The following is a 144,179-nucleotide window of genomic DNA, read 5'->3' as shown; positions in this document are numbered from 1 at the left end:
CCTTGACTCATCAGGAGAATTCCCAGCCAAGAGAGAAATGAAATTCTGAGGTTGGCCAGAGGGAAAAAGCAAAGAAGTTGATAGAGCCATCAGAACTCCAGACAGCACCCCTGCCGCTCCAAAGAGCTGGCTGGTGGTGAAAACCCTCAAACTAGTTATTTGGACCTGGACGCTAAGTTTTTAAACCGATTTTTTCATGCACTGTGTAGACCTGGGCTTAGACCTGTGCACCAGCTCATGTGTCTGTTGCCGTTGTTTCTTTGTGAAAGGCATCGTTTCTACACTAAGAAGCATGAAGCACTAAACCCAGGGGTGCTGGCTGCGGCTTTGCTGTCTTCTAACTAAGATTTCATATTTCAGTGCTGATTCTCTTACCTAGATCCACAGGTCATAGCTGTTATAATCTTGCCTGAAGCTTTAAAGGCTAGATAACATTAGTGGTGGTGGTTTAGTTTCTAAGTCGTGTTCGACTCTTGCGACCCCATGGATTGTAGCCCGCCAGGGTCCTCTGTCCATGGGGATTCTCCAGGCGAGAATACTGGAGTGGGTTGCCAGTTCTTTCTCCAGGGGATCTTCCTGACCCAGGAATTGAACCCGGGTCTCCAGCATTGCAGGCAGATTCTTTACCAACTGATCTACGAGGGAAGCCCCAGAGAGCATTAAAATATGCTTAACTCTAACTGAATTTCCCCACTTTCTTTGGTGGTTTCATAGAGAATATACTTATAATATGACTATGTATATGCATAGCCTTCAATGCTTCAGAAGGAAGTACTTAAATGAATAAGCAGGACTTCTTAAAAAACAAAAAACCAATTCAGCTTAAGGAGAGCAAATTCCATCCACATAATAGATCCAGGGAGGAAGCAGCGTGTGTGTGCTCGGTGGCTCAGTGATGGTGGATTCTTGTCACCCCGTCGACTGTCGCCCGCCAGGCTCTCTGTCCATGGGATTGTCCAGGCGAGAATACTGGTGTGGTTGCCATTTCCTCCTCCAGGGGATCTTCCCAACTCAGGGACTGAACTTACTATTCAAAAATAATTAAGGCAGATCAGGAGAATTTGACATCTTTGCAGTGATGTAAAATTACCCATCGTAACTTGACTTTGAAGATCTGGGATGGATATAGTTATGCTTTTAAGCCTGAATTTAATTCAACAGATACCTCTGACAGAGTCAGGGTGACATGGATAGGTTTTAGGTCCCTTCTACTTATTCTCTCCACTAAACCTCAAACCTCAAACAACTGGAAAAACAGACAAAAGCAAAACAAAAAATAAAACACACAGAAAGAAGCCTATTAGACCTCATACTTATGGTTTATTTTGAAGTCTCAAAGAATTCCTAAAGTAGTTTATAACTTCTCTTACAGCTTTGTCACTTTCTATCATATAACAGAGCTATTTGTTTTTAAATACGCCTTACTGGGCTCAATCCCTGGGTCGAGAAGTTCCCCTGGAGAAGGCAATGGCACCCCGCTCCAGTACTCTTGTCTAGAAAATCCCATGGATGGAGGAGCCCGGTAGGCTATAGTCCATGGGGTCGCTAAGAGTCGGACACGACTCAGCGACTTCACTTCACTTCACTTATCTTCCCTATCATTCTGTAAATTCCTTGAAGTTACCACTCATATCTGATTAATGTCTGTGTCCCTTAGTACAACCAGTACGGTAGCTTGCTTTCAGCAATATTCAATATTGTGCATCTCCTGAAATATGTTAAAATGTCCTTATGGAGAGAAAGGATTTTTCTGCCTTTATGAAAAAGTAAACTTTTAGGAGACAGATAACTTCTTTTAAGTAATTAATTTAGTAACATATTTATAGCCTCATATTATATTAAATCAGATTAATTTACAAATAATTCATTTTCTACTCATATAAAACTATTTTTTTTCAAATCTTTCAACAGGTTTTTTTTAAGAAAAAAAAAATACTTTCTGAGCCAAATATTACATTTCTTCTCAAAGCATGTGATTTCTATCACTTTTTAAATATTTATGGCTCTGGCCTTTATGCATTCATGAATAATGCATATATATGAAAAGTCATAAATCCCCTTTTTGGATTATATAAAGATAATTGTTTTGTTTCTAGCTATAGGAATATATTTGTGATAATCATACCAAATATTTCTGTTAGGTTTTTTAAATTAATTTTTTATTGAAGTACAGTTGACAGATAAAGTTTCAGATGGACAACAAAGTGGCTCAGTTTTATATTTGAATCAATAACTTGTAATAAAGTATACTGGGGAAGGATGTTTAGATCTTTAGATTCTTTTCCACTGTAGTTTATTACAAGATACTGAATATAGTTCCCTGTGCTATACAGTAGGTCCTTGTTTTCCTATTTTATATTTAGCAGTGTGTATCTGTTAATCCCAAACTTGTAATTAATCCCTTCCTGCTTCTCCCCTTTGGAAACTATAAATTTGTTTTCTGTATCGGAGTCTATTTTTGTTTTGTAAATAAGTTCACTTGGATCATTCTTTTTTTAGATTCTACATATGAGTGATATCAATACAATATTTGTCTTTGTCTGACTTACTTCACTAAGTAAGACATCTCTATGTTTTTTAAAGTGGTCTATAAAGTCTTAATTTATGAAAATAAGGACATCATTTTTACTGTCTTAAGCAATCCTATATGCATCCAAAACTAACTGATCAATTTAATTACAAATTAATAGGTCTTTCCAAACTACAAATTGCACCTCAAAATAAATAACAGTGTTATCTTACAATAAGGCAGGCTTTGTAAAGACTGAAATTTAAGGTAAGGTTTTTTTTTTTTTTTTTTTTGGCTAATAGTTTTGTCAGTAAAATCATCCTACATTCAGGCATATTTACGTGATTTCCTCTGTCTTGGAAGAAAGACCCTAGATTCCCCTATCTCTCTATATATACAATACGTGCATGCTCAGTCACTTCAGTCAGGTCCAGCCCCATGGACTGTAACCCACCAGGCTTCTCTGTCCATGGGATTCTCTAGGCAAGAATACTGGAGCAGGTTGCCATTTCTTCTTCCAAGGGATCTTCCCAAGTCAGGGATAGAACCCACATTTCATACAGCTCCTGCACTGAAGGCAGATTCTTTAACACTGAGCCACCAGGGAAGCCCTGCTCTCTCTATATGGATATAAATATAGTGAATGTAATACGGATAACATACTATAAATGCAATATGTATATAATATACATGTACAAAAATACACACACACTATATATATGGACTCAGATTTGACCATCTCTTCCACCGTGGCGGCATACTTTACAGAACTGTAGTGAAAAATGAAAATAATGTGTAAAAAGTGTCTGATCCATGTGGAAAAACAACAGCTGCTGATTTTATAATGATCCGTTGCTCAGTGTTCATTTAATATGCGATGCTGGCAGCGGTCAGTGAGTGGGTACCGTGTGCCAAATGCTTGCTTCCAGAGAGCTGCTGAACAGTTAGCATCCTTTGATGAGGAAGATACTTTTCAATCCCACATTTTCAGGAGAGGAACCTGAGATTCACAGATGCTAAGTTGTTCATGTATCTTGAAGGTGGTGCAGCTGTTTCATCCCTAAGCTTACCTGGCCCCAAGCCTGCTCTGTTGTTCTAAACCAATGCATTTCAGAAGTATTGTATGTTGATGCCATATTGGAAACAGTCTCGGGATAACTGCTGAATGAATGAAAGTTACATGCTCAAAATAGCCTGGAGTGAAAACTTCCCTCGGGTCCTCCCCACCATTCTGTGCAAAACAAAGAACTCTCGCACCGGAAGGAAAAAAAAAAAAGGACATTAAGGTTGATCACACCCAGCTCCCAGCTGGTCCAGCCTCTGGCTGATCTTCAGAATTCTTTCCCCAGCCATTTAAGAGATAACTACTCCGAACAACCTTGGAGAAGAACAGGCCCCCTTAAGACAGTAGATTTCCACATACATGCCTATATATATATATATACTCACTCTTTTCTTGGGTTAGTGCAGCAGCTCACTAATCTGACTGCTGCCTCCTCGCCTCATTAAAGGGGATCTGTTCCTGTAAAGTGCTGGTCTTGTTCTTCTTCCGAACCTCACCTTCTCTAACTCCCTTACCCTACATGTGAAAAATTTGAATGTAAAAAATTTGAATCAACAGACATTATGGAAGGGAAATTCCCTACTTCTATCTCAGCCCCTCAAGATCTTTGCTAAAAATGACAAAGGGGCTCATTTATACCAGTTACATCCAGTGGTCACGTATGGATGTGAGAGTTGGACTATAAAGAAAGCTGAGGGCCAAAGAATTGATGCTTTTGAACTGTGGTGTTGGAGAAGACTCTTGAGAGTCCCTTGGACTGCAAGGAGATCCAACCAGTCCATCCTAAAGGAGATCAGTCCTGGGTGTTCACTGGAAAGACTGATGCTGAAGCTGAAACTCCAATACTCGGGTCATCTGATGTAAAGAACTGACTCATGTAAGACCCTGATGCTGGGAGGGATTGAAGGCAGGAGGAGAAGGGGATGACAGAGAATGAGATGGTTGGATGGCATCACTGACTCAATGGACGTGAGTTTGGGTAAACTCTGGGAGTTGGCAATGGACAGGGAGGCCCGGCATGCTACAGTCCATGGGGTCGCAAAGAGTCGGACATAACCGAGCGACTGAACTGAACTGATGTCTTCTGGAGGCCTACGGCTCAGTAGGCCTCCAGACTGGAGCAGAGGAGCACTCTGGCCTGTGCTTCCTCTCTCTGCACACCTGACTCACCTGGTTTGAGTCAGCATTCTCGCCCCAGGACTTGCCTGCACCCTCTCTTGGCTGCTCTGCTGCTGTCTTCTTGCTCCTGTTTACCGTATAAACAACTGCTATCTGGGAGGATCAGCAGACCAAGGAAACCCTGTGACTTACTAATTAGATTTCCCAAAGATAATGTCAAATTAAAACCTGGCCCTCTGAATTCATGTAAACATCAAGGCTCACAGCAGCCAAAGTCTAGGCTCAGCTTGAGAACTGGCGGCTAATTTTTTCCTCTCTTATCTGAGCTGAAGAGACCTGCCCCCAGCAAGCGACTGCCCTAAGCATTTAGACACTTGAGCAAACAGCAGAGGTGCTGAGCTTAGGGTGTTTTCTTGGCTGGGTGCTCTTTCTACGAGTTAAGTCCAGCGCTGGGCACATGGGAGGAAGCAACGTGTCTGCAGCCCAGCCCAGCCAGCACCTTTGGGTGCGGATGGGCTGCCAGGGATCAACTGGGATCTGACTCTGACTCCCATCTCTGTTCTGTGACCTCGGGCAAGTGACTAGAACCTTCTAGTCTGCAGTCTCGTCCTCGGCTTCCTCACTTACGTAACGAGGCCGCCTGCTCTCATAGGGCTCCTGTGAGTCTGGAAAATGCAAGCAAAGCACTCAACACAAGTCTGCTCTCCAGTAAGCTTGAACAACTTAAACTCTCATTTTCTGGTATAGACACTGCCCAGCTCACCGAGGGAATAAACCGAAGTGTCCTTGAAGCATGTCAAGAATGAGATATGATGTGCCATGCGCTCAGTTGTGTCTGACTCTTTGCAACTCCGTGGGCTGTAGAGGCTCTGCTGTCCATGAGATCCTCCAGGCAAGCATACTGGAGCGGGTTAGCAGTTCCTCCTCCAGGGGGTCTTCCCGACCCAGGGATCAAACCTGCATCTCCTTTGTCTCCTTCACTGCAGGTGGGTGGATCCTCTGACCTCCGGCTGAGTTAAAGTGAGCACGGAAATCAGCCCTGATCCTGAATGCCTTGTCTCAGAAATCCGGGAGTGTTCCCTGAGCCTGGGCCCAGGAGGTGAGCCAGGAATCCCACAGGGATCCCTCGGCCTCCAGTTTGATGAGGAGATGGGAAGAGCCGCGCTGCACAACACTAGGGCCTGAAGGGCAGAACGCAAAGCCTGTGGACTTGACCATCTGACCTTGAACGACTCTACCACTGTTTCTTCTGGAGAGTTCCTTGATTTCCTCAGACCTCATTTTATTCTTAAAAAAAAAAAAAAAAATAGGGCTAATAATACTCCCCTCCGTGTACATTTAAGCTCAACACAATAATCAGACATGTTACATTACTAACTCTCAAGTGCCTATCTGTGTTTTGAGAGATGAGGAAAATGGCCAGATTGCAATAAATGTTCTACAGTTTAAAAAAAAAATTTTACTACTTAAAAAAGTAGTAATTTTCCATTTAATTTTTTTTTTTACTATTGAAATTAAATGAGATAATGTCGGACAAGGAGGCCTGGCGTGCTGCAGTTCATGGGGTCGCAGAGTCGGACATGACTGAGCGACTGAACTGAACTGAACTGAATGTCTCTACAAGATGTAACCCTTTCTTCCCCAGGACCCAGGAAGCAATACTCCTAATTTTTCCACTCTTACACTTCCCACTTCCCTTGCTCATCTTCATGATACAGACAACAGTTAAAAGAAGAGACGAGACAAAGTCGCAGGGCTTCCCTGGTGGCTCAGTAGAAAAGAATCCACCTGCCAAGGCAGGGATCATGGGTTCTATCCCTGATCCAGGAAGATCCCACATGCCTTGGAGCAACTAAGCCCGTGTGCCACAACTACTGAGTCTGTGCTCTAGACCCCGGGAACCACAACTACTGAGGCCCGCACACCCAGAGCCTGGGCTCCGCAACAAGAGAAGCAGCGCAGCGGAAGAGCAGCCCCTGCTCCCCGCGCCGAGAGGAAAGCCCGCACAGTAAGGAAGGTCCAGCACAGCCACAAACAAAGAAATTAAAAATTATTATTTTTTTAAGTTGCAATGAAGCTAAGGAGAAAGGATAAAAGTTGTGAACAGACCAATGAGGGGGTGAAATAAATTCCAGTAGAAATTAAAAGCATGAAGTCAAATTGTTTCTAAGCCTAGAAACAGTACAACACAAAATGTTATACTCAGAGAGCATCTGTTAAATTTTGAGCTTCTTATCACAGAGGGCAAATACGGTATTTCCCAACAAAGACTTCCTTGTTGCTACTGCAAGGGGCAGGATGCTTTTCTGAGACCAGATGACAGCTTTTTTGTTCTTCATTATGAGCATCTTTTCAGGCTGTGAAGTTCCCAACTCTTCAGTCATTTGTTCAGATAATGTTGCACTTCCACAAAAATCATCTGTGATTTAAAAGAGACTGCATTTCAGAGACGCACTGAGGAAGTGTCTGGTTGACAGCCTCTCAACTCTGCTTTGGGGCATGTTGCATTTCTTAAGAGGACAAAAAGCATTACACAGGGAAAGACTTTGAGGCTGAAACTATTTTCCAAAATAGTAAAAGCACCAAGTGCTCAGACCTCGAGTCCCAACAGGGCTCCACTCTAGTTAAACAAGACAGCTTGGGAGACCCGGCCCCACAGACCAGGGCTGTCATTCACCTTCTCCAGGGACAGGACCTGAGTCTCCAGCCACAACCTACACAAGGACTTGAGTCCGACATTTTACAAATGGTAAAAATGGGTAAGAAAATGAAGAAAAGTCCGCATCATTTTCAAAAGCTAAAGTTTGGGACATTAGTGTGTCTCATGGAAATTGAGATCAAGGGGTTGGAGCTTTAGTCAAATGCTCATTTTCCCACGCATCATCCTATCATATCACCATCATAACCATCGTAGGCAACACACTCCTCACCTTGTACGACAGGAAACAAACTCACCTAACCCACCACTAGCTGAGTAAACAGGTTCCAATTTACACCTAAGTTTCAGCAGTCTTTCTGTTCTCGATCCTGCCTTTAAATGCCTTTCATCTTCTTTCTTCAAACAGTCTTCTTGACATGCGAGACTTCAGTTCAGTTCAGTTCAGTCGCGTCCGACTCTTTGTGACCCCATGAATCGCAGCACACCAGGCCTCCCTGTCCATCACCAACTCCCGGAGTTCACTCAGATTCTTGTCCATTGAGTCAGTGATGCCATCCAGCCATCTCATCCTCGGTCGTCCCCTTCTCCTGCCCCCAATCCCTCCCAGCATCAGAGTCTTTTCCAATGAGTCAACTCTTCGCATGAGGTGGCCAAGTACTGGAGTTTCAGCTTCAGGATCATTCCCTCCAAAGAAATCCCAGGGCTGATCTCCTTCGGAATGGACTGGTTGGATCTCCTTGCAGTCCAAGGGACTCTCAAGAGTCTTCTCCAACACCGCAGTTCAAAAGCATCAATCCTTCAGGGCTCAGCCTTCTTCACAGTCCAACTCTCACAACCATACATGACCACTGGAAAAACCATAGCCTTGACTAGACGGACCTTAATCGGCAAAGTAATGTCTCTGCTTTTGAATATGCTATCTAGGTTGGTCATAACTTTTCTTCCAAGGAGTAAGGGTCTCTTAATCTCATGGCTGCAGTCACCATCTGCAGTGATTTTGGAGCCCCCCAAAATAAAGTCTGACACTGTTTCCACTGTTTCCCCATCTATTTCCCATGAAGTGATGGGACCGGATGCCATGATCTTTGTTTTCTGAATGTTGAGCTTTAAGCCAACTTTTTCACTTTCCCCTTTCACTTTCATCAATGTCCTAAATCCACAGTCTGGTGGTGTGTATCGCGGGTCTGAAATGTGTGTCTCGGCCACTGCAGGCGTGATGGGGGCTCACCCTAGGGAGAGACTGACTAAGCCTGAGACGAGGGGACCACAGGGCGGGGGGCTCGGGTTCTGAGCTGTGGGGAGGCAGGGGTTTGTGTTCAGAGAAGTGAGGGAAGGAAAAGAGACCAAACCTTCAGGATCTGCAGAGGGACCGAGAACTGTGCGCAGCAGAGCTCGGCTGGCTGGATCCCCCTCAAGGAGACACTCAGCCTCCAGAGACATATTTTCAGATGCCATGTGGAGGGGGCTATGTTGCTGACATCTGCTGGGTAGTAGCCAGGAACACTGCTACATACTGTGCAGTGCACAGGATGGCGCTCCAGTGCCCCCCCGAAAAGAATACTAGGTCCAGCTGAAGACATCACTAAGTGTGCAGAAATCCGGCCTGAAAGTACAACTTTCAGAGAAATGGGCAAGTGAAAGGCACGTCTGTGAGCAAACGAATGAAACCGAGACGTGAACTAACAATCAGGTTATGAAACAGCAGACTGGTAACACGAAGGAGACACGGAAAGTGGTTTCAGGTTGGACTTTGGTAACTGTGTACCTCTTAATGGGCATGCACGATCATACGCATGTAATGACGTATCAATTAACCCAACGATGAAGAGCAATGTATACCGGCCCTCCACTCTGACCTCACGGCAGCCTGGGCAGACGACACAAAAAATACATAACCCTGTAGCAATGCATGCGTGCATGCTAAGTCACCTCAGTCATGTCTGGCTCTTTGTGACCCCAGAGACTGTAACAATACATTATTTAACGTTTCCAACACTTATTTTCTTCTTCCTCTCCTTTTTTTTTTAAAAAAAATTCCTTGAAACTAATGCCTTTTAGCATGCACTTTGGCTACAGCTTCGGTTCCAAGGGGAAAACAGCTATAATACAGGGTCTGTTGTAATTAATACAGCTTTTGCTACTGTACTCTCTCTTTCCCTTTCCTTTAATTAAGTTTAGGCCACATCCTCAGCAGACATTAGTCAACCAAAAAATGCAGAGAGGGAGGACAGAAACAGAGTAGTTAAACCTATCACTGCACGCTTCGTATGTAAAAAAGACCAACCTATAACATCACTTCCTGGTATGATCGGTATTATTATAGTAGAGCTCTTAATGTTGGGTTTCATTACAGTAAACCCATGGTTTCACCAAGACATTTTCCCATGAGAACATTTTAATTAATTTATTAATTGCAAATGAAGCTACAGGTGTCTGAGCAGGTTGGCGGCAGCAGGGTGTGTGTGTGTGCTTGTGTGTGTGTGTGCTGGTGTGTGTTTTAATTGCTTCTGTATCCACCTCCGTGGCTCAACCAGTCCAGGCTGGTTAGCAGGTCCAGCCACCGATCCCCAGACAAGCCTGCGCAGGTGACTCGTCACCTGACTGCATGATCCCGTCGGGCTTGTACAGCTCCGCAGGGAAATAACATTGTCATGATCAGGCATTGGCCTCCTGGCACCAGGAACCTGGTGCTGGGGAAGATTGGCCACAACCTCCTTAGAGACCCAGTGTTATTCCTAACTAGGATCAATTGTTTAGATCTTTTTTTTAAAGCTTCCTCTTCAAGCCAAAGAAGGCTTGGTCCCCCATGTGGGGATCTTCACATACAGTTCCTAACCTACTGATAGCACCTGATGGGTGGCCTTTGCCCTCTCAGCCCCAAACCCTTGCAGGGGAGTTCTAGGGTTTTAAAAAAGTGCCATTACGCTGGACAGGCAGAGATTTGAATGTGGCCATTTCATGCAAGGGAACCAGAAGAACAGGAAGAGTCAAGACTTCGAGGTTAGATGAAGCTGATCTTCAATCCACGTTCTGTACTCAACTAGGTATTGAGCAACTTCACCTAACTACCATGCGTTCAGCACAAAATAAAGAAATACCACGGACCCTCACTTTGCCCATTGATAAAACGGCCATAAACACAGCTACTTATCAGACCACGGTCAAGATTAGCAGAAGCTGGATACGAACTGTCTGACACGGAGCAGGCACATGGGAAATATCCATTATTTCCTTAGATCATCACTGTTATTAGCCTTACAGTTAACAGTTGGACTGTTTTCACTCTTAGCTCTTTAGTTCCATTGGAAAGAAAAAAAAAAAAAGACTTGATTTTAAATTGAAATACATATATAAATAATTAATGCAAGGCAACCTATATTTCCCTGACCCCTCCCTTGCTAATTTGGGAATATGACTTAACTGTGGTTAATTATCTGTTGGTTTGCTGTGTCTTATTTAAATTAAAACGTAGATCCCTCCAGGGCAAGAGCTAGGTATTTTCCATGTCTTGTACTTCCTCACTCCTTCACTACATTAGGAATTACTGAAGTCTTAGTAGAGCTCTCGGAAGGTTTGTTGGCAAATTTTGGAGTCAAAATCAAAGGCTTACAGAGTAACATCACTCCGTTTAACTAAGAATCTTTAAGTCACATTACCAATAGGGCTACAGCCTTTCAAGTGACCTGTATCTATAGTTCAAGCTCAAATTGCAACTGTTATTTGCAAGAAATAAAAATACAAATAAATCATAAACATAGTGAAAGCCATGGATGATGATGCTAGCGTGTATTTTGTATGAATGGAGTTCAGTATACAAGATAATATACCTCGGTATGTTTTTCTGTTCAAAAGCTCATTGCTAATTAAAATAAACATTAGATTCCTGAGGTTTACTGAAACTTTATTGCATTTAAAAAAAAAGGGGGGGGGCGGGCAAATGTGTGTGTGAGACAGAAAACGAGCAAGAGAGAGATAAAAGTTAATTAATAGAATTTGGCCTTCCTCCAAAATATACTGAGTTTGAGGTATTTGAGATTGGGTAACTCAGGTTGGCTGGTATGTGAAAAACCTTTGTGAGGACGGACTTGCTGTAAAATGCCACTTCGCTGGGAAGGTACGACATAGCCTTCAGCTGCACCGTTGTGACTCTCACCCCTCCCTGCCTGACACCACCAAGTGTCTGGGTCCTGACTGGCCAGCATTCTGTATTGATTACATGTCTTTCACCTCCTCAGACTCACTTGGAAAGTCGAATGGTGAGTGAAGTCACTGGTTCCCCTGGGAGTTTGTTTATATCTCCATTGGGAACTCATTTTTTCCATCACTTTTTATTAAATGGGGTTGGGAAAATTTGATTGGGTTTGGAGGGTCCTATCTGGTACTATTTATATAATCCATTAGTCCCTGTTTATTACAGGGTCTGGGACTAATTGCATGTAAAAATTCCCAACTAGTTTCTGAATTAAAAATAGTGATTTTTATGGCAAGAGCTGGGCTTCCCAAAGGGTGTTCCATGAAACACCCAAGTATTCCGAGGTGCTCCTCGGAAAGAGGTTTAGGGTTCAAATAAACGAGACAGGATACCATCCTGTGATCCTTCCTCTTGTTTACACACATTGCTTGATTTTCAGGGCCCCAGATAGCAAGATTAGTGTAGACATTGTTTATTGTTAAAGCACTTGGCATAGCAAGAGAAAATGGGAGACGTGAAAATATTGTTGATTAAATGAAGAAATTAATAAGGATTTGGAAGGTCTTGTAGTGAAGAAATCCATTTAGCTTTGTTAAAATAAATAATTTTCAAATTTGCAACAATCACATAGCCATTCTCTTTGTACAGAACTATCAACATACATAAAACTCATCTTCTGAAGAGCACACTTTAGGAAACTCCAGTTTACGGTATTAAACACATTCATAAAAGAATTAAATATCTAGGAAGAAACTTACATAAAGAGACAAAAGAACCGTACACATAGAATTATAAGACACTAATGGACGAAATCAAAGACAGCATCAACAGATGGAGAGATAGTCCATGTTCCTGGGTAGGAAGAATCAATAATGTGAAAATGACTCTACCACCAATCGCAATGTACAGATTCAAGGTGATCCCTATCAAACTACCAATGCCATTTTTCACAGAACTAGAACAAAAAAATCACAATTCATATGGAAACACAGTCATAAAAATAATAGGGCTTCCCTGGTGGCTCATCTGGTAAAGAATCTGCCTGCAACACAGAAGACCCCGGTTCAGTTCCTAGGTTGGGAAGATCCCCTGGAGAAGGGAATGGCAACCTACTCCAGTATTCTTCCTGGAGAATCCCCATAGACAGAGGAGCCTGGCAGGCTACAGTCCATGGACTCACAAAGAGTCAGACACAACTGAGTGACTAAGCACACACACATAAACAATTATATGTGCTATAATTAATTCAACAAACATTTTAGCCCACAACAACAACAACGCTCAAAACACAGAAGCCTGTCCACTGTTAAACTTATAACTTACTAGGGGAAATGTGATATATGCGTATTTTTAAATATAAGGCAGCATATGCTATATATGAAAGTACAAATTAGGGGACCATAAAGTGAGAAATGGGAAAAAATATTACAGCTGGATATTGCTTACTTGGAGGTGTGTGGCCTGGAGGCTCAGCTGGTAAAGAATCAGCCTGCAATGTGGCAGACCTGGGTTTCATTTCTGGGTTGGGAAGATAGTCAAAGCTATGGTTTTTCCAGGAGTCATGTATGGAGCTGAGAGTTGGATCATAAAGAAAGCTGAGTACCGAAAAATGGATGCTTTTGAACTGTGAGGCTGGAGAAGACTCTTGAGAGTCCCCTGGACTGCAAGGAGATCAAACCTATCAATCCTAAAGGAAATCAATCCTGAATAATCATTGGAAGGACTGATGCTGAAGCTGAAGTTCTAATACTCTGGCCATGTGATGTGAAGAACTGACTCATTAGAAAAGACCCTGATGCTGGGGAAGATTGAAGGCAGGAGGAGAAGGGGACAGCAGAGGATGAGATGGTTGGATGGCATCACTGACTTGATGAACCATGAGTTTGAGTAAGTTCAAGGAGTTGGTGATGGACAAGGAAGCCCGGCATGCTGCAGTCCATGGGGTCTCAGAGAGTTGGACATGACTAAGCAACTGAACTGAATTGATTGTTTATTTGTGTTGTTCATGTATGGTAATTGCTTACACTTAGATTTCAATCTATAGAATTTATGAAGAAGGCCTACTATTCCTGGAAGGAATAAGCAAGAAAGGAGGGAGGAGTAATGCTGTTTTGATTTCATGAGTTTTTAATGAGCCTTCTCCAATGACCCCCCCCCCCAAATATTTTCACCTAGTAATGTAACAATTAGCTTTATTCAGAGTTATCAACCTAGAGAAGTAAATGGTAACCTACTCCAGTATCCTTGTTGGAAAATCCCATGGACAGATGAGCCTGGAGGGCTACAGTCCACGGGGTTGGAAAGAGTCAGACACAACAGCTGACAATGCACACACAGCAGGAAAGAGAGGGTTTGTGGGCTGGGGAGGGCAGGCAAGCATGAGGATGCAGATGCCGTAAGAACGAAAGCATGGGAGTTACGCAACTTGCGTTGCTGAATTTCGAAAGGAGGCACCCTCCACTCCAGGGTTCTTTCCCAGGAGTCTCCAAACATGCTGCCAGCCTGACCTTTAACCCTCAGGCAGGAAATTGAGAGGATGTTCTCCAGGGCATCTGACCAGTACTCTCTCGGGGTCTGGACAACAAGCGATCCCAAACTGATGGCTCACCTGGCTCCTTCGATACTGACACCCACAGTGTCCCATCAGGGTTATTCTAATCAGCATTTTAGTTGCCACTATTTTTCATAGTGACAGGTTTTGTTTTCTTGGGCTCCAAAATCACTGCAGACGGTGACTACGGTCATGAAACTGAAAGACACTTGCTCCTCGGAAGAAAAGCTATGACCAACCTAGATGGTATATTAAAAAGCAGAAATATCACTTTGCTAACAAAGATCCGTATAGTCAAAGCGATGATTTTTCCAGTAGTCATGCATGGACCATAAGGCTGAAATTTTAGAACAAAGTGATGGTTAGGAAAGGGCAAGCCACGGCCAGTAGATTCAGAGGGAGCATGAATTTGTACTTTAACACGAACTCAACAAGACAACATGGCATTAAATTCCACACAGAAAATGAGAGCCCAGAGAATCCTACATCCAACCAAGATGTTTTCTGAAATGCAGTTTCCAAATGCTACTTGTCATTCATCTTTCCCCAAGAAGCTACAAAAGGATGTATTCCACCAAAATGAGAACATGAACAAACAAACAAAAAGAAACATGGGATGTGGGAAATAGCGCATCTACTATAAGAGAGAAGAAAAATGACCCACAGGATGAGTAAACGCTGGAGCTCTGTACATTTCAGAAGAAGCAGTGTGACCCAAGACCAATATGCCTGCTGCCTCCGAACCGTCCTTAAATCTGAGGACAGAATACTCAGAATGCCCGACACAGATTTGACTGGCTCATCGTCACCATGCCCTGATGTAATAATTCCCACTCTCCCCACGACTCACTGCTATCTGGTTCCATCATGATTATTCAGTGATCCCTATGTGTATATTCTGCTTTGCTTTAGGTTTGCAAGCTGGAGCTAAGCCTTCATGAATCTGGTCTCTGGAACGTGTTAGCCCAGTGAACGTATTTCTGCCAGACAGTGCCAGGCTCAGACTGCAGCCACACCAGGTGCGCCGGCTTGGCAAGTCTTGGGTTACTCAAGTCTTGCTCGTGAACTTGCCCATTGATTTGCCCAGAAAGAGATTCTGTAAACTCTCGGGGAATTGAAACCAGAGCTACTGTTCAGTTTATTTTCTCTGTGAATTTCTTAGTTAACGTATAATAATATCACCCTGTCCTTACACAGCTAGGACTGTGCTGCTTGGGCTTACAAACTTGATCATTTCAGTTTGGTTCAGGCGCTCAGTCATGTCTGACTCTTTGTGACCCCATGAACCACAGCATGCCAGGCCTCCCTGTCCACCAACAACTCCTGGAGTTTACCCAAACCCATGTCCATTGAGTCGGTGATGTCATCCAACCATCCCATCCTCTGTCATCCCCTTCTCCTCCTGCCCTCAATCTTTCCCAGCATCAGGGAACAAACTTGATAGCACATGCATTAAAGATAAATGCATGGATGGTACAACTTTAAAATCAAACAAATAAGTGAGTGAGGAAGTGATTATCACAAAACTCAGGACAGTGGTCACTCCCAGGGGAGGCAGGTGTATTAGCTTCCTACAGCGGCTGTAACAAATCACCACAAACCTAATGAATTGCTCCTTGGAAGGAAAGCTATGACTAACCTAGACAGTGTATTAAAAAGCAGGGATATCACTTTTCCAACAAAGGTATGTATAGTCAAAGCTGTTTTTTCCCAGTAGTTATGCATGGATATGAGACGATAAATAAGACTGGGCACCAAAGAACTGATGCTTTTGAACTGCAGTGTTGGAGAAGACTCTTGAGAGTCCCTAAGACTGTAAGGAGATTCAACCAGTCCATCCTAAAGGAAATCAACTCTGAATATCTGTTGGAAGGACTGATGCTAAAGCTGAAGCTCCAACACTTTGGCCACCTGATGCAAAAAAGTCTCTGATGCTGGGAAAGACTGAGGGCAGGAAGAGAAGGGAGCGGCAGAGGATGAGATGGTAAGATAGCCTCACCCACTCAATGAAGGTGAATTTTTCCAAACTCTGGGATATAGTGGCTGACAGAGGAGCCTGGCCTGCTGCAGTTCTTGGGGTCGCAAAGAGTCAAGCGCAACTTAGCGACTGAACAACAATGAGTGACTTAAAACAAGGCAGCTTTGTTCTCTTACAATTCCTGGAGTCAGAAGTATACAGCCAAGATGAGAACAGGGCTGCATCCCTCCTGGGGTACTTGGTGGTGGTGGGGGTCCACTTCCTCTCCTCCTTTAGCTTCTGGAGGCCGCCTGCATTCCTCAGCTCATGGAGCATCATTCTACTGTCCACCATCCCATCTTTTCTATGATCCCTCATCTCCCTGGACCCCTGGAAAGGACCCCAGTGATTACACTGAGCCCACCTGCATAATCCAGGATCATCTCCCCACATCATGGTCCTTAAGTCAATCACACAGGCTGAGTCCCTTCTGCCCTGTAAGGTAACATATTCCCAGGTTGCAGGGACTAGGACCACAGAAGGAAATACTACCTAGAAAGGTCATACAGGGGCTTTGGTTATGTTCTACTTATTAAGCTACATGATGGCTAGTGGGTGCTAATTTTGTTATCTTTCAACTGGACATATGCTTAATATACCTTTCTTTATGTGTTAGTATGCCATGTGCTTCATGAAAGTAGGCTGCTTGTGTCACGTATGTTCCGTTCAGTTCGGTTCAGTCACTCAGTTGTGTTCAACTCCTTACTACCCCATGAACTGCAGCACTCCAGGCCTCCCTGTCCATCACCAGCTCCCAGAGTTTACCCAAACTCATGACCATCGAGTTGGTGATGACATCCAACCATCTCATCCTCTGTTGTCTCTTTCTCTTGCTCTCAATCTTTCCCAGCATCAGGGTCTTTTCAAATGAGTTAGCTCTTTGCATCAGGTGGCTGAAGTATTAGAGTTTCAGCTTCAACATCAGTCCTTCCAATGAACACCCAGGACTTATCTTCTTTAGGATGGACTGGTTGGATCTCTTTGCAGTCCAAGGGACTCTCAAGAGTCTTCTCCAACACCACAATTCAAAAGCGTCAATTATTTGGTGCTCACACCAACTCTCACATCCATACATGACCACTGGAAAAACCACAGCCTTGACTAGATGGACCTTTGTTGGCAAAGTAATGTCTCTGCTTTTGAATATGCTGTTTAGGTTGGTCCTTCCGAGGAGTAAGCATCTTTTAATTTCATGGCCGCAATCACCATCTGCAGTGATTCTGGAGCCCCCCAAAACAAAGTCAGCCACTATTTCCACTGTTTCCCCATCTATTTCCCATGAAGTGATGGGACCAGATGCCATGATCTTCGTTTTCTGAATGCGGAGCTTTAAGCCAACTTTTTCACTATCCTCTTTCACTTTCATCAAGAGGCTTTTTAGCTCCTCTTCACTTTCTGCCATAAGGGTGGTGTCATCTGCATATCTGAGGTTATTGATATTTCTCCTGGCAATCTTGATTCAAGGTTGTGTTTCCTCCAGCCCAGCATTTCTCATGATGTATTCTGCATAGAAGTTAAATAAAGCAGGGTGACAATATACAGCCTTGACGTACTCCTTTTCCTATTTGGAATCAGTCTGTTGTTCCATGTCCAGTTCTAACTGTTGCTTCCTGACCTGAAGGTCAGATGGTCTGGTATTCCCATGTCTTTCAGAGTTTTCCACAGTTTATTGTGATCCACACAGTCAAAGGCTTTGGCATAGTCCATAAAGCAGAAACAGACGTTTTTATGGAACTCTTTTGCTTTTTTGATGATCCAACGGATATTGGCAATTTGATCTCTGGTTCCTCTGCCTTTTCTAAAAGCAGCTTGAAGTTCGTGGTTCACGTATTGCTGAAGCCTGGCTTGGAGAATTTTGAGCGTTACTTTACTAGCTTGTGAGATGAGTTAGTATGTAGATCAGGTCATCTTGTGGTATCCAGCTAGCACATTTACTCTAGAAGGATACTCACATCACACAATGGTGAGGAACATGAGGTTGAGTTTCTCTGGCACGTTCCCCCTTCCAGGCCCTGCGGTCTTGAAGCTGTAGGTAAGGGTAACTGTCTCGTCTGTCTTTCGCAGCTCACATTTAGCAGCACCAACAGCTCCTTCAGATGGTTATTGGGAAAATGGCAATTTGGGTTTGATTTTGTTTCGTCTTGAAGGAGATGTTCTAGGCATTCCTTTCAAGAAACCGACATTCCACATTGGTCTAGACTTTTCCTTTTCCCATATGTTTCCTGACTTTGACTGGCTTTTAAAAAGAACCAAGTGTGTGGGTAGAAGAAATATTTAGTTATAAGGTATGCACCTAATTTCTCATCCTGTGTGAGACAATAGCAACTTCTTGGTCACTCTCTCAAAATTTTCAGGTATCAATTTCTCTTTTCCTTCATCCAAGCCAATCAGTTCTCCAGGGATGTGGGAAATCTTCAGTGTTAAAGAATTTAGAGACAGTGGATGGATTTTTTTCTTAACAATCAGTTTTAAAAAATCTAACATCAGTCTACTTTGAAAAAGGGGGTAGGGGGTAACCTTGTCAGTGAGAATACAAGCATGTTATGTTTCTAGTCAAGTATAAATTGACAAGCCAGATACATAGTGCATTGTTTCTGGGAGATTTTTCTTCGTTTTGCACTTCCTCAAAGGACTGAACCCATCATTTCTCTGGAAATTTAGGTCAGAAGTTGGACGAATGCAAAATAAAATTTTCTCGCAGAAAGAATACAATGCTTTCAGTCCTTTCAAGAATTTAAAAAAAAAAAATATTAACAGCTTAAAATTCCAAAACAAGCTGAAAGATTATTGTTGTTAACAGTTACAAATTAGAAAAAAATAGCTGGGGAATACTGAACATCAGATTTTCAAGCCTGAAAGCTTTACTAACACATAAGAAGAACATGTTTCCTAGCTGGCAGCTTAGAGCATCCACATGCATGCTTCTTTACGGCAAGTTAAAAGCAGTTGTCTTGAACTTCCTTGGTGGCGCAGTGGATAGGAATCCACCTGCCATTGCAGGGAAACAGGTTCAACCCCTGGCCGGGGAAAATTCCACACACCTCGGACAACTAAGTCCGTGTGCCCCAGCTCCTGTTGGCCTATGCTCCACAACAGAGGCCACCCCACGGAGAAGCCCGCGCCCCGCACGGAGGCCACGCCACAGAAAAGCCCGCGCCCCGCACGGAGGCGACTCCACGGAAAAGCCCGAGCCCCGCACGGAGGCCACTCACGGAGAAGCCCTCGCTCCACAACCAGAGAGGAGCCCCCGCTTGCCGTGACTAGAGAAGAGCCTGCGCAGCAAGAAGACGCTGACGGCCATGAATAGTTTTCAAAATGCTTTTAAAAAGCAGTCGTCTTTATTTAAACTGAAAGAGAGCAAAAGCTAAGAGATGACATTAGTCCACCATCATAGGAGCAGACTGTGCAAAATTTATTCTAACTTGTAGAGGTATGACCAAGAATAGGCTACAGCTGAGTTGGAATTGACTTCATTTGGATATTAGCAAGAGATGTGTTCAGTTTGCCCTGAACATATACCTTAAATTCAGGCTGATTCACTCTGGTACCATGAATACAAGTCTCTAACATACAAGCCCTATTGGAAGATTTATGCTAGTTCTCATTACTGCAGCTTTTTGATACAGTTATTATGACCAGTGTTAATGAAAACAGAGAACAATTTCCTTATATGTATCCCATAAATGCTATACATATATATATGTATATCTATCAACTGATCTATAAAAATGTAATATTATATGGCATATGATACGTATAATACAGAGAGTGTATAATAGTGTAACATGACATAATAATATAGTATATATATTTATATACATGATCAAGGCAAATAACATGTCAAATCAAAATTTGGAAGAGCAACAGGGATAGAAGTTACTAGATACTATAATATACTGATCTTTTTTACTTGGAATTTTAAAGATACAATTCAAAGTATATAACAAATAATATTGTAAGTTTATATTTAGAAGTATACATGTAAGCACTAAAGAAACTTTAAAAATAACTTAATCAATCACATTCTGGTAATAAGGCAAAGGATGGGAAAGTAGATAAGGTGACAAAAGAGAAAACAACTGTTTTATCTGCTCAGTCAACATACTCTCTGGAAGACAGACTTGAAAGGAATATGCAAGTTTTGATTGCAAAGAAACTACAAGAATAAAAAACATCAAGTGAAACTTTCAAATCCGAGAAGGAGCACACACAACAGAGCTTGAAGACAACACAAGATGGTCAATGAAGGCAGAGTAATGAAACAGCAGCAGTAAATAGAGAAACTGTAACATGAGTTACGGCCTACGCTTAAACTATCAGGAAACATAGACTGCATAAAAATGTGAGGGCCAAAAAGAAGATAAAAGAGCACCTCCTCCCTGATTCGGCCATAGCTCTCTACTGCAGAGCTCTGTGCAGACTGCAGCTCCACGCCATGTACAAGCAGCACCAGAGCAAAGAGGGACAGAGGGGGATGGTAAAGGGCAGGCGGGTGGGGGTCGGAAATGCAAATGTGGAGCAAGGAGTAATAAGCAAACCAGTGATCACAAGATACAGAGGTTCTAACCTCCACATAAACAAGGCGGATTCAGAGGAAGAGAATTGCAGGACACAAAGGGAACATGAAAAGTTTCAATCCACAGCAAACATCCAGTAAGTATGAACAACCGCACCAAAAAACAGACTGACAAATTCCTTAGGAAAAACAATCAGAAATAAAGGACGGACACAAAAGCCCGAGAGCAGGAGATCTGACTGCGCCTCTCCTTCTCATGGCAGTTACTACAGATAAAACAATAAGTGCGAAACTGAGAAAGTCGAGAGAGAAATGAAAAAGAGAGATCTAAGAATGGGGTGTGTGTGTGTGTGTGTGTTTAACTCTAGATTCAGAAAGAAGAGAGCGTACTTACGAAGGTCCACATGATATTCGCAACTGACAGTCTATGGAGCCATAACAAAAAATAAGTTCCAATAAGGTAGAAATAGAAAATGTTTTTCATGAAAATAAAAGAATATCTGATAACAAAATAAAGAGGAAATAATGAAGAAATAGAAAAAATAATCTAGGTAAACTTGTTGACTAAAAACAAAAATAAAATCTAAGATTTCAGAAAATCTAAATAGCAATGAAATGAAATGCACAGTAATAATATGAAAACTATAGATATTAGACTTTGTAAGATTCAACTTAAGTATTTAAGAGAAAAATTCACATGCGTAACTAGTAAAACTAACAAAATAATGAAGACTAAAAACACCTCAGAAGAAATGGGTAACAAACTAAATACAAATAAAAAGGAGAAATTCCAAAAATAAAATCACTCCTCAGTGAATTTAGTAATATAAAACAGAAATTGTTACAAAAATAAAGGTAGCTTGCACTTGTATGCTTGTTGTATACAAGGCTTTTTTTTTTTTTAAGGGCTTGAATCTACAGTCTTATCTAATGATAAGAATCAAAAAAAGAAAAATTAAAACTAGTTTTGAATAGACAAAGCATTAGAAAACTTAGGAAAAATGGGAAAAAAGCAAAACTGTATAAACAGCTATAAAAGGAGCAAAACTACAAATAGAGAATTAGAAAGAAAAAACATTAGAAAGCATATCAATAGGATCTTTTGAAAATTTTCATATCTTGGATTAAATAGATATATGAAGTGAAGTGAAGTGAAGTCGCTCAGTCATGTCCGACTCTTTGCAACCCCATGGACTGTAGCCTACCAGGCTCCATCCGTGAGATTTTCCAGGCAAGAATACTGCAGTGGGTTGCCATTTCCTTCTCCAGAGGATCTTCCCGACCCAAGGATCAAACCCGGGTCTCCCGCATTGTAGGCAGATTCTTTACCGTTTGATCCACCAGGGAAGCAAACAGATATATTTGATATACTAAAGTTGACTCAAGAGGAAATGAAACACATCAAACTATTTAAAAAAAAGCATTAATAAAACAGAATCAATTATCAAAAATGCTCTCCCTTAAAATCTTAGGCATGTGATATTCAACTGCACCCTCCTTAATTATGTAGGAAGATCCCTCCATGAAATTAACAACCATAAACAAACAAGTAAACAAACAAAATCCAGAATTTGAGAAAGCCCAAGTGCTCCAGCAGAAAAAGGATGCAAATTCCTACTGGGGGACAGGCCCACATCAGGCAACCACAGACCCCCTGATACAACACTGTGCCAATCACCCAACAAAACCGCATACTAGATGCATGCTGAGTCACTTCAGTTGTGTCCCTTTGCAATCCTGTGGACGGTACCCTGTAGGGCCCATTGTCCAGGGGATTCTCCAGGCCAGAGTGGGTTGCCATGACCTCCTCCAGGGGATCTTCCCGATCCAGGGATCAAACCCAGGTCTCATATGTCTCCTTCTTTGGCAGGAAGAATCTTTACCACTAGCTCCACTTGGGAAGCAGCATGCTATGAGGAGTTTGCAAACAAAAAAATTTACAAAGAGATGAACAAACCTATGGCTGTCTGGGGAGGCCTTACAAAGAGCTGTGAAAAGAAGAGAGGCAAAAAGCAAAGGAGAAAAGGAAAGATATAAGCATCTGAATGCAGAGTTCCAAAGAATAGCCGGAAGAGATAAGAAAGCCTTCTTCAGCAATCAATGCAAAGACTTAGAGGAAAACAACAGAATGGGAAAGACTAGAGATCTCCTCAAGAAAATTAGAGATACCAAGGGAACATTTCATACAAAGATGTGCTCGATAAAGGACAGAAATGGTCTGGACCTAACAGAAGCAGAAGATATTAAGAAGAGGTAGCAAGAATACATGGAAGAACTGTACAAAAAAGATCTTCATGACCCAGATAATCACAATGGTGTGATCACTCACCTAGAGCCAGACATCCTGGAATGTGAAGTCAAGCGGGCCTTAGAAAGCATCACCACAAACAAAGCTAGTGGAGGTGATGGAATTCCAGTGGAGCTGTTTCAAATCCTGAAAGATGATGCTGTGAAAGTGCTGCACTCAGTATGCCAGCAAATTTGGAAAACTCAGCAGTGGCCACAGGACTGGAAAAGATCAGTTTTCATTCCAATTCCAAAGAAAGGCAATGCCAAAGAATGCTCAAACTACTGCACAATTGCACTCATCTCACATGCTAGTAAAGTAATGCTCAAAATTCTCCAAGCCAGGCTTCAGCAATATGTGAACTGTGAACTCCCTGATGTTCAAGCTGGTTTTAGAAAGGCAGAGGAACCAGAGATCAAATTGCCAACATCTGCTGGATCATGGAAAAAGCAAGAGAGTTCCAGAAAAACATCTATTTCTGCTTTATTGACTATGCCAAAGCCTTTGACTATGTGGATCACAATAAACTGTGGAAAATTCTGAAAGACATGGGAATACCAGAGCACCTAACCTGCCTCTTGAGAAATCTGTATGCAGGTCAGGAAGCAACAGTTAGAACTGGACATGGAACAACAGACTGGTTCCAAATAGGGAAAGGAGTATGTCAAGGCTGTATATTGTCACCCTGCTTTATTTAACTTCTATGCAGAGTACATCATGAGAAATGCTGGACTGGAAGAAACACAAGCTGGAATCAAGATTGCCGGGAGAAATATCAATAACCTCAGATATGCAGATGACACCACCCTTATGGCAGAAAGTGAAGCGGAGCTAAAAAGCCTCTTGATGAAAGTGAAAGAGGAGAGTGAAAATGTTGGCTTAAAGCTCAACATTCAGAAAACGAAGATCATGGCATCTGGTCCCATCACTTCATGGGAAATTGATGGGGAAACAGTAGAAACAGTGTCAGACTTTATTTTGGGGGGCTCCAAAATCACTGCAGATGGTGACTGCAGCCATGAAATGAAAAGACGCTTACTTCTTGGAAGAAAAGTTATGACCAACCTAGATAGTATATTCAAAAGCAGATACATTACTTTGCCAACAAAGATCTGCCTAGTCAAGGCTATGGTTTTTCCTGTGGTCATGTATGGATGTGAGAGTTGGACTGTGAAGAAGGCTAAGCACCAAAGAATTGATGCGTTTGAACTGTGGTGTTGGAGAAGACTCTTGAGGGTCCCTTGGACTGCAAGGAGATCCAACCAGTCCATTCTGAAGGAGATCAACCCTGGGATTTCTTTGGAAGGAATGATGCTAAAGCTGAAGCTCCAGTACTTTGGCCACCTCACGGGAAGAGGTGACTCATTGGAAAAGACTCTGATGCTGGGGAGAGATTGGGGGCAGGGGGAGAAGGGGACGACAGAGGATGAGATGGCTGGATGGCATTACCAACTCTATGGGCGTGAGTCTGAGTGAACTCTGGGAGATGGTGATGGACAGGGAGGCCTGGCATGCTGCAATTCATGGGGTCGCAAAGAGTCGGACATGACTGAGCGACTGAACTGAACTGAACTGAACTGAACAAACCTATTAAAGGAGCAGTTTTGGAAGCCTGGGATATTTCTATGTTTATAATGATGCTTATTAGCCTTACAAATTAGTGACTACAAATGAGTGAGGATGAGCCATTGAATGAAGCTTACTGCAACAATTTACATGTACATATTTTAAAAGTTGAGTCTAAAAACTCAATAGTAATGGTCAAAATATAACATTCACAAAATAGTGTAATACTGTAATATTCACAAACAAGGAAATCTGAATCACCAATTAGCATATGAGAAATGCTCATACACTCTAATACTTAGAAAAAATGCAAAATAGCAGGATACCATCTTACACTTATCAGATTGGCAAAAACACAAATAAAAGATCTGAAAATACCAATTCTTGGAGGTGACATGAGGAAATGGCATCACTCACACACTCGCCACTGAGCTGGAAAGATCACACTTTCACTAGAAGACCGATTTATATTTCTCCCACCCTGAAGGTTCTGTCCCCTCAACATTCCTTGGATTAGCATGTGTCCAGATACTTACTCAGAAATCATCTTGTAAGACCCTCCACTTCTCCCAGACAAAATAATTTCATTTTTAAAAGTCTACCTGGAACTTACTTGCATTTCAAACCTCCATCTCCAGCCAAACCAGGCATAAGAGGATTCAAAAATGATGGAACGCCGCACTTCATGAAAGGATACATGTTTCCCTGCTGTTGCTGCTGCTGCTAAGTCGCATCAGTCATGTCCGACTCTGTGCGACCCCATGGACTGCAGCCGACCAGGCTCCTCCGTCCATGGGATTTTCCAGGCAAGAGTGCTGGAGTGGGGTGCCATTGCCTTTGTTCTTCTATTGTGTGGCCGGTTTGTGATTTTGTGCAGGCCTATTTCAGATGTGAGCACACATCCATAGACGGCCACCATCTATGTGCATACAGACCACCTCTGGACAGAGTGTCGCCTTCTCTCTAGGAAGAGGGCAATGGGCGAGACTCCCCAAGCCCACAGTCCACAGCAGGTTCCTGGCGGGGCTCTGCACGTCTTTTTTTTTTTTTTAATAAATGACCCACGTGGAAAGAGTTTTTCCACACTGAAATCAAAATGGGTGGGATTGGTTTTGTTTTAACTAGTTTTCCTTCGTATGTGAGATTTCTGGCATGCAGCCTGAGAAGTCGGCTTGTAATGAAATGCGTTTAGTGTGGAGAGGGGAAATAAAACATTTCGTCTTCTTTTTACATTTTTTTTCCATGCCTGTAAACACCCCATTTCACCTGGCAGAAAAGCTGTTCGTGACCAAAGGCTCGTAGGCAAAACAGGTTTGGACCCAAAGGAAATAAAGACGCTCTTGTCTTTCCTGTTATGCGGTGATTTCACACGCACCCACCCAGCCACTGAGAGAGGGCCCAGTCCCCTCAGCGTTGCCCAGGGTGGCCTGACCAAGCGCGGTGGCTGTGCCTGCCGGGGTGAACCCCGAGCACCCAGACAGGGCCCTCATTCTTGGCCGAGGCTGCTCCTGCAATCAGCTGGTCTCCATGAACCCCTGCCAGGGAAGCAGAGTCCTAACAGCCTCTGGTTGCCTGTGCTCCGCGCCCCTTCCCCTTGCGGACCACGGCCAGGGTGCAGGGCACCCTTATCAGGACATGGATGTGGCAGGGAAAATGCGATAGGGGTGAAGGAAACAGCCTTCTTCTGCCTGAGTCACTCCCCGGGGGAGAAAACAGAATCACACAGGTGTGTCTCACCTCCTCAGGCTTTATCTCCCGATAACCACATCCTCTGTAATTCCCTGGCTGCTGCTTTTTTCCTTCCCCCCCAGGTTCAGATACAAAGAAGTGATTAAATGATTAGACTGACAAAAAACTGCCGGCCGGCCTGCACCGCGACTTTCAAAGCAGAGGATTCCCTTTGTGCGGGTTTGGCCGCCAGCAGGCCGGTGTGGAAGAATTCAGCGCTTCCTGCAGAGCTGGGCTGGTGCAGGAGCCAGTGGTATCACATTCCCAGCACCACTGTCACGAGAAATGCGGAACCTAAAGCCTAAAAACTCTCACTGCCCTGAGAAAGGGATAGGGCATCGAGTGGAGTGGGCATCACCGCAGCAGCGCTGTGTACAGGATGGCTGGCCAGCGCTGTGGGTGATTCGGGAAGTCAGCTGCGGTACCCAGACGGATGGAGTGAGTCAGATGCAGAGACAACACGTCTCACATTCGGGCTGAGAGGGGGAAAGCCCGCGGCCAGGGGGTTGGAGGCAACAGATGAGTTACCGTGGGACACTTCCCTGTCTGGCTCTCAGATAGAGTGATGGCTCACATTTCAATTTTTCATTCAGAGAAAGACTGTGACGAAGCTTCTATCCTATTTTTGGATTGAGTACTTTGAAGTCTAGTCATTGGTATAATGCCCAGTGGTTTTTTAGAGAATAAAATTAAATAGGAGATCACGAAGAAATGAAGACTTATTTAGCCAAAGGTTGTTTTGTATCTGAAATAAGAGGATATGCGTGAACTTCTAGTGAAAGTCATCCTTAAATCCAGATTCCGGCTCCTGTATTTTCTCAGGTGGCTCTGTATCACCTTACATTTTAAACAAGGTATTCTCTTTTAAGGGCGTCCCTGGTGGCTCAGACAGTAAAGTATCTGCCTGCAGTGTGAGAGAGCCGGGTTCAGTCCTTGAGTGAGGAAGATCCCTGGCGGAGGGCATGGCAACCCACTCCAGTATTCTTGCTTGGAGAATCCCATGGAGAGGAGCCTGGCGGGCTACAGTCCAAAGAGGTTGCAAAGAACTGGACACAACTGAGTGACTACCATTTTTACTTTCATTCTCTTTTAAATGAATGGCCAATTATTTTTCCTTCTGACTTATTAGTTCTTAATAATTAAGCTGTTTTTTTCCAGTGGTCATGTATGGATGTGAGAGTTGGACTGTGAAGAAAGCTGAGTGCCAAAGAATTGATGCTTTTGAACTGTGTTGTTGGAGAAGACTCTTGAGAGTCCCTTGGACTGCAAGGAAATCCAACCAGTCCATTCTAAAGGAGATCAGCCCTGGGTGTTCTTTGAAAGGACTGATGCTGAAGCTGAAACTCCAGTACTTTGGCCACCTCATGTGAAGAGTTGACTTATTGGAAAAGACTCTGATGCTGGGAGGGATTGAGGGTAGGAGGAGAAGGGGACGACCCAGGATGAGATGGCTGGATGGCATCACCGGCTGGATGGCATCACCAACTCGATGGACATGAATATGAGTGAATTCCGGGAGTTGGTGATGGACAGGGAGGCCTGGCGTGCTGTGATTCATGGGGTCGCAAACAGTTGGACACGACTGAGCGATTGAACTGAACTGAACTGAATAATTAAGCATCCTTTTTTCCATCTTTAAAAGAAATAAGGGAAAAAATTAAGAAAAAGACAAAGAAATAAGAGCCTGTGACTGTTTTAAAGACATCTTGCATGCTAAGCTCTATTCCAGGAGCTGGAGATGAGCAAGTGACATGAAATCCGTGCACACAGCTTTCATACCCTATGCTATTAACAGTCAGGGAAATAATATCATTTGGATTTGGATTCAACAGCTGCCTCCAGAGTAGGTGCCAGGACTCATGACAGCAGTTGTGTGCAAAATGTCCTGAGAGCACACATCTCCTGGACACCTTCAAAGACAAACGTGCAGTTACATCACACACCAACACTCTAAAGCAGCTCCGTGAAAACCTAGTCAAACACCAGTGAAATCAACAAGGCTGTTGGAATGATCTCTCAAGGCGTGATGGATGGCTCAGCCTACAGGCATGGGTATGGAGCCATTTTCCATGACGGTTATTCACATGTCATGTTTTATTTGTTTAAATTCAAGGTTTCCTGTCTCTAAGGGAATCCTTGCATTTCCTATTTTTCTTATGACCATGTAGACATCCTCTTTCAGTCCACACAATAAGGGCTCAATAAATATGTGTTAATGCTAATACTAATAAATAATACTTTTTAAAATAAAAATACTACTACTAATAATTACTACTATTAATTATAAATTCCCCCTTTGCTCAAATCTGAGAGTTTTGATTTTTCCCTGGTGTAAAAAATAACAATAGCAACAAATATCTAAACTTTCACTTTCTTGGGGACATGAATTCAGAGATGGATTATTATACAAGAGTGAAACCTCTCCCCTAATTGAAAGAAAGTTCAGCCAGAAAACATACATCACAAGAAGGTAATCTGGCTTGGAAATGATATGAAATACCACACGAGAAAACAGGTCATTGCAGGTGGCAATTAAAAGACCACAAGAAAAAATTTTCCTTACACTTACAGCTATAACTGTACTTATACTTAAAACTGAAATGTGCGTAATATTTAAGTTAAACTTCTATGTACCTAAAGGTGATGTGGAGGTTTCCAACTGTTTATGATTGATAGAAGAAGCAGAAAGGTATACATTCATCTTACTACATGATCAGGGCTGCTAAATATGGATAGCATATTTTTGTAAAGAACATAAGCAATTTTATAGTTTATCTTTCTAACTTTCCAGTAAATCCTGGTTATGGATGGTAAAATGAGTCGACACAAACACATATTCAGTTTTCATATATGTTTCCTGCACTATTCTTGAACACCTGAATGAAACATTTCATGAATGAAAATTAATCTGCCCAGATCTTGATGCCTAAAGCATTATGAGAAACCAGACACATTTTTTGGATTTGGCCGGCCACATAGAAGCATTATGGGAAAAGGTGAGGATATGGACTTGACCTCTAACCCTACAGCTCGATCCAGTTGAAATAATCAAGGTACTTTGCTTTTTTTTTTTTTCATTTGAATTGATTCAAATTATTAGCTTACTCAATTTTCACCCAGAGCTTATTTAATGCAGAGGAATCCTCCGGACACAAAACTTTAAATGTGAAACCATCATTTCTGATGACTAATGTTCTTAATGACATCTGAAACACAGCCTCTATGTAAGTTTGGTGTCTTTAGAATTGCATTTGGGTATAGCTGGATTTGAACACAGCATAGCTATCTACACAACTTCTCTATTAAGTTCCATTATATATATATATATATATATATATATATATATATATATATATATATATGTTTTCCAAACAGACAAACAAGAGGCTTAGCTTAAGACAGGGATTTAAAACAAAATCTTTTTGGTTTTTGTTAGCAGGTCCATACCAAAAAAAAATACAAAACTTTTTTTGGTAAGTTTTAACATATTATAGACAAATCTCTAGACATTCATCGGAGGTGAAATTAGCAGTAGAGTTAAGATAGAAAGCTATCATATTGGTCATATTCAAACAGGGGTCACACCAGGACATGAAACTCTAAAATGTTATCTGCACTGACAGCTTAATCCCTGCCTCTGGAAAAAAGAAGTCACATGGTATGAGCTAAGTGAAGAGCCGGATGAAAGAACAACACAAATTACAGTTAGAGAAACAGAGACAGCTTATAGGCATTGACATCATTATTCTGGTTTGTTTTATAATTGATTTTTTTTTAAACTTCATTTTGGATTGGAGTATAACTGATTAACAATGTTGTGATAGTTTAAGGTGGACAGCAAAGGGACTCAGCCATCCATCTACATGCATCCATTCTCCCCCAAACTGCCCTCCCATCCAGTCTGTCTCATAACAGTAAGCAGAGTTCCCTGTGCTATAGATTGACAGTAAATATTAGGCAGAGTAGACAGAATGGTACCTATAGAATATTTTCAGGGTATAAAGAGTCCATACAGCAATGACCCGTTCTCTCACTACACTGTTTAAGAAATAGTACATTATAATTGTTTATCAGTAGTTAATTTTATGTGTATGTGAAAAAGCTTCAAAGTGTTAAGTGTAGTTGCTCAGTCATGTTCAACTCTATGACCCCATGGACTGTAGCCTGCGAGGCTTTTTGGTCCATGGAATTCGCCAGGCAAGACTACTGGAGTGGGTAGCCATTCCATACTCCAGGGGATCTTCCCAATCCATCTCCTGCATTGGCAGGCAGATTCCTTACCACTGAACCACCAAGAAAGCCCCATATATGAGAAGCTTAATAACCAATAAAAAACATCACGTGGCTAAGGAAGTATATTGAGTTATACTTCTGTAGTTGCTCAGTCGCTAAGTCAGGTCCAACTCTTTGCAACCCCATGGTTCTTCTGTTACGTTTATTTGTTACACTTTCAAAAAAAGGACAATGATCATACATGTAACCTTAGCAAAGCACTAGTCTCTTATCCATGTGCATTTCCACAAGCATATAGTAACTGAGGATCAGTCATAATAAGATGTTTCTACGCTAATGTTCATAATCAAGTCAAAAGTCACTTAATTTCTGTAATAATTCACAGAAATCCACCTCATGACTGTGCTGTTTTTCTTTCTTGTGAACACTAACCACCAATGTTCAAGCGGCACTCAGCCTCATCTGGACTTTGGATATTTCACACTGAAACCTCTCTATAACCTATGCTTTCTGCTTAACCACTTTCCTGGAATCTGTTGTCACTGTTGGCTCTATAACATTTCACAAGTAAAGGGCCATAAAGCATGCTTCTTTAACTCTTTCTCTGTTTGGACTTTGTGCTAGACTCAAAATTCAGGGAGGAGAGGTGGTTTTTCCTTGGTATTACCACATGGCTGTGGCTCCATCTGAATTTGCCTTGGGCAATGAGGGAGGAGACAGTATGGCATGACTGTAAATGAAGAAAAATAGGGAAAATTAAGCAAAGCATCCTGTTTACTTTCAGCTGGAAAGTCAAGTAGAACAACCTGCTAAGCCACAGGCTTGTTTTTGGACAGATTGTGCATTTCGTTAGCAAAAAGGTGGTTTTCAAAAGCACCTTTTTGAAAAAATAATCGCTGGAGGTGAAGAAGAAAAAAAATCATCATTTTAGGTACCATTCCTGGAATAGGCAGACCTCTTAAATTTATTTTAACTACTTGGGCGGGGATATTTCAAAGACACAGTCTCTGGGTACGTTGGCACCAAGATGAAGCTGGGCAGGCGTTGTATCTCAAGTTCTTTCCTTGGGGAACCTCAGCCGTGAACGGCTTCTGCAGCCATTCTCACAGTAGCGCTGAATGCGAGGGACTCTGCAGGTTACCCTGCCTCTGTAAACAACATGGGCGTTATTACAGATGGGGACAGAATGCTTCATGGGGTTACGTGGAAATTTACAGTGGAAACCTTGTAAAACCATGGGCAGACTCTATATGCAGTGGGGAGCCTCAGCTTGTGAAGCAAGGGACAGTGGGACATTGTGCACTCCGGCCGCTTCCATAGGAAACAGAGTCGAGGTCCATTAAACTCGCGTTAAGTCAAGTTTAGGGTCAAATGTGTGTGCTCCGTTGTGTCCAGCTCTTTGTGACCCCGTGGACTGTAGTCCAGCAGGCTCCTCAGTCCAAGGAATTTTCCAGGCAAGACTACTGGAGTGGGTTGCCATTTCCTTCTCCAGGGGATGTTCCCGACCCAGGGATTGAACCTGTGTCTCTTTGTGTCTCCTGCATTGGCAGGCAGATTCTTTACCACTAGCAGCATCTGGGAAGCCCAGATGTCGAAGGGAAATGACAATTTCACAGTTGGTCTTGACTCCATGGATTCACAGCTGGTAAGAGTAGCCCTGAATAAAGTGGTAGTAAACATTAAAAATAATAGTTTTATAAAATCTCTGGAAGATACTGAGAGGCCAAAACATCACTGCATTGTAGCTGTAACACAGAACAGAGATTAAATGATGGTTAAATGGACATGCTCCATTTTAGACTGCAAAACATTTCGGGCAGCTAAAGCAGAAAACTTTGTCCACAAGATGAGAGCTAGACAAGCTCGAGAGGATACATTTTGGGTCAGACTGCGTGGCAACATTTACTAGATTCTAGGGCGTGAAGTAACAAGAGATGTCACTGAAGGGACTTTGCAGAGAGGGGAGCAAGCAGGACGGAAGACACACCATGGCAAGTAGTGGGGACAGTTTGCGGCCAGCACACCAGAGACTTCCCCCGGGGACGCGCTAACAGCACAAGAAGGGAGAGTCAGGGACAGAGCTCAGGAAGTGCTTCCTCTGCACTCTCCAACCCACTCCGACAGCGTGCCCCATTCCGCTGCTGTGATCTGTGGAAAGAGATCAAATATGACCCTGATGGGTCTAGGGAAGACATACGGAGATGCAAAGAGCTCAATCAATCAGCCAAGCTACTCGAGTCTCGAGTCCCTTCACTGCTAAATCCTTGAGAGGTTTGACAAAATGCAGCTGATATTTTGGTCCCATGTAGTCTGGGCTCGGAGAAGGCAATGGCACCCCACTCCAGTACTCTTGCCTGGAAAATCCCATGGATGGAGGAGCCTGGTGGGCTGCAGTCCATGGGGTCGCTAAGAGTCGGACACGACTGAGCGACTTCACTTTCACTTTTCACTTTTATGCATTGGAGAGGGAAATGGCAACCCACTCCAGTGTTCTTGCCTGGAGAATCCCAGGGACGGGGAAGCCTGGTGGGCTGCCATCTCTGGGGTCCCATAGAGTCGGACACGACTGAAGTGACTTAGCAGGCAGGCAGGTAGTCTGGGCTTCCCTTGTGGCCCAGTCGGTAAATAGTCCACCTGCCAATGCAGGAGATCCAGGTCCAGTGCCTGGGTCAGGAAGACCCCCTGGAGGAGGAAGTGGCGACCCACTCTAGTAGTCTTGCCTGGAAAATCTCATCTATAGAGGAGCCTGTTGGGCTGCATTTCATGGGGTCACAAGAGTCGGACATGACTTAGTGATTAAACCACCACCAGCCTGGTTTTATTCAATTTCCCTCTTTCTAAATCCAACATTTATAAACCAAGTCTTATTAGGATCACTTGGCTCTTATTATCAACACATCACTAAGCCTTTATGATGGGCTTTGGAGAGAAGGGACCTGTGTCGGGAGCCACTGCTTCGCTTTCTGTATGGATGGCAGAGGTGGCCTGAAAGACCTGCACAGCCTTTCCCATCCCAGAACTCTGCAAGTGTTAGCAAAATCCTTCCCAATGTAAGCAACAACAGATTGGACTCACTGGACCACAAACGAACATCCAGGTAAATTAGTGGAATCAAAACTCAGCCAGAAGTCAGAAAAGTTAGATGCCAATGCTGGCACTAATCGAACTCACCATGGGGTCCTGGGCAGTCACATTACATTTCCTCTGTTTTGTCAGCCCCGTCTATGAATTGCAGATGTAAAAGTTAAAAGGAGGGCTTCCCTGATGGTCCAGTGGTTAGAAATCTGCCTGCCAACACAGGGGACACAGGTTTCATCCCCGATCCAGGAAAGACTCCATGTGCCAAGGGGGAACTAAGCCTGCACCCTAGAATCTGTGCTCCACAACAAGAGAGGCCACCACAATGACATGCCCACGCTCTGCAAGTGGAGGGCAACCCTGCTCGCCAAAACTAGAGAAAAGCCCCACAGCAACAGAGACCCAGAACATCCAAAAATGAATAATTTTTTTTAAGTTAAAATGAGAAGATGCTACACCGGCAGACTTCATTTTTTGTGTGCGCTTCACTTTACTGCGCCTTGCCGAGTTTTTTGTTTGTTACAAACTGAAGGCTAGCGGCAAGCTTGCAGCAGGTGAATTTCTTCGTGCCATTTTCCCAACAGCATTTGCTCACTTTGCGTATCTGTGTCACGTTTCACAATTCTCCAAATATTTCAAACTTTTCCATTATTATTACATTTGTCACGGAGATCTGCAATCTTTGATGTTACTGCTACCACTTGCTGAAGGCTCTGATGATGACTAGTACTTTTTATCAACAAAATATTTTAAAATTAAGGTACAGTCTTTTTTTTTTTGAAGACATAATGCTTCAAACACCTAAGAGACTGTGGAATAGTGTAAACATCACTCTTATGTGCTCTGGGAAACCAAGATATTTGTGTGACTTGCTGTATTTTGACATTTACTTCATGGCAATAGTCTGCAAAAATGTAGTATCTACAAGTGGTACGTTGCTTCAGCCGTGTCCTACTCTTTGCAGCCCCATGGACTGTAGCCCACCAAGGCTCCTCTGTGCATGCAGTTCTCCAAGAATACTAGAGTGATTTGCCGTGCCCTCTTCCAGGGACTCTTCCCGGCCCTGGGATCGAACTGAGTCCTGAACCGGCCAGTGGGTTCTTTCCCACTTCTGCCACCTGGGAAGTCCAGTAACTACAGGTATGCCTTTAATTCATCTTTGAAGAAATTAAAAGTCATCACAATAGCCCATAAAATATATTTCAGATTATATATCTAAATAAAAACATTTATGTGTACAGCAAGCATTAAGATTAATTACCGTTGCAATAAATAGAACCAAAGAATCTCAGCGTTGAGAGAAATCTTAAAATTCAGAGTGTAGAGGTCTCCAAATTCTTTATCAGTCAAATCCTTGATTTTAGAAAGAGTCCAATTTTGAAGTCCAATATTAATACCCTGTTTGAGAATAGTGATCATGTATGGATGTGAGAGTTGGACTGTGAAGAAGGCTGAGCACCAAAGAATTGATGCTTTTGAACTGTGGTGTTGGAGAAGACTCTTGAGAGTCCCTTGGACTGCAAGGAGATCCAACCAGTCCATCCTAAAGGATATCAGCCCTGGGATTTCTTTGGAAGGAATGATGCTAAAGCTGAAACTCCAGTACTTTGGCCACCTCATGTGAAGAGTTGACCCATTGGAAAAGACTCTGATGCTGGGAGGGATTGGGGGCAGGAGGAGAAGGGGATGACAGAGGATGAGATGGCTGGATGGCATCACTGACTCAATGGACGTGAGTCTGAGTGAACTTCTGGAGTTGGTGATGGACAGGGAGGCCTGGTGTGCTGCGGTTCATGGGGTCACAAAGAGTCAGACACGACTGAGCGACTGAACTGAACTGAATGAGTATAGTTGGGGCTTCCCTTGTGGTTCAGTAGTAAAGAATCCACCTTCCAATGAAGGAGATATGGGTTCGATCCCAGGGTCTGGAAGATCCCCTGGAGGAGGGCATGGCAACCCACTCCAGTATTCTTGCCTGGAGAATCCCATGGATAATGGAGCCCAGTGGGCTACATCCAGGGGGTCAAAAAGAGTCAGACATGACTCAGCAACTGAGTGTGCACACACACACACACACACACACACACAGGCAGTAAGTATATGCTGAGAGTTATGCTGTCCAGAAAATATAATCCAACTAGCTAAGAACAGGATGGATCCTGGAGCCCGAGCATCCTGGCTCCCACAGAGCTCTGCAGCCCACCCTTTTCCTCACTGCGTCCCTTCACAGTCACACAGAGACACAGACCCAGGAGAGAAGTCAGCTCCTCAACAGTCTGGTGGCACGGGAAGGGGCTGAGCCTTTATCAAAGAAAGAAACTGTACTCTTTCATCTTTGCGTGAAAACCTATGTCTTTGATCGAAAGGGACAAAGCTATGGAGACTATTCTGACAAGGAACGCTGGGTTATCCATCTCAGTGGACTATGGGAAGATGCCCCTAAGCAGATACATTCTGATTCACCAGGTGAATCCATTTCCCCCTGCTCTGATATATTTGGGACTCAAATTAAAAAACAACAAAAAAAATTTTTTTAAGGTGACTTTTTTTTCAAGCTTATTTTTTAATTGGCGGAAAATTGCTTTATCGTCTTGTGTTGGTTTGTGTCATACAATGCAAACCAGCCACAGTTATTTGAAAATCGCTTTCCATTTTCAAAAATAAAAGCAGATCAACTTCCTACGTGTATCTTTTAATATCTCTAAAATAAACGTGGTAAAAATCATTGTCAGCTCCATCTTCCGTGTGTAATGCCATCTCAAGTGGACACATCTGAGGAGTCGCATGACGGGATCCGCTCTGATTTACAGCATGCTAGCAGAAGGGGTGCATGTCAGCACGCTCTTAATGCCTACCACATGCCCAGCGAAAACCCAAGCAGAGGACGACCTGGACTCAGCCAGCAATGGGGCAGATCTTTTCTCTAGCTTTTATTTCTTTCCAGGAACTTTACCCGGGGGGGTTATATGACTTGATTTTTAAAGTGCCAGAAGGCAGTAATTAGAAGGTACAGAATACAGCAGAAGAGACAGGGTAAAACAGAAGTAAAACAAAACGGGAGAGTCCTTAGCCCTCTTGGCCAAGGATTTCAGCACTAGCGTACATTTGCATCTTTTTCCTTGGTGTGTGTTTTCTGTTTGCGAAATATTTCTAAACACCCGCAGGGTGACGTAATACCAACATATGCTTAAATTCTGTCAGCAAGTGTTCATAAAAGAAAGATCGCTTATTACAATAAAACTAATAAAACATAAGATCTCGAAGGAAACGAGATTACTAAGAGATTGAACAGAAATTTTTTCTTCTTAAGTCTCTGGGCAGATACATAGACTTCTTTGAAAAGCCTGAAATCAGGGTGTTTCTCTGTGACAGAGGTAAGGTAACATGGCTCAAGGCACTCTGGACCAGGCACCAGAAGTCTGTGATGCAGACACCATCGCTTTGCCAATAAGTAGATGAGCGACCTGGGCAGGTTCCATTGTCTCTTTGGATGGCAGTTTCTTCTTCTGTGAAAAGATAAATTAGAACTAATCAATAAAGGTCCCCATCGTTTGAAAATTCTTCAGGGCTGATTCAGTTCAGTTCAGTTCAGTTCAGTGGCTCAGTCGTGTCCGACTCTTTGCGACCCCATGAATTGCAGCACGCCAGGCCTCCCTGTCCATCACCAACTCCCGGAGTTCACTCAGACTCACGTCCATCAAGTCCGTGATGCCATCCAGCCATCTCAGCCTCTGTCGTCCCCTTCTCCTCCTGCCCCCAATCCCTCCCAGCATCAGAGTCTTTTCCAATGAGTCAGCTCTTCACATGAGGTGGCCAAAGTACTGGCGTTTCAGCTTTAGCATCATTTCTTCCAAAGAAATCCCAGGGGTGCTCTCCTTCAGAATGGACTGGTTGGATCTCCTTGCAGTCCAAGGACTCTCAAGAGTCTTCTCCAACACCACAGTTCAAAAGCATCAATTCTTTGGTGCTCAACCTTCTTCACAGTTCAACTCTCACATCCATACATGACCACTGGAAAAACCATAGCCTTGACTAGACGGACCTTAGTCGGCAAAGTAATACTGTTATTATTATCTTTATTGAGTAATTATTTTATGGCATAATACATGCTTTACAAGAGTTAAATAATTAAGTATAAATTGTTTTCATGTGCAATGCCATTAAAGAACCATCTAAACCCCACAAACTTAGATAAGAAAAAACTTAAAGAAGAGCAAACAGGATCTCAGCGAGGGCATGGATGAGATTTTCAGAGGCCAGTAAGGTCACGTCACTGGTTTAGGTTTTCAACTGAGATGTGCTTGTGCTTAACATGCTAAGTCCTGTCCGACTCTTTGCGACCCTATGGACTTTAGCCTGCCAGGCTCCTTTGTCCATGGACTTTTTCAGGCAAGAATATTGGAGTGTGTTGCTATTTTCCTCCTCCAGGCGATCTTCCTGACCCAGGAATTGAACTCACGTCATCTGTGTCTCTTGCATTGTGGGCGGATTCTTTACCCGCTGAGCCATCAGCTGAGATGTCTGCTGAGCAGAATCATTTTCTTCTGCCCTGTGGATTGAAATCCAGCTCAGTGGTAAGAGGGGAAAGTCACCCACCCTCCAGAACCCTCTGTGCACAATCAAGATACTGCTCCAGAAACCCAGGATATAGATACTTTTGAAGCTAATGGCTGCTGCTGGTTCAACAGGGAGTGAGAAAAGAAGTGTAACAATTGCCATTCCAAAATGGTTCCAGTACCAGCTTATTGAAATGACACTATATTTGCAACAGGTTTTTGCCTCTGTGTTTACCTGATTCTATACTAATGAATCATCTACTTAGGAATGAGATGAGTAAAAATTCCACCATGAGTTGGGTGTCTTTATTTTGAGGAGAGAATCCAAAGCCTGCAGGCAGAAGGGCCGGCCCACTGGGCATGCAGGTGGTATTTTGGGAACAAGCGTGTGGGTGGGAGCCTCGGGACACTTGCCTTCTCCTCCTGCAAGCTTGGGCACGGTGCAGGGCAGGAAGGTCCAGTGGGTAGCTGGAAATCCCCCTGTGCTGAGCACTCAGAAGCTCTCTTTCTGGCGTGCTAGTTCAGAGTGAAGTCATATTTGAGAAGCAGCTCACTGTGAAAGTCTGCACTACGTCTCTCATGTCAAAACTCCTTCAAAGAGAAGGTCTCACTCCAGGTATTCTCCAGAGTCATCCAGCACTGTTACTTAAACACTCATACACTCACACACTCATACACTCACACAGGCAGGGATACACGCAGGTGCCAACAGACCTCAGACACAAGGGGACCCAGGAAAGATGGTTTGGGTGCGTCTCCCAGGTGTGCTGGCTCTGTGTCAAAGCTGGTTAACGATTATCCACCCACCTCCAAAATTTCCCAAGAATTTTGAATTTCCAGTGGACTTATCCTTTTCTCTGTGTGTATGTTAAAACCATACTGTAGTTGGTGAGAGGTCTCCATATTCTGCCTCAGGACTGCTGGATTTGGGGTGAGGGCCTCCTGGCAAGAAAGTATCAAAGAGTGACGAAAAGAAGGCATTTCTGGGAGTTTGGAAAGTGCTCAGTTTTCAGATCCAAGACTGATGCTAGACTGTTATATCGCCTGGCTTGACACTGTTCTCCTAAACTTCTGGGTTTACTCGGTATCTTTTTCATCTCTATATTTTTTAAATTTTTGGCTGTGGTGGGTCTTTGCTGCTGCACAGGGTTCTCACCGCGGTGACCTCTCTTGTTGAGGAGCACGGGCTTTGGGGCACGTGGGCTTCAGCAGCTGTGTCCTCCAGGCTTAGCTGCTCCTCGGCACGTGGGATCTTCCCGGATCAGGGATCAAACCCATGTCTCCTGCATTGGCAGGTGGATTATCTACCACTGAGCCACCAGGGAAGCCCTGTTTTATCTTTTTTGAAGAATCTCCTACAGCATGACTTCCTTTCGTTGAATGGATGTACAGTCTAGAGAAAAACTGGGCTATAGATGGTTATTATCCAGAAATGATGAAACAATTTCTATGAGTGAGATAAAACATGCCAATTATTTTGCATTTTTTGTTTATTTAAACACTATGTTATAGATACAGTTGATGTGGCTTGAAATTTTGTAAAAGTACATAAAATGTCGCAGTACAGCCCGACTCACACTCACTAGCTCTGTACTATTTAGCCTTTCTACCCTATGGGTAACCCATATTTATTATTTTCTTATGTATCTTTCTACTCCTTTTTGGACAAGTAGAAACAAACAAAATGATATTTTTAATTTGTATTTTATTATCATCAGAACATTTAAAATCTATCCTCTTAATAGATTTTAAATGTAGATCTCTAGAACTTACTCATCTTGCCTAATTAAAATTTTCTACCATTGATTAGCAACTCTTCATTTTCTCCTCTCCTGTCCCTGTCTCTTCACAGGTGTTAGGACAGTTCTCATCAAAAAATAAATAAATAAAAGACAAAACGTGCTGATGGTGATGTGAAGAAATTGGAATACTTCAATCCTGTTGGTGGGAATGCAAAATGGTGCAGGCACTATGGAAAACAGCATGGAGAAGTCCTCCAAAAATTACCAGTAGGACTATCATATGATTCATCAGTCCTGCTTCTGGATATTTTCCCAAATGAGCTGAAATCAGGACCTCAGGGAGATGCTAGTCACAAGGGCCAAGATGTGAAAAGAGCCTAACTGTCCCCTGATGGGTGAGCAGATAAAGAAAACGTGATCGGTATGCGCAATGGCATATTAATTGATTTTAAGAAAGAAGGAAATTCTGAAATATGCAACAGCATGATGAGCCTTGAGAACATTATGCGAAGTGAAATAAGCCAGTCACAAAAGGAAAAATGCTTCCTGGTTCCACTTATGTCTAAAATATTTAAATTGATAGAAATACAGAATAGAAAGACCTGAGTTTTTCTTTCTTCCCCTTCTTACACAAATGGCGGTGCACAATATATTCTATATAATGTATCCTTCTGTTCTTCATTTAATGATTTATCCTGGGTGCTTTTCCAAGCCTGGGAACTTAGGGTGTTTCTTTACCCCGTCCTACAGCTCTGGGGTATGTCAGATGCAATTGTTTATTCACCCAGCTCACAGAAGACATATCCTGGGATGGTTCCTGGGTTTTTGTAATGAAAATATGCAAAAAATCAGGTAAATATATAACAAATTTTCATAAGTTGTATTTCTGAGTTGGAGAAGCACACAAATTTGTAACTGAAATAAATATTATAGTTCAGCACCATTTTGGAGACAATGAGAAACTCTGGGCTGGACGAAGCACACGCTGGAATCAAGATTGCCGGGAGAAATATCAAAAACCTCAGATATGCAGATGACACCACCCTTATGGCAGAAAGTGAAGAGGAACTAAAAAGCCTCTTGATGAAAGGGAAAGAGGAGAGTGAAAAAGTTGGCTTAAAGCTCAACATTCAGAAAACCAAGACCATGGCATCTGGTCCCATTACTTCATGGCAAATGGGGAAACAGTGGAAACAGTGTCGGACTTTATTTTTGCGGGCTCCAAAATCACTGCAGATGGTGATTGCAGCCATGAAATTAAAAGATGCTTACTCCTTGGAAGGAAAGTTATGACTAACCTAGATAGCATGTTGAAAAGCAGAGACATTACTTTGCCAACAAAGTAGTCAAGGCTATGGCTTTTCCTGTGGTCATGTATGGATGTGAGAGTTGGACTGTGAAGAAGGCTGAGCGCCAAAGAATTGATGCTTTTGAACTGTGGTGTTGGAGAAGACTTCTGAGTCCCTTGGACTGCAAGGAGATCCAGCCAGTCCATTCTAAAGGAGATCAGCCCTGGGTGTTCTTTGGAGGGAATGATGCTGAAGCTGAAACTCCAGTACTTTGGCCACCTCATGCGAAGAGTTAACTCACTGGAAAAGACCCTGATGCTGGGAGGGATTGGGGGCAGGAGGAGAAGGGGACGACAGAGGATGAGATGGCTGGATGGCATCACTGACTTGATGGACGTGAGTTTGAGTAAACTCTGGAAACTGGTGATGGACAGGGAGGCCTGGTGTGCTGAGATTCATGGGGTCGCAAAGAGTTGGACATGACAGAGCGACTGAGCTGAACTGAACTGATACATATTTGGGATGCAAATATAAAGATTTTTTTTCCTAGCACAGAGCCAGGCCAAAAAAAAAAAAAAAAGAAGAACTTGGACCATATTATATCATTTACACATGGCTAGTGATCAGAATTATTGCAGGGAAATTTTAAGACACAGATCTCTGGTTGATGCTCTGGAAGGTCTGTATCTGTCGGCTTCGAGTGGGCCCCGGGTGTCTGTTTACAGCTCCTCCAGGTGCTTTTGATCAGGGTCATTTGAGGGTCTTCTTCCATCTCAGGCACTTAGACTTTTGAGATTATTACCCACATCTTAATAGTGTAAAACAAGACGAAATGACCCAACATTCCACTATGCTCTTGTAACTAAAAGATTTATGTTATATAATTTTTGACATTATCAGTAATTTTGACTTTATAATTTTAATAGTTTAGAACTCACAAGTATTCCCCCACTCTCAGATGATTTAACAAGGTCTTTGAAAGTCAGGCTTCCCTGATGGCTCAGCTGGTAAAGAATCTGCCTGCAATGTGTGAGACCTGGGTTCAGTCCCTGGGTCGGGAAGATCCCCTGGAGAAGGGAAAGGCTACCCACTCCAGTATTCTGGCCTGGAGAATTCCATGAACCGTATAGTCCATGGGGTTACAAAGAGTCAGACACGTCTGAGCAACTTTCCCTTTCACTTTGAAGGTCTCTGGTGGTTCGGACAGTAAAGAATCTGACTGCACTGCAGGAGACTGGATTTGATCCCTGGGTTGAGAAGGTCCCCTGGTGAAGGGAATGGCAACCCACTTCAGTATTCTTGCATGCAGAATTCCACAGACAGAATAGCCTGGCGGGCTATAGTCCTTAGGGTCACAAAGAGTCAGACAGGACTTCGAATTCATGCATATGTAATATCTAACAACTGAAATATCAACACACAAAAATCAGTCAATTGTATATTTAGTTTGATTCTTTTCCATTTTATTCTTTCCACTTTCTAACTTAAACTTAATGTACACAACTATTATTATTTTGGTCTCACATATATGCTAATATGAATTATTTAGGAAGGTAGAAATCCAACAATCATATACGAGAAGGTCTTCATAATCACAGGTTATGGGTTTCTTGCTAAAGGAAAACCCCACAGACCATGAGATAAGAATGACCTGAAGTTACTGTGACAACGGATGTTTTAGCCTTTGGATTATTTGCATTTTAACCAAGAAAGAAAGTGCTTTTCTTTCTCTCCTCCCCTCTTCCCCAGGGGGATTTTCTAAGGATTGGTGCATTTATTTTCATAAAATGAAAAACTGGCTCTAAGCTTACAGTAAAGACACCTAAACAAATGGTTAGCTCACCATACTCTCTTTTACGAAGTGTTTTTGAACATAAGCAGCAATTGTCTATCAGGAACTCTCCTTTCTAGGAAGTTTCGAAACACCACAGAATTCATGAAAATCCTGTTGGTTTTCCTTGAGAGTCACTCAGACTTCAAATATTAACTTACGGCATATATTGTTGGAGAGCCTACGATGTGCCTGGCACCTGGACATGGAGCTACAGCTTTCAGACAAGACTGGGGATGTTCAGGATGGTGTGGCCGTAGACGAGCTGCCACTTTCAGAAAGAATCAAATTGCTCCACTTCCTTCATCATATTTTTCTCAAGTGTAGCACTGCATATGGGGAAGGCTGGGCAGAATGCAGAAAGCCAGGTAAGCTTTCCAAGGCAGCATGTGGGGACACACTGGATGGAAACTTTCAAAATTCCATCCCATTTGTTCAGGCAGAACCAACGATTTTAAAAGGAACGGTGACAGATCAATTTTTAATGGTAACTCTATTATTTTTTTCTATTATGAATACTACTTTTTAGCAGACCATGAAAATTATGTTGACAGTTGGAAAGCATGTGATTAATTGCACCAGAACAAACATCATGAGCGCAGCCTCCATTTAGGAAGGTGATACCAAGTGCAGGCCTCAGTTATAACACTGTTGGCACATGAGACCACTGGCCTCCTTTTTTTAACCCACTAAATGTTAAAGACCCTAGGTGTGCCAGTGATGAATTGAAATACATCGGAGGCACAATGAATTGTGTAGATGATGTTCTGAAAACACTGCGACTCGTTCAACTAAAATCAAAGTACGTTTCAGAAAGGAAACCAAACAGCCTTGCAACTCTGAGCTGTAACACAGGCCAAAATGTCCAAATAATGTTTGCATCTTGTAATTGCCAATATTCTCCCAATGTTGCCAGAAGATTTAAGCTTAGGCACTACAGAGCAGTCACTGTGTATCAAAACACAGATGTGAAACATCTTAGTTTTCATACACCAGGACAACCTCATCTAAACTTTCTGTTGCTGTTGTTTTGGAATTTAAAAATCTCATAAAATAATGAGATGGGCTTTTGTAATACTCAGCTGCTCAGATTAGAGAGCTGGAGCATGTCAGATATGTGAGGACATCTCTGAACTCCAGATATGCCATTTAATGCTCCTGTTTTTTTTTTTTATGTCCTCACCACTTTTAACTGGATGGTTTGGGGATACCGTAGTTAGCTATGGATCAGTTAGCTATGGCACTTCCCAAGGCCATGCTCGAAACACCTAAGTTATGGGCATATATCCAGAGAAAAACATGACCTGAAAAGAAACACGCACCCCAGTGTTCATCACAGCACTGCTTACAATAGCCAAGACATGGAAGCAACCTAGATGTCCATCACCAGAGGGACAGATGGAGAGGGCGTGGGGCATACATACAGTGCACTATCACCCCATTAAGAAGGGTGAAATAATGCCATTTGCTGCAACATGGATGGATCTAGAGAGTGTCATACTGAGTGAAGTAAGTCAGGCAGAGGAGAAATGTCATGTGACATCCCGTATATGTAAAACCAAATGATGCAAATGAGCTTACAAAACAGAAAGAGACTTACAGACTCAGAAGACGTACTAGGGTTGCCAGGAGGAAAGGACAGATAGGGAGTGTGGGAGAGACATGTACACACTACCATATAAAATGGATAACCAACAAGGACCGTAGCACATGGCACTCTGCTAAATGTTGGGGAAGAATGGATACATGTATATGTCTGGCTGAGTTCCTTCACTGCTCACCTAAAACTATCACAATATTATTAATCGGCTATACCCCAATACAAACTAAAAAGTTCCAAAGAAAAATACATAAATAAAAAAACAAGTTAAATGATCTATACTTTGTACAAGACTTTAAAACCCACATTTGATTTTCTCATTTCAGACGCGGGCAGGGAGGACTGGGACAATTATCTGATGGGAAAGGGGAGCCCTGAGGGAAGAATCAAGTTAGAATCTGGATCGGAACGCAAGCACCAAATGAGATGGTGCTGTTTGCAATACTGTGGCCTCTCTGAGGCTATCTTTTCACCAAAATCAAGTGCATTTACAATGATGTCTGTATAGAGGCTGTCGGAACACGCTGAGTACTGAAGAAGTGGGAATAAATAAGATAGTGTTCAATACATAAGAGAAGGCTAGCTTCATGGACAGTATTATGTGAGCAGCAATGGAGTCCACACACGTAAAGCTCTGTCCCGTTTTTTCTGGCAGTGATGGGAAGGCTCCGATCTATAGCCTACAGACCTTGATGTTGTAGACAAATCTTTGAAAGTTTTCTATAGCATAACAAAGTGCACGTCACCGAAGAAAAGAGTGTAGAGTGATGGAGGTTTGGCCTAGTGCAATGCCATCAATGTATCCTAATTCTAGAAAGATGTTTTAAAGTGGAAGGGGGTCCATGTTTGGGAACTCATGTACACCCGTGGCGGATTCATGTCAATGTATGGCAAAACCAATACAGTATTGTAAAGTAAAATAAAGTAAAAATTAAAATTAAAAAAAAATAAAAATAAAATCGTTTGACTTCTTCACTTTTAAATGAAAAAAAAAATTTATTTCCATCAGCTGTTGATATTCCTTCACTCTTCCAGTTTTCAAATCCTCACTAAATCAATAGGGAAAGAAAGGGAGCCTGTAGACATCACGACGCATGTCACACGCCGTGTGCTCAGGGGCTCAGTCCTGTCCGCTTCTCTTTTAAGTCATGTTTGACTTTAACTCTCTTTTAAATAACAGGAAAGTAACCTACTGCTGCCGCTGCTGAGTCACTTCAGTCGTGTCCAACTCTCTGTGACCGCATAGACGGCAGCCCACCAGGCTCCCCCATCCCTGGGATTCTCCAGGCAAGAACACTGGAATGGGTTGCCATCTCCTTCTCCAGGACATGAAAGTGAAAAGTGAAAGTGAAGTCGCTCAGTCATGTCCAACTCTCAGTGACCCCGTGGAGTGCAGCCTACCAAGCTCCTCCGTCCATGGGATTTTCCAGGCAAGAGCACTGGAGTGGGGTGCCATTGCCTTCTCCGAGAAAGTAACCTAAGTTTTCATTTGAAGTGTCCCTTCTGTTTGAGGCAGATGGAATCTGGAGACATGAAGTGAATCAGCACTTTGGAACTCTGACTACGTCTTATGTGACTTTTAATTGTTGTTCATGCTTGGACAGCTTTAATTTCACTCTGATTGGAATGAAGCCTTACATTTGTCTTTGGTGTTCCTTATTCATGACAATGTGCCTAATTTTAGATTTTCAGTTACATCTTTGAACTTCTGATTCTTAAATCTGAGAAATATGCACCACTGATTCTGTTAGATTCTGAGCCCTACTTTTACATTGATCATGGAGTTTTGTTTTCATTTCTTTGCATTTCACAATGTGATATTCAGAGCTCTTTAGTGGGATGTAGATGATTCTCTGTCCCTCTCAGTTGGACTTTCTCATGGGCCAATATATAGGAAAATTATTCTAGAACATTCTGGTTCACTTCTGGGCCACACTACAGTGCTGCTATACCAGTGGACACTGGCTTTCATAACAGCTCTTCTGTAAATGTTCTGGTTTGGGGATTTCTGAAATATGAAAATAGTGTACATTTTGACTTCAAATCTGTGAAATTCTTAGGATTTTTGCTGTGGTTTTTGTCAGAGGAGTCTTTGTTTGTTTGTTTGCTTCAGCCAACACCCAGACAAATATTGACATGCCTTTGTACTGAAAGTTGTATTTATTATTCCTCACCTTCTGAATTTGCTGCCTTTCAAGGAGCCTGGCTTTATGGAGAGATGTTTTAATTCACTGCATTGATGTCTCCAAATAGACACAACCAAGTTCCAGGTTCTTGGGTCTGGTTTAGACACCTCTCTAGACTTCCGAAGCATCTCACGATTATTACTCTGGTCTGCAGTTTCCACTTTGTTTCTGCAATAAGACAATTTTCTTCTATGCTTTTCAAGTTCAGAAAAACAAGCCGATATGATTTTGTCAGGATTACTCAGCATTTGTGGGTAAGTAATAAAGCAAAGGATATTTTACTGTGATTTACCATTTCACCCATAAAATGTGTGATTTATACAGATCAACATCCTTGCTGTTAGCTGTCCAGCAATAAATAAAGGTCCTCCTGGATGAAAAACTCTCTGAACTCTCTGTGAAGTGGAATGCATGTCCCCTAAGATCATTCAACCACGCATCTGAAACAAAGCCCCACAAGCCGTCCAGCGGGGGTCAGCAACCTTTCATGGGTTTACCTACCACCACACCTGGAGATAAGAAATGATTCGACCAGCGTGCTGCAGTCTGCTCTCTTCCAGTTTGAACTTTTTTAGAAAGTCATTGTGTTTCTCTCCCCATAAGGTCAGGCTGCCATGTTCTGCTGTTTCCCAAGGCTTTTTGCACAACCTCTCCTTGGAGAAATGCGAGCGGCAGCCTGGAAAAACACCACTGTTCTGTATGTTGGAGGCTGCTTACACAGGGTGCCAACAGAAGGCAATATTTTATCATCATTACACGATCCAGAGACCCTTCATCTGTGGCCTCGGGAAACAGGAGGAGTTGGCTCTTTGGCATGACACATGTCACCGAAGCTTCACCCCCCATTAGCTGCGCTGTTGTTTGTGATTATTAAGCTGCGTGTCTCGCCGTGTGTCACATTCTTGACTTGTACAAGGGTCCATTAGTAAGTAGCATCTGAGTACCGTGAGTCACAGAAGGCCCCATTCTTGGAAAAATAAACACTGCACATTCGGCTGAGATTAGAGCCACTGGCTGGTTGGGAGCTGGATGGTGTTTCATGTAAAAAGCTGTTTCTGTGATTCATCAAGGCCTTTTTCCCTCTCTATCAATACACTGGAAACTCACATTACGGTTGGAGGGCACTTCCTGTTTACAAGCCCAAGCCGCGTGCCCACGGCCTCTCTGGCGCTAGGGGAGGCATGGTCGTGACCGTGGACGGACAGGGCACGAGGGAAAACGTGAGCCGCGCATCTGAGAACCGTTTCACAGGGAAATCAGCTTCACGATTTCAAGTCAGAGCTGGCTTTGATAGTCAAACATGTTTCCCGGTAGCTTAGTCCGTCTTTTCCACCTCCTCGTTTTCTCACTCCTTTTATCCTCCTTACTCTGCAGGTCACTTTCCTTTCTCTTCCTTACGTCTTTCGTGACTTCTTTTTCTTTCCCTTTAACATATTAACTCCTTTCACTTCCTCCCCGCTTTTTCCACATCAAGTTCTCTTCCCTTTCCTGAGTCAAACACCCAGACTCTGATACACACGACTCCAGCCCAGGAAAGTCATCTGGCTCTTGGGACTTGGCACCAGAGGGACCCAACTGCCATGCCAACACCACCCACCGGAGGAACTAAATCTAAAAAGAGAACCCCTCCAGCTACCACTGAACCTAGCCTCTGCCAGCATGAGGACTCTAAGCCACCTAATGGTTAAACACTGGCCTGAGGCAAAAGGAAGCCAGGCAGACAAATATTCCAGGTTGGGTTTAGGCAGAATCTGGGGTTTTCTCTATGCCCATGTGACTTCTGAGGCTGTATTTCGATCCTTGATCCCCTTAGCAATCTGGCACATTTGCCGTTTGTGTTTCTCTATTCTAGTTTTTTTTTTGGAAGTGAAATTCTGGCTTTTCTTCCAGGAAGGAAGGAGCAAGAGGGCTTCAGGCGCTGCTGGGAGGCCTGAGAGTGAGGCTGCACCAACATCTTTTACAGACCATCTACCCCACCCAGTACAGGGTCATGACCACATAGTCAAACAACCAAGGGTCAGAGGGGAGAAAGCAGATGGGGGCCACGGGCTCCCCGGGCCCACACCTCCTTTCAAGACCTGTCGCAGAGAGTGGCTTTCAGTGAAACAGATTTCTGAGGGTACTGCTTTTACAAACACCCCACTCATTCTCTGAGTAAACTCCGGGAGATAGCGAAAGACAGGGAAGCGTGGCGTGCTGCAGTCCATGGGGTCACAAAGGGTGGGACACGACTGAGTGGTAGGCACACACTCATTTCTCTGGCCAGCAAGAGGGGTTTTGTGTGGGGGCCCTGGCCATCAAATAGGGTTTGATTGGATGTCCCCCTGGTTGTTGGTGTAATAATCCATGCTGATGTAAGCCATGCTGCATAAAACGCCACCATACACATCCGTGGGGCGACACCAGGGGCGGGCTCGAGCCGAGGCTTCTCGGGCAATAAAACCGAGAGCGCCAGAAACGCCATTTATTTCCCCCCTAATGTGCTTTCTCTCTTTCTCTCTCTAGGCAGATTTTCCTCGTGTTGAAAGGGAACCTCTGGTCAAAAGTCAGCAGCCGCGCTGCAGAAAGCTTTGATAGTCAGTGAAGTGAATCACGGCTGCACATGGCCGCGGCATGCGCGGATGGAGCCTCTCGCTGCGCGGGCGGACCTCCCTCCAAGAGCGACCCCGGGCCATCAGTCATCCGGGCCCCCAGCGCCTTCGGCGCAGCCCATGGTTTCACCAGCTCCACGGGGCCTGGGTCCCAAGCTGCCCTTTTCCACAGGTATTGCTAAAGCAAATAGCAGACGGTATTTACTGGGTGTGATGCTTTCAATCACATTAATCTAGCCAGTAAAAAAATTTATGGCCAATAAAAATTCCACCATGACATGGCTGATTGGAGGAGAGTTGCGGTGATGGAGATTCAAGCCACGCCTCTGCCTCTGGCTAGACCGTCACAGCCGTGGAAGGAAGTAGGCGTCGGAGACCAGAAAGACAGAAGTCTCTGGGCCTGTTAAAACCAACTCCAGGGTAGATGGATAAAACTCTTAAATCATTTAATAAGTCCGAACTCTTGGAGTTTGGAGGGCGACTGACTGAACACCTACCTTGAAAAGCTACCTGGGGAAGAGTTATGGACGTGGCTAAAAAATGACCCTGGGTTCCTTCGAGTCCCTTGATTACATGGTAACTTGTCCATTATAAAATAAATATTTTAAAATGCAACACTTAGAAACAAACTCGAAGGATGCCTGGGTGGGGAGTCTCTCTTTGGTTTGGAGCCAATGGGGGAAGGCAGCTCCACATAGCTGTATTTCTCTTGCTTGATCCCGACATGGTTTTTGCAGATTCAGAAGGGTAATGACTAATCTCTGCTAACGTCTGTGAGTCATTCCTTCTCCCAGCCCACGGTGACAGTCCTCAGACGGCATGATTTCAAATACACACAGTCCAAACCCTACTGTTCCATGGCTTCTCCCTGGAGTGGGCAACTGATCCAATTCTTTGTTAATGATCCCAGACCACACATGGCAAGGAGGATGTTATTTTAATGAACGTATATTGGAAGTCCTGCCGCTGGGAGCAAGTACCTGATTAGCTAATTGTGGTGAGGCTAATGCTTCAAGTGGCTTATCCAATAGCCATTATCCCATTCTTTCTGAGTAATAGAACCCCAAATGTAATCTGTGTGGCAAGGTGCCCAGCCAGAAGACTGTATTTGCAAAGTCCCTTGTTGCTAAGGGTAGCCAGTAAGACGTAATTTGGAATTTGTGTTTGAGGCTTTTGAGAAAGCCCTGGAAGTGGAGGGATGGGCAATTGGCAGCTGCCCTTTCACCCTTCTCAAGCTTCCTTCTCTTTCTGGTCTAGAGTAAAGAACCAGGGGCTAGGACTCCCGTAGTCATCTTGGCGTGTGAGGTGAGAAGAAGTATGGAAGCCTCGTGCTTTAAGAAGCAGAGGTGAATGGAGCAGGGGGGTGAAAGGAGAGGAGCCTGGCCTCTGAAGACGGCCACAGTCTGATCTCTAGAACTCCTACCTTAACACCGCCTTCTTTTAAGAGAAGAAGAAACTTCTGCTGTTTAAACCACCTTCCTTTCCAGCCTCAGCACTAGAATTCTGTGCTTGCTGATCATTCAGTCGTATCCAACTCTTTGTGAGGCTATGGACGGTAGCCCACCAGGCTCCTCTGTCCATGGAATTCTCCAGGCAAGAATGCTGGAGCGGGTTGCCATTTCCTTCTCCAGGGGATCTTCCTGACCCAAGGATAAAACCCAAGTCTCCTGCTTTGCAGGCAGATTCTTCACCATCTGAGCCACCAGGGAAGCCCACTAGATTCTGAATCAGAACCAAATTCCTAGATCTGAAGATTCTCTCTGGAAGCCATTTTTAACAACCCCATGCCCTCAACAAATGAGCACTTAAATTTCCCAAATAGATGGACCATCTTATTTCATTTATTTTCCCCTGGAAACAGGCAATTTCATCCCCAAAGGAACACTTTAAATTCAGACTGTTACATATAACATAAACTTTACAGTCTTTGCTGAAACACAGTGGGCAACAGGGAATATTAACTAGATCATGAGGTGTTTTTTTTTTCTTTCTTTTTTTTTTTTGTAATTTGAGTTATCTCTTTCATGGAACGGATAGAATGTATTTGAATAACAAATATATATGTACATATATAATTTATTTATTTAACTGGAGGATAATCACTTTAAAATATTGTGATGCTTTTTGCCATACATCAACATGAATCAACCGCAGATATGCACGTGTCCAGGTGGCACTAGTGGTAAAGAAACTGCCTGCCAATGCAGGAGACGTAAGAGACACGAGTTCGATCCCTGGGTTGGGAAAACCCCCTGGAGGAGGGCATGGCAACCCCCTGCAGTTTTCTTGCCTGGAGAATCCCATGGACAGAAGAGTCTGGTGGGCTATGGTCCAAAGGGTCACAAAGAGTCAGTCATGACTGAAGCAACTTAGCACGCATGCATGCATACAGATCACGAGTCTTATAGTTGGAAAGATCATGCCTCTGAGTTTGAGATATTCCACTTACTAAAAATGTGACATTAGGCAAGTTACTTAGACTTGACCAGCAATATTAGGGACTATAAAGCAAGTAAAATGATGTCAATACAGTAAAAGCATATATTTAAAGTACAAATTGGGCTTTCCTGGGGGCTCAGTGGTAAAGAATCCACCTGAAAATGCAGGAGAGGTGGGTTCCGTCCCTGGGTCGGGAAGACCCCCTGGAGGAGGAAATGGCAGCCCACTGCAGTAATCTGGCCTTGGAAATCCCATGGACAGAGGGGTCTGGTAGGCTACAGTTCATGGGGTCCCAAAAGAGTCAGACATGATTTATTGACTAAACAACAATGAAGCCGATATAACATAGCAGATCTTAAGAAAGTCCATTATCTTCTGCCTTCCACTTCTTAGTTTAAAATTCTATCCTTTGAATGCATTGATTTATGTTCTCGTATTTCACCTCTGGAGGTAAGTGCAGAAATCCTTCTGTCAACAGACATTGCACCAACCCTTGTCTTTACTCATCTCTATTTCCTCACTTGCTCCTTGGAAGAAAAGCTATGACCAAACTAGACAGCATATTAAAAAGCAGAGACATTACTTTGCCAACAAAGGGCCATCTAGTCAAAGCTATGGTTTTTGCAATAGTCATGTATGGATGTGAGAGTTGGACAATAAAGAAAGCTGAGCGCTGAAGAATTGATGCTTTTGAACCGTGGTGTTGGAGAAGACTCTTGAGAGTCCCTTGGACTGCAAGGAGATCCAACCAGTCCATCCTAAAGGAAATCAGTCCTGAATATCCATTGGAAGGACTGATGCTGAAACTGAAACTCTAGTACTTTAGCCAGCTGATGCAAAGAACTGACTCATTTGAAAAGACCCTGATGCTGGGAAAGGGTAAAAGCAGGAGGAGAAGGGGACAACAGAAGATGAGATGGTTGGATGGCATCACCGACTTGATATGGACATTAGTTTGAGCAAGCTCTGGGAGTTGGTGATGGACAGGGAAGCCTGGTGTGATGCGGTCCATGGGGTTGCAAAGAGTCAGACATGACTGAGTGACTGAACTGACCGACTTTCTCACTAATATGGCCCCATTCCCCTCCCGATGCGTTTTCTCTGTATCAATAATAAATAGAGACACCAGTATACAAAAAGTAAAAAGCGAAAAACAAACCCCAAACCACAGACACAGTCTACCCAATATACTAAAATGGCAGGCAAAAGAACAGGCTAAGAGGAATCAATTCAAGTCCAACTGCCGATTTCCTATTAACACGTATTTTGTTAGGTTAGACCCAGAAACCTTCAGAGCCAAAGCATGTGAGTGCCTCTGCTGATTTTGATGGCAGTGCCAAAATAAACAGAAATGATCACATGTTCATGGAGATCTCGCTGAAGTTATAAGCCACTGATAAATCAAGCAGCACTTTATTATTTTTATTCAAATGTAAAGGGCATAATCCAGCTGAAGGGGGAAAACATGGATTCAGATAAACCTATGTGCCGCTTTGCCCATGGATAAATTAACTGATCTCTCTTAACTAATTATGTAATTAATGGCAGGTACTTTATAAAGAATTGATGCTTTTGAACTGTGGTGTTGGAGAAGACTCCTGAGAGTCCCTTGGACTGCAAGGAGATCCAACCAGTCCATTCTGAAGGAGATCAGCCCTGGGTGTTCTTTGGAGGGAACGATGCTGAAGCTGAAACTCCAGTACTTTGGCCACCTCATGCGAAGAGTTGACTCATTGGAAAAAACTCTGATTCTGGGAGGGATTGGGGGCAGGAGGAGAAGGGGACAACAGAGGATGAGATGGCTGGATGGCATCACTGACTCGATGGACATGAGTTTGAGTGAACTCCAGGAGTTGGTGATGGACAGGGAGGCCTGGCGTGCTGCGATTCATGGGGTCGAAGAGAGTCGGACACGACTGATCGACTGAACTGAACTGAACTGAACTTTATAAAACCGTTGTGAGGATTAAATGCGACAGTGCATATGGAGAATACAGCATGATGCTTGACATACAGTGATCATTCCAAGATTAGTCTTTATGATTTTATCATTATCACCCTTAGTATAGGAAACAGTTAAGATTTATCACTGATATGGACTTCCATCCATTCCTTCCCATTCCACCTCAAGAGCTTAATTTTAGGACTTAAAAACAAAAAGATCACTTCAAAATCTTTTTCTTCTTGTCCCTTGAGCAACTTCAAAATTACTTCTTTTAGAAAGAGGTGGGACAATGAAGCAATGAACTGGGGTTTATGAAAACTGTACATTCTCTAAGTAGAATTTACAAAATTACATTTCCACTACACACAGGTATAACTTTGTAGAAAGGCAGACAGTCTAAGTAAACAGACTTGGATTTGAAGCCCAATCCCACTTTTTAGCCACTATGTGACTTGGAACCATCAACTAATTTCTCTGTTTCAGTTGAAATGCCAACCTCTGATGTTTTCAGGAAAATTGAGTGAATTTACATATGTAAAGTAACTGAAATTGGTACAAGGCAATCACACAGGAGATATTTGCTTTCCCCCCCCCCCAGTTTTGTGTTGTTTTTGTTTTGTTTATTCATTTCTTTGCTACCGACAATATTTTTGTCTCTGGCAGGAAGAATTCAGAGGTTTTTCTGGTGGAGAAATTCAGGGATCTGCTAGATTAAGAAGGAAAGGAAGGAAAAGGAGACGGAAGGGAGCCAAGAGTCACTGAAAACACAACACTGAGCTATTCTGCTTTGTTTACACTACGGTGCTAGTTCTAAAGCTGGTTTCAGCCTGGCACCTTAGTCCCGTCTGGAGGTAGTTCTAGAAAAACCACACCCAGGTCTGGGATCCCATCACAAACCACCACCTCTTATAATAACAGTCCCTATCCCCTCGGTCTTTCTTAAACCTCTGACATAGGAAATCATCAGTAACAACAGCCGCAAATTAACTAACATAGTCCATCATTTCAACCCTGTGATATGCAACTTCTGAAATCAAGATACTCCACCTTCATAATGCCCAAGGTAATTTTGCAAGTATTTATATAGTGTGTTTCAAGATAGAAAAGAAAAAAAAAATGTTCTATATATTTAGGAAATTTCATTTTCTCTTGAAACAGATTATAAAGGGCAGTTAGCCTAGTCTTCATGGAAGGACATAGTCTCCTGAAGAAGAGTAAAGGTTGTATAAGTTTTTGCTCATTGTTCACACTCAGATGTAATGAAGGAAGAAGTGGTCCTGACTGGAGCTCACGCTTTCAAAGACCCTCTGATTATCCTGATCAAGAAACCCTAAGGCATTTCTGAACTCAAAATTAAGTGTTTATACTTAGAGGATGCTACCAAGAATTGAGTGGTTCATTAAGCAACTGAGAAAACTGCCTAACCCATTTCTGGAATAAGGACTCTAGAGTCAAATTCTCCTTTATATTTAAGACAACTGCCTTAATAGTACCATCTGAAAATGTTCAACTGGAATTCAAATGGAATTCAAATTGAGAAACACTGGGCTGGAAGAAGCACAAACTGGAATCAAAATTGCTGGGAGAAATATCAATAACCTCAGATATGCAGATAACACCACCCTTATGGCAGAAAGTGAAGAGGAACTAAAGAGCCTCTTGATGAAAGGGAAAGAGGAGAGTGAAAAAGTTGGCTTAAAGCTCAATATTCAGAAAGCAAAGATCATGGCATCTGGTCCCATCACTTCATGGCAAATAGATGGAGAAACAGTGGAAACAGCGTCAGATTTTATTTTGGGGGGCTCCAAAATCACTGCAGATGGTGATTGCAGCCATGAAATTAAAAGATGCTTACTCCTTGGAAGAAAAGCTATGACCAACCTAGACAGCATATTCAAAAGCAGAGACATTACTTTGCCAACAAAAGTCCATCTAGTCAAGGCTATGGTTTTTCCAGTAGTCATGTATGGATGTGAGTGTTGGACTATAAAGAAAGCTAAGTGCCAAATAATTGATGCTTTTGAACTGTGGTGCTGGAGAAGACTCTTGAGAGTTCCTTGGACTGCAAGGAGATCCAACCAGTCCATCCTAAAGAAGATCAGTCTTGAATATTCATTGGAAGGACTGATGCTGAAGCTGAAGCTCCAATACTTTGGCCACCTGATGTGAACAGCTGACTCATTTGCAAAGACCCTGATACTGGGAAAGATTGAAGGCAGGAGAAGAAGGGGATGACAGAGGATGAGATGGTTGGATGGCATCACTGACTCATGGACATGAGTTTGACTAAACTCTGGGATTTGGTGATGGACAGGAAGACCTGGCATGCTGTAGCTCATGGGGTCACAGTCGGACACGACTGAGTGACTGAACTGAACTGAGCTGAAAAATGTTCAATCAACTCCTGTGCTTGAGTGATTACAGCCGTGATCCATTAATTTCTCATTAACTTGGAGACACACTGTGGTCATTTGTTTTTCCGCTGGTATAGCTTTGGCCAGTTACTTAGTCTTCACATGTCCAGTGCAGCCAGAGACACCAAGCAGAACACTTTGTTTATTGCTGCTTAGCCAGTGTGATATTCTCTTGGAAACTGTCATTCTCCAAAGCCAGTTCTGTGGTATTGAAGAGACAATGAGTTGTTGACTCTAGGAGATGAGGGTCCCATCGAGGGGAAAATGTCTAAAATGCAAAGGGCCTTGCTATTTGGCAACAGATGGCAAATATCATTTTAGTGAGATAAGTTTGGGAAGTCACTGCTGAGGTCTCCATTGCATCTAAAGTTTCCCGTCACCATTGTGCTTGCAGTTCATTCCCTACCTACGCCTCAGAGTCCAATGCAAAGCTAAACATCAACCACATGCCTGGGCTCTGCATGATTTGGGGCACACATGATCATGTATTACATGATTTTTTTTTTCCGTAAAGTCATAGCTTGGCCTACATGCAATGAAAGGTGTGCAAGCTTCGGTGAGACCCTAGGCATCCCTGGCCTTGGTTTTGGGCTGGCAGCAGAGGTTTCCTACAGCTTGATTGTGAAAACTGGGTGAGTGAATATTCTCACTGTGTAAGCAGTTCCTAACTGGCTAGTACTTTCAGAAGCAGGGGTGGAGGAGAGAACAAAAGTATGGGAGAGAGAAGGAGAGGAGAGGAAGAGAGGGAGGGAGAGATGGCATTTATAACATAATAAAAATTATATTTTGATATTTAAAAAATATGATTTTACCTCTACAGATATATAATTTTTTTGAAAATTGGATTAAGACTAACTTATAGTCCCAAACAATCAATACTCTAAGAGCTGAGATTTTCTGTCAGAAAAACAGCAGTTGCTTTTGCCACAACTTGGGATTGTAACCACACATGGGCTAGAGTGCCAGGGAATTGAGCAGAGGATTATTTGCCATGAAAAATGGGAAATGGGAAAAGATGCTGGTACTTTCTTTGCTACTGGATGTCTCTCAAAGCCCTGATTTCTGTGTAGGTAACCTGGCAGACGATAGTGAGGACTGGATTTAGTCTGGAGAAGCTTAAAAGGCACCCAAGACTACAATCTCTCCTTATTCTTATGGGCATTAAAAAGTAAAAGTGCTAGCATCTCAGTCATGTCCAAGTCTTTGTGACCCATGGACTGTAGCCTGCCAGACTCCTCTGTCCATGGAACTCTTCAGGCAAGAATACTGGAGTGGGTTGCCATTTCCTTCTCCAGGGGACCTTCCCGAGGGGATGTTCCGAGTTCTTTTGTTGATTCCCGAGGGATCAAACCCGGATCTCTTGCACTGCAGGCGTATTTGTTAAATCTGGTTAGCACTAGTTTAAAAGTAACTTGTTATTGAGTTAGGAGCCTTGGGGAGCAGTTGGAAAGAGGAGTGAAAGTGAAGTCGCTCAGCTGTGTCCAGCTCTTTGGGATTCCATGGACTGCAGCCCCCCAGGCTCCTCCGTCCATGGGATTTCCCAGGCAAGAGTACTGGAGTGGGTAGCCATTCCCTCGGGTTGACCCTAAAAGAGTTGGAATGAATCCCAACGTTTCTGTAGTTGTTGTTTAGTTTTGACATGTCCGTGTTCCTTGTTTCCTCCATAAGCCTCATCACCAGTTTGGTCCCATAGTAGACTACCTAAAATGCTAATTGATTGACTCACTGATAGATTAAAAAAAACAACAACAAAGGACAAAAATAAACCTAAGTAAAAAAGGTTTCTGGTTAACGTGCTTTATTTTGTGGGCCAGATTCAGGCATGAATTTCACCATTCAGAACATGTACTTTTGAAATTGCAAAATATAATACATTATAAAACTTGGGTACCTTCTAAAGTCTCAAGCTTATATCTTAACAGATCCCACAAATCAATATTTCATTTTTCTTGGTGAATATGACTGATATGTACAAAGGAGTATCGCTTACCACCCCTCCCCACCATAACCTCTGATGGAGCCAAAGCCCAACCAACACTATAAACACAGAACACCACTGGGAGGGGCCCCCCTTTCCCTGCCCCTCCCACCACAGCATGTAATGGATTTCTCTTCTCACAGTGTGAAAAGGATCAGTAAATCATCGGGTCACCTATTGGTATGAAAGTCCTTTCATTTGAAGTCATTATTGTTTTTGCAAATTGCAAAAGAAAAATACAAAAGGGCTAATAAATCAAGAAAAAAAATTACAACAGGTTTTTATGAAGTATGGGCGGAGTGGAAAAAGTGATCTTGGCTTAATTAACCACACTTAGTCACACGATGCAGGAAGCAGAGGTTTTAAAAAGTCCAGTTGGAGCTGTTTTACACACACACATGCACACACACACACACACACACACACACACACACACACTGTATATTTTAAGGTGTTAATTTCCATCACATCATGCTGTGCTGGGTTACCATGAAGGAACTGCTGAATCTTGACCTCCTTCTGAAATGTTAAAATCACACTCCCTCTCGGAAGGCCCAACTGTCAGGAAATATTTTCTCTGCATAGTCACTGAGGAGCATCTCTGTACAAGCAGCTGATGCTTGAGATCTAGGTGTACATGGCCTGAGGCATGATTATCTGATAAGTCTGGATTTCCTTTCTATCAGTAACATCTCATTTTTACCTCTCTTTGTTGACTCATCCCATTACCTGCGCTTTAACTGTCTGAATCCCTACAATCTCCTGTCTCTCGATGCCAACCATGCCAACGCTGTGCCTCAGGTCAACCCTCCATCCTGTTCTACCACCAGACCTCTCCTTCCCTTTATCACAAGTCAGCAGGTTATGATCGATCCTGAACACTTGGTTATATCCTGCAACACTTGATTATTTCATTCTTTTAATATTTTATCTTCTCTCGTGCCTCTTTCCTCATTCCTCCAGTTCTTGAATATACCCCTAAGGACTTCGGCCTCTCTGGGGTGTGCTGGGACCAAGACTCATCCATGCACAGTAATAAGTACCATCCTTGCAGAATGATGCAAGGTACATTCCTTAGTGAACTGAAGTATTATTCTTTCAATTAACATATTCTAAGGAAGACAGTCACACATGGGAATGGAGAGAGAGGAAGCCTAAGACTTAGGTTAAAGAGGGGTGGGCACTATACTCGTGAGGGTGCTCTAGAGAAACAGAACCAAGAGGAGATCCTGCCCATAGTTATTTCTAAGGAGCTCATGCAGTGACAGTGGCTGGCAGGCTCAAAATCTGGAGGGCAGGCTGAGTGCTAGAAACCAAGGCAAGAATCGATGTTGCGGACTTGAGTCTGAAATCTGAGGTCATCTCAGCAGGCTGGAAACTCAGGCAGGATTTCTGTGTTGTAGTCTTGAGGCAGAATTCCTCTTCTCTAGGAAAGTGAAGTGAAGTAAAGTCACTCAGTCGTGTCTGACTCTTTGCGACCCCGTGGACTGTAGCCTATCAGGCTGCTCTGTCCATGGGATTCTCCAGGCAAGAATACTGGAGTGGGTTGCCATTTCCTTCTCCAGGGGATCTTCCCAACCCAGGGATCGAACCCAGGTCTCCCACACTGCAGGCAGATGCTTTACCCTCTGAGCCACCAGGGAAGCCTGAAACTATAGTTTTTGCTCTGAAGGCATTCAACTGATTGAATGAGGCCCACCCATATGATCCAGGGTCGTTTCCTTTCCTTGAAGTCAACTGATTATAAACGCTAATCATGAATAAAATACCTTCAAAGCAACATCTAGACTATGGTTTCACTAAACAAGGGGGCACCAGAGACTAGCCAAATTGACACATATAACTAAGGATCACAGGTTCTTTTATCATTTACTAATATACCGATGCTGCTGCTGCTGCTGCTGCTGCTAAGTCATGTCCGACTCTGTGCGACCCCATAGACGGCAGCCCTCTAGGCTCCCCTGTCCCGGGGATTCTCCAGGCAAGAACACTGGAGTGGGTTGCACTTCTCCAGTGCATGAAAGTGAAAAGTGAAAGTGAAGTCGCTGAGTTGTGTCCCACTGTTCACGACCCCATGGACTGCAGCCTACCAGGCTCCTCGGTCCATGGTATTTTCCAGGCAAGAGTACTGGAATGGGTTGTATTGCCTTCCCCCGAAGATGCAGATACTGATGCTTTATATCCATCCACAACCCCCAGAGTAAATTCTCTGCTTTCCTGCAAAAGACTTCTATTCAATAGCTCCCTTCCAATGCCCATGATCACCGTGACAATTAGATTTTTTTTCCTTTAAATATTTTTGTTAGGTTTATCTTGAATAATTTCTCAACTGTGTGGCCTTGTTGGGAGGAAATGTTGGCATCTAGTTGATCCAGGGAAGAGAGAACCAGAACCCAGAAGGTACTTTGAAAATGGTTTTAAAATACACGCACATATATATATATATATATATGTCCCCAGTTTGCAACAAAATTCATTCCATATGTGTGTGTATAAAATCTTTTCTCTCTATATGAAAAGAAAGTGAAAGTGTTTGTTGCTCAGTCATGTCCCTCATTTGCAAACTCATGGACTGTCCGTGGGATTCTCTGGGCAAGAATACTAGAGTGGGTTGCCAGTTCCTTCTCCAGGGAATCTTCCCAGCCGAGGGGTCAAACCCAGGTCTCCTGCATTAGAGAGAGAGATTCAGTCTAAAATGCACAGTGTTAGGCTTGAGAATCCATGCAGGAATAAAAAAACAGTGTTGCCTCAGAAGCGGCCCCAAAACTCCTCCATCAATACCGACATTTTAATCAGATCCCAAGGTGATCTGAACACACATTAAAAATTGAGAACTACTTAGAACATCCGGAGCCCTGTCTTAGGTGGGAAGAATCTCTGGTACCATTTTCCCCTAACAGTAGTCTGGGTCATGTTCCACCTTTACATCAGAACTGAGGTTGACTAGCTCATCTGTGCTCTGTTTGACCATCAATGGCGGACTGTACAAGATGTTCAAGCTGGTTTTAGAAAAGGCAGAGGAACCAGAGATCAAATTGCCAACATCTGCAGGATCATGGAAAAAGCAAGAGAGTTCCAGAAAAACATCGATTTCTGCTTCATTGACTATGCCAAAGCCTTTGACTGTGTGGATCACAATAAACTGTGGAAAATTCTGAAAGAGATGGGAATACAGACCACCTGACCTGCCTCTGGAGAAACCTATATGCAGGTCAGGAAGCAACAGTTAGAACTGGACATGGAACAACAGACTGGTTCCAAATAGGAAAAGGAGTATGTCAAGGCTGTATATTGTCACCCTGCTTATTTAACTTCTATGCAGAGTACACCATGAGAAACGCTTGGCTGGAAGAAGCACAAGCTGAAATCAAGATTGCTGGGAGAAATATCAATAACCTCAGATATGCAGATGACACCACCCTTATGGCAGAAAGTGAAGAGGAACTAAAGGGCCTCTTGATGAAAGTGAAAGAGGAGAGTGAAAAAGTTGGCTTAAAGCTCAACATTCAGAAAATGAAGGTCATGGCATCTGGTCCCATCACTTTATGGGAAACAGATGGGGAAACAGTGGAAATAGTGTCAGACTTTATTTTTGGGGGCTCCAAAATCACTGCAGATGGTGATTGCAGCCATGAAATGAAAAGACGCTTACTCCTTGGAAGAAAAGTTATGACCAACCTAGATAGCATATTCAAAAGCAGAGACATTACTTTGCCAACAAAGGTCCGTCTAGTCAAGGCTATGGTTTTTCCTGTGGCTATGTATGGATGTGAGAGTTGGACTGAAGAAGGCTGAGCGCCAAAGAATTGATGCTTTGAAGTGTGGTGTTGGAGAAGACTCTTGAGAGTCCCTTGGACTGCAAGGAGATCCAACCAGTCCATTCTGAAGGAGATCAGTCCTGGGTGTTCTTTGGAAGGAATTATGCTAAAGCTGAAACTCCAGTAGTTTGGCCACCTCACGGGAAGAGTTGACTCATTGGAAAAGACTCTGGTGCTGGGAGGGATTGGGGGCAGGAGGACAAGGGGACGACAGAGGATGAGATGGTTGGATGGCATCACTGACTCAATGGATGTGAGTTTGTGTGAACTCCAGGAGTTGGTAATGGACAGGGAGGCCTGGCATAGTACAGTCCATGGGGTCACAAAGACTCGGACACGACTGAGTGACTGAACTGAACTAAAAAGGTAAACGGGGAAGCCCAAAAGAAGTAAAAATTTGACAGACCTCAGAGCATAGTTTCCTGACCACAGTGATGTGTATGTGTTTAAATCAAAACATCATGGGAAGATGTGATTAGAGCTGAGTATCATGGATACAAAACAGTTGAGCTCTATTTTGGGGGGGATTAAAAAGAAAAAGAAAAAGAAAAACATCAATAAGAGGTGGTTAATTTAGTGTAAATTTTACCAATGTGCTCAGCCATAAGTACCAATAATAAGCATAACAGAACTTCACAATAAACCCTGCATGCCTTAAGCTACTGTAAGCCAGAGACAAGAGGGAAAGGAACAAGGGATGGAAAATAAAATAATAAGACCCGGGTAGTGGGGGGAAATAAAGGGCAAAGGACACGATGATATAGTCTCATCTTATGCAACAACACGAGCACAAGCTGTCGAAAGGGAAAACATTCTCATTGATGTCCCAGGCCGGGAAGGGAAAAAAACAAAACGGAACAGGAGGAACCACCGCAACGAGAAGCCTGTGCCCCAACTGGAGAATAGGCCATGTGCGGTGTGAAGACCCGGGCGGCCAAAGTGACCAAATAAACAAAATTACAAGGAGAAGAAAACAAAGGGAAAAAGAGGAAGACTAGTTTCAGTGATCGGGAACCTGTGAACACCGTTTTAAGGGTATCAGAGTGCAGCCAGGTGTGATTTTGCAGGGCTCTGTGAGAACAGGAGGGAGGGGATGAAGCAGCCTTGCCTCCTGTCTGAAGTGCCCCGTGTCGGTCAAGCGGGGTTGGCTGCGGTCCACTCTCTGCAGTGCCCGAAAAAAAACACACACAGTCTACTAAATCGGCTGCATGCGGAGGTTTCAAGAGAGAGACTATCATTTTCAAAATAGAATCCTTGTTAACTGAAGGACATATTCCAAGGAAAATGGTCAAACCGCATAAAACTAGTCAACTTTCAAGAATAGCTGATGAGGAATCACCTAGATGACTTAATAAACGCAAATAAGGTTAGCTTTTATAGTCTGACTTTTATAGTGTCAGTCTTTTATAGCGTCTTTTCTCCCAGGGGTTTCTAGGCAAATCTCAAAAACTTGGGCAAAATACTAAGAGCTATTTCTTTGTTCATGCATTGAAAGTAGTAGTTTTTAAAATTTTTATATTAAAAAAAAACTTTCTAGTTCAAGTACTTTAAGGCTCCCCTAGATAAACACATTTCATCATCATATGTGATATGTAAGTTTCTCTACAAAGGGCAAAAAAGCAGAAACATTGTGAAAACCCATTGCATCATCTCACTAAATTCAAATAAAAATCTAATATTGAAAATGAGTTCAAAGGGTCAGATGAAACAAAGTTAATAATTCAGAGAATTTACAATGCTTGTAGTCTACTGATGAACAAATATCTTTTTATCCAAATCCTATAAATGAAAGGTCATAGCCACCCCAAATATTTTTTCAGTTCTCTCAAAAATATATGGTTTTAGTCACACAGTTTTCTTATGTTCAATTAATTTTGTTTCAACTAATTTTAAAACCAGATTCTGTGAGATATGGATTTTGAAGCGTCAATACTGAAAATTGCCCATTATCTATAAAGTTTGGATGAATTCCCCATTAGTGCCTAATACAGATGTATTATACACTGTATAAAAATCTCTTGTTTAAAAAAACGTTGTGAAGTATTTTGAACTTGAGAAAAGTTGAAAGAAGAGTAAAATTTGAGATAAACAATGAGACAAAGAAATTGATTATCTCCATTTGTTAAAGGAAATTGTACTTCCAAAGAACAGAAGAGACTGTGAAGGATAAAATGATTAAAAAAGAAAAAGTGATAAAGGATAATAAGACCCCAGAGTCTGACTAAGCTGACATTTGAAAAGAAGGAAGCATTATGATATTAGAGAGACTGAACTGGAAGTTTTCAACTAGAAATACAAAATTTCATCAATCAACAGAGTCTTTTTGATGTCGATTATACGTGGGTAGTTTTAATTAATCATTTATTTAATCTGCCTTGTTTCAAATAGAGGAAGTCACATAAGGGTAGCACTTTTTCAAAAATAGAAGTGAAAAAATAACCTGTATAAGTGTCATAGTCCCACTGGTAACAGAAAATTCAAATACTGGGGGAACTTAGCTTTCTGAAAAATTAGTATCAAAAAAAGATTTTGAAATGCAAGGGCATTCAGAACTAAAAGCAAAACAACTTTCCAACTGAAATCTGAATTTCAATTTCAGTGGAAAGTATAGGTTTCATTCTTTTGTGTATCCAGAGTCAGGGAAAAACTAGACTCAAATTGTTTTTTTCTTTCTATACCCATAGAAATAAACTATTAACCCCAAGTGAATTATTCTTTTTTCTTTCTTTCAACGTATTTTAATATAATTTTTTCAAGATTTAATGAAAGAGCTATAGAATCCATACGCCATCCCTTTTCAAGAGCGTCTGGCCAAACGCAGCTGTAAATTATAAAATAATGCCCTGCATTCATAAAAGCTTTCACACATAAATATAAATAATATAACCACTGATCAAATAAGTCTTCCAGATAGATTACTTAAACCATCTAATATATATACACACACACACACACACACATATATATATACACATATATATATATCATTAAGAAGCATCCTCTAACTTTTGAAAGCTATAGATTTTATCCTAAATAAATTATTTCTTTTAAGTCCTATAATGGCCAGTACTCATATTCCAAAAAAAGACTACTCAATTAAAAGCATAAATTGCTGAATGCAGAACCCTATCAAGCCTTTTTATTGTTTCCAAAATACCAGTTTTGCCTACAGAAAGCCCCAGTACCCCTAAGTTGAGACAAAATTCATTCCTTAGGACTGATAAACAGTAGGAACTTCCCCAACAGCATCATTTTCCTGAAATACAGACAGAACTCTATCAAATATACTCAGAAAAAAAATGCAATGTTTTAAGAACTTAATTCTGAAAAAACTGAAAGACCAGAGAATGTTTTTATTTAGTTTTTTTTTTTTCTTCCTTTCTGTTAGATGATCTTTGTCCTGGTTTCCCCAGAATAGTCCCCATTTATGCCTCTTATCCCAGGGTAACTATTAATAGTGCTGCTTTCCACGCTCAAAGTATCTGGATTTAGATAGTAAATTATATGGTTACTCACTTTTAAGCTATATATGAGGTGTGGGTTAGGAATTACTGAAGGTTAGGCTTTTATTTGTATAAACCAGCACTATACTCAATGAACAATTAAGTATTATTACATTTGTTATAAGACATGATATGTGTGTGTGCAGACATGTATACATCCAAATCCATAGGTTATTAGGTAAATACATCTAAGTAAGAAGTAATGGAGTTAATTTATCCATAATTATACTGCTACTCATGGATAGATTTCTTTAAAGAAGATATTTTGGGGCACTATGAACATATTCCATAAATGCCATTCCTAACATAGCTCTAAGTTCATGCTGATTCAGTTAAAAGATATTCAAGAAAAATAAGTTCCATTACTTGATAAACATACATTTTCGATCAGAAACTGCATTTTCAGACTGGATACCGAATTTAAGCCTCGGTGGCTTTCATTTGATTTAAGAAAAGACACACTCAGAGCACACGTGTTTTTATTTATTTAATTCATTTATTCAAACAGTCGTTTGCTTGCAACCTGTGCCCTCTTGGGCCTCCCAGCACACTTAAGGATGTCACCCTCCCCACAGTCATCACTACAGTGCTTAGGATATTTTAGGCACTTCTTTATTATTGTTGAATCGTAACAGGAGTGAATGAGCAAACACATCCTCATCTTCCAGTTCCTGTGGACAATTCTAAAAGCAGAGTTTACATGTTGGAAAAACAGTTGGTCATTGTTTGTAAGGGAAGTACCCTGACAATCACATGTGAATCTTGGTAGAATTATTTTTAAGTCATATTAACACCCAAACGTAATGAATTCAAATCTTATCCCAAACAATTACACTCTTTTTTTTTTTTTTCATGAATGATTTCATTGTCTTGGTAGAAATGGATCTGAGCTAATCAGGAGCCCAGAGTGGAAACATTCCAGACCTTTGCTCCTGCAAACGTGACCCACAGCTGAGCAGCATCAGTGTGACCAGCTCGTTTGTGAGAAAGGAGCAGGACCCCAGCCCAGACCTCCTGAGTCCAGATCTGCACAGAACTGAGACCTCCTCTCGGGTGCACAGAAGTTAGAGAAGCACCACTCACAGTGTTTCCAGTTGGAATGTTTACAAGATGTGAGTCAAAACTGTGAAAGACAGAGAAGGAGGCTGGGAAGGGGTGGAATGAGGGATATACATATTCCCAAGTGGCACTTTCACCTCGGAGTGTTGTACCGTCTAGTGACGTAGACAGACCTATTTAGATCAAACCGGGTGGATAAGAATAAAATCATCTTATAATTTTAGACAGATTACAATTAGTGCTAGAATAGGGTAAAAACCAAGAACTCTCTTACAGAAAGACCAAAACATCAAAAAAATAAAGTATATACCCTTGGTTTTGTGTTCACGAATACACACAGGAGTCCAATTTCTCTCTCTCTCATACACACGTGCACACACACACACACACACACACACCCCTACACTTACACTTCCTGCCTTCCTAAAAGGGGTTTGATGTGGCTGAAATATGTATCATGGCTATTCTCCAGGTAGTTATGTTTCTCCTAATAATATACTTAGCCCTAACTTCAATGCCCTCATTAGTAACTTGAATATCTTAAGGCTATCCATAGGGAAATAAATCTCAAATGAAAATAACTGCTTTTGACATGCACTGACCTTGTTAACCTTGCAGGTAGAAGCTCACCAAGCAAATAAATGTCACGTCACTAATGCAAGAATCGACACACGAAACACAGGGTCGTGATGAGGTTCAGCTGTTGTTCTTCTTGGGGAGGGATTACAGAGTTGCAGCCAACCTAGTGTACAGAAAGAGCAGCTTACCAGGATGACCCCAGGATACCAAAACCAGAGCATTTAACGTCCCAGGGTGAGCGTTTAGGATTAATCAACAGAGGGCGCTTCATTGACAAAATACTCACATGACCTTTGGCTGCATTTTAAAATATGCTCGGTCACTCAGTTGGGTCCAACTCTTTCCAGACCCTGTGGACTGCAGCCCACCAGGCTTCTCAGTTCATTTTGAGAAGATACATAGAAGGCTCACCACCTTGCCCTCATGGCAATAAGGATCTAGATGGAGTCGTTCATGAGACAGTGTCTGATTCTGCGTTAATCTGTCAGTTTTCATCTGGACTTACTCTCAGTCCAATAGTCAAATGTGAATCTTTACACAGTAACCAGTAATCACACACACATGTGATCACAAACAGAGGACACACGCCTGATCTGCAATGTAGAATCAAAGTAACGAGGTTTCCTGTGCCTGTTTGCTGGGCATCCTCCCCAGACAGCCCTGCTCAAGTAACAGTCTAAGTATATTTTGCTAAAAAAAAAAAAGAGAGACAACTTGCCCATGCGCTTTGAACACCTGTGTCAGCTTTGCCAAGAAAGAAATGTACCTTAAACAGCGTTATTTAATGCAGTAAATTATTCTGATTTTATTCAGAACTTGATTTTGCTGTGGAAGGCTGGCTCTCACTGTCTGTCTGAACATAATGAGGTAATTACAAAAAATTAAAACTTGACCGCTTTTCCTCCTACTCATAAAGTTGAAATTAGTTTTTCTTGTCTTAAACTAGTACATATATTTTTACCTATTAATACAAATATTGGCATAGATTAGACAGACCTGGACATAGATGAGCCAGCAATGAGACAGCATAGCTGTGGCTAGAAAAAATATGTGTGTTCATGTGGCCATTCCCCGAATAAGATGCCTGTTTTCTTCTAGTTAATTGGGCTTCCCTGGTAGCTCAGATGGTAAAGAATTCACCTGCAATGCAGGAGACCCAGGCTCAATCCCTGAGCCAGGAAGGTCCCCTGGAGAAGGGACTGGCAGCCCACTCCAGTATTCTTGCCTGGAGAATCCCATGGACAGAGGAGCCTGGTGGGCTGCAGTCCATGAGGTTGCACAGAGTCAGACACGCCTGAGCAACTAAACAATGACAAACCGCATTTAGAGCATTTCATATGCATAGTCCATCCCTGACTCTTTTCATAATGGGAGATGCAGAGTCTTAATACAGATGTAAACATACGAGTCTACAAATAGAGCCAGTAAACTTGTTTAGACATTCTTATTTTAAAATGCTGGTCCCCTCTCCATGAATGCTGATTCCAAAATGGCTTTATTATCCAGGAACTAATAGCAATGTTACTTTTCAATCTTACCACAGATCAAATTATCAAATGAACTGCTGCAACCTATAAAATGCAGACTTTTAGGGACATTGGCTAAAGCGGACACAATACCTTCTACCTAAGAGTACTAACTGTTTGAGGAAATGCGTTTCCTAAAAGAGTGGATGTTTCTTCCCAGGGAGTGGACAAGCAAGCACAATGTATCCACAGGTGATTGCAATAGGAGGCATCAGGAAGTTCCAGTTAAAACAGGCAAAAGTTATGATTAAAGCTGATTCTTTTGTATCAAGACCAGGTCCCTCTCTATGGGATACAGTTCAGCGCTTTCAGAAATGCATGTCTTATTATTCACAGTTTTTTTTTCTCCTAGATCTAGGAGACTGACGTTATCCAGCAGCAAGTCATTTTCCAAATGTTAACTGCATTCTTTCAAGAAGCAGAAACGTTCACCAATGTAATGTAATTGTATTTTTTCAACCACTCCAAGCAAAGCAACGGCTTACTTGGGTTGGCACCTGTGAGACCAAATATTGTTTTTACTTAAGTGAATTAGCAATTATGGATCAGGAAAGAAATACCAGGACCAACCAAGACGTGTTGCCTAGCTTTTATTTTCCCAGGTTGGGCTTACATGGGCCGACGGAAAGAAACTAAATTATATCTACCCTCGGGTTTTTTTCCCCTGCAACCCCAACTATTTTATGAAGGTAATTAGTACTTTCAGTAATTGGACCGCACACTCACCGTGGCTTAAGTCCCAAGTTGTAGGCATTGCTACAGGATATCTTTGAGCCTTGATGGACAAATGGTCACCTTACAAGAATTACCAAATTTAATAGGATACTTAAGTTTCTGACTTAACATATTTTTCCAGAGGACAATGGGTATCCAGCCGTTGAAGTTCGTTATGAGGGCTGCCTTCGGAGGCATTAAAGTAGGGACGAGCAGGATACCAAGTTAACGGGGAGCATTAAATACCCACCATGCAGCTTTCACCATCTCACCATCTCGTTCCTACCGGGCAAGCACTGCAGTGCCCGACAGGGAGTTCAGACTTTCCTGAATCAGGGTTGTCCTACACTCCTCTACAGGAATCTCTCTAGACTTGCCTTGGCTTGTCCTGCAGAAACAGATTCCCACGGACAGAACGGGCGGAGAGGGTCAACTACAGGTTACAGACTCTTAGCCGGAAGCTGACGGTTGCCACATTAGGTGATAAACATGGCTGTCCTGATTTTAATTTTTTACCAGTATTGTGCCAACAGGAATCTTTCTTGCTTGTTTCTCTTGTTTTGTTATTTGTTGCTGTGTTTAGTTGCTCAGTCACGTCCGACTCTTTGCACACACGGACTGTGGCCCGCCAGGCTCCTCTGTCCGTGGGATTCTCCAGGCAAGAATGCTGGCGTGGGGTGCCAGGCCCTCCTCCAGGGGATCTTCCCGACCCAGGGGTCAAACCTGCATCTCTTGTATTGGCAGGCAAATTCTTTGCTGCTGAGTCATCAGGGAAGTCAATAGCATGCCAATATGAATCTTTCTTGGTCGTTTCTTTTGTTATTTATTGTTATTTTACTTGTTATTTTTTGTTATCTATTGTTATTTGTTATTAATTATTACCTATTCTAAGCATCTAGGTAATCCTTAACAATCACCTTTTAGTGACCACCAAGAAGATGAAAACTTCTGCCATTTTTGCTTCAGATATCTCAAAAATATTCTTTAAAAAATATCTGAAAGAAATGTGGAAAAAACGGGATTCCTGGAACTACCTCCTAACAGTTGGACAAAACCTCATTCTAGTCAACTATAGTTAGACTGTGTATATATACATGACATATTACACGTTAGATAGTCCATATGTACATCATATAATATCAGTTCTATAATATTATACATAAGACTCTGTATTTAAAAGCCATATTTTATATATGTGTTGTTCAGTCATCCAGTTATGTCCAATTCTTCAAGACCCCATTGTCTGCAACTCTGGTGACTCAGACAGGAAAGAATCTGCCTGCAATATAGGAGGCCTGGGTTCAATCCCTGGGTCGGGAAGATCCCCTGGAGAAGGAAATGGCAACCCACTCCAGTACTCTTGCCTGGAGAATTCCATGGAAAGGGGAGCCTGGCGAGCTACAGTCCAGTGGTCACAAAGAGTTGGACATGATTGAGCAACTAACACTTTATATGTAACAGCTGTTTAACTGTGATAGAAGAAATAAATAAAAATAGAATAGTTTTGAACTACCCTGTGTTATTCAGTTCAGTTCAGTTGCTCAGTTGTGTCTGACTCTTTGAGACCCCATGAATTGCAGCACACCAGGTCTCCCTGTCCATCACCAACTCCCAGAGTTCACCCAAACTCTTGTCCATCGAGTCGGTGATGCCATCCAGCCATCTCATCCTCTGCTGTCCCCTTCTCCTCCTGCCCCCAAGCCCTCCCAGCATCAGAGTCTTTTCCAATGAGTCAACTCTTCCCATCAGGTGGCCAAAGTATTGGAGCTTCAGCTTTAGCATCAGTCCTTCCAAAGAACACCCAGGACTGATCTCCTTTAGGATGGACTGGTTGGATTTCCTTGCAGTCCAAGGGACTCTCAAGAGTCTTCTCCAACACCACAGTTCAAAAGCATCAATTCTTCAGCACTCAGCTTTCTTCACCAGTCCAACTCTCACATCCATACATGACCACAGGAAAAACCATAGCCTTGACTAGATGGACCTTCGTTGGCAAAGTAATGTCTCTGCTTTTGAATATGCTATCTAGGTTGGTCTTAACTTTCCTTCCAAGGAGTAAGCGTCTGTGTTATTATTTAATGTCTAATATTGTTTTTACACCGAACCATTTTATTGTTTTTATTGTTTGCTTTTGTTTGGTTGGTTGGATTTGGGGGGGCCTGTGCAGCACGTGGAATCTTAGTTTCCTGACTAGGGATTGAACCCTTCCCCCTGCAAGGGAAGCGAAGAGTCTAAACTCCTGGACCACCATGGAAGTCCCTTTTTTACCCTTCATTTTGTTAGGTTGAAATCATCTCAGTGTTTCACATTCTTTTCCCTCAAACCACTGCCTGAGAATGGGTCACTTAACCCTCCTGCATGCTCTCGGGGGCTTCCCTAGTGACGTAGAAGGAAAGAATCCGCCGCTGATGAAGAGGACACAGGCTGGACCCCAGGGCGGGGAAGATCCCCTGGAGAAGGGAACGGCCACCCACTCTAGTATCCTTGCCTGGAGAATCCCGTGGACAGAGGAACCTGGCAGGCTACAGTCCATGGGGTCACAAAAAGCCAGACACGACAGGAGCAACTAAACAACAGTGAGCCTTCAGGAGCTGAGTGGCGCGGTGGGCAGCCTTTCTTTTAAGAAGACAACATCCTGAATCAAGACAGAAAGACAAAGGGAAACAACAGAAAAAGAAGCGATAAATTAATCCATATTGTATCATCTTTGGGTGCTCTCTAAAGCAGTGCTTCTGGGGCTTTCATTTTCCCCCAACAGCAGCAAAATCCTTTCTTCAAAGAAATCCTTCAGAGAAATCAAACATACATAGAGCCTTAAAATAGATGCTGTTCAAGTTAAGACTGGGGGTGAGGAGTCCAGAGTCCGTCTGGCTGCTCCCGAGCCTGCTTTGTGAGACACACAGTCAGAAGCTACTGCCCAAGCTTATTTTAACTGCAATAGTTTAACTCCCACTAATCTTTTCGGTGAGTGATTTCCCCCTGTAACCACACTTTAGAATCACCTAGAGAGATTTTTTAAATGCCTGTGTTTGAGCCTCATCTATAGCGATTCCATTTTAATTGTTCTGGAATGGGCCCTAGAAATCCTAGCTTTCTTAAAAGCTCTACAAACAATTTCAATATATAGCCAGTTAGCTTTAAGAAACCCTGCCAAAACGCTAAAAAATAATAAATGTGGAGCCTCACACTGTGAGATTTTAACTTCCTTGAGGACAGAGACTGTGCTTTATATGTCTTTTCCTGCAGTCAACGGTGGAATCTGTGAAAGAATGAGAGACAGTGCTACAGCCAATCAAAATATCCGAGAACACTAATTGGCGCGTGCAGCTTCCCAGGGTGGAATCAAAGGGTTTTCTTCCTGCTTCACCCTAATACCATTCACACACCAGGTGCGTGCGAATCATTGTGTCCTCCGAGTCTAACGGGCAGGCGGACATCTCAACAAGTCAATAAGTGTTTATAGGATCCAGTAAGTGTGAAAAATGAAAAAGAGGGAAAACCTGGCACCCAGCCAGCCTGAAAGACTTGGAGACGCTTCCTAGAAGGGACCCCTGAATTCAGTACAGACGCCTAAGTAAGAGGGTACAGACACATGAAAGTCATGGAGAGAGAGAGAGCAGGGGAAACCACACCGATGACTCTGAGATATGGTTTCATGTTTAAAAATCTAGAGAGTGATGGCAGAAGATGGAGAAAGGAAAAGAAGGATGAGCAAGAGCTGGGAGCACCCAGGACAGCTCCGTACTCTCATGAGACACTCAACGCTGAGCTGACAGTCGCCGAGACCCGCTACACATTCAAACCCCAAAGTCTGTAAGAAGCACCTGAAATGTTGGTTTCACTCAGTGGACCTGCGGTGGGCCTGAGGTTCTGGATTTCTGGCAAACTGCAGGTGACATGGATGCAGCCGGTCCACGTATCACAATTTCAGTAGCCAGGTCTAATGTTGAGCACAGTAACACCATGTGGCTTCATTCTTTCAGGGGCTGTAGTTTATTACCTTACTTTTTACTTTTTCCTAACTTCCTTTATCACCAATCTGCATTTTTGGAGATTCAGTCACTGACGTGTTCTGTGTAGAGGCTGATATACAAAGCCATTATTCTTGCCATTATTTGACAAATAGTGGTTCTTTTCATCTAGCTGTGTTTGCTGTGTGTTAAGTCACTTTAGTCGTGTCCGACTCTGTGCGACCCCATGGACTGTAGCCCATCAGGCTCCTCTGTCCTTAGAATGTCCCAGGCAAGAATACTGGAGTGGGTTGCCATTTCCTTCTCCAGGGGATCTTCCCGACCCAGGGATCGAACCCACGTCTCTTATGTTTCCTGCATTGGCAGGTGGGTTCTTTACCACCAGCGCCACCTGGGAAGCCCTAGTCAGTTACCCCCAAGCGTTTACTGGGCTCCCCTGAAGTGGCCAGCACGCGGCTAGCCATCTCTGGAGACATAACAGAATTCTAAGACACACTGTCTACCTTCAAGGAGCTCACTACCGACTTGAGAAAGGAGGACATGCAGAGCACAGATGTTACGGCAAAATGTTTACAGCAAGATGTCTCCTGGGCAGTACTGCAGAGTTTGAGAAGAAAAGGTAGTCAACAAAACTGGGACACCCAGGGAAAACATCCCCCAATGGTGCCCTCTAGCTGCAGCTTTGAGAAAATATTGTGGAAAACCACCCATCCCATCAACTTTCTTTTGAGAACCATCTTTTTAAATTTTTTTTAACAACAACAACAAAAAAGCTGTTAAAACAAGTTCTAACTGTTCCAAGATCATAAAGGGGCTAAAATAAACCAAAATAAGGCCATCTAGGCGTTTTGGTTCTTCTTGGGCAACTGGAGTTGGTGCTGAGAGACAGGATGGGGGCTACTCACCAGATCTCCCTCCCCCAACCGTGAACATCTCTAAGCCGCGTAAAGTGTGGACAAAGGCAGATTCTGTTCAGCGGCTCCGCAGGACGGGGCTCCAGACGCATAAGTAGCTCCTTGGCGTGTCCCTCTGGCCCTGCCATACTATTAATTAGGCCACCGTTGTTTATTTTGAGACGTTTAACTAGAGACCTTGAGAGAGGCCTAGCCTCGTGGGCTGTGCCCATCCCTCCCTAAGTGTGGGAACCTTTGTCTAATTGGATTGACTGTACGTGTAATGATCATGGCGGAGCTCTCCGAGCGCCGCGTAAGCCACGGACATTCACATGGAAATGAGGTCAATTACACAGCATCGCCGCATCTAATGATTGCACCTGCAGCGCCGCAGCAACCTCCCTTTAACTCAGTTTCACAAACAATTACAAAGAGCAGCTGCATTGGTTTCCACAGTTAGAGTTAAAAAATCTGTAATGATCCCCAACAGAATAGGGGCGCAGGGGGCGAGGGTGAGGGAGAAGATTCTTCCGGTTCAGATGGCCCTCCCCAGCCACCTGCTGATGACGCTAATCCCCGGGCCCCCCGGGTACCGACGGGGCAATCACAATCAGCTCTCGCTGGTCCTGTTCTTTGCCCACCCCCACTTCCCCTACCCCTTCTGACAATAGATTAGAGTTTCTCTCCTGCAAAGATTCATTAATATGGTGATGGAGATTGATGAAGGGCAAGGTTTGCAAAGCTCCAGAACACAAGGTCATTATAAGTAGCCACACTGGGTGAGTCAGTTCTTCAGAGCTTCAGAAGCACACACACGTCTGTCTCTGAATCTGCATCTGTCTCTATCTGTATCCATCTCTCCACAGAGCTTTGTTATGAGTGCGTTAGTTGCTTGGTCATGTCCGACTCTGCAATCCCATGGACTGTAGTCCCGTTATGAGGGATCAAAGTAAAGTGAAAGTGTTACTCAGTCATGTCTGACTCTTTGAGACCCCGTGGACTGCAGCCCAGTAGGCTCCTCTGTCCATGGGATTTCCCAGGCAAGAATACTGGAGTGGGTTGCCATTTCCTTCTCCAAGGGATCTTCCCGACCCAGGGATCAAACCCAGGTCTCCTGCATCAACCCGCGGATTCTTTACCATCTCAGCCACTACGGATGAGGGAATGGCTCACATGACTATAAAAGCTGAAAAGTCCCAAGATTTGTGACCTTTGAGCTTTAGACTCAGGAGCGTCAATGGGGTTGGTTTCAGTCCAGCAGGATTGAAACCCAGCAAGAGCTGGAGTTGCAGTTTGAATCTAAAAGCAGGAAACAAAAAAAAAACAAAAAGCCAGAATGAGAACAATGAGGCCCCTGCTTAAGGCAGTCAGGAGGAGGCGTTCCCTCTTATTCAGGCGAAAGTCACCTTCTATGTCCTGTTCAGTCTTTCAACTGATCGGATGAGGCCCACCCACAACAGGGAGGGCCATCTTCCTTAAACGTTAAACTCATCCAGAAACACTCTCATGGAAACATCCAGAATAATGTTTTCCCAGTGATCTGGAACCCTGCAGCCTGGTCATCTCTGACACGTAAGATTAACCATCACCCAAACCAGTCCCCAAATTCCGGGAGGACGGCTTGGAAGCGATGCTACTGAGTAAGATGCAAGGGCTGTTGCTGACCGATCTCTCCCCGCCTTCCCACCAGCACTCTGTCGAGACCCCCTTTCTCTCTCTCCCCGTTTCCTCCTCTTTTCTTCTCTGTCCTAGCTCCCTTTCCTCCCGTCTGTCGTTACCGCACAGGCACTGTTTAGGAAGATCAGGAAGACAGGAGCCTACCAACTTTCCCCCTCTGAACAGAACCGCACCTTGTGGAGCCAAGCCGGCCGAACCCAGACCTCGGCGATGCACATTCCGGCCCAGCCTTATGGCGCAGAGAATCTCTGCGTTCATGTCAGTGATGAAGACACCCCAGACATTCCCAGGCCATACTCCCGATCCTCCTGGGTTTTGAGAAACATCTTATGATACATGTGAAAACAACTAGTCCCATGACTTTCTGGGCCTGCAGCTATAATGCTGAGATCTGAATGGGATTCCCCAGCTGAGGCTTGGAAAGATAATTAACTGTGGGCAAAGTCAAATATGCCCGCAGATACTAAAATATTTAAGGAATGTGCTTCAGGCTCTAAGGGCAATACTGAAAAAGTGGGGGAAGGGAGGGCCCCAAATGCTTGTGAATAATAAACCTTAAAGAGTCTGGGTTGAAGGGGACGACACCCATGGGGATGTGTAACCGGTGATGTTTCTTAAAGGAACTAGATTCCTTTACCTCTTGTCTCTTTTCACACCATTTTGCCCACAGGAGGCAAGAGCAGGGGCAGACTTCCTCGGCACAGTCTCTAGTAGCCACTGGTGATTAGCAAGGCAGCCAGAAGTCATGTGCTTACTGCCCTGATCTCCGTACAACAGCGAACTAGCTTCAGATCGTGGGGGGATGATGGGCCAGAACTGAACTTATCTCAGAGAAATGTCACCCACATTCCAGCCGCCCCCTCCGTAGGGCTCCACACAGCAAGCACTGCTTGAGAAGGCTGGGCGAAGCCCTCTGAGCTTGCTGCATTCAGAGAGAGAGGTGGGGATGCGAGGGTGAGGGCCACCCAGGAAAGGAAAGTGGTATTTTCCTCCTCGTGTCTCCATCCTTCTTTCTGAGGGTCCATCTCAGGTGTAAAGGCAAGTCAATGTGCTTGCCAAGTGCAAAATAGGCAAGCACAGACAGATCAATGGACTTTAGAAAAGTAGATTAATTTCCTATTCTTTGACCTTCAAGACACAAGCTGATTTGATATCATGCTGGGTTTCCCAGGTGGTGCAATGGTAAAGATCCTGCCTGCCAGAGGAGGAGACACAGGTTCAATCCCTGGGTTGGGAAGATCCCCTGCAGAAGGGAATGGGAACCCACTCGTCTTCTTGCCTGGAAAACTCCACGGCCAGAGAAGCCTAGAGGACTGCAGCCCAGGGGGCCTCAGAGAGTCGGAGGTGACTGAGTTCGTGCTCAAGCTCACGCTGTCTCCATTCCGGGTCAATCCAGAACAGGCAGCTGGGCTTCTTTTGAAAATGTTTGTGCCTAGAGCTGTTACTCACACCCCACCTCCTCAGAGACGAATGACAAAGAATGCTCAGCCCAGGCTTTACAGGCAGCACTAGCGGTCAAGAACCCGTCTGACAATGCAGGAGACATGAGACAGGGGCCTGATCCCTGCGTTGGGAAGATCCCCTGGAGGAGGGCATGGCAACCCACGCCAGCATTCTTGCCTGGAGAATCGCATGGACGGAGGAGACTGGTGCAAAGAGTCGGACACAGTTGAAGTGACTTAGCACGCACGCTTGCACATGCAGGAACCTAACCTCAGGATGTGGTGTTGTCGCCAATCATGGTTTGCAGAGAAGAGAAGCTCAAGGCATGTGTGACGGCAGGTGTGATATGGGCGCTTAGGTAAACTGTACTCGGGGTAGAAAGCACCGAATTGATCTAACTTCTGGCAAATGGATGCTAGGAGTTCGCCCGTCTTCACTCACAGTTCAGTTCAGTCTCTAAGTTGTGTCCGACTCTTCTCGACCCCATGAATCGCAGCACGCAGGCCTCCCTGTCCATCACCAATTTCTGGAGTTCACTCAGACTCACGTCCATCGAGTCAGTGATGCCATCCAGCCATCTCATCCTCTGCCATCCCCTTCTCCTCCTGCCCCCAATCCCTCCCAGCATCAGAGTCTTTTCCAATGAGTCAACTCTTCCCGTGAGGTGGCCAAAGTACTGGAGCTTCAGTTTTAGCATCATTCCTTCCAAAGAAATTCCAGGGTTGATCTCCTTCAGAATGGACTGGTTGGATCTCCTTGCAGTCCAAGGGACTCTCAAGAGTCTTCTCCAACACCACAGTTCAAAAGCATCAATTCTTCAGTGCTCAGCCTTCTTCACAGTCCAACTCTCACATCCATACATGACCACTGGAAAAACCATAGCCTTGACTAGATGGACCTTTGTTGGCAAAGTAATGTCTCTGCTTCTGAATATGTTATCTAGGTTGGTCATAACTTTCCTTCCAATGAGTAAGCATCTTTTAATTTCATGGCTGCAGTCACCATCTGCAGTGATTTTGGAGCCCCCAAATATAAAGTCTGTCACTGTTTCCACTGTTTCCCATCTATTTCCCATGAAGTGATGGGACCGGATGCCACGATCTTTGTTTTCTGAATGTTGAGCTTTAAGCCAACTTTTTCACTCTCCTCTTTCACTTTCATCAAGGGGGGGGGGCACCCAAATGGTGTCCAGCAATCTCTGTGCTGCCAATGCCAACATCAGCTCCCTAGGGGTGCTGACATCAATTCCTTAGAGATACTGAAGCACGCCCAACACACAGATGCCTTCTGTTATCACCAGCAGCTCTAGGATCATGTTTGCTAAATGTATGAAAACAATTCATAGTCGGGACAGCTTGAAAAAAGAAAAACACACACACACAGCCTGACTGGAACACTTGGGATAAAAAAGAATCGTAGGAACATAATATAAGTTTTAGCACTTAAGGGAAACACACATGCACTTTAGAAGGATGCCCTTTGGTTTAATTTGGATTCTTAAAAACAGTTCATCCAAACAAGATTTCTGTTTACACTTGGGGAGGCTCACTGGACTTGTTCTGTTTTGCAAAGCGCAATGTTTCTGTAATATGTTTTGGTGGCATCGTTTCAAGTCAAAACAAGGAAAGTGGTTCTCAAAAATAAAACCAGAGGCCAGCTAAATACAGATTTGCTAAGTCAATTGGTCATTTGCTTATTTATACTGCACTCCTTTCCCTCCCTCCTTTGGGAATTTGTATTGAAACATACACACATGTACACGCAGGACAGTCTTGATGGGGATTAGACAGGAAGGGGGCACCGCGTCCTCTGGTTCCTGTGACAATTTGATGGAGCAAATATGCAGATACATAAATGCGCATATTTAGGGACCAGACTTATATATACATATAATGTTATTCTTATAATATTTGAGACATGTGTATCATACATATGAGGCCTGTATATGTTTGGGTATGTGTGTACATATGCGTGCTGTATGCTAACTAGCTTCAGTAGGTCTGACTCTTTGCAACCCCATGGACTGTAGCCCACCAGGCTCCTCTGCCCATGGGATTCTCCAGGCAAGAATACTGGAGTGGGTTGCCATGCCCTCCTCCAAGGGATCTTCGAGACCCAAGGATATATATGTGTGTGTATGTATGTGTGTGTATATATATATATGTATATAGATACATATATATACATACAGATTTTTATTGATTCAAAGAAAAGAGAGTAGTTAAAAGCTGAGAGAACATTTAAGACATCAAACAAAGAGACTTTCACCAGGCCTTGCCTGTTCAAACTTGCCATCTTCCCCCCGCCCCCTTTCTTTTAGGGAAAACCTCTGAAGCTGATTTGCAATTGTTAAGCTGATCTGTGGCCTAGGGGGTAAAAAAAAAAAAGGCAAAAGCCACCAGAACCTTATAGAAATGAAAGAAATTACACAGACGTACCCACCCCCAGATTTAACGTTCCACTTCCAAGCGGTTTGGAACGCCCGAGAGGCTGGGCTGTGCTTGGAAAGGAAAAGCAGGCCCTAGCACCATCTGGGCAAAGCGGCGCTGTGAACACGGAGAACCCGACGGTAGCCGGGGACGCGCCTCATTCAGCCTGGCGGCGGCTCGGTTTCATTATTAAAAACATTTTTATTCCCTCTACCAGAGTCTGCAAGGAAAAGAAGAGCACGTGTCTGTGCGTGTGTGCACGCGTGCTCAGCCGTGCCCGACTCCTGGAAACCGCGTGGACTGTAGCCCCCCAGACTCCTCTGTCCATGGGATTCTCCAGGCAAGAATCCTGGAGTGGGTTGCCATGCCCTCCTCCAATATACATCTGTAGGCTGAGAATACCCATAAACTGAGGGTTCATTCACTCGTTCACCCACTGGACAACTATTTGTAGCATTTCAGGATTCGTGTCTGGAGAATCCCAGGGACAGAGGAGCCTGGAGGGCTACAGTCCACAGGGTCGCAGAGATTCAGACAGGACTGAGTAACTGATACCACTAGGCACCAAGTCCTGGGTCGTAGCTGTGACCTACGACGATGAGGTGCCCCTGTTCCCCGAGTCACCCTCTGGAAGGTGTTGGCAGGCCATAAGCGCATTAACAAACAGGCCTGGTGATCATAGATTGTAGCTTTGATTAACAGATCAAAAGAGAGCGACAAAATGGAGGCAACTGAGGAAAAATGCAAGTGGCGCTTCTATCCAAGTCCGTCTCACTGAGACCGGAGCGAAAGCTGGGACCAGCCGAGCTAATGCCTGCAGAGACTCCCCAGGGTCTACCAGACAGGTTTCCAAGCTCTCCCTGGTCATGCAAGCCCGCTAGTGTGTGATCTACCACATAGCCCTCCAGCCTCAGCCCCCACATGCTTCGTAAAAACTCTTGATCCAGCCCTAACTAGGGTTCTGTGTTCATGACCTCACGGTTTCTCACACTGATCTAACTTCATGGACGGCTTCTTCAACCCACGTTTTTGTGTCCAAATCTTCCCACCCTTCCAGAGCCTTGGTGAACGCCCTCCTCTCCACAAAGTCTTTTTTCAAACCGCTTAGGTAACTTTCCTTCCTGGGATGCCCGTCTCAGCATGAACACACCTTTTCTCGTATGACCTGCTAATCTTTACCTTGTACCCCAGTAATTTGCGTGTGCCCCCTGTTTCTCTTTATTGAGTGTGAACTCTCTGTAGATGGCTCTCTATTCTTTTTATCCTAACCATTCGTATCTCTTCTGGTTTCTTGCTGAAAGTTTTGCCAAGTGCTCCATAAATACCTATCACACAAACAACTGAATGAAAGCCAGTCTCTAAATACAGAAGGAAAAGTGGCGTGTGTGTGTGTGTGTGTGTGTGTGTGTGTGTGTGTGTGTGTGTGTGTGCGTGCATGCATAGGCAGTGGAGGGCTAGAGTGATGCACTGGGCTAGCAGTGAAGTGGGGAACAGCCCAGAGACTTAGATCACTAAACAATCATACTTTAAAAAATTGTTTTCTGCTCCCTTTTCATTATATTTGTCATCATCACTCCATGTTTGAGTCAACCCAGTGGAATTCAGTGTTAAGGTGGCCAGCCAAGTTCTCTGTTTGGTGCTGATAAAAGCAGGCGGATTTGCTTATGGGAGTGGGAATTATTTCCGGCCATAATGTCAGCCAACGGTCTATCTCTGTGAATGGAAAAGCCGGAGAAGTACATCCTACGTACCACGGAGTCAAAGCAGCACCTTTCCAGGGAAAGGACACCACGTGCCTGAGTTAGTTGGGCTCTTCCTTGCTGAATGCTTTGCGGAAGAGGATGCGGAACTCGTGGTGTCTCTCGGCCATCTGCATTTCTCACTTTAGAACACAAACACCAAAAGGGGTCTTGGGGAATCCTCTCGAGGACTCTGAAGCATTGAGAGGTAAAGTGATCGGTCTAGGACCTCACGGGTAGATTTGGGACTCTCAACACTAAACAGGGTCTATTTTGACACCACACTGTCTTAATCTCCATCATATCATCATTTTAAATGAGGAGAGTCCTCCACACCTCTTTGTCATGCTGTCTTTTAAGGATTTAGACAAATTGCTTCTAGGGGAAAAATAATCCCCTAATTACTAAGTTATGCAAATGAAAAAAAAATCCTCAGAAAACCCTCCTGATGAAGCTTCACATCATGTCTGGCTCTAGGCCACCCAAAACAGAGGACGTAGGTGGTGTTTATCTCTTCACGTCTCTTTATGTTTCAAAATAACTGACTTTCAGGAAGAAGCACAACTGAAGCTGTCCCCAACATCACTCAGAGGGAACCGGGTGCGCTATGGGAAAGTGAAAAGAAAGAAAGAAAGAAGAGGGGGTGGGGGGAGGAACGCACGGACGCAGAGCAGAGCCAGGAAGGGGACAAGGCTGGAGGGCACAAGGGTTCCAGCAATAACAAGAGCTGACATTTGTTACATGTTAATTACACGGTATTGTCTTCTGGAGGTTAAATCAATCAGAAATTTCCTGTACAGCTAATAAAACTGGAACCCATCTGTGGTTTGCCAAGTCACGTTAGACACTGTCTCAGGACAGAGTCAGAATGCTCAGGCTTTAATTTGTTCTGGGCAGGAGAAATGAGAAACCACTTCTTCAACTGAATTAGGACTTGCCAGTGCTGTCCCATAGGGTGCAGATTGCAATAAAAAGGACTATTCTAGCTGCCGCTTATGGAAGGTGTGCTGTGTGCCGGGTGCTTTTCTAAGCACTTCACAATAGAATCTTATTTGTTTGAAACGGAATCTGATTCAGCCAAGCGTTATTATCTCCATTTTAGAGAAACAGAAACTGGATCTCAGAGAGGTGGAGTAAGCACTCAAGATCATACAGAGGGTAAATACTGCACTTAGAACTTGAACCCAAGTTTGTCTCACACGAAAAGCTCAGGTTATATCTAATATACTCCAGCGCACACATTTAAGTATCCAGCTAATAACAGATGATTTCAACTGAACACCAGTGAGACACTTTTTAAGGGTAAAATCTTATAGTATATCTACTTTAAAAATGTAGATTTCTGCAACTATTTCCTATGATTAATATGATCCTTCCCAAGAGAGAAGTTGCTTTGAATACTTAAACTGTAAGTGCCTCATGAAACAACCTGTTGTTTTCTTTATTGAAATAATTTACAGATGGTCAGTACCATGTTCATGCAAGATTAGATGAGCTGTAAGTGGTTTTAACTAAAGTTATCTCTTTACTAACACTGGTTTGAGTAAGATAATCAGAAGAGGAATGGCTGGGCTCATTGAACGATGCATTTTAGGTTGGGCATTTACACACACTGGCTTTTGAGGCCTATCTCATGACTTCCCTGGTGGCTCAGACGGTGAAGCGTCTGCCTACAATGCGGGAGAAAGTTTCAATCCCTGGGTCAGGAAGATCTCCTGGAAAAGGAAGTGGCAACCCACGCCAGTACTCTTGTCTGGAGAATCCCACAGATGGAGGAGCTTGGTAGGCTACAGTCCCTGGACTCACAAAGAGTCGGACACGACTGAGTGACTTAATTTTCACTTTCTTTCCTTCGTTTAGTTCAGTTCAGTTGCTCAGTTTGGTCTTACTCTTTGTGACCCCATGAACCGAGGCACACCAGGCCTCCCTGTCCATCACCAGCTCCTGGAGTCGACCCATACCCATGTCCATCAAGTCGGTGATGCCATCCAATCATCTCATCCTCTGTCGTCCCCTTCTCCTCCTGCCTTCAATCTTTCCCAGCATCAGGGTCTTTTCCAATGAGTCAGCTGTTCGCATCAGGTGGCCAAAGTATTGGAGTTGGTTTAGTTAGGGCTAAGCAATTAAAAATGCCAACAATTAATTTATTGCACTATGCTTTATGACCACATCAGTTGTTAGACCAGACTCAGATTCAGAGATATTAAATGTAAGGAACACGCCTATCCTGGAATCCATAAAATATATTTACATGTTTGTTTGCTTTTTTGCCCCACCCAATATGTCTAGATACTGAATCAATAGGGGACATTAGCAAATTGGCTAGAGTGGGGCTAGAAAGTGTTTAATTTTGGATTTTAAAAGGTGATTATGAGGGTGGAAATCTGTGTCTTAGAAGGGTCTTGAGGACACAGAATTATTTCTATTTACCAAAAGTGGGATGATGAAGGTCCTTGTCAGTTCTTGTTCATTCTGCTGACTACTTCCATTAGGGAGAGGGTCAGAGATACTCAGTTAAAAAAAAAAAAAAAAACACATGGAATTGCTGTACTTCATTTTCCTTTACTTCCTTATTTTAATGTCTTATTTTCAAGGCTTCTAATGCTTGAAAACGGGTCTTTGAGATCAAAGGAAATACTCTGTGAAAACTATCTCATAGCTTCAAAAATTAAAGCCCCATTTTGGTAGGATCAACTTACCAAAGGTTATTGTTGTTACTGAGGTTATCTGTTGCCTTTTTGAAGGCTGAGGTCCTAAATAAATTCTTGTTAAGGAGAAGCGAGTGACACAGCCCCAGTTCCCTCTCACATTTTGTCAGTCTGGCCCCCTATGAATCAGCCACAGGTCGCTTTCTCCTATTCCCTTGAGGCCCAGGCTGACTTGGCCCCATCCTTCCTCTTTTGTGGGGAACTGGCTTCCAGCAATCCGACAACTGCAGAGGCCCTTTAATTGGCTGCCTGATAAATGACAAGCTGTATTCTTTTTATGGGGATAATTCCCAGGCACCTGATTGGCTACATGGAAATGACAGTTACCGGAGGATTACTGGCTGGGCTGGAGCCTTGCTTATTAACCAACACAGGTGGGACTGGTATTTGTCAGCCTAAATTTCCTTCTGCATTCATCTTTGTTGTTCTTAGCAGACCTCTGGCTCACATCAAGATGTTGAAAGTGAATTCTTAGGCACGCACCAAGCCCGAAACTTGGTTTTTCTCCTGGGCAATGCTGCTACGAACAACAGACGGGGGGGGGGGGAGAATCCGCAACATTACCCAAAAGAATCACGGCTCCAAAACTGATGAGTAAAAGTCAGTTCTGAAGACACGGAGACAGGGAATGGAATAACATAAGCTTTCAGATAACTAGACATGTAAATCCCAAGGTCAAAGTGATGGTGTCACTATCGTGACACCACCAAAGGATCAACCCTGTCTTAGCGTTTCCTTTTAGGTCATGTGCTTGGAAGACACTTGTCTTTTTCCTCTGGGACAAGCAGAAATTCGCTAATCAGGAGGTAAAGAGTTTTTGCTCATCTGCTTACACAGATTGTGGCCTGTTTGCCTCCCATTTCTAAGGATGAAATAGTTTGACACATCTTATTGCTGTAATGCTATGCACCACTATCAAACTTTCTTTTTTCCTAAGCCTATCATATACACTTTGCCTTCCAGCAACTGACAATATCGGTTTTACATGCATGCATGAAGGGTAACTAAAATTTGGCAAGAGGTTACAAGTGAGCTTTTTAAAAAAATTTTTCCATTTGAAGGAGGATAGCTTTGAACTCTTTCCACATTTCCTTTTAAAACATGCATGTGTGTGGCTTAGCCATGGTATAAACTGAACGAGCCCAGTGCACACTTTCTGTGAGTGTGTGCGGCTCGTCCAGGGTCTGGCCCCCATTCACGAGTGTGTCATCATGACACACGAGGCCACCAGCACCTTGCAAAGTGCTCTTCCCTCCTCTATGATTGCATCATCATTCCAGGGAGGTGAAACACTATTGTGAGGATAAATGTTAAATTATACATTTAAGAAAGCAGATTCTTCAGCAAAACTGGGGAAAGAGCCAAATTTGACTGACGCCCACTCAATAATATTTTTGTGCTTCAGTTACTCTTGCTTTTGACACTTAATTTCTTCCATTTCACAGAGTCCCCATGACTAGTTAAACTAGTGAGAGTTCTTAATTGCAGTGCCTTGTCTGGGCTGCTCTCTTTCAATATTACTGAAGTTCAAAAGTCTTTCTTGACACTTCTCTGGTTCATTTGACCCCTTCCGTCTAATTAAATCTGAAATTGCTGTGCAGCCTAAGATTGAGGGCAAGAGGAGAAGGGGGTGACAGAGGATGGAGTGGCTGGATGGCATCCCTGACTCACAGGATAGGAGTTTGTGCAAATTTAGGGAGACAGGGAAGGACAGGGGAGACTGGCAAGCTGCTGTCCATACGGTCGCAGGGAGTCAGGCACGGCAGGGCAACCGAACAACCACAGAGTCAGAATAGCAACCTGATTAAATGTATCTTCAGTGTTACGTGAAAAATGATAACTCATGAGTTATTCACACCATTTCACTTCTTCTTCCTGAAGCACTCCTATTTCTTCTGTCCCTACCTAGCTTCTGTAAAGACCTTTGACGTTAGCTCCAATTCTCTTTTTTCCTTTGAAACCGCCAATTCCCCAGCAAACGGAGAGCTCTTACCTCCTTTTGTATATCATTTTTTTACAGCTTTATTTAGATGCTGCTATAAATGGGATAGGGCTTCCCTGGTAGCTCAAGGTGGTAAAGAATCTGCCTGCAATGCAGGAGACCTGGATTTGATGAGTTGGGAAGACACCCTGAGAAGGGCATGGCAACCCACTCCTGTATTCTTGCCTGGGAAATCCCATGGACAGAGGAGCCTGGAGGGCTACAGGCCATGGGGTCGCGCAGAGTTGGACAAGACTGAGTGACTAACATGTCTACTTCACTTTTCATAAACATTGTAATTAGCTCTCCTCTCTTTTACACTACTCTGTTTTCCCCAAATATAACAAAATGTATAAGTTATACATCCTTACAAGGAGAGGTTATCGGCATTGGAGAGAGCACAAGGAAATGGAGTTGGGAAGATCAAAGATTGAAATGTTCTCTGGGGTTTTCTAATTGTGTGACGCTAAACAGGTTGGTCCATCTAGTCAAGGCTATGGTTTTTCCAGTGGTCGTGTATGGATGTGAGACTTGGACTGTGAAGAAGGCTGAGCGCCGAAGAATTGATGCGTTTGAACTGTGGTGTTGGAGAAGACTCTTGAGAGTCCCTTGGACTGCAAGGAGATCCAACCAGTCCATTCTGAAGGAGATCACCCCTGGGATTTCTTTGGAAGGAATGATGCTAAAGCTGAAGCTCCAGTACTTTGGCCACCTCATGCGAAGAGTTGACTCATTGGAAAAGACTCTGATGCTGGGAGGGATTGGGGGCAGGAGGACAAGGGGACGACAGGATGAGATGGCTGGATGGCGTCACTGACTCGATGGACGTGAGTCTGAGTGAACTCTGGGAGTTGGCGATGGACAGGGAGGCCTGGCATGCTGCGATTCATGGGGTCGCAGAGAGTCGGACACGACTGAGGGACTGAACTGAACTAAAACAGGTTGTCATTTCAGAATTGCTTTTATGGAAAATATAAATAGACAGACAGACAGTGAAAACCCCCTTTCAGGAGCACAGTCAGGGCCTAAAGAAGCTACGCGTGTAACTGCTTGGCGAGCTGCTGCGCAGTCCTCTGTGCGGTGAGTGCCGGCCCCCGCGCATCCTCGTATCCGCAGCGCACGGCTCCGGTTTTACCATCGGCCATTGAGAGCTAGCTTTGGGCTGATGTTGCTGCAACCATAGGTTTCTCTTACCCTCTCTCTCTCTCCCCCCAGCAACTTCTTTTTGTTAAAAGCTAGCCTGGTTCTCAGTAAGTCGAGCTCTTCGTTAGGAAACGCGTGCTGTTATCTTGAGGGGTGGATCAGGCAGCACCCAAGTATTCAGCAGCAGACGGGGTTGGGGGGAGGCCCCTGTATGGATCCTGCCGTCCAAGGTAGCCCCTTGCAGCCACTTTAGAATACGAAGGCTGAAGACGGAACGGAACGTGCGGCTCAACACTGCCAGCAGACTGCCTCGCCCTTTCTATAATACAGTAACCCAGGGCTGGACAGAGACGATCCCTGTAAGGTAGGGTGCTGGGCCCACACCGGAGGCAGTGTGTCTGCTGCCTCCAGCCGGGAGGACCCCTCCCTCCCCTCTAGGCTGGGCTAGGCTTGGGCAGAGTCTTGCGCGGGGTGGCTGGGCTCTGGGAGGCCTTTCTCCGAAGCACCTCTAGAGGGCATGGTAACTCTCCTCCTCCGGTTCGCAGTTAAGGGTTAGGGACACGCTTCAAGCTGGAAAGTTAATCTGTTCTATGCAAAGCAGCAGGACTAAGGGGATTCAAAATTTAGTTGCAAGTAAATAATTTTTTTTAAAATTTCAGTTGCATATAATTTAGACCCAATATAAACTGATTAACCCCAGCGCCTAATACTTACAAAGTGCCTACTTTTTCTGTTGGCACAATTCTGCAACTGGACACGATGCTCGTTAAATGGATCTCCACTCTTCAACAGTCAAAAGCTGACCTCTCTTCTCAGGTCAGCTGTGAGAGTAATTTAAGAATATGCAGCTTTATTTAAAAGAAATGTGCTTTGTCGCATTCATTAAGGGGTGCTAAAAATTGCATCCTTGATAACTACATTAAAAAAATTTTTTTTAATTTTAATGAAGAGCATCCTAATTTTCTGGGGCTAAATCAGTTTGCATATCACTGTTTCATATACAGATTTAAAACTGAATCATTTTTTTAAATTCATACATCCCCAGAAGCACAAGTGTAACTTTAATCACTGAATATTTATACTTACTAAAACTAATGTTATGCTAAACTGAAGAAAGGTCTGCTCTAAGCCTGTTTTATCATTTATAAATAAATAATATTGGTACAATTCTCATATGGTTGCTTATAAGATAATCTATGTGTAGCACTTTGCACCATGCAAGCACCCAATAAGTATCAGTTATTATTTAAAAAGACAAAATTTTGTGGCACAATACTCTTAATCCTTTTCACAAGGCATTGCCTTATTACAAAGAGGCATCTGATTCTCATTATCCTAATATATTGGGTGTATTTACTGATTTTTTCTTTTTTTAGTTGTTCAGTCATGTCAGACTCTTTGCAACCCCATGAACTGTAGCCCACCAAGCTCCTCTGTCCATGGGGATTCTTCAGGCCAGAATACTGGAGTGGGTTGTCATTCCCTTCTCCAGAGGATCTTCCCAGCCCAGGGATCAAACTCGGGTCTCCTGCATTGTAGGCAGATTCTTTACTGTCTGAGCCACCAGGGAAGCCCCTCAGACACATACAGGTATAGGACTCATAAGGAATGATTTTCCCATCAGGAACACACACACACACACACACACACACACACACACACACAGATCCCAAAGTGATCTTTGAGACCAAAGATTAGACGGATAAAGGAGATGGATAACTGCTACATGCTCTTCTCTCAATCCCACCTGCCGTTCACGAAATCAAATTCGTCCTTGAGATGCTGTTGGTATCATTTAAAGGTGCAGCCATCACCTTACCCTCATCTCCTCCACCTAGATGATAAAGAGCATCCGACTCAAGAGAGGCTCTCTGCAGCCCTCCCCCACGGCTTCCTTAGGTGCAGCCCCTTCGCGCTCAGAGCCGACAGTGGATGGACTGGTACATAGGGAGATGATTTTTAACGCTGGGATCTCTGGTCTCATCTAATTAACGTGTGAAACTCCACTTTCCTAAACGCTTTCCTTTGCTCACAGGTTTTGACATGTATGATGAATGTAAATTTATACTGTCCTTCAGTTCAGTTCAGTTCAGTTCAGTTCAGTCGCTCAGTCGTGTCCAACTCTTTGTGATCCCATGAATCGCAGCACGCCAGGCCTCCCTGTCCATCACCATCTCCTGGAGTTCACTCAGACTCACGTCCATCGAGTCCGTGATGCCATCCAGCCATCTCATCCTCGGTCGTCCCCTTCTCCTCCTGCCCCCAATCCCTCCCAGCATCAGACTCTTTTCCAATGAGTCAACTCTTCGCATGAGGTGGCCAAAGTACTGGAGCTTCAGCTTTAGCATCAGTCCTTCCAAAGAAATCCCAGGGTTGATCTCCTTCAGAATGGACTGGTTGGATCTCCTTGCAGTCCAAGGGACTCTCAAGAGTCTTCTCCAACACCACAGTTCAAAAGCATCAATTCTTCGGTGCTCGGCCTTCTTCACAGTCCAAGTCTCACATCCATACATGACCACAGGAAAAACCATAGCCTTGACTAGACGGACCTTAGTAGGCAAAGTAATGTCTCTGCTTTTGAATATGCTATCTAGGTTGGTCATAACTTTTCTTCCCAGGAGTAAGCATCTTTTAATTTCATGGCTGCAGTCACCATCCGCAGTGATTTTGGAGCCCCCCAAAATAAAGTCTGACACTGTTTCCACTGTTTCCCATCTATTTCCCATGAAGTGATGGGACCAGATGCCATGATCTTCGTTTTCTGAATGTTGAGCTTTAAGCCAACTTTTTCATTCTCCTCTTTCACTTTCATCAAGAGGCTTTTAGCTCCTCTTCACTTTCTGCCATAAGTGTGGTGTCATCCGCATATCTGAGGTTATTGATATTTCTCCCGGCAAACTTGATTCCAGCTTATGAGCCGCTATAAACTTAACACAAATGAAGAGCTTGATGGCTTATCAGTAAGACAGTCAGGGCAACAGAAGGCATTGACTTTCTGATAAAAGGACAAGAGTGAGAGCTATTTAAGAAGACACACAGCTCTGAGCTGTGTATGGTATGAGGACAATACCCGTATCTTTCAAGACTGCATTTCTGGTTGCTGACCATGTCTGTGGTCACCTCCTGGACCACAACTATCTGGGAGTCCCCTCCCCTCCTAACTTCAGCCCAGGCCACTCTTCTAGCCTTTGATGTGCAGACACACCCCCCCAGGCACACACATCCGCTGCACTGATGTCTATGGGTGTTCGGGGCAGGCTTACGTGATTTGTGGCTTTGGCGGCCTGACTTGGGTTTTGCCCTTGAGAAAAACTTTGGTTCTGACGTGTGTATCTAGTAAATGAAGCATGGTAATGGCATAATTGGTACAGATCATGCTGTAACCCCAGATTGCACAGACACCTCAACACTGAGCTGACTTAGAAACGGCACGTTGTGCTTTGCCTCTGCTGACCCCCCCACCCACCCACCCATTGAGCCTCCCCTCCCGGGCGAGAGGCACAGGGTTGAGGTTGTCCAGGTTCTTGATGGTAGCGTCTATTCCAAGCAAACGTAACATGCTTACATAATAGAAACTGTGGGCTACACCTGAAGTGAAAATTATCATCCTGGAGATGATCTTTGCCAGGCTCCTCCCCGTCCTGGGAGGACCACTGCTTCAAAGCAGAGAGAGGCTCTGGGAGGTGTGAGAATATCCATTTCACTCAACGGAATACAAAAGTGCCCTTTGTCGGCTAGGAGGGTGGATCACACATACCATTGCCCTACTTAAGCTTAACCAAGAGAATGCCTTGTGGTTGTTCAGTCGCTCGGTCGTGTCCGACTCTGCGACCCCATGGGCTGCAGCACACCAGGCTCCCCTGTCCTTTATGACCTCCCAGAGTTTGCTCAAACTCATGTCCATTGAGTCGATGATGCCATCCAACCCTCTCATCCTCTGCCGCCCCCTTCTCCTCCTGCCCTCAATCTTCTCCAGCATCAGGGACCTTTCTAATGAGTTGGCTCTTCACATCAGGTGGTCAAAGTATTGGAGCTTCAGCATCAGTCCTTCCAACGAGTATTCAGGATTGATTTCCTTCAGTATGGACTGGTCTGATCTTCTTGCAGTCCAAGGGACTCTAGAGTCTTCCTATGGAGGATACTTCAAATGTCCAGTTCAAAACCTTAACTTGAGCTGAGATGAGAAGATAGTCTTTAGGACCAAAGAGAGGATATCTGGATGGCAAGGAAGCTCTTTCTGGAGCCTGCTAATCAAAATAACTGATTTCAGGGACCCAGGGAATTCTGGGATGCCGAGAAGTGCATTTTGCGTATCTCAGCTTCAGAGAGAGTCTTATGCAGAAAGGCATGTGCTCTAAGGCACTTTGCTTCCAAGGAAGCTAACCGTCCCCCCCAGGGTTCGAGTGAAGAAAAACCTGGTTTGCCCAGGAGTGTGGGGTTTGTGACTCACGAGACTTTCAGTCTGAAAACTGGGAAATTCCTGGGCAAGTAAGATGAGGGCCTAAGAGTTGGCTTAGATCAAGCCGAGCTCTAGAAATACTGCGAGAAAAAGTCATTCTAACTGTCCGGTGACACAATCCTATCACCTCTTAGCAGTTAACTCTATGGCGCCTGGCCTTTCAATCATGATTTTCTATCCCAAGGAATATGTTATTTGCTTTCTCAGCGTCTTTATATGTTTCATTGTCACCTGGAAATCCACACTCTGAAAATTGCTTAAATCCCCAAGTAAAAATAGTCCTGAACTAGATGGCTCTCATTTTCCCAGTGTGTTTACCTCTTGGTCACTGACTACAGACGTTTTAAGTTAACGTGAACATGGCCAGGAAAAAAAAAAATGCAGCTGTCTAATTCTTTGCAGGTTTTATTATATTATATAGGGACTATATCCCATTATAATAAAATGAGTTGGGTTTATTACATGCTAACAACAACAACAAAAATCACAAGTTGGACAGCAATTAGCTTGAATAGACATTTGTTTTATCCTTTTACTAGCAAAGCAATTGTAATTTTATGCTCCAGAAACTCTCATTCTTAAATGTTATGTCTGAGGTAGCTTTGCCAAACTGATGCTAATATTGTTATTAAGTAGATGGTAAATGTGCTCTTGAGGCCTCTTTGCTATAAAGGACGTGGGGTTTATAGCTAATACGAGTCTAGAGCTCATGTCTGCTCTTGTGTATGTTTTTAAGCTACAGAACAAACTGGCCATTTCTTTCACATGTGAGCCCATCTTCCAGTCTTTCCATCTGTCCATCCCTTCTCAAAATTCTCTTCCTGAGACAGGTTTTATGACGCACATTCCAAGGTAGGTAATAAATCAGTCGTTGCACTTGAATAGCTGGCATTTGGAAAAGCAGTATAAAGGCCAACCCTGAATATTCGCTGGATGGACTGATGCTCGAAGCTCTAATACTTTGGCCACCTGATGGGAAGAGCTGTCTCACTGGAAAAAACCCGGATGCTGGGAAAGACTGAAGGCAAAAGAAGAGAGTGGCAGAGGATGAGACGGTTAGACGGCATTACCAGTTCAGTGGACGTGAATTTGAGCAAACTCCAGGAGGTAGTGGAGGCCAGAGAAGCCTGTGTGCTGTAGTCCAGGGGCTCGCGTGACTCAGTGGCTGGACAGCCACCTGGAGGTGGAGCTTTCAGACCATGACCAGAGCCTCCTGGGGGGCAGGAGATTTCCACAGGGTCTGATCACTCTTCCGAAAGGCCCAGACACCATGTGCCCCCATGAGAGCAGCTGGCCCTTCTCTGCTCCGTCTCTCCTCAGTGACCACGTTAGAACGCCAATGTGCCCTTGACAGGGAAGACCCCAGCCACCCCAGCTGGCCCATCAGTTAGTCTTTCCATGGACGACAGCATGCCTCCTTCAAGGCCCTGCCCTCGGTGACGATGACCTCTCCACCCACTCTAGCACCGCTGACAGACTCCGAACCCACAGTCAAACTCAGAAAAGTCTGGTGCCTGTCATCAGACACTCCTTACTTTCATACATAGGCAAATGGCTTTTCAGGAACAACAGCAAGAGGACAGAAAAATGGAAGAGCTCCGTGAGATTATTTTGTTAATCAGTCCAATGGTGGTTAAATCCAAGGTGTGTGTGTTTTAGAAGGAGGTGTTAAAAGCAGCCCTTGATTCATACACTCACACACACTTACATATGCACATATACATATATAGTGACATGGAGTGAATTTTCTCCCGAATTTCCATTTTTGTCTTACATATCAAGTTTTTCTTATCAGAAGTGCCACATTCTCAGGCAAAACCAGAGACACTGTTGTAGCACTCCACTCTGAACTCAGTGATTTGCTTGCGAATATTTTAACCGCATCCATTTCTAATGTGAGGTCTGCAGATGTGGGTCAGAAGGCTGGGATCTCAGAGGAACCATCTAGTCCCTGAAAGAGTCTAGCCAACAGCCTTGAGAGGTGGGGCTGAGGCCTGTTTTCTGGGTTCACAGCATCATGTCAGATATTTTCTGTTTATATTTTATACGGTACAAGGTAGATTATAATTCACCCAGATTTTGGAGAAGGAAATGGCAACCCTCTCCAGTGTTCTTGCGTGGAGAATCCCAGGGACAGGGGAGCCTGGTGGGCTGCTGTCCATGGGGTCGCACAGAGTCGGACACGACTGAAGTGACTAAGCATGCATGCATCCATGCATTGGAGAAGGAAGTGGCAACTCACTCCAGTGTTCTTGCCTGGAGAATCCCAGGGACAGAGGAGCCTGGTGGGCTGCCGTCTATGGGGTCGCACAGAGCTGGACACGACTGAAGCGACTTAGCGCAGCAGCAGCACCCAGATTTCATCAATTTCACTTTCAATGGCTTCTTTAGTCACAAAATTCCATTTTGCTAACGTACTTAGTATTTCTAGTAAATATAATTTAGGCCAGAAGCCAGCCATTTATCAAAAGTGAGCTCTCATTCACCCATTCATTGGTGGCCCCTGACATCCCCTTGGAATACAATATAAATATACAAATTGATTATTTGCTACTGGGCCTTTAGAAGTATATGAAGTCAAGGGCACAGTCATTATTGAAGTGGGTCAAACAAAACTAGAGTTAAGGTATTTGGACCAAAGGGACAAGTAGCTACCTCTTCTCCCAGAAACAAATTGGACATGAAAGTAAATTCGTTCTAAAAATAACATACACATATCATATGTATACAGCATATTTAAGCATGCCCTGAGAGCTGGTAATCAGGTTCAGCTTTACACCTCATGAGCAGTTGATAAAACTTAGTGATATAACTAATGCTGAAATAGCTTTTGGTATCAAAAAAGCTGGACTTTGATTTCAGACATGTTACCAAAAGTGTGTGTGTGTGTGTGTGTGTGTGTGTGTAAAATATATGTGCATGCTATGTGCTAATTCACTTCCGTCATGTCTGACTCTTTGCGACCCCATGGACTGTAGCTCACCAGGCTCCTCTGTGGGATTTTCCAGGCAAGAATATTGGAATGGGTTGCCAACCCCTCCCCCAAGGGATCTTCCCAGAGCAGGGATCGAACCTGCCTCTCTTTTATCTCCTGCACTGGTAGGCAGGTTCTTGAGTAGCAGTGCCGGCTGGGAAGCCCTTGCATCCACACCTCTTTGGATGAAAGATACTGAAATAAAAAAAAGAGAAAAACTGAACAATGTTAACACTATGATTATTTTCTATCCTCTTTAGCATTACTGAAGCCAAACAATCAAGCAACTAATTCTGCTGGTAATATACACGCATCATATCAATTTAAATTTAACAAATCCAGGTAACCAATTGGCTATACAAATCTGTTTCATTATCAAAATTGATGCACACTCAAGTTCACGGACCTGATCTTTTAGGTGCATTATACGAGAAGAAAACAGCTGACTGGCCCATGAAATACAGTGCTGTGCCGTCCCGTCTTGAGAGAGTGCTGGCCTGCTTGCTGTGAGCTGAGTATATCCTCCTTAGTGAAATAACGATCGGGATGATTAACGGCCTCTAGGTACTGGTGTGTACTTCTTCCCACGTACACACCCAGTGCATTAACCTTCACACTTCAAGTGGGTCGAACGAGCGCAAAGAAGACATTGAGGGAAGGAGAGACGATCACTGGAAAAACAGATCCACACGGGAGGCTGCAATCTGCCTCCGGGGAAATGGCTTACTGTGAACACAGGGTCCTGAAGGCCACCGCGGCCACACCACCGTGCTCTGCTGCCGGGGGCTCAGCCATGGTTCTGAAACAATGCTGGCTACAGCGGTCGTTCACAGCGTGCAAGAAGCACGGTGCCAAGAGGTGGAAATGGTCAGTGATATCATTCGTGCTATTCTGCGGATTTCTCAAGAAGCCGCACCCTGGTCAGAAGTCTTTTGGTCTCTCCTGTTATTGTAGACCGACGTAGAAAGTGAAATTAGACCATTTAGAGTAAGCCCACCCTTCTGAGAAACCAACCCCCAAACACATTCATATAGTAAACACTTTGCTATCCTTGACATTTTATGTTCAAAGTTGATTTATTTACTGAAAACAAGTGATGGAAAAGAAACCGACGGACAAGACCTGGGACAATACATGTCAGACGGATGACTCTTCCCTTCGCTCCCTCTTTCTCCGAGGATGAAAGTTACACACGAGCCTGGGATAAACCAAAGTGATAAGAACTTTTTGTTTGTCTAGCTGTGCGTTTCATTTGCTTTCAAGTGACAAATAAAACTAAGGAAACATTTGAATGTAAGTAACAGAGTTTTGTGATTCACCCTGTGGATCTCGGCAACTGATCTGGTTTCCCTGCCGTCAACCATAAAGGTTATAAATATCTGTTAGTGCAAGACGATCGATGGACATATGGCACTCGTGTGTGTTTGTGTGAATGTGAGCACGTGTTTACACACAGCCTCGATCTAATTAGAACACCAGTGGCCCCTTTAAATCTTTCAAACATATTCAGGCTAGCCTCCTTTATTAACTTGGCAAAGGATTTTTAGCAGGCTTAGAGCAAACACCATAATTTTTATTACGTAACAAAATTATATCACTGGAAATGCAACCAGCAATACCGTCGAGTGATTTCAGTCGTAGGGAGTATTCTATTTAAAATATTTAACAGATTGTTAACAAGCTATTTAACAATATTTTAGTGTTTCAGCATCATGACAAGTATATTAATACTACCTTGTGAAAGCCTTGTGACTGCTGACCAGTAAAAACATATGAGTTGGGAGATTCCTGAGGATGAGCCTGCTTCGAGGTTTCTCACCATGGACACCAGAGATGTTCTCTGTCATGGAGGCCGCCCGGTGCCCTGGAAACTGAGGCAGTCACCCAGGCTCTGCTCACTGAGTGCCACTCCACTCTGAGCTGGGCCTACAGAACCGTCTCCAGTTGCAAAACAACCCCTAGGGAGCAACGTCGCCAAAAGCTGAAGACCATGAGCTGAAAGAAATCCAACCCAGAAGTGGTTTTGTCTGCTTTTTCTCAAAGTCTTTACAGATGGAGTTTTTAGTTGCATCTAAGAAAAGTTTATGGGCACCACCTTCCCAAAAGTATAGAGGTGAGCATAAATGGCATTGGATTTTTTTTCAACATGAGATGTTAGATTAAGTCGAGAAAGTACCAGATGAGGGCAGAGACCCAGTTAGACAACCTCCTTAAAAAAGGCTCAACACATTTTAAAAAGATCTGAGTTGAAGGTCTCTTCACATTTCACAAGAAAGATGAACTGCAAATTCTAAGTGCTGTGATTGACAGCAGACATCCTGGTGTTCAAGGATCCGTGGCTGCCTTCTTATCCAGACAAGTTCTACGAGTGAAGAGGCAGAACCCAGGCAAGATTAAAACAGAACCAATCAAACAGAAATAACTACCTCGGTTAGTCACAGGTTCTTAGAGATGACCTGTAGGGATATAGGGCTTAGTAGAGGATTGCAGAAGAAAGCTGAGAAGGTGCTCATTAAGAGTGGAGACTTCCCTGGTGGTCCAGTGGTGAAGAATCCACTTGCCAATTCAGGGAACATGGATTTGGTACCTGGTCTCCATGGGGCGGCTGAGCCCGTGAGTCACAGCTCCTGAAACCTGTGCTCAGCAAGGAGAAGCCCGAGACCTGTAGCTGCAGAGGAGTCCCCAGTGGCCGCAGCTAGAGAAAAGCCCGCTCACGGCGACCGAGACCCAGCACAGCACAAGTTAATGGTTCTTTGTTTGTTTGTTTGAAGAGTGAAGGGAAGGGAACTCATGCTTTCCTTGCGTTGAACATCTCAGCTACATTTCAGGAACGCAGCGCTGTTGCAGATGAAAGCCGTCTCTTTTCTGACCCAATGCCCAGCAGGGCTGCACACAAAACCCAGTGTTCAGTCACGTTTCCTGATTTTGGTAAACAAAAGAGTGTCTCTAGGAACCCCATGCTTCTTCCCATTTGAAGAGTCCTAGGCAGGAGGTATAAGATCTATTATTGTCAAGAAAGCAGAGCCTTTCACCCAAGCCATGTGCCCCTGATCCTGGCAGACTGGATGTAATTCCTTTACTATCAAAAGATACAAGGGACTGTCTGGGACTGTCCTGCTTACAATTTTCCTCAGGGAGGACCTGACTTTGCCGCAACTCTATATCACAAGAGTCCATCCTCAAATTGCTTAAATGCGAGATCATCACTAAACTTGTGTGTGTGCTATGGAACACAGGAAACAAAAGGCAAGTTTATAAGGCCAGTCGTGCTATTGGCTAGCTTATAAGCTTGCTTCAAGGCTCAGTTATTTGATGTCAGCTTATGGAAAATGAAAAACGGGGCACGTGGGCGGCAGGCTGGCATCACGCGACTTGCCCAGTTGCTACCAAAGACCCAAGCGACTGAGAATTAAGGAGGAACAGCATGACCCCTAATCAGCAGATAAGTTATAAAGCTGGGGTTACTGCTGATATCCAGATAACCAGAGAAGAAAATTTACAAACAAGACATCAAGGATTTCATACAGAGAAAGTTCACGGAACTTCGCACTTGCTTCAAGGATCAATGGGTTCCCACTGCAGTTGCCAAAATATCCCTAAATCTTAGTAGGCTCTAGAAAATGTTCCTGGCTCCTGCCTCTTTCCCCAAAACACTTTGTTCAATACTATTCAGCCACATGTTTGGTTTTTTTTTTTTTATGGCCACTTCTCTTCTAGCTTCAGGATTTTGTATTTGCCATCTTTTCAGATGCCATCCCCCCAAATTTCCCACATCAGGTGCCCACCAATCACTGGATGTGCTTTTAACTCAAATGTCCCCCCTCCAGAGAAACTTTCTCATCTTGTCCTCCCAGCTAGTTTTCACTCCCTCCCCTCGCCACACCCACATTCTCTATGGCTCACCTTCAGCCTCATTATCTGGCTTTATCTTTCTCCTAAAAGTTATCACATTCTGAAATTACCTTAATATACATTTGATGACATGTTTCTTGCTGGCCTCTGCTGGAACCTAGTCACTGACCATTCAGGACTGTTGTCCATATGTTCTCAACCCTTGAGAGGAGCTGAAAGCTATAGCTTTCGGAAAGTAGAGCTGAAACCTAGTGATAGCCAGTACAGAGGGGAGTGCAGAGCTCTTCTTTTTATTGTTATATGAAACTCCTATCTGAAGTAACATGGAATGGATAGTATATAGAGAGGGAAATGTCCCAGGTCAAGCAGTACTAGGCTTGAATAACACAGAGTTGGCTTGAGGACGGTCCCCTGCGAGCCTTGCAAAGAGGCAACACGGACATTACTCAGAGCGTTGATGCACCATAGGAACAGTCTTCCATTTTATATAAAGGAAGGGGGCAGTAGGGTCCAGGCTCCAGTAAACTCGGGCGTGCCATCCTGAGCATCTGGGGAGCTCTCGCTGAGAGGTTGGCCCTTTCTGCCTGAGTCCCTGAAAAATATGATTTAGCAAGTAACTTCTCTATTTTGCTCACGAAGGACAGCTAGGCAAAATCTGGAGAGTCTGAGTCATTTATGAGATGAAAGGGCATAAAACAGAAGTGGTCAAATGAAAACACTTTTGAAATGTAGACATTAAATGTGAACAAGCGGGATCTGAGGCTCTTAATTTCATAGAAATGATCTGCTTTACTGCTAACCCTTCTCAAGTGCCCGTTAGTTAAGAGATAAGACTCTGAGCAGAATCTGTAACTGGGCCTCCACGATGCAAAGAAGCCAATAGCAAAAGTTTGTTGCAACTGCAGGCAGATAGCTGAGGAATTAGAAGGCCAGGTTGGTTGTGAAAACAGACCACAACAATACAGACTCTGATAAAGACTCTGAAAGAATCTTTATACTTCAGACTACAGGCTCTGCAATCACGCACATTGCCTTCACGCCCAGACAGAGGTATCTTCCAGCAGGCGGGATTCTGGGGCTTGTGGGAGGGCCAGATAGTCAGTGAGAAAGACACGTATCAGAAGGCGGTGCAGGAGAGGGGAAGCTCGTGAACAGCTGTGGGGGCCTGCTGAACGCAGGCAGCTGGAGGGGAGTGCAGGATGTCTGAGACGCTCCAATTGCCCTAATCGGCCCTGAGAGAGGGGGGGCAAGAACAGGGTGCTTCCTCAGTGGGCGCAAAAGCTCAGGTCCTGAGGAGAGCTGTGCCTCAGGGAGGGGCTCTGGGCAGAAGACGAAGAGAAGCTTAGCAAGCTGTCTGAGGAATCCAAGTTGAAATTTCAGTTGAATACTTTACTTCCCACCGACGTTTCACACCCAATGACTTGGCTTTGACTAAATGATTGGCTTTAGACATCATTCTTGCATTTGAAACAACCAACTCATTGGACATGAATCTGAAGAAAATTCCAGGAAACAGTGGAAGACAGAGGCATGCTGCAGTCCACGGGGTCGCAAAGAGTCGGACAGAGCTTAGCAACTGAACAATAGCAACAGAAGCATTTGTCCCGTTATCCTTATTTTTCAACCAAATAATCCATGCCTGGAATATGCTGAATTAGCATATAGTCAAATCAAATTAGCAAGCATTTACGGAATGACTCCAGACCCTAAACTCTTCAAGAGCTGAGGTCATCTCTGGTTTTGTTCACGGTCCTCTCAGGACAGACGATGTAGTACACGCTTACGGTAGAACCGCTGATTGAATGAATAATTGGGTTAATTAGTTTTCATTGCCAGCCCATGTGTTTTCCAGATTTACATCTCCTTTAATTAGGCGAACTTTCCCTTGAGGTTCTAGAACTACAACCACAGATGTGCACTAAGGTTGAGGCAAGGCCAATAGAGTGAGTGGTAACTTCTTGATCTAAGCAAAAAAAAAAATTTTTTTTTTTTTTTGCAGCTAACAAATTTTGCGGCATCTATCAAGAGCAGAAACAATTCCTAGAGCATTTAGATGTACCAGTATACAAAATGCAATTCTCAGAAAGCTCTGACCTTAAAATATGGAGGGACTCACTTGGCATTAAATGAAGTAGTGAGAAGTTCCAGGCATCTGGGTCCAAGTGATGTATCAGAAGGAAGAGCATGATATGGCTCATTCAATTAATGACCTAATTAACATTTTAAGACGAGAGATTTTGGTGGGACTGCCATGAAATTTGAGGAACTTTTTTTTTCAAAATGAAACTGGCTCTCAGTATGTGGTTACTCATAAAGAAAGGGAAACGTTTTAGGATAGCCATGGGTATTTTTAAAAATGGTGCCCATTTAAAAGGCCATAAGGTTGATGCAGTTTTCCAGGGCTGCTTTGAGCTTTCCCACTGAGCGGTCACTAGGTCATTGGGCCAGGCCTCCTCTTGCCTGACCATTATAATTTCACCAGATTTGCTTCTAAAAATAGACCTTTGGAGGATTAGTGATAGTTAGTCACTATCAGCTTCTCCCTGAGATAACTGGGCTTTCACGTAAGGTGCCAAAAGCACCTCCTCGGGAACTTAGGTTTCCGTGTGTTCACAGAACAAGTCTATGTGTGAAGTCACCCTGCCACAGCCCGGGTTTTCTGCCTTGGCTGAACCAGCAGTGGAAGATCCTTTATTTTGTGGTCCTCAGGCTTCCCTCCAGAGACAGCTGTTGGTGACCATCATGTTGCTTTCCCGTGGACAGTGCCTCCTGGTGCAGGGACGGCACCCCTGGGATCCTTAGAGTATGTACTCAGTGGTAATGAGTCCATCTGTCAAGGCAGGGGACCCAGGAGACCTGAGTTTGATCCCTGGGTCGGGATGGTCCCCTGGAGGAGGAAAAAGGCAACCCACCCCAGTATTCTTGCCTGGAGAATCCAATGGAGAGAGGAGCCTGGCGGGCTACAGTCCATGGGGTCGCACAGAATCGGACACAACTGAGCGGCTAAAACAAGTCGGACTTGAACCTGCCCCTGGCCTGCTGACGTCTCACCCCGCCCCCTGCTCTCTGAGAGACATGCCTGAAGTGAGGAGTCCCTTTCTCAGGAGAGTTGCCTGTGCTTCCACAGGGATAGGAGTGGGAGCCTAGAAAGAAGCGGGTGTCTCAGGGAACATGGTCTACACAGACTGAAGCCAACCGAATTGAAACCACCCCAGGAGTTCTGCAATGTAACCAGCGGAGGCCAATGTACCAATCCCTGACACGCAAGCTGATCGAGATCCATGGGACTGGAAAAATCAAGAGATTTAGGGGTTCCAGCTTTACTCCTAACTTCAGTTCAGTTCAGTCGCTCAGCCGTGCCCAACTCTTTGTGACCCCATGAACTGTAGCCTACCAGTCTCCTCCATCCGTGGGATTTTACAGGCAAGAGAACCGGAGTAGGTTGCCATTTCCTTCTCCAGGAGATCTTCCCAACCTAGCGATTGAATCTGCATTGTAGGCAGATGCTTTACCGCCTGAGCAAGGTGCCTCCAATTCCTTGCATCCACTCAAATCTAGAGGTTAAATCTGTATTCAAAGGACCACAGGGCCGGAGGTCAGGAAACCTGCCTTTTAAGTAAGTCTACCTTGTTCATTCCCATCACAAAGATTAAGTTCCTAATATAAGCCAAGAGCTAAAATACCTTGTAACTCTGCTAGCACTCCATTCTCATCTACAGAATGACGAGGGCTTCCCAGGCGGCTCAGTGGTAAAGGCTCTACCTGCCATTATAGGAGACAAGGGTTGGATCCCTGATCCGGGAAGATCCCAGATGCCAAGGAGCTACTAAGCCCAGGCACCGCAACTACTGAGCCTGCGCGCTAGAGCCCAGCAGCGGCAACTCCTGAAGCCCGTGCACCCTAGGGCCCCTGCTCTGCAACAGGGACTTGAGCCTGTGCTCAAGCAGCAACGAAGACCTAGTGCAGCCAAAACACTGCATTTAATTAAAAATAATCAAATAAAATTAAAAAGAAAGAAATGAATGTACTTTTCAAAAAAAAATTTTTTTTTAAGAGAACCAGACATAAAGAAGGAATAATACAGTCCTGGGAAAAATCTTTGTAAATTGAAGGTTGCGTGGGTTTTTTTTTTTTTTGCTATAGATTTCTAGGAGCCCCTTATATACTTTGGAAACTAAACCCCCATCAGCTATTCTATCTGATTGTGAAGGTTGCCTTCGTTGCCTTTGTTGTGCAGAGCCTTTTCTGTTTGATGTAGCACCACAACCGTTTTGCTATTGTGCTCTCTGCTTTCAGTGTCATATCTGTGAAACCATGGTCGAGACCAGTGTTCTGAACTGTTTCTGCTATGTGTTCTACTAGGAGTTTTAAAGTTTGAGGTCTTTTAAGTGTTTAACTCAATTTGAGTTGGTTTTTGTCTTATGGTGCAAAAAAAGGCTCTAATTTTATCTCAAATCTGTAGAATGACTATTATCAAACAGCAACAGCAAAACAAGCAAACACAAGCAACAAGTGTTGGCAAGGACATGGAAACACAGGCACCCTCATACATTTCTGTTGAGGATATGAAATGGTGCAGCCACAAGGGAAAACAGTACTGAGACGCCCTCAGTTCAGTTCAGTTCAGTCGCTCAGTTGTGTCCGACTCTCTGCGACCCCAAGAACTGAGGCACGCCAGGCCTCCCTGTCCATCACCAACTCCCGCAGTTCACTCAAACTCACATCCATCGAGTCGGTGATGCCATCCAGCCATCTCATCCTCTGTCGTCCCCTTCTTCTCCTGCCCCCAATCCCTCCCAGCATCAGACTCTTTTCCAATGAGTCAGCTCTTTGCATCAGGTGGCCAAAGTGCTGGAGTTTCAGTTTTAGCATCAGTCCTTCCAGTGAACACCCAGGACTGATCTCCTTTAGGATGGACTGGTTGGATCTCCTTGCAGTCCAAGGACTCTCAGGAGTCTTCTCCAACACCACAGCTCAAAAGCATCAATTCTTCGGCACTCAGCTTTCTTCACAGTCCAAGTCTCACATCCATACATGACCACAGGAAAAACCATAGCCTTGACTAGACGGACCTTTCTTGGCAAAGTAACGTCTCTGCTTTTTAATATGCTGTCTAGGTTGGTCATGACTTTCCTTCCAAGGAGTAACTGTCTTTTAATTTCATGGCTGCAGTCATCATCTGCAGTGATTTTCGAGCCCCCCAAAATAAAGTCTGACACTGTTGCAGTAAATATTTTTTATCACATTTAAGTGTCTAGTACTTTTTGGAAAACGATTCACTTGCCCTACTGCACAAGGCTCTCCTGGATTGCCCTGCAGGTTCAGGATAAAGTTCCTGTTCTTGCATCTCAGCCAAGAGAGCACAGGGCTGTGCAAGCTCAGTCTGCGGCCACTGGCACTCGGGAAACCCGGCCTGTCCCTTTCTCTCCCACCATGCTGGTGTATTTCTAGTTGCCTAGGAACAATGGAGTATTTCACATTCATTTGCTCATGCTCACCCTGCTTCTCTTTCTGAGAATGCTCTCCCCTCCTCCCCCATTTTGTCTGACTGGGGCCATACTGATACTGCCTGAGATTCATCCCAAGTGACGTCTGCTGACAGGAAGAACCAAGCCCAGAAGCCAGGAAAGTCTACGCAAGCCTCGTCTCTCCATCCCAGCCTCGGCCAAGCCCAAGCACGTTCCTTCCCGTCTGTTCTCACCGTCCCACACGTTCTCCATCTGAGCCCTTTTCTCCCTTAAATCGATAAACCTCTCACAGGCAGAGACCTCTCTTATAGACCTTCTTATCCTTGACGAAATCGTGGTCGCGTCTGACTGACCCCATGGGCTGCAGCACGTCAGGCCTCCCTGTCCTTCACCATCTCCCAGAGTTTGCTCAGGCTCATGTCCATTGGGCTTCCCTGGTGGCTCAGAGGGTAAAGCATCTGCCTGTGATGCGGGAGACCCAGGTTCAATCCCTGGGTTGGGAAGATCCCCTGGAGAAGGAAATGGCAGCCCACTCCAGTATTCTTGCCTGGAGAATCCCATGGACAGAGGAGCCTGGTGGGCTACAGTCCATGGGGTCGCAAAGAGTCGGACACAACTGAGCAACTACACTTTTCCTAGACACATGTGACGGCCTTAGGCGTGTGCTAGTCATTCGGTAAATGTCTACTGAACAAATGCACAGATTTCTTTTGGTCCAAAGACTTTCTCCATTTGCTTAAATGTATATAATCCACATAAATCAGTATTCTGACGTTCGAAAAGACAAAACAGACCCTGAGATGGAACCCAGAAATTCTGATCTGTGGTCACTGAGGGAAACGATTTTTTTCCTACTTAACTGATAAAATAGTATGCTTTGAGGCATAATGTGATTTAGAAACTAACTGCTATTATCTTGCTTTGAATTATATTCAAAACTGAGTCATAAAACTGGATTAGAAAAGCAGAGTTGTGAAATTAACTCTACTGCCTATACAAAGTTTATTGTCTTTTTAATTAAAATGTGCAGTGTTTTAACTAAAATATATAGAATTTTATGCTTTAGAAAGTCCAGTGGCTGGGACAGGGAAAGTATTTGATAAGTGTATCTTGGTTTAATTAATAAAAGTGAGCTGAGGAATGAATGAAAGTCAAGTTGACACCATTCCTCTGAGTTTACAGATGATAAAGTGGGTAACCAAATAGTTTCAGAACAATGACAAATAAATCCAACATCATGGCTCTTGGATCAGTATCTGCGTGTGGTACGTGTAGTATAAACACTATAATGGTTCTGAATGGATGTTCACACACTCAGTGACACAGAACCTCAGTGCAGGACAAGAGACGTTTCTATAAACTTTATAGGGACCTGACATCTTGCTTCGTGCTCCAGGTACAAAGAAGGTATGAACAAGCCGTGATCTCCCCTGAATACAGCCTCGCAGAGGAGAAATACAAAAGAAATATGCGTAGAAATATACGATACACAAAGTGTTAGCAAAACACAAGGAGGCAGCAAGTCCCCCTGGGGCGCGAGAAGGGTGGGGGGAAGCCACAGGGGACGGCAGACACTGTAGCCCGTGGTGAAGAGCGAGGAGGCGTCGCCAAGGAGACGGGATGCGGAAGTGCACTCCAGGCAGAAGACACAAAGGCCAGCTCCTCCGACACCACTGAGCCGATGGAGCCCTGTAACCACGAGCTGCAAGAAGAGAGCCAAAGCTGACCTCAGCCAGGGCGCCGCGACCGCATACACGGACAGAAGCGCTGGTTTCTTCTCCAGCCACTCCAGAGTACAGAGGCAATGTGCCAGGAGCTATAGAGAGCCTCAGGAGAGCAAGAACAGGGGAAGCCATCTGTGCTAAGGGCCCTGCTCTACGGCTCGGGCATTACACGTCAACACACCTTGGCTAGAAATACCCCGACCTGAGCTGAGACCAGGGGACAGCCAATGACGCACTGTAAGCTGTAGGTCAACACTGGACTGTTGACGACTTGCCAATTCGCTTCTTCACTTCACCTGATTCATCTGCGATAGGTTCTTTTTGTAATTTGGGGGGTATTAATATTTTAACTCTCAGAAAGCATTCTTCATCCCAAGGGGTGAAAAGGAGCTGAGATGTTAATGATATCAGTACACATTTGATATCGCCTTAGACAGAAAAACACAGCACTGCTATTGGCTGGCTCCCTAGACTGGATCACGTCCAACATGAGAAGTCTAGGGGTCCTGCGCTAAGAAAGTCTGCACAGAACCACTCGGTATCCTGACTACAGGTAAGTTGTCTCGGTGAGATCCCCTCACCCTTCCCTGGAAGTGGGGACACGGAAGTGAGTCACTGCACCCAACTCAGTTCCCGAATAACCACTGGAAGTGTGAGATCATGGCGTGTGAGGGGTAGGAGAAAACGACAGATTAGTACAAAACATTTCAAAATGGACCTTGGGATAAGGGAGACAGATATCCGAGATGGCGAAGGAAACAGCTGAGAGAGCTAGAGGAGAGACAGCCGTGTAACACGCCATACGGGAGACTAGAGAGGTTCCCGTTTACCGCCCTGCCCACCACCGTCATCAGCACCACGGTCAGGCTGTACCGCACGGTGGTTAGAGCATCGAGCGTTGTTTTCCAAAGAGCTTACTACCATTAGCCCGGGAACCCTCTGATGATTAGACCCTCCACGTCTCAATTTTCTCATCTATAAAATGGCGAAAATAATAGCACCTAACTCCAGGGTTAGTTCAGAGAATTAAATCAGATCACGCACATAAAGTCTCAGCACAGTACCTGGCCACAGAATGAGCGCAATAAATCCCACTGTCTTCACCACCATTAAAACAATTCCTGATTGCCAGTTCTGTGTCGCGCTAGGCAATTCAATGTGAGAGTCGTATATTTCAGACCAAACATCTTGTGATGTTTACCCAACACGTGGATGGTTATGAATTGTCAACTGGACTGCCTTTTCACCATGTGGACATTGGTTTAAACAAACAAGGATATTCATATTCTCCAAAGTATTTCTTGAAATTTTTACAAAATAGCAGTGAAAGGCATTTTTCTTTTCTTCATGAAACAGTATAACTTTGGTCAGTTTGAGAAATTAAAGAAGTAGGGTTTAATTTTTTTTTTTTTTTTTTTGTCCACTGTGCCCTGCTTGATTTTTTTTTTTTTAGCTCTAATACACGCTTCCTTTTGGGCAAACTCCAGCCAGACAGATATTTGCCATTCCATTATTGTTTTAAAGTGTTAGCCCCAGACACATAAGCATTGTTGGAATGCAATGGAAAAAAAAATCTTTTAAATCTCAAATGGGGTAATAAACTGCAGCCAGAAGCTAATTGTCCTGAAACTTGAGCTTTTATAACATGTTACTACTGTAGTGGGACCACTCAGCACCCCTTTGGTGGGGTTGTTGTGTAATTGGTGGTAGATTACGTTGCAGACATATTTTTTAAAAAAGATGTCAAATCAGACATTTCTGCTTATTACTGTAGACCTCAGCATAATTCTCAAAGCAATCAATGCATTTCATCCATTAAACTATTGATGGGGGGTATTAATTCATATAATGTTTAACTACTCACTGTGGACTTTCTCTCTGCCAACTTTCTTCCACCCAAGAAGTCCTGAAATGTTGCTGCTCCTGTCAAAAGAAATGAATCATTAATAAGAACCAGCAAGCCCAGAGGCTAGCTAGAAGCCGGGCAATGATATATAAAGGCTGCACATTCTTTTAACTCAGTGCTGAACTGTATGTACCAAAGGAGCAAACCACCCAGTGGGGCTTTACCAAGGGTCTGAAAGAAACACAAAAAAAGGTATATCCATCAAATCTTCGGAGTGAATGCTTGGGATGTGAGAAAGCTTTTTTGTTTTCAAATTATATATCTGGCAATCCCCAGATAGTGCAGTGGTAAAGAATCCGCCTGCTGATACTGGAGATGTGGGTTCAATCCCTGGGTCAGGAAGATCCCCTGAAGGAAGAAATGGCAACACACTCCAGCATTCTTGCCCGGGAAATGCCATGGACAGAGCGTGGTAACGGGTGATGGGTGAGTGCTGTGAATAATGATGACAGAGGGGGAAAAAATGCCTGCTTGATCAGTGTGGATCTTAGTTAACCAAAGTCCCAAGGCAGGTCTGAGGCCTAGATCCACACTGACATTCTTAAAGCTTTCATTCAATCCTGTATGCTTTTGCGTTAGTCTTCTGCTGGGCATTTGCCAGACTGATTTTTAAAGACAGTGGAAGAGAAAGAAGTAATCAGAGACAGAAGTGAGTGGCCTGGTCTGACATATTTAGAGAATTTGGGAATTATCTAATTGAAAAGCCAAGACAATATAGAGAACTGGGAAATAATGTTTGGAACTGAATATTACTGAAATATCTTCAAGGTGCCTAAAGGATTCTCTCAAACAACATGTGAAGTTTCTTTAATCAAATTTTAAGTGAATCTGATAGTAAAGAAAAATAGGGTGGTAAGAAAATCATAGGATAAATGTGTGAAATTTTGTGTTTTCTCTTAGCCTTATATTTGTAGCATGTTTTTAGGTTTCTTATATTTGTGGCATGTTTGACATTTTATAAACCATGTCCAAGATTTCAGCTGATCCTCGCCACAGTCCTGTGAGGTCCTTTTCACTATTATCATCATCAGTGTACAGCTTAAGCTCAAAGTGGATTATGCAACTTGCCCAGTTATCACATCACTGCGTGTTGCAAAGACACAATTACAACCCTGAACTACAGACACCAAGTCAGGGATATTTCATTAGAGGATTAGAGGTGGGTTTATAATCATAGTGCTGAAGGCCTCAGATCTCTGTGAGTAGGCATCCTTTAATCCAGCCCTTTTAGGGAGGTATCTTTCAACTCTGAAAATATTTCGTATACAAAGATCTCCTGGTTTTTGAGAATCTTCCAGCTCTGAAATATTTTAAATACACAGTACATGACAAATTTCTCGGTAACCATGCTAATTTAACTGTAGATATTATTTATCAGACAGAAGACTTGCAAGTATTCTAGACATACTTCCATTTGTTCATACATACTAAAAAATACTTTAAGTAAGCTTTATTTTGTTCGAGGCACTATCTGAGCTTTGTAGATACAACAATGAAAAAATAGGCAATAATGTCTGCTCTTTTGAAGCTTACTTTCTTAGTAGCGAGAGGTGAAATATTTAAAAAGTATATTATCACAGTTGTCTAATGGTGTAAAGTAAACAGAAGGAAATAAAGGGGGAATGGGGTTAGGGAATGCTGAAATGCTATTTTAAATAGGGTTGTTTGGACATAAGGAGATTTCTCAAAAAAGCTAAAAATAGAAATGGCATATGATCCAGCAATTCCACTTCGGAGTATATATCCAAAACACACACACACACACACACACACACACACACACAAGAGTGCTAATTGGAAAATATACATGCACCGCAATCTTCAAAGAAGCATTATTTAAGACTGCCAAGATTTGGAAGCAACCTAAATGTCCATCAACAAGATGAACAGATAAAGATAAATAAATACTCAGTTCAGTCGCTCAGTCATGTCTGACTCTTTGTGACCCCATGAACCACAGCATGTCAGGCCTCCCTGTCCATCACCAACTCCCGGAGCTTACCCAAACCCATGTCCATCAAGTCGATGATGCCATCCAACCTCTGTCGTCCCCGTCTCCTCCTGCACTCAATCTTTCCCAGCATCAGGGTCTTTTACAGTGAGTCAGCTCTTCGCATCAGGTGGTCAGAGTATTGGAGTTTCAGCCTCAACATTAGTCCTTCCAGTGAACACCCAGGACTGATCTCCTTTAGGATGGACTGGTTGGATCTCCTTGCAGTCCAAGGGACTCTCAAGAGTCTTCTCCAACGCCACAGTTCAAAAGCATCAATTCTTTGGTGTTCAGCTTTCGTTACATTCCAACTCTCACATCCACACATGACCACTGGAAAAACCATAGCCTTGACTAGACAGGCCTTTGTTACTCAGCCATAAAAAAGGATAGAACTTTGCCATCTGCAGCAACATGGATGGACTTGGAAGACATTCTGCTCAGTGAAATAATCAAATAAAGACAAATGCTGTGTGACATCACCCACGGAATTTGAAAAATACAACAAACTAATGAATATAACAAAAAATAGGCTCACAGATAAGAGAACAAACCCATAGTTACCTGTGGCAAGAGAGAAGGGGTAGGGGCAAGACAGAGGAAGGGGATTATATGACACAAACTAATATGTATAAAATGAGCTACAAGGATATGTATGTATAGCGCAGGGAATATAGCCATTTTATAATAACTACAGGTGGAGTATAACCTTTAAAATGGTGAATCATGAGGTTGTACATGTGTAACATATAATATTGTACATCTAGTATACGTCAAAAAAAGAATGAAGAACTGAGAAATCTCAATCGATCAATCAATAAGGCCATGTGGGAAGATCTCGGTGATAGGATTATATGTGATCAGAAAGCTGAAAAAATGACCAAGCAAGGTGACCTGCTAGAAGGCTACTTCAATAATCAGGGTAACAGATGATGGTGGCTTGGACAGGGACAGGGACAGTGTAGACAAGGAGAAGTGTTAGGATGTGAGTGTATTTAGAAGATGTCCGTGGATTTGCAAACAGATTAAATACAGGTGTGAGCAAATAGCCTTGGATGGGTGAGAGTCCCTAACTGAGACAGTGAGGACAGAGGCAGAAGCAGGTCTGGGAAGGAAAGCCAAGTGTCCACAGTGCTAGACTTAACGGAGCTTTTCGTGTCAAGTGGATACTCAGGTAAGAGTCTTATTTGCAGGCAGATAATTCTGGAGTTTAGAGAAGTCCTGCTGGATATATATATAAAAAAAAAAAAAAAACAAAGTGAGATTTGTGTATGTATGAGAAATGCTTAAAACCTCTAAGGAGTGTTGAGTAGAGAGAGGTAAGGATTCTCAGAGATGAATCCTTGCACACACCTATGATGAGGGTGGGGAGGTGCAGTGTGACCAGAAAAACAGACCTTAGCAAAGACTGAGGTGGGCACTGCTCAAACGCGTAGGGCAGACTTCTGTATCTCCTCAGGGTGGAAATGTTTATCTCCTGTTTCATGGGAGGTCAGGAGAGGAAGACGTGATGGGCCAGGGAGAGGGTGGGCAGTGGACGGAGGGCAGCAAGCACCGTTTGGAGCCAGGGCTAAAGCCATACAAAATAGGCCAAACTGAAACACATAAAGTGCGATGATGATGGGGATTACGATTTCCTTGTGGGGCTCTTCGGAGAAGGCGATGGCAGCCCACTCCAGTGCTCTTGCCTGGAAAGTCCCATGGACGGAGGAGCCTGGTGGGCTTCAGTCCATGGAGTCGCGAAGAGTCGGACACGACTGAGCAACTTCACTTTCATGCATTGGAGAAGGAAATGGCAACCCACTCCAGTGTTCTTGCCTGGAGAATCCCAGGGACGGGGGAGCCTGGTGGGCTGCTATCTATGGGGTCGTACAGAGTCAGACACGGCTGAAGCGACTTAGCAGTAGCAGTATGGGGCTCTTAAAATGATTCGGAAAGCAAACACAGTTGCGAATTTGAGAACCTGTGTTAAGCACAGACCCTCATCCTTAGCTACCGTTCATTCATTTCCTGTATTCTTCTCTATTGTGTATTTTAAAAACAATGATGGAATGCTATGTCCCCTCTTCTCTTTAATTTCTTACTTTGCCTCAAATCTCTTGATGCTAAAACTAAGAATTTATTGAGGGGTTGGTACAGCTGTCAGTGAACTTCAACTTCTCTCCCCAGGTCCTGATCACAGTATTTGTGTGAGACACTGTTGCTGTTCAGTTGCGAAGTCGTGTCTGACTCTTGGCAGCCCCACAGCCTGAGACATGCCCCTGAGCAGCCGCTGAACATACAATGCTCACGCTCGGCTGCTGCAGCCGTGGCCGACTCTTTGAGACCCCATGGCCTGCAGCCCGCCAGGCTCCTCTGTCCATGGGATTCTCCAGGCAAGAATACTGGAGTGGGTTGCCATGTCCTTCTCCAGGGGATCTTTCCGACCCAGGGATCAAACCTGCGCCTCCCAGTTCCTCTCATTGAAGCATTTGAATACATTTTTAAAAAATCTAGTTTCTAAAGCTACTGCCTTCCCTCTGACCAATTCGTCTCTTGTCTTTGAAATCCTCTCCTTCCTCGACTCCTAAAACTCCAAGACCTCTTTCGCCTCCAATCTCTTTGCCAGTCTTCTCATTTACCGCACCTGCTTCTAAATATCCGTGTTCCTCCAAGCACAATTCCTCAGGACTCTTCACAAACCAACCGCTTAAAATCAGAGACCGTCTGGGCGTCACGAGTTCATGCGCCCCGCAATTAACATTAGGCAGGAATAAGAAAACAGTTTGGCAGGTTCTTAAGAAGTTAAAGATAGAATTTACATGTAACCCAGCAATTCCATGCTTAGGCTTATACACCAAGGAATTGAAACGTGGTTCTCAAACAGATGCCCCTGTGCTCGCAGCAGCGCAGCTCACGATTACTGGCGGCGGAAACACTCCAGGCAGCCACCAGCGGGCGAGTGGTTAACGCAGTGCTGCAACACACACGGTGGAAGGCGATCCAGCCCGAGAAGGCGGCAGGGCGGCGGTGCCGGCGACAACACAGACGGGCTTCTCCACCGCGAGAGAAGCCAGAGGCAGACCGCGGCGTAGAAGAGCCTGTTGTCACAAGCCATCCAGAATAGGCGAACGCGCGAGACAAAAAGCAGATGGGTGCTGACCAGCAGCGGAAGGGTGACTACATAACAGGAGTACTTTTTTTTTTTTTTTTTAGGGGAGGGGTGATAAACTTGTTTAGAACCTGATATGCACGGCGGTGGTGCAACACTTTATATATTATATACCACTGTATTATATTCACAATAAACTGTGGACAATTCTGAGAGAGATGGGAATACCAGACCACCCGACCTGCCTCTTGAGAAATCTGTATGCAGGTCAGGAAGCAACAGTTAGAACTGGACATGGAACAACAGACTGGTTCCAAATAGGAAAAGGAGTACGTCAAGGCTGTATATTGTCACCCTGCTTATTTAACTTCTGTGCAGAGTACATCATGAGAAACACTGGGCTGGAAGAAACACAAGCTGGAATCAAGATTGCCGGGAGAAATATCAATAACCTCAGATATGCAGATGACACCACACTTAAGGCAGAAAGTGAAGAGGAGCTAAAAGCCTCTTGATGAAAGGAAAGAGGAGAGTAAAAAAGTTGCCTTAAAGCTCAAAACTCAGAAAACGAAGATCATGGCATCTGGTCCCATCACTTCATGGGAAATAGATGGGGAAACAGTGGAAACAGTGTCAGACTTTATTTTTTTGGGCTCCAAAATCACTGCAGATGGTGACTGCAGCCATGAAATTAAAAGACTCTTACTCCTTGGAAGAAAAGTTATGACCAACCTAGACAGCATATTGAAAAGCAGAGACATTACTTTGCCGACTAAGGTCCATCTAGTCAAGGCTATGGTTTTCCAGTGGTCATGTATGGATGTGAGAGTTGGACTGTGAAGAAGGCTGAGCGCCGAAGAATTGATGCTTTTGAACTGTGATGTTGGAGAAGACTCTTGAGAGTCCCTTGGACTGCAAGGAGATCCAACCAGTCCATTCTGAAGGAGATCAACCCTGGGATTTCTTTAGAAGGAATGATGCTAAAGCTGAAACTCCAGTACTTTGGCCACCTCATGGGAAGAGTTGACTCACTGGAAAAGAGTCTGATGCTGGGAGGGATTGGGGGCAGGAGGAGAAGGGGATGACCCAGGAAGAGATGGCTGGATGGCATCACTGACTCGATGGACGTGAGTCTGAGTGAACTCCGGGAGTTGGTGATGGACGGGGAGGCCTGGCGTGCTGCGATTCATGAGGTCGCAGAGAGTCAGACACGACTGAGCGACTGAACTGGCTGAACTGTATTATGGAATTAAAAAGGCTAATTCTGTCCTATGAATTTTACCTCAATTAAAAAATGAGTGGACCCACTCCAGATCAGAAGACTTAGAAGTTAAAGTGTCTGCCTGCAATGTGGGAGATGTGGGTTCGATCCCTGGGTCGGGAAGATCCCCTGGAGAAGGAAATGGCAACCCACTCCAGTATTCTTGCCTGGAGAATCCCATGGACAGAGGAGCCTGGCGAGCTACAGTCCACAGTGTCGCAAAGAGTCGGACACAACTGAGCAACTTCACTTTCACTTTATGTTTATATGAGTAAATAAATACATAGAGATATTTCTATGTATCAGAACCACAATTTTCCTCAGCATGAAGTTAAACCTTCATATTCAGAATCAATGTTCCACATATGATTTCAGCACACATGGTAGAATGCAACACTTATAAGGATGCTTTAAAATGCTTTGATTTTTAAAGTGATTATAGACATATAGAAAAGTTTCAAAACAGTGCAAAAGATTCTTATACATTATTCACTCAGATTCCCCAAATGTAAACATTTTTATATAAAACATGAAAAATGTCAAACATGTTTTAGTGATAAAGCAAATGGTAAAATATGCATGTAGACTATGTTCATATGTACATACGTGTACACTGTAGACATAGACATAGACTCTGTTTTCACGTGTTTATATTCATTATGTGTTATACACGTGCATACAAGCGTGCATTTACATACATGTATATATGAAGACAATCATGAACACGTGTCATATATGTGTATGCAGTCTTTTTTTCTTAGCCATTTGAAAAGACATGCTTTCACTTGACTCATATCCAGTTTATTTCGAAAAACCAAGGCTATTCAAATGTATTACTATAACAGAATTGTTAAGATAAGAATGTTAATATTTACAGTACTAAAATCTGATCTATAGTTCTTTTCAAATGTCACTACTTGTACTAATAATGAACTTTTTAGCAAAAGAAAAAATGTAGCATTGAAACATATGAAACAGATTGGAATTAAAGTAGTAACTACTGGTTTTTGAAGACTTCTTCTATCTGGCTCGTATTTTTAATCACTAAGATAATATATTATGCAGCACGCCTGGGGTGCACAAAGATTGGATTCAGGAATTAATTTCTTTCAATTACTTAATCCCAAATGTGGGTGCCTTTATATTGTGAAATTATTAATCACTCTTTTAAAGAATAGAAAGAGGGCCAAAAAGAAAATTCATAAGGGTCTGAATATCTTTCAGCCTAAAAGTGTTCTCTGTTTACTTTTTCTTTGATCATGAAAGTCCACAGGCAGCCATAAAATTTTAACTGGAGCTATAATTATTTGAAACTTTCAGAGTGTCTCTGAAGCACTTTAGAACAACCTCAAGTATCATAACTTGATATTATTTCTACTTTTCTACTTATAATGAAAACAAGAGTTGTGAGTCCTATTCATCATTTCCACATGAAAAAACAGTAGGAAAAAATTGGTGTGTTTATTCACCTAGAAAATACCCAGATGGGGTTTATTAACCACATTTTAGTTACTCATCTTTATGACTCTCAAATAGAGATAAGATACAATCACAAGGACCTCCCAGATGACCAGTTCAGCAAGGCCGCAGGACTGGAGGGAAGCTGGGTATCCATGACCGCTCCTAGGCTGCTGCTGCTGCTAAGCTGCTTCAGTCGTGTCCGACTCTGTGCGACCCCATAGACGGCAGCCCATCAGGCTCCCCCGTCCCTGGGACTGTCAGCAGCAGAGCCTGCTCCCGTGTTGGCTCTCTGGCATATTCCAGCAAAGCAGATGCAGAGCCAGGTTCACGCCACTGTCCATGATCTACCTGGCATATCCTCTCAGTACTCTGTCGAGGGTACCACCCCGCAAACTTGGGTTAAGGTGGGCTGTGCATATTTACATGCACACATGTACATGCATACATATGTACACACACAGACACGCACGTCTGTGCGTGATTGAACCCATGCCCCTCGTGTCCCCTGCACGGGTGGGTAGATTCTTTACCACTGCATCCCCTAAGGCTTGCTCATTTCATGTATGTAGGTATGTATCTATCAGCTATCTTTAAAAACAGTTTGCTATAATCAACTACAATCAACCAGACCCTCTGTTCAGACAGGGATCGAGAGAGTGTAATGACCTAAGGCTTGCTCATTCTATGTATGTGTATATGGTATGTATCTCTATACCTATCTATTCATGTATCAGCTATCTTTAAAAACAGTTTGCTATAATTAACTACCAACCACCACCCTCTCTGTTAAGACAGGGATCTGAAAGAGTGCAATGCACCTTTGGCCATAAGAAGCTCCCGATCCAGCTGGGATCACTGGCCTATAAAAAGATGAGCTACAAGGCAGCACCAGTAGCTCTCTAACTGAGTGCTGTGTGCTCAGGTAGATGGGTCTGGTTGAGACCTCTTGGATTTATCTGGAACATTTCACTGAGGAGGCGGATCTGAGCTGTGAAATGTTTACAGTCAAACGGTGTTTCGTCAGGGGATAAAAGGGCTGAGAAGGACATTTATATTCAAACATAAAGAGATGGCTAGCTATCTCTGTGTATCTATCTTTCTGTATATCTATAAACACACACACATATAGATACATAAGTACATATATGTACGTGTACACATATACATACACGTGTGTGTGCTCAGTCCTGTCCGACCCTTTGCGACGCCATGGACTGTAGCCCATCAGGCTCCTCTGTCTATGGGATTTTTCAGGCAAGAGTACTGGAGCAAGTTGCCATTTCCTTCTCCAGGGGATCTTCCCAACCGAGGGATTAAATCCATGTCTCTTGTGTCTCCTGTACTGGCAGGCATACTCTTTACCACTGAGCCACCTGGGAACCCCATGCACACACATATATGTGCACACATATATACATGTGGAGTACACACACACACACACAAACACACACACATTATATCCAAGTGAGAGGTGAAGGGTGGTTAGTCATGAGAAGACCATACATGTATTTATAGTTTAGAGCTAAACTCTATTTTAAAGGATCAGGAAGACCTCAAGGGCCCAGGGTACAGGATAAGTGATGTCAAGTGCCCTCTGACCCCATGGCCTCTTCTGGGCAACTGTGAGTAACACCACGGTCCCTCCAAAAGAAGTGTCCTGCACCACGGTCACCATGCCCCATCATGGGTCCTGATGCGCTCGGCCATGGCTGACTCTTACAGGAATACACACCACACCCAACCAAAACCAGCCTATAAACAGGGAGGTATTCTGTTCACAGACCTGGGACAGAAGAACTGGCCCTCACTGGCTGGTGCCGGATGAGTCACTTTGAGTTTTCCAGCTTCCCTCTCTCTGCTCTCAGCCTCTTGCTTCCTGTCTACAGTGTCTGCTCACAGACAAAACAGAGGAGACGCCACGACACGGAGAAGGAAGCTGTGAGTCAAGCTCTGATTTCGTCACCCTGGTGGACCCTCTCCAGCCACTCTCCCCACGCCAGGCTCCTGACTTCCCCAGCTGCCGTTCCCTCTATAATACCCCCTCCCAGCCTGGCTCAGTCCCTCCTTCCTATTGGGTCTCTCCCACAACGCTGGGCTTCCCTGATAGCTCAGTTGGTAAAGAATCCGCCTGCAATGTGGGACACCCGGGTTCGATCCCTGGGTTGGGAAGATCCCCTGGAGAAGGGAAAGGCTGCCCACTCCAGTATTCTTGGGCTTCCCTTGTGTCTCAGCTGGTAAAGAATCTGCCTGCAACGTGGGAGACCTGGGTTCGATCCCTGGGTTGGGGAGATCCCCTGGAGAAGGGAAAGGCTACCCACTCCAGTACTCTGGCCTGGAGAATTCCATGAACTGTGTAGTCCGTGGGGTTGCAGAGAGTGAGACGTGACTGAGCGACTTTCCCTAGCATGCCAAATCCAGCAAGACTGCCTTCTCAGGGAAGGGAGGCACTTCTGGCCCCTCTCTCTAAACCTCTGCTCCCCTGTCCCCTAACCCTCCAGCTCCAGTGTTGTCTCTTAGTGCTGATCAGCACGGAACAGACTCTAACTCTCCATCACCAGTCTCTTTCCCATCGTGTCTCTCTCCTGCGTGAGAGCGTCAGCTCCGTGAGCGCCCAGCGTTTCCCCGCTGTGTTCTTTCCTCTGTCCCTAGCACTGAGATGAGAGCTGGGCTTCCGGTGGGCCCTTGGACAAGTAACCTTCCATCCCCAGCTCACTCCAGACCCATTTTCCGCCCGTCTGCGCCTTGCTCTGTTCCTTAGGAGGTGGACTCCTGGGAACCACACCCATCGTTAGATGGTTTCTGGGTGCTTCTGTGAAGATGGTGTAGAAATAGAGGAGAGGAAGGTGGTGGTACTTCTCCCCACCCAGTCCCTGCTTCAGCCCTTCATCTCCAGCAGCAGCTGCTTCCCTCACAATCAGAGCTGCCGCCAGTGCTCCAGTCCTCTGGTCCATCTATCCACCCCTCCACCTATCTATCCACTCATCCATCTATCCGTCCATCCATCCATCTACCCATCTACCCATCCAGCCATCCACCCATCTCTCCATCCACTTACCTACCGACCCACCTACCATTTGTCTGTCTTTTAAAAACCGTCTGTTATAAGCAACAGCTTACTATTTGATTAACTGGCTTAACCATTCTGAGCTTCCCTTACTCACTGACAGAACTGACCAAAACCTCACAAGGGAGGTACAAATATGAAGATGCGCCAGATTGAAAGAGTTTCTCATGGAGTTTGTTCACTATATGGTAGTATCTCCCTTTCTTTTTTTCCTTTCTTCTTTTCTTCACCTCTCTTCCTTCTTACTGAACTGCCCCGAATAAAATGGGATCAGAGAGATTTTTCTTTTACTAAAACTTCTAAATTATTGACTTGGAAAAAGAAAGTCTGTGCAATACCAGTTCTGGTCAGGAAAGAAAAGGAATCTATTTCTTGGGGGACATTCAGGTATAAGAGGAGGTTACAAGGAAAAGAAAGGCAGTCAGAGAGGAGACTTAATGGTCACCCTCCTGACATAAGGCCTCCACACCATACAGTCAGCTCGCTATGCTTGACTGCTTGGCAAGGTAAGCAATATTCCACAAGCATTAGAGTTACATACCATGGGATCGAAAGGGAGCCCATTTCAAGATACTGAACAAGAGAAACTTGGCTGTTTTTCCTTGCCATGGGGGAAAGTGGAGGGGCCTTCTTGGAAGATGATTGGTGTGAAATCTTTAGTTATGGCTTCGAAATTTACCACTTTATGTGCATGGTAGGAAATACAGACATGTTTCCACTGCAACATACACCTTCTTCTTGTCTTATTCTGTTTATAAAGCAAACAGCATGCTATAGAGTTAGGCGGGCATGAGAGGTTTTGCTTCCAAAAAATTGGACACACCGCAAGATGGAATTACAGGACTGAACGCATGTTCAAACCAAGTGCTGGGTTTAGGAATGCACGCACCCCGCAAATGCACTCCCAGGCAGCAGCGCCCCAGTGACCAGGGGTGCGTGTCCTCCGAGTCAGTTTTCTTGCTCTCCGTGTCCTTTCTGCACCAAAGCAAAAGGAATCTTTCAACGAATTATAAGAGCGCAATGGCCGCTCCATGCCTGTGTGACTACAGAGATAAAACCAGTTCTGAACTTTGAAGACCAAGAGGACAGCAATGATGTGCCCTGATCACTTGCAGCGCAGCATAAAACAACACAGAACTGGAAACTGAGAGCCTCCCAGATGGCAAGGATGGCCTGGGTCCTGCAGAAATGTCCGCCATGCTAACCCAGTCTTTCTGGCACAGATCACAGCTCACAGTGCCTTCAACTGTCAAATACGCAGCTTGTCAGAGTCAGCACAAAATTACCTTCCTCCTGAACTGATCTCCAGCTCCAGGGAGGATGAACAGCTATTCGCAGATATTTGCAGCCCCTGCAACTTATTGCATTCATCCTCTTATGTTCCTCCATTTAACCAGACTGGGCTTCCTAAGGGAGCTCAGGGGTAAAGAATCTGCCTGCCAAGCATGAGATATGGGTTTGATCCCTGGGTCGGGAAGATTCCCTGGAGAAGGAAACGGCGACCCACTCCAGTATTGTTGCCTGGAGAATCCCATGGATGGAGGAGCCTGGTGGGCTGCATATCACGGGGTCACGAGGAGTCAGACGTGACTGGGTGACTGAGCATGTATGCACATGGAACCGGACGACCAGCCGCATGAAGGCAGGAAGGGGGCTCGGTCATCTCAAAGCTGGCCAGCCCGACTTATGTCTTACGTGTAGCAGACGTTCAGTAAAAGCCTGTTAAACCAGCTCCGTCCCGTACTCTCCCTGTAATAGGGTTCGACAGCCCCATCACCTGCTGCCCGCGTGTGCTGGCTTAGGGCAGGAAACCCATCTACCGTGACGGAAACAAAACTCTGCAGGGTTGCGTTTTTTGCTTTGTTTTTGTTTTCTCCAGTAGCAGTAATGGATTTGCTCTGCTTAACCTCAGTTTTATTACTGACTCGACTCCTGAACTGTATTCAGATTAACTGAGCAACTGGCTGGATTGATGGCTGGGATCTGTGAAACTGATCTTGGGAGCACACTCAGGGGCTCTGAGCAAACTTCAAATGAACGTTTATGACCTTCCTGAGAGGGCCTCGCTCCTGCGCAAAACGGCTGCACCAAAGGGCTCCAACAAGACTGATAAATTGGTGTCTCGTATTTTCAGAGAAACTCTTGAGCTAATACATGTTCTTTATCTGAGGGGAAAATATCTAACCGCTGGAAAGGTTAAGAAGGAGTCATGAGAGTAACTTGCATCTTGACCACTTTTTTTCACTGTAGATGTTCCAGAGGGGTGAGCGATATTCACTAATTTCTGACATACATATAGTCTTATTAATGAAACAAACATTCCATAAGTTCAAGTAGAAATTTGAAGGTGTAAACTTCATGATAATAACTGAAGGAGTTATGTTTTCACAGGGCTAGATTTTCAGACCTTTTGAATTTCATTTCCAAAGCGTCTCTGAGGACACCTGACCTTTTGCTTCTGCATTCCTTCTTGGGCCAGTGACCAGCATCTCTCAGCCGGACAACTGAGAGACTTAGCTGGTCTCACCACATCCTTGACTGCAGCAGTCAGGAGGGCATTCTGAAGTGCAGGTAGAAGCAAATAACCTCGCCTCACCTCTGCACCTGCACCCACCTCGAACCATTTATTTGAAAACAGTTGGTGGCTTCCTATTCGACTCAGCAGATAGACCCAAATACCTGATAGCGCCTCCCAGGCTCTGTGTATGTAACCTGCGCCCCAACATCTTCCCTGTGTTCCAGCCACATCGCCTCATCAGCTCCTGCTTGACCTTTATACCTGCGCTTCTCGACCTCTTCCTCTAGTCCCTGCTACCTTCCGAGGCGGGAAGAGCACTCGGGCTGCTTAGGAACACCAGCACGGCGACTTCTCTGCCATCTCAGCAATGGATGGTGTGCCCTCTGTGATTTCAGAGAAGTTTTGTTGTGCTCCAGAAAGTAGGCAGTCCTTTGATCTCTCGGGAATCACCCTCAAATCTCTGGCAGAAACTGAAAATGAGCACAACTGGTAGACCCCTCCTTGGCCTCTACACTGGTGCTTTCTCCAACTTGCATGCCCTGAACAGTCATCTGGGTAACTCGCTGAGACAGCAATTCCTGGGCTCTCACTCAAGTCCCATTCAGTAAGTCTGGGGTGGGGCCTGAGAGTATGCATTTCTCACAAGCCCAGGGGGCACTGACTCAGCTCCAGGGACCACGCGTGGAGCACTACGGCTCCAGCCTCTACTCCCTCACTGTCTCAGGGGAGCTTTTCCAACTTCCCTGACACGGATCCAGCTTTGCATCGTCACAGCCCAGCGTGTATGGCCTGCACGGTGTTCATCACCATCGTACTCCCCCTCGACCCAGTGTCACCGTCCGGCTGTTTCTACCAGCAGATGCAAGCTGCAGGATGGCATGTGTGGACCATTGCTCCCATGACATCTGAACATAAGGGTTTTTAAATGCACAAGTATGTAAATCTTGAATTGTCTGCATTATTTTTCTACTATTTTTGTTGGAAAAATTAGTTTGCTGTACTAATTGCGACATCTTGATAAATTGCAAAACGCTTTCACTATGCTTACTACTTCTCTGAAAAGAAGCAACAAATACTAAAACATTCCAGGACAAAAAATGGTACAGCAAAACAAGAAAAGAAAATTGAGGTTTGTTATTTCCTGTTTCCTGTAAGGATTAAGATATATCTATAATATCTATATACAGATTTAGGGGACAAGACACAGGTCTTGTCATATGAACTGACACGTGCTCTGACAAGTAGCGCTGTTGCCAACTGAAGAAGCTGAGATGGAAAACGTCATCTTATTCTGACGGGTGTCCACACTGCTTTGAGAGAAAGTGCCAGTGTGTGTTATACACACACATCCCCTACGCCTTTCTACCATGTTTACTGTAAGATTCATGCAGCCTATTTAGGAATAAAAATTATCTACTCTAGACATCAAATAGATTGCTATTAAAATTGTACTCATTCTATAACGAATATTTGGCATATACTCTGTGTGCTCAGATATGCAGAGGACACCACCCTTAAGGCAGAAAGTGAAGAGGAGCTAAAAGCCTCTTGATGAAAGGAAAGAGGAGAGTGAAAAAGTTGCCTTAAAGCTCAACATTCAGAAAACGAAGATCATGGCATCCAGTCCCATCACTTCATGGGAAATAGATGGGAAACAGTGGAAACAGTGTCAGACTTTATTTTGGGGGGGCTTCAAAATCACTGCAGATGGTGATTGCAGCCATCAATTTAAAGACGCTTACTCCTTGGAAGGAAAGTTATAACCAACCTAGATAGCATATTCAAAAGCAGAGACATTACTTTGCCAACAAAGGTCCATCTAGTCAAGGCTATGGTTTTTCCAGTAGTCATGTATGGATGTGAGAGCTGGACTGTGAAGAAAGCTGAGCACCGAAGAATTGATGCTTTTGAACTGTGGTGTTGGAGAAGACTCTTGAAAGTCCCTTGGACTGCAAGGAGATCCAACCAGTCCATTCTGAAGGAGATCAGTCCTGGGTGTTCTTTGGAAGGAATGATGCTAAAGCTGAAATTCCAGTACTTTGGCCACCTCATGCGAAGAGTTGACTCATTGGAAAAGAGTCTGATGCTGGGAGGGATTGGGGGCAGGAGGAGAAGGGGACGACAGAGGATGAGATGCCTGGATGGCATCACTGACTCGATGGACATGAGTTTGAGTGAACTCTGGGAGTTGGTGATGGACAGGGAGGCCTGGCGTGCTGTGATTCATGGGGTCACAAAGAGTCGGACACGACTGAGTGACTGAACCAGACTGAAATGAACTGTGCTTTTTAAATATGACTGATAAGACGGTATCTAAGGTACACTCCTGTCCTTGAAAAGTTTACAATGGGTGCATAGTCAGAATCAACTGCAAAAGAGCTTGTTACATAGCACATGTGAAATAAAGTTCATGAAGGGCACAGAAGGGAGTGACCATGTCCGCTAAGGCGGTGGCAGAGAGCAGAGTGTGTCACGGAAGAATGAAACAGCAGGAAGAATTTGGAGATGGAGTGGCATTTTGAAGTGGAAGTAGAAGGAAGAGAAGGGATAGCTGTTCGCAAAAGAATGTCGATACTGTAACTGAAAGTCTGGAGGCCTCTGTGGACAATGGCATCCTGAGAAACGTGTGGCCGGAAGGGCTGAGGTCTGGGGCTCATGCGTGACTGAGGCACAGCTCGTGTGCGCCGATTCCCTGGGTGAGACAGCCTGGCTCCACAGCCCAGCCCCACAGTCCACACCCTGAATTCTGGGGCCTGCCCTCGTCCTGCAAGGGGTCACCAAGTGGTGGCCCGAGTTCCACATCTGTCTGACAGCTGTGTTCTCCCAACAGTTAGGCACCGCGGCCGACAGTGTGATCAGTCCTTAACTTCTTTCTCCATAGAATCACGAGTAACTCATTGTGTTTCAATCAGGTTCCTCATTGGGATCGTCTGGTGAGTGTTCACATGAGACAACATCATGACCTATGAACGTTTTCCCCAAAACTCCCAGTCACTGTCTCTCGGGTCCACGTGTCTGCTCGTTCAGTGAAACCTCGCCCGCGTCTCTGCGCCCATGGAGCAGATGCTGTCTGCGTCCTTCTGACTTCAGCACACGCTGCCCACTTCAGCTGCCAGACCCTGTCTTTCCTTGTTCCCCTGTGGGCTTCCTCTTGCAGCTGGGGCACGTTCTGCTGCCCACCTGGTAGGAGTAATTGACGCTAACAATCATAAAGAAATCATGATACACAATGGGGCCAGAAGTCTGTACAGAGCTCAGGAAATTCACAAAGTGTGTCTTGGTGCTTCTGTGTCTGGAGCTCAGTCACCCTGTCATGTCCGACTCTTCTGTGACCCATGGACTGCAGCCTTCCAGGCTCCTCTGTCCATGGGATCTTCCACGCAAGAATACTGGAGTGAGTTACCATGCCCTCCTCCAGGGGATCTTCCTGACCCAGGGATCAAACCCACATCTCCTGCATTAGCAGGAGGATGCTTTACCATTGAGCCATCTGGGAAGCCCCCTCATAATGAGCATCAGCCACTGAAAGACATATGCTTGACCCAAGCTGGACCAGTCCACTTCTCTGCATAAATTCTGAGCTAAGACTCGCAAAAGCTGGTAACTGAACTGAGAAGTTCCAGTGGGCAACTGACATGGAAAATTTGCTCGAGAAGGCCCTATTTGAATCTACGCACAGTTCAGAAAACACAGCAAAGTCCTAGAAATCTAAGAGCGAGAAGAAAGCCCACTGGAAGAGGAGGAAGAGCTGCGGCAGCTGGAGAGAGGCAAAGAGAAACCCTGTTTTCGACAGCTTCTTGGTGCTTCCATCCAGGTTGCCACGTGGTCCTGCTGTGTTTCTTTCTCCTGGATCCACAGGAACCCCCCTACCTTACAGCAAGTTTCACCTGTTGGTCTTAAGTTAGCTTGAAGTATTTTTCAGTTATTTTAAACTAAAAGAACGTTAGTTAAAATAAGCATGCTTGGCTCTGAGTTTATCGAGAACAGGGACCATTACTTTCTTGGTTTTCAGTGTCTCTAACTCGGTACCTGTCGCAGGGCAGTTCCTCAGTATGTGCTGGTCAGGAGAAAAAGGAATGAGAAATATTAATAAACTTCAGGAGAAGCACCAAGAAGCATGTATACACTTTTCACAATGTGAAAAGCGTCTCCACCAATGGAAAGTGGCTACCCCGTGTCCACCCAGGTACGGGACTAGAATACCCATGCCTTAGGTTTTGTTTGAATCAGTAATTGCCCACGCATTTAATCCATCTGAAAAATGGTCTTAACCACTGCTCAAATGATCGGTGTGTGTTTCTCCCGGATGTGTAGTCAGGTTTTAATTCGCCTTGAAACATTTAGGCGTCTTTATCGCTCTCAGATGTTCAAAGCATCTGAGCAGACGAGAGGGAGGTAGTGGAGTTTAAAATGGGTAAACGAGAGAAATGAGGTCTCGATCTCTGGCAAACCCAGCATTTCAGCAGACCCAGTGGGAAAAGTGGCATGTTGTGGGCTGTTTCTTGAGATGTGCATTAAGGGAAGACTAAACTCGGCCAACGCCAAAGCCCCTCTTGCCGCGTTCCGTGATTGTTATAGTATTCGGTAACTTCTGCTCCCCTCTGGTTGTGATGTGAGAGCCTCCCCATCACCACCACGGCCCCCACCCCCATGACAGCAATCTCCAGTTGTAAAATGGTAAAACCGTCAGCCAGCAATAATTTGCAATCCAAACAGACTTGACGCTCCCTGACATTTATTGAAACCTCAGACCCTGTGCACTGGTTTCAGTTTCCCCCCCCTTTGCTCTGTTTTTACAGACAGACAAGTGCTTAGGCTTACGTTTAATAATGAGGAGAAATTTCTTCTTGGCCTCCTCTTGCTTGTGTTGGCTGCACCGGGGCTTGCAACAGACGGGTGGTTGGAGTTAATTACACTAAATGGTGAGAACATGATTTGACCCCACCGGTTCAGCCCCAGAGGCCATGAGCCTCCTCACAGACACGGGCAGATGGAATGCTTCATGGCTGGGCAGAGGGCAGGAGCCATGCAGAGCGAGATCTCCTCTCAAGACCAGACGTGGCTGCTACCCTGGGCTGCTTTATAAGCATGAGCGAGCGAGGCACATGAAAACACAGGGTGACAGCGAGGACCGGGAAAACCCCTTTCAGCGAGTGGGGTGGCTCTCAAATGGAGCGATCACCCCTTCCCATCTTCACGAACAGTGCATCGCATCCGTTTTCAACACAGAACAATAGCGAGATTTCACCACAGGCCTTCATAAGACCAAAGGGGAACTGTTATCACAGATGTCACTGTTGGAGACCTGCTGACATATGACAGTTATATTCCAATTATATCTGAGGGCCAGTTACGACTGCACGTTCAGCTCAGTACGTAAAACTCAGTACCTGCAAACATTCTTACTGCTGCCGTTTCTAAGGACGATGGTGACAGCGAACAGTAGACCCAAGTTCTTGTCCCGGGGATAATCTGTCACTCATAATTCTCAAAAGAAAAATTAACCAATACACCCAGGTGTGGTGGAGACTCGTCTGTAAATAGTGTGTTGAGCCATTACAACACAGCTTCCGGCGTGCTAAAGGTGTAACGAGGTCAGAGAGAGACAACATTGAGTGCGGATGACTTAATACTGACTGGACTCTTTTTGCCCCTAGATTTGTGTTTTTCGGTTGCATATCAGTTCTCTGCAGATCATTCAGAAGCTCTTAGAAATCTCTAAGTAGGAATGGCTTCCGTGATCTGCGTGGCAATACTGGTTCCATAAAACAGGATTCTACAGTAGCATGCTTTTAAAGGCCTGCTGGAGCAATTGCTAAGAGCTACACTGTCAAATAATTTCTATGACCTGGTTTATGAAACCCACCAGGATAATGGGGGTGGGGGAACAGGTGAGTGGGTTCCTCAGATGTTTCGTATCTAACAGGAAGTGGTCCAGACAATCTCGATCCATATTCTGTGCACTAAATATCTTCCTTTCCTACTCTACAGGGGCTACCACCTCGTCCCTGTCCGTCCATGGTCAGAAATGGCCACTAGGAAGAGTAATGATGTTACGCTCCAGCACATCAAGCGTTTCGCGGGAATGAGCAGTTGGGAACTAAGGAACTAGGATTGAATTTTAATTTAGGAAAGGGCCCCGACCGCCTCTCTTTCAAAGCAGCACCATTTGCTCGGCTCAGTGACCACACTCCACCACCCTAGCTCTAACTCACTAATATCAGCTTGGCTGTCCCTGCCTTCCGTGAGCCAGCGCGGGTACTTGGGCAACCATCCTCTCTCATGTGGAAGCCACTCGACATGCATGGCCTCCGTGAATTGGCAGCGTCTTTCTCAGAGGCAGCATGCGGTCACGAGTGCAATGTCTGCATCTGGAATGAGATGGGATACAGACATTTCTCTGTGGTGCTTAAACCTCCTCAAATCACTACTACAATTCCTATGAAGAGTTTGCTTTGCAAAATGTTTATGTAAGACAAATGTACAATGCATATTTTTCCCAGTAAACAATAATTAGAGGTGGTAGGGTATGCTATTAAAACACAGACATAATGAGATTTCAGAGGTTAAATATTGTTGTATCATTAGCAACTATAGGTAAGGGAGGAGCAAATGTGGGCATAAGCAACATCTGATAAGACAGCTGACCCATTGTTTTGTTTTTAATGAAGAAATGGCATCTGTGGGAGTGACTGCTTCCAGAACTACAATGATAGCAGCTGCAGTATAGACTGTATTGCAATAGCCAGAGAGATGGGGTCTGGGCATGAAGGAAACCCAGGATTACACACTGTAAGAAGCACAGTTAGGCAACAAGAAGACAGGGGCAAAGATAATAGAATAAATGCTATTTTAAGCCCAAGGACAAGGAGTTCAGGAAAAAGTAGGAGACCAATGCTTTCTGATATATCTTGGTCATATATGTATATAAGTATTTAAATACAAATAGCTAAGATGGTAAAGAATCTTCCTGAAAGGCAGGAGACCAAGGTTCGATCCCTGGGTCAAGAAGATTCCCTGGAGAAGGGAATGGCAACCCACTCCAGTATTCTTTCCCGGAGAATCTCCATGGACAGAGGAGCCTGGTGGGCTAAGGTCCATGGGTAGCAAAGAGTTAGACTGAGCAACTATCACACACACATGAATATAAATATAATATATACAATATGTGTGTATATATATCAGTAGAGAGAAGGTCAGAAGAAACTCAACACTGAATCTAAATATTCAAAGTTTTGTCCTTGGCTGCTTCCATTTTGTTTGTGGGTGTGTAGTTTATTTCCAAAAAGACACTGCAAGGAACAGCTGTTCATAACAGAGGAAGAGTGTGAAGAAAGGGCTGTAGGCATGAAAGACATCAGCCTGTTCAGAAAAACAAGAGTGGCTGGAGCCCACCACACACAGCTAAGAAGTGGCCAGAGCTTGCAGCCAGAGCCACGTGGGGGCCATGTGCTGGGACACCTAGCAGCCAAATGGCCTGGGGTAGCCGACTGGGGAAGACAGAAGGATCAGGTTGGTACTGCAGAGAAAGCGCCCCAGCAACACTATAAAGGATGGCTCGATGGTTAAGCTGGACTGCCGTGAGAAGGCAGTCTGCAGAGCACGAAGCAGGGTCTAGACTGAGAAAGAGTAAGGGGCACGGAGGCTGGGGAGACCGGCAGGACACAAGCGAGGAAAAGCCACGGTGGACTAGGGAAGGAAAAGCCCACGTGACTCATCGGCTTCTGATCTGAGTCACAGTGGCTGGTGGAGGTAAGGACCAAGGAAGGAGGAATAAGCCTTGAGAAACAGATCTGAATTCAGATTTTCACACAGTAAGTTTGAATTTCCTATGGGCAATGACCCTCAAATATAACACATTTAATAAATCTCAAAGCCAGGATTCAACCTCAGTTCTATTGAACACAAGCCTATGGTCTTCTAATGTGCCCTGTATCTCCCTAGAAAAGCAAGTAGGAGATATCAGTGTATAAGTTATTATAAAATAGGTATGGGCGTGTGGAGACAAGAGTTATTCAATATACTCATGCTGCTGCTGCTGCTAAGTTGCTTCAGTCGTGTCCGACTCTGTGTGACCCCATAGATGGCAGCCCACCGGGCTCCCCCGTCCCTGGGATTCTCCGGGCAAGAACATTGGAGTGGGGTGCCATTTCCTTCTCCAATGCATGAAAGTGAAAAGTCAAAGTGAAGTCGTTCAGCTGTGTCTGACTCTTAGCACCCTCATGGACTGCAGCCTACCAGGCTCCTCCGTCCATGGGATTCCCCAAGCAAGAGTACAATATATTCATTAGGACAGGGTATTATCTACTAACCCATATTTTTGCTTTTAAGAGACTTCCTCTCACATTGTAGAAATAACTACCTTTGAGGTAATGCGTTCACAAACAACGTGCTGTCAAGGCAGATTAATTGAAAATGTCAGACTTGTGTTGAAATGCTGTCCTCTCTTTCCTCTGGTACAGAGCTAAGTGCAAGAAGCTAGGACAGAAACTCCTAAGGGTCATATGGATGGAAATGAGACTAAGAAGAAAAAGATGAAAATGGAAGGATTCGCCAGATGCAAGCATTTCTTCATTTCATCTTCTTGCAGAATTCTACTCTTAATACCCTCTCATTTTCAAGCAAGGGGATTTTATCTTTTTTAAAATGATCTGTTGTAATTCAAAGTTTCTTATCGCTTCAAAGATAAGAAGTAATGAAAACATAAGCCTTCAACATTGGAGATTTAGGTGAGATTCAAAGATTTAAATGAGGATACAGACTTCACCATTAAAGAGATGTTAGTTCTAATTTTAAGAAGCAAAATAGACTGAAAGATTGATGATAGCACTTAGACACACAAGCCTGCAGACTGCGTGCCTGAGCACGATCATAGAGCAGGTAATAACAGCTCTCATTACACACTGTTTATTTAATTTAACATTATTCTGGCAGAGATGTTTCCCCTGCTGGATAGAGTTCATCTTTTTTTTTTTTTTTTTTTTTGTAATGCCCAAATGTACAAGAATATGTTCGTCATAACAGGAGGCTAAAAATGCAAATTCAGAAAGTCACCAAGTCATTCCAGCTCAGTATACTGTGGTTTGACATTTTCTGCATCTATCCCCTTCTATCAAAAGAGGTAAGAAAGAAGTCATCCCTCCCAGCTCAGGAAGGACCCTGGGGAGGAAATTCACCATTGAAGACACCAAAACTCCCCATTACTTATCCTTCTAATTGCTTTCTTTTTCTCTTTCCACTGCTAACACACACGCACACACACACACACAACCAAATGTTCAAGAATAATAATCTTTTCTTTCCCTTTCACTGTCTAAAGTTTCTTGTGTTTAAGACTAAAGCAATCTCTGGATAGAACTGTATAGAACAAGATGTGCCAATAATAATGATTTCACATAGAAACAGTTATTCTTGAATACTCAGCTGACAAAAGCAACAGTTGGTCTTGGAAAGACCACACGGCAAACATGTCCACTTGATTTTCTGCTTATGTTGCTTTCATCTTCACGCAAAGATAGGTCTTAAAAACATTATCATGCTACTTAAATATAGATATTCAAAATATAATCAAGAATCCATTTTTCATTAAGATAACATAATGTAAACTTATTGAGGCGGCCAGCTTTTATGAGGCACTTTAAAAATGAAAATGGTCGTGATTCCCTGGTGTCTCAGTGGTAAAGAATCCAACTACCTATGCAGGGGACATGGGTTCAATTCCTGGGCCAGGAAGATTCCCCGTGCCTCGGAGCAATTAAACACGTGCACTGCAACTATGGATCCTGAGCTCGAGAGCCCAGGAGACACGACTCCTGAGGCCACGAGCCGCAGCTGCTGGTGCCTGTGCACCCCAGGGCCTGAGCTCGGCGACAAGGGAAGCCCCCGTGGTGAGCAGCCCACGCGGGGCAACCAAGAGGAGCCTCCACGTGCCGAAGCTAGAGGAAAAGCCCGAGCGGCGACTAAAGCCCAGTGCAGCCAAAACGAAATAAATAAAATATTTTTAAAAACCCAAAACAGTCAAGAAAGGACTTAAGTCATCCTCTGTGATGCTGGCATTATCCTCAGTATGAATGTGGGAGATACCAGTTTCGGAAGGACAAGCCTTGCGTACGTTATAAGGCTGTCTAGTGTTCGCTCATTTCTTGCTACGCAATGAAAGTGCAAGTATTACTCACTCAGTCATGTCCACCTCTTTGTGACCCTGTGGACGGTAGCCCGCCAGGCTCCTCTGTCCACGGAATTCTCCAGGCAAGAATACTAGAGTGGGTTGCCATTTCCTTCTCCAGTGGATCTTCCCAAGCCAGGGATCAAACACGGCTGTCCTGCACTGCTGGAAGACTCTTTACACACTGAACCACCAGGAAGCCCTCCAGTACGAATATGGAAGTAATAATAAGAGTCGTTGAGCTGGAAATATTGCTCTGTGATTAACACTTCTAAGCATGGTGCTAACAGATTGATAGTGTCCACAAAACTCTGGGAATTAAGAGAATAAGCTGTTCTAAACTATGTTCAGTCATCAATAATGTTATCTAAAACCGTTTCATGAAAGACATCTTGAGGGATCAAGGATTCACCGTCCTTGCTTTGGTGACTTGAAATGATAACATCATACCCCAGGTGCCACTCAGGAAGTGAGTTATCCTAACTGTAGAACCAAAGTTTAGGAAAAAGACACCAGCAAAGCATGGAAGGTAATCAGGAAAGCCTCGAGGAAGTGTAGACTACCCAGAAAAGGCTCCTACTTGGATCATGATTCAACACTAGAACTTTTCTTGATGCTCAAAATGTTGTGAATAATTGCTTATATTTGGAGATGAGATAGTTACTGTTGCTGTTCAGTCATGAAGTCATGTCAGACTCTTTGTGACCCTGTGGACAGCAACACACTAGGTTTCCCTGTCCTCCACCATCTCCTGGAATTTGCTCAAACTCACATCCACTGAGTCCATGATGCCATCCAACCATCTCATCCTCTATCACCCCCTTCTCCTCCTGCCTTCAATCTTTCCCAGCATCAGAGTCTTTCCCAATGAGTCAGCTCTTTGCGTCAGGTGGCCAAAGTATCGGAGCTTCAGCATCAGTCCTTCCAATGAATATTCATGGTTGATTTCCTTTAGGATTGACTAGTTTGATCTCCTTTCAGTCCAAGGGACTTTTAAGAGTCTTCTCCAGCACCACAACTAGAAAGCATCAATTCTCTGGTGCTCAGCCTTCTTGATGGTCCAACTGAGGCCATAGTTGAGACAGTAATAGATGAGATAGTAATAGTTTTTAATTCTCCATTATTTTCTGAAAATTCCTAGTCAAAGATGCATGCATCTACTTTTTCTTCAGTGCCTTTATCCTCTCGACTTCACGATGCCCTCTGAGACCATTGTTCTTACAGTCAACACAGAACCGAAACTTCCACTTGCTTTTGACTTTTCCTCTGTCCCATCCTTTGCGTTTTGCCAGACTTTAGGTTATGTCAACACTGGGATCTCTGAGTTAGAACAGGAGTTGGCAAACCTTTTCTGGAATAGCTCCAGATAGCAGTTTAGTCTTTGTGGGCCGTGCAGTCTCTGTCATAACATTCAACTCTGCTGTTGCAGCACAAAAGGAGCCACGGACAATACGTAAATGAGTGAATGTGGCTGCGTTCCAATAAAACTTTATTTACAAAAACAGGCAACGGGCAGACTAGATGTGGTCCGAGTGACCGTACTTAGCCAACAGCTGAGCTAGCACGTGCATTTTATTTTTCACAGCTGCTGCTATTCCCTAAATAAACTCTCACCAATTTATACCTGTATCACTCTGCTCTTTTGTCTCCTTCTACGTCTTGTCTCTTCCCAGCCAGAGTTCCCTGTGTTGTCCCAGGGATCTTCGTTAAGCTTCCCTGTGTTATAACAGGAATCTTGTTTAAGTGTAACTCACTCATCCTGTTCTCTATTGAGAAAAGCCTTCTGGGAGCCTCAGTTATTTATAAAACAAAGTTTTCTAGTCTTTGCAGAATAAAGCACCAACATAGTTTCATGCCTTACCCTGATGCTCGAGGGTGACACTTGTCCTTCAAACAGTCCTGCCCCTTCTTGCAACTATTACTTTCCTTATATTTTCTCTTCTGCTTGAACAGTCCTCTCCCTTTTTTCACCTGTCCGAGTCCTATTTGTTGTTTTTGTGTGTGTGTGTGTTTTGGTCTATTTTCTTTTTTATTTTTTAAATTACTAAAGTGAGATAACACATTTACAGGATACTTGGAAACATAGAACAGAGTCACATATAGTTCCACTATATATTACAATTATTCTCTTAAGTAGATAAATTAAGATTCGTAGGTGAAGTTTCAATATCAAATTCTCAAAAACTAATAGGATGGATAGATAGCAAGGTAGTATAGATGTGAAAAGCACTGTGAACCAATTCAATATAATTAAGATGTACACAATTTTCATACAGCATCAGGATACAAACTCTATTCCAGTTCCCGTAGACTATAAACCATGAGATACTGGAACATGTCTAGGGACATTAAAAAAAAAAAAATTCAAAGCCCTGTTTGCAATTCAAGGTTTTCACTCCCTTACCAACTGTTGATGACTTAGCCCTGTAGATAATTCATCATTATCTACAGGAAAGAGCTAAGATTATCTGTATAGAAGGGACCACCATGGGGGAAAAATGGGATGAAAAGTGAGCCAAGGGCAGAATTTTGGAAATTAGGTGAACCTAGGGAACAAGAGGGGATTAGTGTGAAAGACACAGAAGGGCACTGGGGAAGACAGAGGCAGACTCAGGAAGCATTTAATGAGAAGTTAGCATATATGCAAACCACCGTGCCTGATACTCGTTATCAACTCACTGAACAAATGGATCATAACGTAACTAAAGTAAAGCATTCTCATATTATGAATCCAACTTTATTTTTCGCTGGTGTAAGCAACAATGTGAATGGAAGTCTACTTGTTTAATAAATATTTGAATACTTGCTTAGTTACTGCCATGTGTCAGACACTGCAGAGTCATCTGTGTAGCTGACAGCTCTTAGTAATCTGTTATCCTGGAAATAACCCCTGAAGATGGGCTTTCCCTCTGCTGCCTGAAGTTATCGTAACAATGGGAACATTTTTACCACAGGATTGACTCACGCTGAAGAATTCAGGGGTGCGAAGATTGACAGGCCTGTCCTGTGGGAAAGTGAAGCGTATTAGTTGAGAAAATGACCCAGGAGATGGTAATCTCTGTATGCTAATCTTTTGGTTTTGGATGCTACAGGGCAGAATTAGAGAACACATATACTTACAGCGTGTACGCAGTATTATTCGTGGAGTATAACAAGATAGCATCGTCTAGATCTCAGGGAAAAACCCCAGCTCCATGGCTTTTTCAGATTAAATGCTTCAGGAAATGAAAAAGACTGATTTGCAAATGAAGATCGTTGATTTATCTTGGAGACATGTCCATGGCTCAATTTCTCTTGTGTTACACGATGCACAGTGCCAGCGATGAAGGACGCATTGGACCTGAGGCCCATTCCATAACAGAGGAAAGCTCATCTAAGTGAAAGAGAGACACTGAACCCACAGAGGCAAACCAAGATCTAATGTGAGTAGAGAGAAATGAGTCGTAGTAAAACTGAGAGCAAAGAGCTTAATAGATGAAAATAGGTCTGTATTTCTCCTTGGCAGCCACGTTTATCTTCTCTTCGGATCCTTTTCGAGCTGGAGTTTGATTACAAAAGGATATCACTAAGGACAGAGGCCTCAGCTCTCTAAAAGTCTAAGTAAAATAGATGCATATGTGAAGTCCTTAACCCAGTTACCTCAACCATCACTGGAAGAAAAGAACCACATCATTACTTCTGTGGAAATTTATTCATTTTAGCTAAGAAAGGCCCTCTATTCAGGCTGGAGACAAGCACAAATGTTGGTTTACTGTAGGAGCAGACAGACGCCGGGCATTACAATCTCAAGAGTCTGACAAAGACAAACATTATTTCAATGTGTGAAGACAGTCGGGTGAGCAGCGTAGGCCGCGGGTCATGGTTGAAGGCATGGCCAGCCAAAGGGTCAGCATCTCCTCAGATTCAGAAGATGGCTACCACGGAAGACTACGGGATCAACGTGGTAAATCTGATACTCAGAGGAAAGGTGAGTTGTCAGACGGGTAATATCTGATCTAAAGCTGGACAGTCGTGAAATATGCTATTAACTTTTCTGTTAATGATGAACTTGTTCACATCAAGTCAGCTGACGTGAAAGAGCTGCCACTGATAAGCTATATGTACTTAGATGAATAAATCACTTTGCTTCCCCAAATCACAATATTCTTCCTGTCTTACAGATGGCCACCGTCTTACTTCGTGGTCGCATGGCCCTTCCTTGGTGTGTGTGGTGGAGAAAGTACTCTCTCCATCTTACAAGGTGAGTCCTATTGGATTAAGACTCTATCCTTATGACCTCTCTTAACCTTAGCTACCCCTTAGGATGCTATCTCCAAATATAGTCACTGTAGGGGTCACAGCTTCAACATATGGTTTGGAGGGGGACACAAGTCAGTCCACTGAACCACTGAGCCCCAGGGATCCACTGGACTCGCTCCTGTCTGTGAGCATTCCCAGTTCTGCCGTATCTGAGGCAGAGAGATGCCAAAATAATCAGAGAGCAGAATGTGTTCACAGACAAAAGTATGCAAAGTTGGTGATTCTCCATGTATTAATAGATCTATGAGTCAATTTCCCTTTGCAGAAAAAAAAAATTGGAAAAAAAATTAAAAATCAGCCTTTTCAGAGCACAGGAAAACACCCAAAGGCAACCAAGAGCTTGAGAAGTATTTGTTCATGAAAAAGGACTGCTGCATTGTGAACACACACACACACACACACACACACACACACTCTGAGCTTTTGGGATTCATGCCTAGGGGATTTCTCTAGCCCCCAAGTTCCAGAAGCAAAATTCTACTGGCCAGAGGTGGTGAACTTAGTTTTGGGTCAGTGGTAAAGTGAACAAAATTTTAATGAGGAGATTTTGGAAGCAGGAGAACCACAGAAAGGCTGATATAATCCACTCTCTGGCTGACTACAAAACTACATATGCATGTGGGAGACAAGAGAATCTGGCAAAAATCAAAGGCCTGGGGAGACTTGTAAACTTTGAATGTGTTCCTCAACCCCCACACGCAGCTTGGGTGGCAGAAGGCGGAAGCCTTAGTGACTTGAGGAGTTTCTGAACAGCCTCTGCTCAAGGCTAACCAGGAGAGCGCGTAGGCACAGGGGACACTCTGGAGAGGCAAGCACAAAGAACAAAGACTGAGCAGCGTGGACCTCAGCGCTCGCACACCACAAGGAAGACCGGCGCTTTGCTTCAAATCCACGCATGCGAATAGCCCACTAAAACATAAAAACTGTATGTCTAAGAGGAAAAGATAAAGCTCAGACTCATTGTAACGCCTTATCTAAAATGCTCACTTTTAAAGCGAAAAGGCCTCAGCCCTACACTTGGAGAAACGTGGAGATAGGGAAGCTTGGTGCACGGTCGGCGGGGATGGAAACCCATGCAGCTACTATGGAGACCAGCATGGAGGTGCCTCAAGAAATTCAAAACAGAGCTTACCATACAACCCCGTGATCCCAATGCTGGGTATATGTTCAAAGGAAATAAAACTAAGATATTAGAAGCATTCTCAAATTCATTACAGCAGTATTCACAACAGCCAAGACATAGAACCACCTAAGTTCACATCAACAGAATAAAAAACATGAGATATGTGCGTCTACTATATATCCATGTATATAAGTATTTGTAAATCTATCTATATCCATATCCATATATATAGTAAATCATGTATATCCGTATATATATGGATATTTGTGTATCTATATCTATATGTGTATGTATTTGTGTGCTCAGTTGCTCAGTTGTGTCTGACTCTTTTCGACCCCATGGACTATAGCCCGCAAGGCTCCTTGATCTGTGGAAATTCCCAGGCAAGAATACTGGAGCAGGTTGCCATTTCCTCCTCCAGACTTTCCTGACTCAGGGATAGAACCCGTGTCTCTTGCATCTCCTGCACTGACAGGCAGATTCTTCACCACTGTGTGTGTGTAAAGGAAAAAAACGAAGGGAACCCTGTGATCTGCAACCACATGATGGGCCTGGAGGGCATTATGGTAGTGAAATGAGCCAGGCACAGGAAGACAAATACTGCACGGTATCTGATAACTAAAAATCAGACTCGTAGGAACAGAGTAGAAAAGCGATTGCCAGGGCTGGCCAGTGGGGAAAGCAGTGAGGGATTGGTAACAGAGTACAAACTTTCGGCTATGAAATGGGTAAGACCTGAGGAACTATGATCCACCACCACACTGTGTAACAGAAATACACCAGCAGAGTGGCACTTAAGTTGTCCTCACACACGCACACACACACACACACACACACACACACACACACACACACACAAACGCAAAGTGAAACTTATGCCTAACAGCCCAGATGTTGGATACAGCAAAGACTTCTATGGAGCTGTTATGAATATGCTCAAAGAATTAAACAAAAATATACCAAGAATGAATAAACACACAGAAACTGTCAAGGGAGAGATGAAAACTATGAAAAAGAATAGGATCAAATGGAAATTCTGGAACTTAAGAATTAACTGAATAGGCTATCCGGCATATTTGAGATGGCATAAGAAAAAATTCATGAATTGGGAAAATAGACCAGTAGAAATTATCCAGGCTGAAGAAGAGAAATAAAAATTTAAAGAAAACTGCACAGACCGCAGAAATCCATGAGACAGCATCACGTGCCCTAACACATATCTAATCCAGAGTGGCAGAAGCAGAAGAAAAGAAAAGGGAAAGAAAAATAAAGAAATGGTGTCTAGGAAATCTTCCAAAATTTCATGAAAAGTACCATCCTTCAAGGCTTTCCTGGCAGCTCAATGGTAAAGAATCCACCCCCAGTGCAGGAGAAACTGGTTTGATCCCTGGGTTGGGAAGATCCCCTGGAGAAGGAAATGGCAGCCCATCCCAGTATTCTTGCCTGGAGAATCCCATGGACAGAGGAGCCTGCCTGGGAGGCTCAAAGTCCTTGGGGCCGCAAAGAGTTAGACACAACTTTGCAACTAAACAACAACAAAATCATCCTTCAAATCCAAGAAACTTAACAAACCCAACCAGGAAAACACGAAACACACAAAGACACATTCTGATCAAACTGCTAAGAGACAACGTCTTGAGAGCAATAAGGAAAAGCCACGTGTTATGGGAGAAAATAGCAGGATTTATGGGTGGATGATTCTAAATTTAAATACGGATGGATTTCACTGTATAAAATGGAAGTAGGTTGAAGTGCACAGTTACTAATATAGTTAGCGTGTATGTACACATGGCTTCTCTGATAGCTCAGCTGGAAAACAATCTGTCTGCAATGCACGAGACTCTGGTCAGATTCCTGGGTCGGGAAGATCCCCTGGAGAAGGGATAGGCTACCCTCTCCAGGATTCTGGCCTGGAGAAGTCCATGGACCATATAGTCCATGGGGTCGCAAAGAACTGGACGTGACCGAGCGACTTTCACTCTCACGCATGGGTGTGTTTGCATGGATGTGTGTGTGTGTGCGTTTTCATGACTTTTGATTTCTTCATTGAAGCAACATTTCCCCCACTTCACAATCTCTGGACTTTTGCTTAAGCATACTGATGAAAAAATGGCTTAGAAATTATTTTCTTGCCTACAACCTAAGTAGCTCAAGATCAGTGTGGCAGGGGAGACTTGAGAGCTATAAGTTAGCATTCATGACTGCCTGCTAAATGCTTTGTCACCTCATGAGAGAGTATGGTACATATTTTCATCTGAGGAAGAAAGGCACAGCTACATGGTATACTTCCTTGGGGAGCAGCAGCGAAGGAACACAGCCAGGATATCTGTAATTACTGTTCGTTTTGAAGGATACCTCAAAACACTTCCCCGGTGGCTCAGCTGGTAAAGAATCCGCCTGCAGTGCGGGAGACCTGGGTTCGATCCCTGGGTTGGGAAGATCCCCTGGAGAAGGGAACGGCTACCCACTCCAGTATTCTGGTCTGGAGAATTCCATGGACTGCATAGTCCCTGGGATGGCAAAGAGTCGGACACGACTGTGCGACTCTCACTTTCCCTTGCAGGATGCTCGTAACCACTATTCGTGGTCATGAAGGCCCTGTTGATGGTGGTGAGGACACTGGCAGGGACGTGGGCAGTGGGGACAGCAGTAGCAGCAGAAGCTCGGGGACGGTGGGAGCGTGACTGGGGAAGGAGAGCAGGCCAACACGTAAATGCAGCAGCCGCGTGCCCTCTCTTCCCTGGGGCCCTTTGCCCGTTCGTCACCACCATTGCCTTTAGGTTGAGTAGACCAGCCACTCTGCTGCCCTTTCATGGCATACATGAAAAGGTGAGTCCAGCTGGCACCCCGCGGCATGTCCACCCTCCACCTCCTGCACGGACGTCTGTTCTGCCATGCGTGGCTCTCTTGGCAACCCAGCTCTCGGGCTCTGTGTGCAGCAAGAGGGCTTTGGAAGGGAAACAGTAACTGGCCATGCTGTTTCTCAGCCCTTAAGATCCCTCAGTGGAAAATGCCGCATGGACACGCTCCGCCGTGGGCTTGTGCCGGTTTGCTGGGTATTTTGTTCTCTAGGCTGAACAATGCTGTTTTGGTTTGGGCACTGGGTTGCCTAGAGAAGAAAGGGAAATGTCTGTTGTTGCTTGCTAAACATCAACCAGGTAACCAGCCAAACCACAGGAGCTAATCCCAAACTGCAGAGGCAACGTCTCAAGGAAGGAACCCTGTGGTTGGCGTTCCTCTTGAACGCGGCCTCCCGAGTCTCCATGCTCTCCCACCTAACGTTCCTGTGTGCACGTCAACAGGGACAGCCTGGTTCCAGATCTGCAGCTATCGCAGTCTAGGCACTTTATCCGAATTTTCTTTCGAAGGAGGGAGAGCCCCCAGCTGCATACTTCTGTCCCCAGTGCTAAGTTAGACGGGGGCCAGAGCATGCTTTCCAAAGGCCTATTTTATAAGTTGGTTTGCCTCTTCTGTGTTACTCCTCATCTCATCTTAAAAGCAGTATTCATTCACACATGTATTCTTCCAATAAACCTTTTAAAATACTTTCTAGAGACACTTCTAGGGGACTTCCCTGGGGTCCAGTGGCTAAGACTCTGCTCTACCAGTGCAGGGGCCTGGGTTCGATCCCTGGTCAGGGAACTGGATCCCACACGCTGCAACTACAAGGTTCGGCATGCCACCACCAGAAATAACCTACAGTTCAGTGTAGGCAGACACTGTCCATCAAGGTACCAGAAGCAAACACAACCTTTAAACAAGGTGCCTGAGAAGAGTGTCATGAAGACACTATTTACAAAGGATTCAGAGGAACCAAGAAGGCATGATAAGCACCCATAGCCAGGAAGATCACAGATCCCTTATCACTGACAAGACTGAAGAACAGGGCTGGACATGTGTTACACACGGGGAGACTCATAGGAAGAGAGCGATAGAGTAAGAGCTACCTCCTTGGGCTGAGAATCGAAGCCTCCGAAACCTCGAGGCCAGCAGAAAAGGAGCTGGAAAATGAACTGTCTCATTCTCATCCGATCCTCCCACCTGCTGCCAGCCCCGCTCACTGGCTGACGCCAACTGGAAGCCAGGGGCAGGGGAGTTTGGTTGACACAGTTGATAAAACTAAGTCTCCTAAGGAAAAGGCAGGCACAGGAAAAACACAGAGAGAGTCTGGAGAGACAAACAGAAGATGTCTAGAATGTTATCTGTATCTAGAATACAGTCATATCTGACAATGAAAGCTGCTTTAGAAAAGGACTGAAAAGGTATATAATCGAATTAATTGATCCACCTCTCTGTGATGGGTCATAATTTTTTTTTTATTGGAAGAAAACAGATACCAAGCCATAGCCATGAATTTGTAAAATCAGAAATAGTAAGAAAGATGAATAGTGGGTCCTATTTTTTCAGAATAATTATTGCCCTATAATATGACTCATTGTAATTGTTCTTTCTTTCAATCTCTATGCACACTCCAATTTTAATTTGATTAGACAAATACTATATCCATATTGAAGAGTGTGGAAAGAGAAAGGAAGGGAGAATTAGCCAGGAGGTCAAGATAAGAAGGAGCAGAGAGGGGAAAGAGGAGATCCAGAGGAAAAAGGGCAACGAGAGGGAAATATTCTGTAGAAATCTTGAACAACCCTAAACAAAGCACGAGCAGTCATCGTCTGCCAAGAAATCCACAGTTCAGGCAAAGAGCAAGCCCTGTTCATGCCCTTCACTTCCTCTGCCTCTTCTTTTCACATTGCTCTGCCTTTGAGTTCTCTCCTCTTGCTCTACCCAGTATCATCAAGCCACATGCTCCAAACACCATCGCTGTTTATAGCCACTGTATCTATAAATATATAAATCTAACAGGATTTAGCCTTTATTTTTCCCCAAGTTTAAGTCACATATGGCCAAGAAATTATGTGACATCTCCGTTTGGATTTCACACACAGACCTCAAACTCAATGTGTTCAACATCCTATAACTATCTCTACAGGGCTTCCCTGGAGGCTCAGTTGGTAAAGAACCTGCCTGTCGTGCAGGAGACCTGGGTTTGATCCCGGATCAGGAAGATCTCCCGGAGAAGGGAATGACAGCCCACTCCAGTATCCGTGCCTGGAGAATCCCACAGACAGGGGAACTTGGCAGGTAACAATCCCTGGTGTTGCAGAGAGTCAGATACGACCAAGAGGCTAACCCTTTGACCACTCCCTGTAAGCGAACCTTCCCGTGCATCCACCCTAGACACTCAGCATCGGCCTTGGACTGTCTCCACTCTCATTTCCACGCCTCTCCAGATGCAGTCAAGCGCCAATTCCTTGGGTTCCTACAGGCTGTCTGAATGACCCCAGGCTTCCTCCTTCCTCCCAGCATCTGTAAACACTGCTCACACTTTCCTTGTCCTTTCTGTGCTTTCCTGAGCTTGTACCCCATCAGACGGACTCCAGCCCAAAACTCCAGAGTGCGGCCTAAACCTTCCATAACCTCGAGTCTGATTTCGATGACTCACTCATGTCATCTTAATACCATGTCTTAAAACCCTCTAATTAAAACATTTTCACACTATATTCTAATTACATTATACTATATTGTTTCCTATACGCCTCATTTACTAGATTAAATCTTCAGGAGGGACAAAGTTATATTTATTCTGTTCTCGCTGGCATCCCGAGTCTCTAACATCATGTCTGGGTCAGAGTAGACCTACAGATATTCCTTGAGTGAAAGGATGCTTCAGTTGCTTTTTTTGTTTATTTTTCCTTAGTTTCTTTTATTATACCACTTAGTCATTATATCCAGACTTCAGTTGTGTCCAACTCTTTGCGACCCTATGGACTGTAGCCTGCCAGGCTTCTCTGTCCATGAGATTCTCCAGGCAAGAGTACGTGCCCTCCTCCAGGGAATCTTCCTAACCCAGGGATCAAACCCACATCTCCTGCATTGCAGGTGGCTTCTTTACCGCTGAGCTACTGGGGAAGCCTATATTAGACTTAGAATCCTAAAATTAATGTAAAAAGGGTTTCCATAATTTTTTAGATACAAAATTTCTTTCTACATCGCTTTCTGCATGAAAATTGAGCATTAATGCTGGCATATTAGGTTAAACTGACTCAGAGCCGTGTTTCTCTGCCCGTGGGTAAGTCTCAGGCATGAGAGTCCACGTGCTACAGTTGTGCTTATCAAAGCAGACCCTTTTCAGGCACCAGTTTCTATTTCACCAGGTGCAATCCCAAAACTTGACGATGAGGCGGCTGAAAGGGTACCATGCTGATTATCGGGCGTGTGCTTCCATTTGCTAGTGGGGGAGGTACCTCCCCTGACCTCTCTCACTTACATTTTGCATTATCCAGGGTGCAAACACAGTTACAAATCTGACCTCTTGGAGAACAAAACCTATCTAAACGAAATACGATTTGAACTTGGACTGCAGTGCTCTTGGGCACCTGGACTAATGAGCTCATTCTCAGAAATCTACTCTGGAATAAAACACAGCTGAACCACATACTGGTTAACAAGCTGGAACTTGGGTTACCTCTGACTATTGATTCATTCCTTGGCATCATCACCCTAAGAATCTTTGCCTCTCTTTAACCTTAGCTGAAGCCACAAACATTGTCTGATCTTGCTGACATCTGGGCTACGCTCGGAATGATGAATGTAAAGCTCTGGCAGGTGATAAAGTCACAATATTCATGACCTGAGACCAGCTCAAGGGCTAGCCATGGATAAACTTGATGACCTGCTGACCGCAGGGCCAGTCTGCAGCCTGCATGTCTAACACCGATTGCTATCCTTAAGGAATCTCAAGCTGCCTGTTCAGTTGAAGAGGGTATAAAAGACATTTGGGTCTGTAATACACACCAAAGGAGTTGCTTGAGGATTTTGGTTGGCTGGTTTGGACTTTTGATAGTGGTTGTAGAGTAAGCAAAATGGGCTTCAATCTCTCTTATATTCACCTTATGACAGTATCTTTTTAAAATTTGCTTTTTACCGGAGGAAAATTGCTTTACAATATTGTGTCGGGTTCTGCCGCACAACCATGCAAATCAGCCATAATTATACATCTATCCCCTCCCTCTTAGGCTCCTTCCCTGCCCCTCACCCCGCCCCTCTAGCTCAGCACAGGGCACCTGGCTGGATGAACAGAGAAAGTAGCATCGACACAGATACGCACCCATGTGCAAAACAGATGGCTGGTCAGAAGCTGCTCTGAAGCACAGGGGACGCGGCCTGACAGTATCTTCTTAATGAGGCGTATTATAAATTAGTCAATATCTATTGGGTACCTACGGAGGAAAGCACAAGAAAACGCTGTTTTATAAGGAATTATAAAATATTCTCTCAATCTCTTGGCCTCAGATTTTGTTCATTATCTGTTCACATCTGGTCAAAATTTAGGTAGAAGCAGTTGATACTTGAGAGTAATGATCCAAGACAGTGGTCCCAATCTCCCGCCCACTCAGAGGCCATCAGAATCATCCAGGGGTGCTTCACAGACTCATTGATTTTATTTCTGGAGTATAATTTCCTTTAAATGTCGTGGTAGTTTCTGCTGGACAAT

General features: G+C 44.1%; 1 long non-coding RNA gene and 1 other non-coding gene across 2 annotated transcripts; one reads left to right on the top strand and one right to left on the bottom strand.

The window, feature by feature from the left end:
• Positions 1-66,832: 66,832 nt before the first annotated feature.
• On the bottom strand, positions 66,833-117,350 carry LOC132657316 (uncharacterized). The gene is made up of 3 exons (XR_009595302.1): positions 117,242-117,350; positions 107,614-107,672; positions 66,833-67,211 (listed from the first exon to the last, which is right to left on the bottom strand). It is a non-coding gene; the product is annotated as an uncharacterized LOC132657316 (long non-coding RNA).
• On the top strand, positions 104,457-104,528 carry TRNAH-GUG (transfer RNA histidin (anticodon GUG)). The gene has a single exon. It is a non-coding gene; the product is annotated as a tRNA-His (tRNA).
• Positions 117,351-144,179: the final 26,829 nt, after the last annotated feature.

This window comes from Ovis aries, chromosome 11 (genome assembly GCF_016772045.2).
Source record: "Ovis aries strain OAR_USU_Benz2616 breed Rambouillet chromosome 11, ARS-UI_Ramb_v3.0, whole genome shotgun sequence".
Taxonomy (NCBI): domain Eukaryota; kingdom Metazoa; phylum Chordata; class Mammalia; order Artiodactyla; family Bovidae; genus Ovis; species Ovis aries.
The sequence above is the reverse complement of the archived record's forward strand: the minus strand, read 5'-3'. Positions and strand labels throughout refer to the sequence as shown.